Genomic DNA, 144,179 nt, shown 5'->3' on the forward strand with positions numbered 1-144,179 from the left:
GGGGAATACAATAGTGTGGCAAGCATAGCTCGCAACTGATCCTGAAGCGTGGCGAGTGCAGCAAGACCGCAAGGGGGAATACTGCGCTCCATGTCGGGATTTTGACTGTCAGGATTCTGGCATCGGTATTTCAACTGCCAGGATCCTAACTGTCAGGAAATCATACTGAATTCCTACAGTAATGTGTATAAGGGATACTACAGTGCAGTGTAATGTGAATTGGTACTATTCCGTGGCCATGCCCCTTCCCCATGAAGCTACACCCCTAGATTTTTTATGCGTGACTTTGGCGCGCACAGTCCTTGTTTTAAATATGGGGGGATATAGTATAAGTATATTGACCATCCTCTCCTACCCCCCTCACCCTAATCCTCCCTTCCTGCAGGCTAACCCAAACCTCCCCCCTCCACAGCCTAACCCTAAGCCTCCCTTGTGGTGCCTACACCTAATCCACTCTTCCTGTAGCCTAGACCTAACTCACCCACCTCTGCAGCCTAACCCAAACCCTCACCAGGGGGTGTCTACCCCTCCCCCCCTCCCCACAGTCTAATCCTAACCCTCCCTGTCATGATTTCCAGTGCACCAATCCTCCAGATATGCCAATCTGAGAATTGTCATCCATGACACCTTTCTGGTTACCTCAGTGTGTGTGGTAAATCAACACGGTCACTGCCATCAGCAGAAGTATCTTTCGTTATGACAGCCAGACTAAGCACACTTTGAGGGTTAATGCCGAGGGTGAGCTTCTGCTCTCAACCGCACACACAATTGTTAATACTTAAAAATATATTAGTAACATGGGCCACTCGGGGCCTTGGGTTGAAAACACAGAAACCAGAACTAAAAATTCTAGAATTTAGGGGGTAATTCTGAGTTGATCGCAGCAGCAGGTTTGTTAGCAGTTGGGCAAAACCATGTGCAGTGCAGATGTGGCAGATATAACATTTGCAGAGAGAGTTAGATTTGGGTAGGTTATTTTGTTTCTGTGCAGGGTAAATACTGGCTACTTTATTTTTGCACTGCAATTTAGATTTTCAGTTTGAATACACCCCACCCAAATCTAACTCTCTCTGCACATGTTATATTTGTCCCCGCTGCAGTGCACATGGTTTTTCCCAACTGCTAACAAATTTGCTGCTGCGATCAACTCAGAATTAGGCCCTTAATTTCAAGAATTTCAAAGAATTTTAAAGCTTATGGTTACAAAAAAAGTTACAAGATTATAATAGTTCAAATAGTCACAAAAGTAATTACAGTGTCAAGAAATAAAAATAGGGAGAAAACACAACGCTCAAGACACCTGCAGTACAGAATGCTGTAAAAGTGAGGCCACTTTGGGTTTCTGGTGTCATTATAGAACCAAGTTGCTTCCTTGACTCACCTCAAAGATAAAAAACAATTTGCAAAGGTAGTTTCCCATATAGAAACCTACTGCAATTCACACACAGCCCCACCCCCTTGGGATTTATTTTGAACCCTTCCAAAACTAGATTTGATTAAATCTCAGCTTACACTTTGGGGTTTCTGATCCATTCTAGAAGGGGTGGATTCCATTATCTTTAATTAATTGTTTGAAATTGGGGAACTAGGGCTGTGTAAACAAACTCTTAGCAGTTCCATGGTGTCCTCCCTGGATTGTATGACCAACAGACCCTGCCCTGACACTTTGATCATAGCTTCATAGAGAATTCCAGGGCCATTAGCCTTTTGTCTCTGTACTCCTGGGGGTATATTTACTAAAGGTCAATTTTGATGTTTTTGTTCGATTTTTAGACTGATGTTTAATCAGTTTTCATCGATGTTGGGCTTCCAGGGTTAAAACACACATTTAATAGCAGATGATTTTTTTTATATTAATTTTTAAATGTTAGCAAATTGTGTTCTAACCCTGGAAGACCAACATCGATTAAAATTGATTTAATATCGAACAAAAACATCAAAATCAACCTTTAGTAAATATACCCCCCTGGTGTATATGAGGAAAGGGAGTGCTAAGAAAAACGCAGGCGTGTCCAGCAGAACGGAGGGCGGATGTCTGACGTCAAAGCCGTGACCATCATCGCTGGACCCGTCGCACAGGGTAAGTGTGTTCAGGGCTGGTCTTGTTTTGTGTGAAACTTTTTAAGCATAGCAGGGCTGCACAAGCGATCGCAGCCCTGCTATGCTAAAATACACTTCCCCATAGGCGAAGATTAGTTGATTGCACCAGCAACCAGCAGCAAAATGTTGCTTGGTGCGATCAACTCAGAATGAGGGCCAACATCTCCACTTCTGCAAACCCGCACTTTAGTCAATATACCCCTTAGTATAAACTGTTTGTGCATTTCATTTTTTGTTAATATGGTATCAACAGAAAATGTGAAATAATGTATTGCTTTTCCCTTTTCAGACACTTCAAAAGTTCAAATATGAATAGAGTTACAGCGCTGCACGGTACCTATGCGAGGGTCCTGTTTGTCGATTTCAGCTCGGCCTTCAATACAATCGTCCCCAGCATCCTCCACCCCAAATTACTTTGCCAAGGGGTCCCAGAAGCTACAGTACCTGTTCCTAGATAGTAGACTTCCTGACAGATAGGACACAGATGGTGAAAGCAGGGGAATTCACCTCTCAAGCGCGGTCCATTAGTACAGGGGCTCCTCAGGGCTGTGTCCTCTCACCCCTGCTCTTCTCCCTGTACACAAATTACTGCACCTCAGAGGTTCAATCGGTAAAGATTATCAAATTTGCAGATGACACTGCCGTAATCGGCCTCATCAAGGACGGCGACAAATCGGCCTATAGATGGGAAGTAGACCGGATGGCCCAGTGGTGCAGCCACCTTGAGCTAAACCCCCTCAAAACTGTCGAGATGATAGTGGACTTCAGTAAGAAGTCATCTAGTGCACCTCCACTAACGATTGCTGTCAGTGTGGTATTGCTAGTGGACTCCTTCAAGTTTCTAGGGACCACAATCTCCCGGGACCTTAAATGGGGGTCCAATGCTGATGCCACTGTCTGGAAACCGCAGCAGAGGTTGTTCTTCTTCAGGCAACTAAGGAAGTTCAACATCCCACAGAAGCTTCTGCTCCTCTTCTGCTCCGCGATTGTGGAGTCGGTACTGTGCTCCTCGATACTGGTATGGTACAGCTCCGCCAGAGCGAGGGACATATGCAGGCTCCAAAAGGTGGTCAGAACCAGAGAAGATCATCGGAGTAACCTTCCCTCAGTCCAGGACCTGTACCTGTCCAGAGCTAAAAAGCGGGCAACGAAGATAGTAAAGGACCAGCTACACCCCAGCCACAGCGTGTTTAACTTGCTTACTTCAGTCAGACGTTACAGGGCCGTCCCCGCCAGGTCCACCAGAAGCCTCAAAAGTTTCTTTCTCCAAGTGGTCCGCCTGCTGAACTCCTGAACATTGACTGACTAGACGTACATATAACTAACTTGTATCCCTACGGTATTCCAATCTGTATGACTTTACTTGCCCCCCCTCCCCAACCTGTTTATCTGTTACTTTCTTGGCTGTTGTATAGCAAACCGAAGAAAAATTCTGATACATTGACAACATAGACAAGGCTCTCAAGGACATCCTCCTCCCTGTACGTAATCCTGTGTTTTAGCCATTAACTGAAGTAATGAAAGCATTCTGCAGTGCTTTGTGTAATCTGAGAGACAAACAATGACTCTGGAACATGCTGTTTCTTAGTTTACTTTGATTTATTATTGAATATGAATATGAGACATTAACTTATCAAGGTTTATAATGGAATGAAAGTCATCACTCTCGACCCTAGGTGTACCTCCCAATAAATTTGTGTGCAATGTTAGATATCTCCTTTTACTTAAACAAAATTGGACACAAGGAATATTTGAGTGACGTTTTCTAATTGTTATATACAAACAATTCCATTTTGATTTTCAGTAGAGATGAGCGGGTTCGGTTCCTCGAGATCCGAACCCCCCCCCCCCCCCGAACTTCACCTATTTACACGGTTCCGAGGCAGCCTCGGATCTTCCCGCCTTGCTCGTTTAACCCGAGCGCGCCCGAACGTCATCATCCCGCTGTCGTATTCTCGCGAGATTCATATTCTATATAAGGAGCCGCGCGTCGCCGCCATTTTCACTCGTGCTTTGGAGATGATAGCGAGAGGACGTGGCTGCGTTCTCTTAGTTTCTGTGTTCACTGTTCAGTGTGTTGCAAATATCTGTGCTCAGTGTGCTGCAAATATCTGTGCTCAGTGTGCTGCAAATATCTACGTTCTCTACCTGAAAATGCTCCATATCTGTGCTGCATTGTTGGAGGACAGTGCAGAATTTTGCTGACCACCAGTATATATATAGCAGTACAGTACAGTAGTCCATTGCTCTACCTCTGTGTCGTCAAGTATACTATCCATATCTGTGCTGCATTGTAGTTGCGCGCAGTATATAGTAGGAGGACAGTGCAGAATTTTGCTGCCCACCAGTATATATATATAGCAGTACGGTACAGTAGTCCATTTCTCTACCTCTGTGTCGTCAAGTATACTATCCATATCTGTGCTGCATTGTAGTTGTGCGCAGTATATAGTAGGAGGACAGTGCAGAATTTTGCTGACCACCAGTGTATATGTATATAGCAGTACGTTACAGTAGTCCATTGCTCTACCTCTGTGTTGTCAAGTATACTATACATATCTGTGCTGCATTGTGGTTGTGCGCAGTATGTAGTAGGAGGACAGTGCAGAATTTTGCTGACCACCAGTGTATATATATATATATATATATAGCAGTACGTTACAGTAGTCCATTTCTCTACCTCTGTGTCGTCAAGTATACTATCCATATCTGTGCTGCATTGTAGTTGTGCGCAGTATATAGTAGGAGGACAGTGCAGAATTTTGCTGACCACCAGTATATATATATAGCAGTATGGTACAGTAGGCCATTGCTCTACCTCTGTGTCGTCAAGTATACTATCCATATCTGTGCTGCATTGTAGTTGTGCGCAGTAAATAGTAAGAGGACAGTGCAGAATTTTGCTGACCACCAGTATATATATATATATATAGCAGTATGGTACAGTAGTCCATTGCTCTACCTCTGTGTTGTCAAGTATACTATCCATATCTGTGCTGCATTGTAGTTGTGCGCAGTATATAGTAGGAGGACAGTGCAGAATTTTGCTGACCACCAGTATATATATATATATATAGCAATACGGTACAGTAGTCCATTGCTCTACCTCTGTGTCATCAAGTATACTATCCATATCTGTGCTGCATTGTAGTTGTGCGCAGTATATAGTAGGAGGACAGTGCAGAATTTTGCTGACCACCAGTATATATATATAGCAGTATGGTACAGTAGTCCATTGCTCTACCTCTGTGTCATCAAGTATACTACCCATATCTGTGCTGCATTGTAGTTGTGCGCATTATATAGTAGGAGGACAGTGCAGAATTTTACTGACCACCAGTATATATATATATATATATATATATATATATATATAGCAATACGGTACAGTAGGCCATTGCTCTACCTCTGTGTCGTCAAGTATACAATCCATACCTGTGCTGCATTGTAGTTGTGCACAGTATATAGTAGGAGGACAGTGCAGAATTTTGCTGACCACCAGTATATATATAGCAGTACGGTACAGTAGTCCATTGCTCTACCTCTGTGTCGTCAAGTATACTATCCATACCTGTGCTGCATTGTAGTTGTGCGCAGTATATAGTAGGAGGACAGTGCAGAATTTTGCTGACCACCAGTATATATATAGCAGTACGGTACAGTAGTCCATTGCTCTACCTCAGTGTCGTCAAGTATACTATCCATACCTGTGCTGCATTGTAGTTGTGTGCAGTAAATAGTAGGAGGACAGTGCAGAATTTTGCTGACCACCAGTTTATATATATATATATATATATATATATATATATAGCAGTACGGTGCAGTAGGCCATTGCTATTGATATATTAGTGGCATATAATTCCACACATTAAAATATGGAGAACAAAAATGTGGAGGGAGGCCGGCCACTTGGGTCGCTTAGCTTAGCCATCCAGCGACCTTGGTGCACCTCTTTTTTTCTTTGCATCATGTGCTGCTTGGGGACTATTTTTTTAAGTGCCATCTTGTCTGACACTGCAGTGCCACTCCTAGATGGGCCAGGTGTTTGTGTCGGCCACTTGGGTCGCTTAGCTTAGCCATCCAGCGACCTTGGTGCACCTCTTTTTTTCTTTGCATCATGTGCTGTTTGGGGACTGCATTGTAGGAGGACAGTGCAGAATTTTGCTGACCACCAGTATATATATAGCAGTACAGTACAGTAGTCCATTGCTCTACCTCTGTGTCGTCAAGTATACTATCCATATCTGTGCTGCATTGTAGTTGTGCGCAGTATATAGTAGGAGGACAGTGCAGAATTTTGCTGCCCACCAGTATATATATATAGCAGTACGGTACAGTAGTCCATTTCTCTACCTCTGTGTCGTCAAGTATACTATCCATATCTGTGCTGCATTGTAGTTGTGCGCAGTATATAGTAGGAGGACAGTGCAGAATTTTGCTGACCACCAGTGTATATGTATATAGCAGTACGTTACAGTAGTCCATTGCTCTACCTCTGTGTTGTCAAGTATACTATACATATCTGTGCTGCATTGTGGTTGTGCGCAGTATATAGTAGGAGGACAGTGCAGAATTTTGCTGACCACCAGTGTATATATATATATATATATATATATATATATAGCAGTACGTTACAGTAGTCCATTTCTCTACCTCTGTGTCGTCAAGTATACTATCCATATCTGTGCTGCATTGTAGTTGTGCGCAGTATATAGTAGGAGGACAGTGCAGAATTTTGCTGACCACCAGTATATATATATAGCAGTATGGTACAGTAGGCCATTGCTCTACCTCTGTGTCGTCAAGTATACTATCCATATCTGTGCTGCATTGTAGTTGTGCGCAGTAAATAGTAAGAGGACAGTGCAGAATTTTGCTGACCACCAGTATATATATATATATAGCAGTATGGTACAGTAGTCCATTGCTCTACCTCTGTGTTGTCAAGTATACTATCCATATCTGTGCTGCATTGTAGTTGTGCGCAGTATATAGTAGGAGGACAGTGCAGAATTTTGCTGACCACCAGTATATATATATAGCAGTATGGTACAGTAGTCCATTGCTCTACCTCTGTGTCATCAAGTATACTACCCATATCTGTGCTGCATTGTAGTTGTGCGCATTATATAGTAGGAGGACAGTGCAGAATTTTACTGACCACCAGTATATATATATATATATATATATATATATATATAGCAATACGGTACAGTAGGCCATTGCTCTACCTCTGTGTCGTCAAGTATACAATCCATACCTGTGCTGCATTGTAGTTGTGCACAGTATATAGTAGGAGGACAGTGCAGAATTTTGCTGACCACCAGTATATATATAGCAGTACGGTACAGTAGTCCATTGCTCTACCTCTGTGTCGTCAAGTATACTATCCATACCTGTGCTGCATTGTAGTTGTGCGCAGTATATAGTAGGAGGACAGTGCAGAATTTTGCTGACCACCAGTATATATATAGCAGTACGGTACAGTAGTCCATTGCTCTACCTCAGTGTCGTCAAGTATACTATCCATACCTGTGCTGCATTGTAGTTGTGTGCAGTAAATAGTAGGAGGACAGTGCAGAATTTTGCTGACCACCAGTTATATATATATATATATATATATATATATATATATAGCAGTACGGTGCAGTAGGCCATTGCTATTGATATATTAGTGGCATATAATTCCACACATTAAAATATGGAGAACAAAAATGTGGAGGGAGGCCGGCCACTTGGGTCGCTTAGCTTAGCCATCCAGCGACCTTGGTGCACCTCTTTTTTTCTTTGCATCATGTGCTGCTTGGGGACTATTTTTTTAAGTGCCATCTTGTCTGACACTGCAGTGCCACTCCTAGATGGGCCAGGTGTTTGTGTCGGCCACTTGGGTCGCTTAGCTTAGCCATCCAGCGACCTTGGTGCACCTCTTTTTTTCTTTGCATCATGTGCTGTTTGGGGACTATTTTTTAAGTGCCATCCTGTCCGACACTGCAGTGCCACTCCTAGATGGGCCAGGTGTTTGTGTCGGCCACTTGGGTCGCTTAGCTTAGCCATCCAGCGACCTTGGTGCACCTCTTTTTTCTTTGCATCATGTGCTGTTTGGGACAATTTTTTTAAGTGCCATCCTGTCTGACACTGCAGTGCCACTCCTAGATGGGCCAGTTGTTTGTGCCGGCCACTTGGGTCGCTTAGCTTAGCCATCCAGCGAACTTGGTGCACCTCTTTTTTTTCTTTGCATCATGTGCTGTTTGGGGACTATTTTTTTAAGTGCCATCCTGTCTGACACTGCATGTGCCACTCCTAGATGGGCCAGGTGTTTGTGTCTGCCACTTGGGTCGCTTAGCTTAGCCATCCAGCGACCTTGGTGCACCTCTTTTTTTCTTTGCATCATGTGCTGTTTGGGGACTATTTTTTAAGTGCCATCCTGTCTGACACTGCAGTGCCACTCCTAGATGGGCCAGGTGTTTGTGTTGGCCACTTGGGTCGCTTAGCTTAGCCATCCAGCGACCTTGGTGCACCTCTTTTTTTCTTTGCATCATGTGCTGTTTGGGGACAATTTTTTTAAGTGCCATCCTGTCTGACACTGCAGTGCCACTCCTAGATGGGCCAGGAATTTTTGCTGGCCACTTGGGTCGCTTAGCTTAGTCATCCAGCGACCTCGGTGAAAATTTTAGGACTAAAAATAATATTGTGAGGTGTGAGGTGTTCAGAATAGACTGACAATGAGTGGAAAATATGGTTATTGAGGTAAATAATACTATGGGATCAAAATGACCCCCAAATTCTATGATTTAAGCTGTTTTTGAGGGGGTTTTGAAAAAAAAACACCCGAATCCAAAACACACCCGAATCCAACAAAAAATTTTCAGGGAGGTTTTGCCAAAACGCGTCCGAATCCAAAACACGTCCGCGGAACCGATTCCAAAACCAAAACATAAAACCTGAAAAATTTCCGGTGCACATCTCTAATTTTCAGCATAATCTTGTCTGGATGCCACACTCCTAACCCCCTGCCTTATGCATTGGCCATATCTGCCTCGCTTACTTCCTGCTGTAAGGCCACCTTCTGCTTGCTCGCATTTCATGTCACCTGTCTCCCATCCTCCCCAACCCCTAGATTGTGAGCTCCTTGGAGCAGGGCCCTCTTTCCTCCTGTTCTTCCAGCCCCCTTCTCTCACACTTCAATTTCAACTCTCTCCTACATAACGAATGTCTATACTTGCATCTCCTCTCGCTCAATACTGTTTATCTCTTCAAGTGGCTGCTTGACCCTAGTAGTATGCCAACTACTCCTTTGCTTCCTTAGATCTTAACTGTATTGTATACTGAGAGTCAGGGCGTAACTAGGTGTGTGCGGAGTGTGCACCGCACATCGCGCTGCAGGGTAGGGGGTGCTGTTGGTGGCACTTGTCAATTATCTGTTTTAATTACTGTCACTTGCAGCTTCCCACCTTTTTGAAGCTCAGCAACTCCTGACCACCCGTCTCCTATCCCCACCCCTTTCATCACTAATACCTATACAACATTCATGAACTTAACTTGAGAGCTCTTCCATTGCCTGTGACATTGCAGTCAGACACTCTATTCATTGAGCTATCTGCCCTTGTACAGAAAGCTAGAAGTGGTGTACCTAACTTACAATGTGAAGTGATGATATCAAACATATAAAGGTATCTTTATAGCTGTATTGTGGCTTATCTGTGTACCAGTACTGTAGAATGTGTGTTGCCATTCATCGTCTGACTAAAGAAACCATTATATGAATGGAAACACACATTCTACATTGAAATTTAGGTACGTCACCTCCATATATTGTCTATTAATTAAAGATACCTTTATAGGGCTCGTGGTTATCTGTCCTCTGCATTCATACTACACAATGCAAAAATATTTTTTTCTTTCATGTACGTATGATGATGATGATGATGATGATGACCAACAACTAAGAGGATAAAAGCCTTTGAAAAATTATTTGTGATAGAATAGAAAGAAAGCCTCTGAATAAGTATTGTTTGAATACATCCGTATTTAAATGTTTTTGTACCTCCGATGATAACTTTTTAGGTAGTGCCATCTCCAACACTACACACCCACATACACATCCTTAAAACCTGGACTGCTGAGGTGCCTTGAGGACCACTTGGGAACCTCTGCAATGGGTAATTGTATGACATTTGTGGAGATATTTTGTATATACAATAGTCCTATTTTGCAGCTGCAACATTCTGTATTGCACAAATAAAAATGATTGTAACATATTTATTGGTAGATGTGTCCTGAAATCTACTGTTACAAGCAAACTAAGCAATGTGACTGAATGTATAAATCACTCCGGTGACAGATACTGCTGATGTGTTTATATTAAGCTGCATCATAAATCATTTTCTAGATTTCTGTTGGAGCGTTCAAGTGTCTGAGAGGAAAACCTCAGCAATGCTTACATACTAAGAATAAGATATATGGAAATTGGAATATAGAGTCTCTATTGTTATATCATTCTCCTTGTGTACAGCTGTAATTATGAAGTTATCTCTTACTAACACATATGATAGGTATTATAGGCTCTCTATGTCTTAATCCAATGTAATTTTACAGTATGCTGACTACATACTGAATTTAAATGCATTTTGCAGGCTTTCTTTTATTGTGTAACAACAAAAAAATCCTATTCTCCTACATCATTGTCATGCCTAGGAGATGAGAGAAATCTCTGCAGTGAAGCAAATGTACTAGACCTGTACTAGACCTTGAATTTTGCAGCATCTAACACGATGCTTATACCGTACATTACAAGTGACAAGGTCCTTTTAGCCATGAATACTGTCATCGTCATTCTCTACAGTATGTAGTCACCATGCAAGTGAGGATAACTGCAAAGTTTCTTATAATTAACAATTTACCAGTACATGGAAAAGAAACCGTATTACTGTTCATTGAATATTCACAGAATTATTGTAAGTATATGCAGTGCTGGACTGGGGAAAAAGGGATCACCGGGGGAATGCAATGGTAGGTGCCCATGCTTAGGGGTGTGGCCATCCTCTATAGGGGGTGTGGCCAGCTACCACAGAGGCTTGGCTACCCATTATAGAGTGCATGGATCCCTTAATAAATATATAATAAATACTGCTAGTTAATGCATGATATTGTACCAGATTAATAACAATGCACTTTAGAAAAGACACCATAGTACTGAACAGTATAATGTACATAAACAGCAAAAGATTAAAGAGAGTATAGTTCCTTTAAAAGGAGGCAATATGGGTGTCCTTATTTAAAGACGACAGGGACATAGCCGAAAAATTAAACAGGGAGAGAGGATCAGATGGCAGGATTGGTGCATAACCTCAGCAACGATAATGTCCCACTGCTTAATGCTTATTTTAGTAAGGAAATAGTCTGTGACCGATTAAAAAAAAATAAGATTAATAAGTCACCTGGTCCGGATGGAATTCAACGAAGGGTTCTCATGGAGCTACACTCCGAATTAGCAAGACCCATATATTTGATTTTCAATTACTCACTTACATCAGGCATTGCCCCCAAAGACTGGCGTATAGAAGAAGTAGTGCCTATATTTAAAAAGGGAAGTAAATCTGAACCAGGTAATTATAGACCAGTAAGTTTTACATCTATAGTGGTAGGTGTTTTAATGGATAGAATACAAGAGTTCTTTGAAACCAATAAGGTCATTAATAGGAACCAACACGGATTTGTGAAGGATAGATCATGTCAAACTAACTTAATAGGCTTCTATGAAACAATTAGTGCAAACCTAGATCAAGGTTAAGATGTGGATGTAATCTTTTTAGACTTTGCTAAAGCCTTCGATACAGTACCTCACATGAGACTTATCTACAAAATAAGAGAAATTGGGCTAGGGAACAAAATATGCACTTGGGTTAGCAATTGGTTGGACAAAAGGAAGCAGCATGTGGTGGTAAATGGAACGTTTTCGAATTGGACTGAGGAATTAAGTGGTGTGCCACAAGGGTCTGTACTTGGACCACTATTGTTCAACATCTTCATAAATGATATAACAGTAGGTCTAGAGAGTATAGTGTCAATTTTTGCAGACGACACCAAACTATGTAAGGTTATAAATTCGGAGGGGGATACTGAGTCTCTTCAGAATGACTTATTTAAACTGGAAGCATGGGCAGCAAAATGGAGAATGAGGTTCAATATAGACAAATGTGAGGTAATGGACTTTGATAGAAAGAACAGAAACACTACCCACATACTAAATGGGGAAAAACTAGGGGATTCTGTACTGGAAAAAGATTTAGGTGTTCACATAGATAACAAACTTAGTAGTACCCAAAGTAGGTATGCAGCAAAAAAGGCAAACAAGGTATTAGCATGCATAAAGCGGAGAATTGATGCAAGGGATAAGAGTATTATACTCCCATTATATAAATCACTAGTGAGGCCACATATCAAAACTGTGCACAATTTTGGTCACCATACTACAAAAAAGATATCCTGAAACTAGAAAAGGTTCAGAGACGGGCAACCAAATTGATTAAGGGGATAGAGACGCTAGAATACGAGGAAAGGCTTGATAGGCTAGGCATGTTCACATTGGAAAAGAGGAGATTAAGAGGAGACATGATTAACATTTACAAATATATAAGGGGTCAATACACAGAGCTAGCGGGGGATCTGTTTTTGGTAAGATCGTCACAAAGGACGCGTGGACACCCGCTTAGGTTAGAGGAGAGGAGATGTCGCACACAGAGACGGAAAGGTTTCTTCACAGTAAGGACAATACGTATTTGGAATTCCCTGTCTGAGAGTAAGTAAGTAGTAATGGCAGACTCGGTCACTACTTTTAAGAATGGGCTAGATAAATTCCTAATGTATATGGTTTATGGTGGGTAAATCATGTTCTATAGTAAAAAACAAAACAGGAGGAAGTGACATAACTGCTACACATTCACCATAGTTAAAAACACCAACAGGTTGAACTTGATGGACAAATTGTCTTTTTTTGACCTCAGCAACTATGTAAACTATGTAATCTATGTAACATATATACATATCAATGCAAGACTCCTGTCCCAAAAAGGGGTGTGGCCTCGACAAAAGGGGGCATGGCTTCATGGGAATGCCACGATTGTGAGACATGGCCCCCCATTTTCATCACTGTTGGGGGTATGCATGCCCAGCGCTCTGTGATCTGCTGGCATGCCCACCTGCCCTTCTGTCTTCCACAGACGCTGTGCGCAATCGCACAGCGTCTATTCATACTGCTCTACTAGGTAGTTTTAATTATGCCCCTGACTGTGCTGAGTTACACTGAACTTCTCTGCTGAGCTGCATTAATACAGTAGTCTGTGTGTGGCCGGATTTCGCCAGCAGCCGGCGAGCAATTGGTGGCTGGCATGTCAGCACCAGGACTTTCTAGTAGTGGCCAAACAGCGGTATACTGTAGCTGCAGCATCAGCTCTCAATTTACCGGTCAGTGAACATCTAGATGCTGGTGACAATTAGGAGCTGTAAAATGAAACTGAATATACAGTAGAGATGAGCGGGTTCGGTTTCTCTGAATCCGAACCCGCCAGAACTTCATGTTTTTTTTCACGGGTCCGAGCGACTCGGATCTTCCCGCCTTGCTCGGTTAACCCGAGCGCGCCCGAACGTCATCATGACGCTGTCGGATTCTCGCGAGGCTCGGATTCTATCGCGAGACTCGGATTCTATATAAGGAGCCGCGCGTCGCCGCCATTTTCACACGTGCATTGAGATTGATAGGGAGAGGACGTGGCTGGTGTCCTCTCCATTTAGATTATAAGAGACTGAGAGAGATTTACTGGAGCTGACTAGGAGGAGTACTGTTACTGTAGAAGTGTAGAGACTGAGTGGAGAGAGTTTACTAGTGAGGACAGTGCAGTTTACTTTATAATCCGTTCTCTGCCTGAAAAAAGCGATACACAGCACACAGTGACTCAGTCACATACCATATCTGTGTGCACTGCTCAGGCTCAGGCCAGTGTGCTGCATCATCTATTATCTATATATAATATTATATATATCTGTCTGACTGCTCAGCTCACACAGCTTATAATTGTGGGGGAGACTGGGGAGCACTACTGCAGTGCCAGTTATAGGTTATAGCAGGAGCCAGGAGTACATAATATATTATATAGTGAGTGACCACCAGACACACAGTGCAGTTTATTTAATATATCCGTTCTCTGCCTGAAAAAAGCGATACACACAGTGACTCAGTCAGTCACATACCATATCTGTGTGCACTGCTCAGGCTCAGGCCAGTGTGCTGCATCATCTATTATCTATATATAATATTATATATATCTGTCTGACTGCTCAGCTCACACAGCTTATAATTGTGGGGGAGACTGGGAGCACTACTGCAGTGCCAGTTATAGGTTATAGCAGGAGCCAGGAGTACATAATATATTATATAGTGAGTGACCACCAGACACACAGTGCAGTTTATTTAATATATCCGTTCTCTGCCTGAAAAAAGCGATACACACAGTGACTCAGTCAGTCACATAGCATATCTGTGTGCACTGCTCAGGCTCAGGCCAGTGTGCTGCATCATCTATTATCTATATATAATATTATATATATCTGTCTGACTGCTCAGCTCACACAGCTTATAATTGTGGGGGAGACTGGGGAGCACTACTGCAGTGCCAGTTATAGGTTATAGCAGGAGCCAGGAGTACATATTATATTAAAATTAAACAGTGCACACTTTTGCTGCAGGAGTGCCACTGCCAGTGTGACTGACCAGTGACCTGACCACACTGACCACCAGTATAGTTAGTAGTATACTTATATTGTGATTGCCTGAAAAAGTTAAACACTCGTCGTGTGACTTCACTTGTGTGTTTTTTTTTTTTATTCTATAAAAATAAAACTCATTCTGCTGACAGACAGTGTCCAGCAGGTCCGTCATTATATAATATATAATATATACCTGTCCGGCTGCAGTAGTGATATATATATATTTTTTATATCATTTATCATCCAGTCGCAGCAGACACAGTACGGTAGTTCACGGCTGTGGCTACCTCTGTGTCTCTGCACTCGGCAGGCAGTCCGTCCATAATTGTAATACCACCTAACCGTGGATTTTTTTCATTCTTCTTTATACATACATAGTTACATAGACATCTTCTCTTTATCAACCAGTCTATATTAGCTGCAGACACAGTACAGTACGGTAGTTCACGGCTGTGGCTACCTCTGTGTCTGCACTCGGCAGGCAGTCCGTCCATAATTGTATACCACCTAACCGTGGTTTTTTTTAATTCTTCTTTATACATACATAGTTACATAGACATCTTCTCTTTATCAACCAGTCTATATTAGCTGCAGACACAGTACAGTACGGTAGTTCACGGCTGTGGCTACCTCTGTGTCTGCACTCGGCAGGCAGTCCGTCCATAATTGTATACCACCTAACCGTGGATTTTTTTCAGTCTTCTTTATACATACATAGTTACATAGACATCTTCTCTTTATCAACCAGTCTATATTAGCTGCAGACACAGTACAGTACGGTAGTTCACGGCTGTGGCTACCTCTGTGTCTGCAGTCGGCAGGCAGTCCATAATTGTATACTAGTATCCATCTCCATTGTTTACCTGAGGTGCCTTTTAGTTGTGCCTATTAAAATATGGAGAACAAAAATGTTGAGGTTCCAAAATTAGGGAAAGATCAAGATCCACTTCCACCTCGTGCTGAAGCTGCTGCCACTAGTCATGGCCGAGACGATGAAATGCCAGCAACGTCGTCTGCCAAGGCCGATGCCCAATGTCATAGTACAGAGCATGTCAAATCCAAAACACCAAATATCAGAAAAAAAAGGACTCCAAAACCTAAAATAAAATTGTCGGAGGAGAAGCGTAAACTTGCCAATATGCCATTTACCACACGGAGTGGCAAGGAACGGCTGAGGCCCTGGCCTATGTTCATGGCTAGTGGTTCAGCTTCACATGAGGATGGAAGCACTCAGCCTCTCGCTAGAAAAATGAAAAGACTCAAGCTGGCAAAAGCAGCACAGCAAAGAACTGTGCATTCTTCGAAATCCCAAATCCACAAGGAGAGTCCAATTGTGTCGGTTGCGATGCCTGACCTTCCCAACACTGGACGTGAAGAGCATGCGCCTTCCACCATTTGCACGCCCCCTGCAAGTGCTGGAAGGAGCACCCGCAGTCCAGTTCCTGATAGTCAGATTGAAGATGTCAGTGTTGAAGTACACCAGGATGAGGAGGATATGGGTGTTGCTGGCGCTGGGGAGGAAATTGACCAGGAGGATTCTGATGGTGAGGTGGTTTGTTTAAGTCAGGCACCCGGGGAGACACCTGTTGTCCGTGGGAGGAATATGGCCGTTGACATGCCAGGTGAAAATACCAAAAAAATCAGCTCTTCGGTGTGGAGGTATTTCACCAGAAATGCGGACAACAGGTGTCAAGCCGTGTGTTCCCTTTGTCAAGCTGTAATAAGTAGGGGTAAGGACGTTAACCACCTCGGAACATCCTCCCTTATACGTCACCTGCAGCGCATTCATAATAAGTCAGTGACAAGTTCAAAAACTTTGGGTGACAGCGGAAGCAGTCCACTGACCAGTAAATCCCTTCCTCTTGTAACCAAGCTCACGCAAACCACCCCACCAACTCCCTCAGTGTCAATTTCCTCCTTCCCCAGGAATGCCAATAGTCCTGCAGGCCATGTCACTGGCAATTCTGACGAGTCCTCTCCTGCCTGGGATTCCTCCGATGCATCCTTGCGTGTAACGCCTACTGCTGCTGGCGCTGCTGTTGTTGCCGCTGGGAGTCGATGGTCATCCCAGAGGGGAAGTCGTAAGCCCACTTGTACTACTTCCAGTAAGCAATTGACTGTTCAACAGTCCTTTGCGAGGAAGATGAAATATCACAGCAGTCATCCTACTGCAAAGCGGATAACTGAGGCCTTGGCATCCTGGGTGGTGAGAAACGTGGTTCCGGTATCCATCATTACTGCAGAGCCAACTAGAGACTTGTTGGAGGTACTGTGTCCCCGGTACCAAATACCATCTAGGTTCCATTTCTCTAGGCAGGCGATACCGAAAATGTACACAGACCTCAGAAAAAGAGTCACCAGTGTCCTAAAAAATGCAGCTGTACCCAATGTCCACTTAACCACGGACATGTGGACAAGTGGAGCAGGGCAGGGTCAGGACTATATGACTGTGACAGCCCACTGGGTAGATGTATGGACTCCCGCCGCAAGAACAGCAGCGGCGGCACCAGTAGCAGCATCTCGCAAACGCCAACTCTTTCCTAGGCAGGCTACGCTTTGTATCACCGGTTTCCAGAATACGCACACAGCTGAAAACCTCTTACGGCAACTGAGGAAGATCATCGCGGAATGGCTTACCCCAATTGGACTCTCCTGTGGATTTGTGGCATCGGACAACGCCAGCAATATTGTGTGTGCATTAAATATGGGCAAATTCCAGCACGTCCCATGTTTTGCACATACCTTGAATTTGGTGGTGCAGAATTTTTTAAAAAACGACAGGGGCGTGCAAGAGATGCTGTCGGTGGCCAGAAAAATTGCGGGACACTTTCGGCGTACAGGCACCACGTACAGAAGACTGGAGCACCACCAAAAACTACTGAACCTGCCCTGCCATCATCTGAAGCAAGAAGTGGTAACGAGGTGGAATTCAACCCTCTATATGCTTCAGAGGTTGGAGGAGCAGCAAAAGGCCATTCAAGCCTATACAATTGAGCACGATATAGGAGGTGGAATGCACCTGTCTCAAGTGCAGTGGAGAATGATTTCAACGTTGTGCAAGGTTCTGATGCCCTTTGAACTTGCCACACGTGAAGTCAGTTCAGACACTGCCAGCCTGAGTCAGGTCATTCCCCTCATCAGGCTTTTGCAGAAGAAGCTGGAGGCATTGAAGAAGGAGCTAAAAGGGAGCGATTCCGCTAGGCATGTGGGACTTGTGGATGCAGCCCTTAATTCGCTTAACAAGGATTCACGGGTGGTCAATCTGTTGAAATCAGAGCACTACATTTTGGCCACCGTGCTCGATCCTAGATTTAAAGCCTACCTTGGATCTCTCTTTCCGGCAGACACAAGTCTGCTGGGGTGCAAAGACCTGCTGGTGACAAAATTGTCAAGTCAAGCGGAACGCGACCTGTCAACATCTCCTCCTTCACATTCTCCCGCAACTGGGGGTGCGAGGAAAAGGCTCAGAATTCCGAGCCCACCCGCTGGCGGTGATGCAGGGCAGTCTGGAGCGACTGCTGATGCTGACATCTGGTCCGGACTGAAGGACCTGACAACGATTACGGACATGTCGTCTACTGTCACTGCATATGATTCTCTCAACATTGAAAGAATGGTGGAGGATTATATGAGTGACCGCATCCAAGTAGGCACGTCACACAGTCCGTACTTATACTGGCAGGAAAAAGAGGCAATTTGGAGGCCCTTGCACAAACTGGCTTTATTCTACCTAAGTTGCCCTCCCACAAGTGTGTACTCCGAAAGAGTGTTTAGTGCCGCCGCTCACCTTGTCAGCAATCGGCGTACGAGGTTACATCCAGAAAATGTGGAGAAGATGATGTTCATTAAAATGAATTATAATCAATTCCTCCGCGGAGACATTGACCAGCAGCAATTGCCTCCACAAAGTACACAGGGAGCTGAGATGGTGGATTCCAGTGGGGACGAATTGATAATCTGTGAGGAGGGGGATGTACACGGTGATATATCGGAGGGTGAAGATGAGGTGGACATCTTGCCTCTGTAGAGCCAGTTTGTGCAAGGAGAGATTAATTGCTTCTTTTTTGGGGGGGGTCCAAACCAACCCGTCATATCAGTCACAGTCGTGTGGCAGACCCTGTCACTGAAATGATGGGTTGGTTAAAGTGTGCATGTCCTGTTTTGTTTATACAACATAAGGGTGGGTGGGAGGGCCCAAGGACAATTCCATCTTGCACCTCTTTTTTCTTTTCTTTTTCTTTGCATCATGTGCTGATTGGGGAGGGTTTTTTGGAAGGGACATCCTGCGTGACACTGCAGTGCCACTCCTAGATGGGCCCGGTGTTTGTGTCGGCCACTAGGGTCGCTTATCTTACTCACACAGCGACCTCGGTGCAAATTTTAGGACTAAAAATAATATTGTGAGGTGTGAGGTATTCAGAATAGACTGAAAATGAGTGTAAATTATGGTTTTTGAGGTTAATAATACTTTGGGATCAAAATGACCCCCAAATTCTATGATTTAAGCTGTTTTTTAGTGTTTTTTGAAAAAAACACCCGAATCCAAAACACACCCGAATCCGACAAAAAAAATTCGGTGAGGTTTTGCCAAAACGCGTTCGAACCCAAAACACGGCCGCGGAACCGAACCCAAAACCAAAACACAAAACCCGAAAAATTTCAGGCGCTCATCTCTAATATACAGTACATTGTGGAAGGTCCATTTAAGGAGCATTACTGTACAACTAAGCCAGGGACAACTGGTCATGTATTTCCATTTTAATTTGGATCTCCACACAGTCAGACAGAGTAACTAATGTTTCATAAGCCAGCCTTATATTTGGATGCAGACTTACGGTGAACAGTGATATCATTACTGTTGAATGCATTTTTCTTAGATATAGAAGAAACAAGTATTGAGATATTTGTATAAGCATTTTTATCATTTATGTAGCCAGATATAAATTAAATATTTATTTGTTGTTATAAAATTGTTTTGTCTGCCTGTTCTGCCATGATAAGTCCTTAATAAGCCCAATACCGTCCAAATTTTGATTGTTGTGCTCTGTATAGGAGGGAATTCAATTGCTGACAAGTATCTTGCCTGGCCAAATCTGCACGACACGCGCCACCTCTTTACGGTGCCGGAATCTTGCTCAAAGGTGTTCACTCATAGGGGTAGCTGCAGCTCCCTGAATCAGAATCGTCTGGCACTGTGCTAACAGCGCTGCTGCCGGCTACGGAACGGGAGAGGGGGGGGGGCCATATCCGGAGACTGCACACGGGTCCCCCTCTCTCCAGATATGCCCCTGAGTGTATATATATATATATATATGTACATACATACACATACATTTCTATATAGATCTTATATATCTATCTATCTATCTATCTATCTATCTATCTATCTATCTATCTATCTATCTAATTGCCCTGAAAGGGGTGCTCCATTTTCCCAACATACTGTGGCCATACCCACTCCAGGTGGGGAAGGGGGGCAGGAAGCTATTGTACCAGGGCCCAGGATTTCTCTTGGCAGCCCCGGATGTAATAATGTGTGCGGTCAGCTGAGATGTAGTAAAGTTCCAGCCTAACCCTAACCCTCTATCTGGTGCCTAAACCCAATCACTCCTCCGTCCCTAAACCTAACCTGCTGGCTACACTTACGGTCGGCTGTCGGGATTTCGTCGTCTGTCTCCTGGACCTTTCAGAGTTCTGGGGTCGGGATTCTAAAGGGTGCCGGGATCCCGACAGCCTGCATCTTGACCGCATCCCTTTCTGGTGCCCAAAGTAATGAAAAACACAGGCAGAGGCTGCATCAGTAGCTGTTTGCCTTTAACTTCCCTACTCATTCCCATGTCCCATGGAAAGAATTTAAATCACTGATTGCAGCCATATCCCCTGGGAATCAAGTTGCACTTGCAGAGTCCAGTTTGACCCCTATCACATAACACCACTGGCAGGGATCAGTGCTTCCAAATCATCATCATGATGTTATCACCACGTTATCCAGATCTGAGTTTAAGCAAGAAGCTGACAAAAGTAAGCACTCCAGAACAATAAAAAAATACAAACTGTAAATATTAAACACATACAGTATGTACTGTAGCTATTGCATGATAAATCTCTCAGCTATTTATTTATCTGTCTGTGCCAAATTATAAGGATTTATTCATGCGCTTGTCATTTCTCAATAAAGAGAATAGCAAACTTTATTCCCCGGTCCCGCCAGCTTCCATCCATCCATATGTGTTTGTCCCTAGAGTCATCTTCCTGGACTATGCTGACACTATTGATGTAATATGATTTATTCATATACTTGTCTGTGTTCCGCACTATTCCTTTTTTCCTCCTAGGCCAATCAAAAGTTCAGTGTTTCCTAAACATTTGTGTATGAGCATAACAGGTTGGATGTATCACACTGATTCATTTTATTGCAGAATATCTTATAAAGGATGAAATGATTTCTTACAGTAGCTGCTGTATATTGTCAATGAGAATATCCAAAAAAAATACACCAATACAATAGTATACTCTCTTACATATAACAAATAAACCCCTGTTTGCTGTCATGTCACAGCTCAGGGGGGAACAAGAGCAGGGTAGTCCGTGTGCACCCTCCGTGTGGGCCAGTCCGTGTGCACCCTCCGTGTGGGCCAGTCCGTGTGCACCCTCTGTGTGAGCCAGTCCGTGTGCACCCTCTGTGTGAGCCAGTCCGTGTGCACCCTCTGTGTGAGCCAGTCCGTGTGCACCCTCCGTGTGGGCCAGTCCGTGTGCACCCTCCGTGTGGGCCAGTCCGTGTGCACCCTCCGTGTGGGCCAGTCCGTGTGCACCCTCTGTGTGAGCCACTCTCTCTTGCTGGTGCTTGTCCTTAGTGAACTCTGGCATCTGTGCTATTACCGGTGATATCTGCAGCGTTGACTGAGAGGTAACAGTATTGTGATTAGGTGTAGCGTTTGTGGTGTTGGCCCCTCAGGGCACACTCTGCACCCATTACAGATATGCCATGGTCAGAGTATGAAGAAAATTAGGAACTACTGCAAAATAGTGACCATTCACAGTGAATGAGGAGGAGATTTTATCAAAGCTTGGATCTAAAATGGGATAAACTAAGTACTAACCGATCAGCTTCTAATTGTCATGTTACAGGCTGTACAAGGTGTATGGTATGAGGGAATGGCATAATCACAGGCACTATACACTACAAGAAAACGTATACCACATAAATAGTAATTGTGCAAAATAACAAATAATAGCTTATTATACGTTTCTTAGGTGATTTTCCCTGATTTTCTCGTTTTTCTTTGTGGGTTTTACTTCACTTATTCATAATGTCCGGGAACCATGTAAAAGTGAATAAAAATACAATGTCTAGTATTGTCTTTGTGGGTATTAATCAAGAAAAGAGAGGAATGAGGATCCGCAATTTGAAGAACACTTGAAATATCAGAAAAATGAGTAGGAGCGTACCTAACTCACAATAAAGGAATACATTTATGCATAAAAAGATTTCTTTTAGTTCCTCGTGTATGGTGGTAGGCCTTTCACCGGGGAATATCAAGATTGATAGCGTACCATGACTCACATAAAATGTTGCAGAAATGTATGCATCAAGGTATCCTTATATAGTAAAATCAGTCAGAACATTGTGTACCACATTCACAGTAATAACGTATTCATGAATCTCATCTGGGTTTCTTTTGTCATCACAGTAAACAGTATTATCTCCAAATTTCCATGTTATATACATGGAACCCCAATCATGAAAAAAATGGGGAATGATATCAGTCCAAAAATGTTACATAAAAAAAGCTTTTATTTCACAGACATATAAAACCCATAACTGGGAAAAATATATACAAAAGTTTATAAAAGCAAAAAGATAAAAAAGTAAAAGCAAGACATCTGAGGAGCAAAATGCATCCAGAGAACAATAAATGGAACCCGGACCATTTAAAGGATGTGAACGTTCAATTACCTCAGTAGTCCAAGCTGCATCAGAAGTCCACAGAGTCCCAGTTGATGTCCACATCTGGGCATCAAATGCATGACCTCAATGCTTTCTGGCAGTAATGCTAACCATTACACCATTAGTACTACTCTTACAACATCTGTACTGCCCCAAGTTGGACAGTCTGTGGGCAGTTTATTTGTGTCTACCACAAAAAGATGCATATGCCGGGACTAGCTTTTTATGTGGAGTCTCTTATTCTAGACTACTAAGAACTTGTCCCAAAAATTCAAATCCCAACTCTGACCACTCCATATATCACCATAAAGCTACTGTTAGATGATTAAACACCTATTAATAAATACAGCACACATTTTCATTTGATATGGCGACCCAATAGTCAGAGCTAAAGGATCCGCTGCTGCTGCCGCCACAGAAGAGGCGTGCTGTGATTTCCATGCCTGCTCTGTGGCTCACCACTCTCAAGCTCTGCTAGCCGCGGCCTGCTGTAAAGCTTTGCCCCTGTTTTGTGTGGACTAAGGCATGCGTGGTCCACATTTCAGCCAGGACTGGGGGATTCCAGGGGATTGATTGGGGTTTGCGGGGCAGCAGGAGACTGGCTAGTAGAACAGGAGCCTCCCGCCAAATGTGGGAGTGTCGGCAAGTATGGGCACATTTGTATTACTGACTGCAGCAGGATAGCTGCAATAATGTGTCTGACTAAAGGATTGGTCTAAATATTGTAATAGCAATTTTTTCCACAGATTTTTTAAAAAATATTTGTTTTGTGAAATACAGATATATGAAGCATGTCTGACTCTGTACGGCGACATACCACTTTTTTGATACATAACTTGTTAATTGACCCAAAGTCTGGACTGACATCTAGGGCGGCCACCAAAACATTCACCACCTCCTCCAAGCACGCACTGACCCCATCCCAGTACATACTGAACCCCTACCAGCATCCACTGAACTCCTCCCATCTCACACTGACCCCATTCCAGACTGCACTGGCCTCCCTTCCAGCTCACGCTGACCCCCTCTTAGCTCACACTGACTCCCTCCCAGCATGCACTGACCTGCCTTCCAGCACACACTGTTCCCCTCGCAGCACACACTGGCCCCCTTCCCAGTATGCACTGACCCCCTCCCATCTCGCACTGACCCTATTCCAGACTGCACTGGCCCCCTCTCAGCTCACACTGACCACCTCCCAGCACACAATGACAGCCTCCTAGCACACAATGAGCCCTTCCCCAAATGTACTGACCGCTCCCTGCTTGCACTGACCTCCTCTAGCTTATACTGACCCCTCCCAGCATGTACTTGCTCCCCTCCTAGCTCAATCTGACCCCCTCTCTGCATGCACCGCTCCTCTCTCAGCACGCACTGACCCCCTACCAGAACACACTGACCCCCTCCTAGCACACAAAGGGGGTAATTCAGAGTTGATTGCAGCAGCAAATTTGTTAGCAGTTGGGCAAAGCTATGTGCACTTCAGAAGGGCAGATATAACATGTGCAGAGAGAGTTAGAGATTTGGATGGGGTGTGTTCAAACTGAAATCTAAATTGCAGTGTAAAAATAAAGCAGCCAGTATTTACCCTGCACAGAAACAAAATAACCCACCCAAATCTAACTCTGTCTGCAAATGTTATATCTGCCACACCTGCAGTGCACATGGTTTTGCCCAACTGATAACAAATTTCCTGCTGCGATCAACTCTGAATTACCCCCCATGTGCACTGAAGGGAGGGAAGATGTAACATGTGCAGAGAGAGTTAGATTTGGGTGGGGTGTGTTCAAACTGAAATCTAAATTGCAATGTAAAAATAAAGCAGCCAGTATTTACCCTGCACAGAAACAAAATAACCCACCCAAATCTAACTCTCTCTGCATGTTATATCTGCCACACCTGCAGTGCACATGGTTTTGCCCAACTGCTAACAAATTTGCTGCTGCGATCAACTCTTAATTACCCCCAATGACCCCTTTCCCCAAATGTACTGACCCGCTGTGGGTTGTAGTTGGCATCCCAATGCTCTGGATGCCGGCGGTCAGAAAATCGCTGATGGAATCTTGACACTGATGAGAAGCCCGACAATCAGCATCCCAAACTTAAGTATGTCGGGGAGGGTTAGGCTACAGGTGTGAGGTTACGGTTGGGCACTAGAGGTAGGGTTATGCTGCGGGAGCGGAGGCTTATGCTGTGGGAGGGGAGAGTTAGGGTTAGGCTGTGGGTAGGGAGGGTTAGTGAGAGGGTAAGGTGTAGGGTAAGTTTACCTAAAAAGTATTGAGGTTCTAACTTTCAGGGTGCCAACGTCGGTATTCTGACCACCAGTATACTGTTGGGATACTGCTGGGAACAGTAGCATGCTAATTACAGACCCTTGTGGTATTCCACTGACTACTGGTGCCCAGCTGGAGAACATCCCATTAACCACTACTCATTGTCCCCTGTTATCCAGCCAATTTCCTATCCATGTACCAATAGTATTTCCTAGTCCAAGATCCCTTAATTTGATGATCAGTCTCCTGTGAGGCACTGTATCGAAGGCTTTTGCAAAATCTAAGAAGACCATGGGGGTCATTCCGAGTTGATCGCTCGTTGCCGATTTTCAGAGCGATTAAGGCAAAAATGCGCATGTGCTAAGTATCTTAGCACAAAACTTCGTAGATTTACTCACGTCCGAACAAAGAATTTTCATCGTTGAAGTGATCGGAGTGTGATTGACAGGAAGTGAGTGTTTCTGGGCGGAAACTGGCCGTTTTCTGGGAGTGTGCGGAAAAACGCAGGCGTGCCAGGATAAAACGCGGGAGTGTCTGGAGAAACGGGGGAGTGGCTGGCCGAACGCAGGGCGTGTTTGTGATGTCAAACCAGGAACGAAACGAACTGAGCTGATCGCAATCTGTGAGTAGGACTGGAGCTACTCAGAAACTGCTAAGAATTTTCTATTCGCAATTCTGCTAATCTTTCGTTCGCTATTCTGCTTAACTAAGATACACTCCCAGAGGGCGGCAGCCTAGTGTGTGCAATGCTGCTAAAATCTGCTAGCGAGCGAACAACTCGGAATGACCCCCCATATCCGCTGCTTTAGCCTGATTGAGACTATTGCTCACTTCTTCGTAGAAGCTAATTAAGTTAGTTTGACACAATCTGTTCCTCACAAACCCATGCTGACTATTGCTAATAAACTTAGAATTCCACAGATAATCCTCTATGCTATCCCTCAAAATTCCTTCCAATATTTTACCCACTATAGAGGTTATACTAACTGGTCGATAGTTCCCTGGATGACTTTTAGATCCCTTTTTAAATAATGGCACTACCTCAGCTACAGTGGCGTAACTAGAAGTTTTTCTCCCCCAAGCCAAAAAATTCTTCGGCGCCCCCCCATCCCCCATAATTGGCACTATTAAAGGGACAAAGATGCAAAAAGGGAGCGTGGCTTCGTTGGAATGGGTGTGGCTTTGCATAAAGGTTCGTGACATTGCAGGAAAAGACTTCCTTATACCCCAGTTTTGCAACCTGCACGCCCAGTCGTTAGCCACCACAGGAAAGACAAATAATCCTGATTCATGCCCCTTACATTATTTGTCATTTTTCCTCCTTATAGTAATGCCCAGTATACATTATGCCACATACTGCAATGGCCCTTAGACATTATTCCACACACAATAATGCACATGACACAATATGCACACACCATAATGACCCCGACACATTATGCCACACACCGTAATGCTTGTGAAACATTATGCCACACACCGTAATGCCTGTGACACATGACGACAGGAATCGCAATGCCCGTTATACATTATGCTACACACTGCAATGCCCCTGATACATTATAGCACATACAATGCCTGTGACACATTATGACACACACTGCAATGACCCTGAGACATTATACCACATACCACAATGCCCGTGATATAGTATACAACACACAGTAATGCCTGACACATACCGCAATGCCCGTTATACATTATGCCACACTGCAATAACCATGAGACATTATACCACATACCACAATGCCCGTGATATAGTATACAACACACCGTAATGCCTGACACATTATGACACACACCGCAATGTCCGTGATACATTATGCGACACACTGCAATGACCCTGAGACATTATACCACATATCACAATGCCCGTGATATAGTATACCATACACCGTAATGCCTGTGACACATACCGCAATGCCCGTTATACCCTATGCCACACTGCAATGCCCCTGAGATATTATACCACATACCACAATGCCCGTGATATAGTATGCCACACACCGTAATACCTGTGACACATTCTGACACACACCGCAATGTCCGTGATACATTATGCCACACACCGTAATGCCCATTACACATTAAGTCCTACAGTAAGGCTTCTAATTACTTTTAAATTACCTGCTCATTGCCAGGGGTTTCATGCTCTTGGTTCCATGCACGGTGCCAGGGGTTTTCATGCTCAGGGTGTCATGCTCGTTGCCACCTGTTTCATGCACTGGGTGTCATGCTCGTTGCCAGGGGTTTCATGCACTAGGTGTCATGCTCGTTGATAGGGGGTAGTGCTTGTTGCTAGGGCTGTGCTCCCAGTGCCACATATGTCCCCAGTGCCAGATATTCCCCCACGGTGCCAGGTACTCACATGCCCCCAGTGCCAAATATAGCCCCCCCATGTGCCACATATGCCCCCAGTGCCAGATATTCCCCCACAGTACCAAGTGCTCACGTGCCCCCAGTGCCAAATTTAGCCCCCCCCCATGTGCCAGGTACACATACAGTGCCATATATGCCCCCTCAGTGCCCTCCCCAGTGCCATATGCCCCCTCAGTGCCCCCCAGTGCCATATATGCCCCCTCAGTGCCCCCCAGTGCCATATATGCCCCCAGTGCCAGATATTCCCCCACAGTGCCAGGTGCTCACGTGCCCCCAGTGCCAAATATAGCCCCCCATGTGCCAGGTACACATACAGTGCCATATATGCCCCCTCAGTGCCCCCCCCCAGTGCCATATATGCCCCCTCAGCGCCCCCCCACGCTCCCCCGCTGCTGTGAAGGAGGGACACGGAGGGCACAGCGCGCGCCTCTCCTGTGTCCCTCCTGGGTCTCCGGCCGCGGGTCTGTTAAAGGAAGTGCCGGTTCGTGAGCCAATCAGAGCTCACGAACGGCACTTCCTTTATTAGACACGCCGGAGACGCAGGAGGGACACGGGAGAGGCGCGCGCTGTGCCCTCCGTGTCCCTCCTTACAGCAGGGAGGGTTAGTGACAACAGATTGACATGCGGACGCTCGTCCGCATGTCAATCTGCTCTAAATCAGTGGCGGCGCCACTGCTCAGCTCTACTGCTCAGCTATACGCCAATCCCTTGGTACCATACCTGATCTAATTGAACTATAGAAAATCAAGTATAAGGGTTTTGCTAGCTGAGCCCTAAGCTCCATAATAATCCTCTGGTGAAAGCCATCTGGGCCCGGTGATTTATTAATCTTTATGTTGCTTAGTCACTCCAGGACTAATTCCTCACTTAAACAAGTAACTAGCCACGAATCATTATCGTCACTGTCATTATGCACTACTGTGACCGTCTGAGCCTCCCTGGTGAATACAGTATATCCGCTTTTATTTTGTGATCATTTATCAAGGCTCCCAGTTCATCTTTTAATTGACCTACATTCTCCTTTTTTAACCTTTTACTGTTTATGTATTTCTAAAACTTTTTAGGATTGACTTTACTCACTATAGCTATTTGCTTTTCGTTTACAATTTTAACTGCTCTAATTACCTTTTTGCATCTTTTATTGCATTCCTTGTAATACTGGAATACCTCCTCCCCTCCAATTGACTTAAATGCTTTGACAGCACGCCTCTTATTAGCCATTTCTTTTTTGACCTCCTCATTAAGCCACATTGGTTTGTGTTTAGTACGCCTGCGTTTATTGCCCATGGGAATTAATTTGTGAATATTGCTATCAAGCAACCCTTTTAAAGCATCCCACATTTCCGAAGTGTCCTTACCCTGAAACAAAACTTCCCAGTCAATGTTGTTTAGTGCCTGCCTCAGCATATTGAAGTTTGCTTTTCTAAAGTTTAATGTTTTGGTTGATCCCTTATAACTTTGTTTTTTTAAACTAATGTCGAATGATATCATATAGTGGTCCCTGTTTTCCAAGGTCTCCCAAACTGTAATGTCTGATATAATGTCCACATTGTTGGTAATAACTAGGTCCAGAATATTGTTACTATTACTATTATTATTGGACACATCTGTATATATCAACATCGGTCTATGTCATGACTTATATTGACATAGGTCTATGTCATGACATACGTCTTTGTCATGACATACATCAGCATATGTTTATGTAATGATATAAATCGACATATATCAACATAGGTCTATGTCATGACATATATTAACATACAGATGGGTCCAGATTTATCTTGACCTTTAATAGGATTAACCGAGACTGGCTGGTCGGACTTAATCCCCTGCTGTAATTACTTAATCCCCTGCTGTATTGTTCTCTGTATTGTATTGCAGCTGAGAACAATAGATTAATGGTTTATGCTAATAAGTCATGTTGTGCCTAGGCGCAGAAAACTAGTCAAGATAACCATGGACCCATCTGTAGGTCCATGTCAAGACATATATTCACATAGGTCTATATCATGACATATATCAGCATAGGACCATGTCATAACATATCTCAGGATAGGTATATGTCATGACATATATCGGGATAGTTCCATGTCATGACATATATCAGCATAGGTCCATGTCATGACATATATTGGGATAGGTCCATGTCAACATAGGTCCATGTCATGACATATATCGGCATAGGTCCATGTAATGCCATATATCAACATAGCTCTATGTCATGACATATTGGCATAGGTCCATGTCATGACATATATCAGGATTGGTCCATGTCATGACATATATCAGGATAGGTCCATGTCATGACATATAGTAATAAAGGTCCATGTCATGACATATAGTGAAATAGGTCCATGTCATGACATAAGTCTATGTCATGACATATATCGTCACAGGTTTATGTAATTATATAAATTGACATAGGTCTGTCATGACATATATAGGCATAAGTCTATGTCATATATCAGGATAGGGCCATGTCATGACATATATCAGGACAGCTCCATGTCATTACATATATCGGGATAGGTCCATGTCATGACATATATCGGGATAGGTCCATGTCATGACATATATCGGGGTAGGTCCATGTCATGACCTATATCGGGGTAGGTCCATGTCATGACATATATCGGGGTAGGTCCATGTCATGACATATATCAGGATAGGTCCATGTCATGACATATATCAGGATAGGTCCATGTCATGACAAATAGTGACATAGGTCCATGTAATGACATATCAGCATAGGTTTATGTCATGACATATATATATATATATTAGCAGTATTCTATGTCATGACATATATATATTATCAGAGGTCTTTGTCATGACATATCAGCAGGACATATCAGCAGAGGTCTATGTCATGACATACATATTAGCATAGGTCTTTGTCATACCAACAACAGGACATATCGGCATATCTCTGTCATGACATTTATAGGTCTATGTCATAACATAGCAGGACATATCGGCAGAGGTCTATGTCATTACATACATAGCATAGGTCTTTGTCATACCATCAACTGGACATATCGGCATAGGTCTGTCATGACATTTATAGATATAAGTCTATGTCATGACATATATCAGGATAGGTCTATGTCATGACATAAGTCTATCTTATGACATATATTGACATAGGTCTATGACATGACATACATTGACATGGGTCTATGTCATGAAATATATCAACATAAGTTTGTCATGACATAAGTCTTTGTCATGACATATATTGGCATATGTCCATGTCATGACATAGCAGCATAGGTCTATGTAATAACATATATATAATGATATGTAATGACATAGACCTATAAATTGGCATAGGTCTGTCATGATATATCAACAGAACATATTGGCATAGGTCTGTCATGACATGTCTGTTATGACATATATATATATATATAAGATAACACTTGAGGATTTTAAAGAATTGGTAGGACGTAAACAGGGAAATACAAAAGCATCATCGAATTTATCCAGAGAGGAAAGAAGGGCACTTAAGAACCTTACACAGGATAGCACTCTTGTTATAAAGGAAGCTGATAAAGGTGGGGGCCTTGTGGTCATGAACAAAACTGACTATTACCGCTTTCACATCGCTAATGCCGGATCCCACCCGGTAAAAGAAACGTGTCCTTACCGGGTGGGATCCGGCATTTGCTCCCGTCTGCAGGCTTTCCGACCCAGCAATATACCGGGTCGGTTGCCATAGCAGCGGGAGGGCGCAGCAGCAGCAGGGGCGGGGGTGGAGGCGGCGCTGGGAGATGAGCTCATCTCCTGCGCCGCCTCTCCCTATGCTGTGAATGGGAACCGTGTCGCATCGACACGGCTCCCATTCACACCGCACCTGACCCGGTAATCAACCCGGGTATAATCCTTCTTTTATACCGGGTTGAATTACCGGGTCAGGCGACCCGCTAATTCACAGAAAGTGCTTTCACATCGCACACTGACCCGTGTCGACACGGCAATTTGCCGTGTCGATACCGGGTTATTTGTGCGATGTGAAAGGGGTATTAATCAGTGAGGCCAATCGACAACTGAGCGATAAAAATTTCTATCGCATTCTGGAGAAAAACCCCACCGAGGCATTCCTTAAAGAACTTAAAATCCTGTTGGATTCAGCCCTTCTGTCGAGGGTCATATCCAGGGAGGAATATGGCTTCCTACTACCTCGTTTTCCTGTTTCTCCCACTTTTTATTTTTTACCCAAGATTCACAAGTCCCTTACCTCACCACCTGGGAGACCTATTATTTCGGGTATAGATTCTATCACCTCTAATCTCTCTTTTTATGTGGATTCTTTTCTTCAGTCACGAGTTTCAGCACTGAGGTCCTATCTTAGGGACACCACTGATTTTCTCAACAAAATTAATAATATACAATGGAAAGAAACGTATTATTTTCTAACACTTGATGTGCAAGCACTGTATACACATATTCCCCACTCAGCAGGACTTGATGTCATCTGCAGGAAATTGTCCTCGGATGGGGACCTCAGTGCTGAACACCAAATCTTTCTACTTCAGTCTATTTCTTTTATACTATCTCACAATTATTTTCTATTCTTGTCCACTTATTATCTACAGGTGAGGGGTACGGCCATGGGGACCAGGTTCGCCCCCAGTTACGCCAACCTCTACATGGGTGACCTTGAGGATTCACTTGTGTGGGGGAGCGGCTGGGAGGAGAACCTGGTCTTCTATGGCCGTTACATTGATGATCTTTTTATTATTTGGGAGGGGGATCTATCTAGCATTTCTTCGTTTGTTTCACATCTCAATAATAACACCTATAATTTATCTTTCACTTCTGCACACAGTAGGGAGAGCATAAACTTCCTGGATGTGACCCTTGAGATTGTAGACAATCAAATTGTCACCTCAAACTATGCTAAATCAGTTAGCACATTTTCATATCTACACTATGAGAGTGCTCATTTTGCTCCATGGAAATGTAACATTCCTAAGGGGCAGATGATGCGACTTAGACGTAACTGTTCCAATATTGATCTTTTTTCGAGACAGGCTAAAGAACTCATGGACTCCTTAAGACAGAGGAAATACCCGGAAAAGCTCCTTCAACAGGCTTTTAGTGAAGTATATTCCATGGATAGGAACAAACTCCTCACCTCCAAAACTAAAGATAAAACTATTGGGGATGAAAATAAAAATGAAATTAAGATGAAGGACGAAAGACAACTAGCTTTTGTCTGTAAATATAACAATTCAGCTCAAGAGATTCGGTCTATTATCTCTAAAAACTATAGAGTCTTAAGACAGGACCGTACTCTTAACCAAATTCTTCCCTCTAAACCCTCAGTGGTCTTTAAGAAGAATCGGTCCTTAAAAACCATACTAGCCCCTACCTACCTGGATACCATAGGGCAAAAAAAGGAGATATCTACAGGCTGTAAGTGGCTGTCAACGAAACCTAATGGGTGTTTCAATTGTGGGAAAACCAGATGCACTACATGCACATATATGCCGAAAAAAACTAGCTCTCTATCCATACCTGGGAATAATGAACAATACCAATTGAAAACATTTATGAATTGTGATACCAATTATGTAATCTATCTCCTAACCTGCGGGTGCGGTCTTAATTATATGGGGAAAACCACAAGACCCATACATGTAAGATTTATGGAGCACCGCAGGAATATTATTAGGAGATATGAAAAACATAGTGTATCAAGACACTTTTCGCAGGTACATATGGGAGATCCGAAAAGTTTGTCTCTAATCTGCCTGGAACATGTCGTCCCCACAGCTAGGGGGGAGGGACAGGTTTAATAAGCTTTGTTGTAGAGAAGTTTACTGGATATTAAAATTCGGTTCCTTGCACCCAGATGGGCTAAACGAGACAATTGAATTAAACACAATACGTTAATATGGATTGGGGGCTATGTGCGATATCAAGCTCTCATCCTCACTTTTATTCTTCCACTCCCCCCCCTTCCCCCCCTTTTTTCCCCCCTTTGGTTTTCCTCTTCTCCGGTTGTCCCTCTTTAAAGAATTTAGGAACTTAATAATCAGCTCCTATCTCCCTAATCTTGACGCATAAATCTATGTAGGATAGAAATAAAATAGTAGATCTCTGGAGAATAATATAATATTTCTAATACAATACAATATATAATAATAATAATAATAATTTACTTATCCTTATCCGAATTATCTATAACCTCTAGACAATTATGCTACACATGTGTGGCCTTTTAGAGCATATGTAATGAATAGCTGGATATGCTATGAAACATAAAATGTGCTTCAAACCTAATATATGTACCATCCTTTTATCAGCATGGTTGATAATAATATATGCTGTATTTGGTCTGACTGACTAGAAGTCATAGATGTTTTATTCATTGATTGTGGTTCACCCAGTACCTCTGTATTAATATGGCTAGATTCTCTGTCCATATATGTGTGTCGTTTTAATATTGATCATATCTAAACTAATGACTCTAGGGCTTATTTTCCCATTCTATACATGAAAATATATGTTTCCATTTCCATTGCGCTGAATAACTATCTATCATCTTCAAATAGTTACGAGCTCTGCGTCCCATAGATCTTGGAACGCAGCTCTCACTTCCTGACTCCTATGCTTGCGCTCCACGGAGCGGCCTGATCACTTCCGGGTTTGTGAACCGCAGGATGCGCCGACGTGATCACGTGATCGGCGCTGGTCCTGTGGTCCCGGGCGGGATCATACGAAATCAGCAGCACTGGTTCTACTGGCTAGTACAGGCCATGTGACCGGTTGCGATCACATGATACAAACTCTATATCTCATTCTTATGTTTTTATGATATTTACAACACTCGTTTCTATGAATAAAGATATGTATAATATATTCTATACTACTGATTGCCTTCTGTTGTAGCGAAATATTAAATTTGTGAAATAGATTTTATTAAGTGTTAGCAGGTCTAGCAGATGTTTCCAAATAATCCCTAATTACTAAGGGTATATATAGTCCATAAGTTGGACATTGGACTTATGCTCCTGAGGAAGCTGGCACCCATTAGACCAGCGAAACGCGCTGGCCTCTTCTCTGTAGGACCACAAGCACCAGCACCCATATCCACCTCCTGGCCTCATTTGGACTTACTGGCATCCACTGGATCAAATTCCGGCACAAGTTCTTCACAGACCAGGACTTATCCCCATCTGCCATCTGGACCCTATTTGCATGAGACTCCTAGGGGACTTATATCCGGAAGCAAGTCTGGTAAAATGCTCTTATACCAACTAAACTTGTGGGCAAATGTGGAATAGTGTCCTAGCCAGGAACTGTGGACATTTTTTACAAAAGGGTTAACCTTTGTGGTATCCTACAGAATTCATTTAATATATTCTATCAGTGTTGTTTTACCCTTGAGGGATAGATTATTCTCTTGTAGATGAATGTGTATTAAAAGATATATTTTATATTTTTATATTGTGTTTTGAATCACAGCCGGCGCCAGTACTTTTCTTTTTCTTGCATATATTGATATGGGTCTATGTCATGACATATCAACATAGGTCTATGTCATGACATAAGTATACATCATGACATATCAGCAGAAGTCTATGTCATAACATAAATCTGTCATGACATATATCGACATGGGTCTATGTCATGATTTATATATATATATATATATATATATCGACATAGGTCTATGTCATGATATATATTGACATAGGTCTATGTGATGACATATATCAACATATGTTTATGTACTGATATACATTAACATATAACAACAAAGGTCTGTCATGACATATATCAACATAGGTCTATATCATGACATATATCAGCATAGGACCATGTCATAACGTATATCAACATAGGTCCATGTCATGACATATATCAGGATAGGTCCATGTCAACATAGGTCCATGTCATGACATATCGGCATAGGTCCATGTCATGACATATATCAACATAGGTCTATATCATGCAATATATCGGCATAGGTCCATGTCATGACATAAGTATATGTCACGACATATATCTACAGAGGTTTATGTAATGATATAAGTTGACATAGGTCTGTCATGACATAAGTCTATCATGACATATATCAACATAGGTCTATGTCATGACATATATCAACATAGATCTTTGTCATGACATATATAGGCATAGGTCCATGTCATGACATATATCAGGATAAAGCCATGTCATGACATATATTGGGATAGGTCCATGTCATTACATATATCGGGATATGTCCATGTCATGACATAGCAACATAGGTCCATGTCATTATATACAGTGACATAAGTCCACATCATGACATATAGTGTCAAATATCTGTCATGACATATATTAACATAGGTCTATGTCATGACATATATTGGCATAGGTCCATGTCATGACATATCAGGATCGGTTCATGTCATGACATATATTTGCATAGGTCCATGTCATGACATATAGCAACATAGGTCTATGTCAGACCGCAGTATATTATTTCCTACTCGTACACATTCTGTGATGTCACTGAAGTCGACCGTAGTGTGTACTTATTATTATATACATTTCTGACTCATTTGTTCGACGCTGTCGGTGAAGTCAACCGCAGTGTGTATATTATTATTACATACATTTCTGAATCATTTGTGCAACACTATTGGTGAAGTCAACCGCAGTGTTTAATTATTATTATACACATTTCTGACTTATTTGTGCGACGCTGTCGGTGAAGTCGACCGCAGTGTGTAATTATTATTATATATATTTCTGACTCATTTGTGCGACATTGTCGGTAAAGGTCAACCCCACTTTGTGTTGATAGAAAATAGAGGCTACTACTAGTGCTGAAGCTAATGCCACTAGTGATGACATTGACAATGTAAGTCCATCAACATCATCTGCTAAGGCAGATGCCTAGGGGCGTAAAGGGCTTAGAAAAGGGTATGCAAAATCATTTAATTTTAGAGTGGTAAAGAAAAAAAAAAGCAAAAGGAAAGTTAGCTGCAGAGGCAGTAAGATAAACTGCGCAATCAGAATTAAAACAATCAGACATTCTTTAGGAACGTTTCGGGGTGTCCACGTCAGCAGACATATCTCACACTGTCATCATAGAGAAGCCTCTTTCACCTCCTTCCACCATTTCTGAACCATCTGAACATGTGGGTAGCAGTACAAGTAAAGATTTATTTATTAATTAACAGTTTCTTATATAGCACAGCATATTCCATTGCGCTTTACAATTAGAATAACAGTTATAGGGAAATAGGCATTGATACACAAGGATAGATGCTACCTATTCATAATTGTCCACCAGGTTCTTAATGGTTTGTATGATATGATCACCCAGCAATGTTGTAAGACAAAATATGTAAGGTTATATGGACTGTACAGAGAGGATGTAATTAGATAGGGAAGCATTGAAGGTTATGTGGTTGGGTCTGGAATTGTGATAGGCTTGTCTGAAGAGGTGAGTTTTCAGGGAACGTTTAAAGGTTTGGAGACTAGAAGTGAATCTTATTGTGCATGGGAAGGCATTCCACAGAGTAGGGGAAGCCCGGATAAAGTCCTGAGTGGGAACAAGTAATACGTGCGTATGAGAGAAGCAGAGGAGAGGTCTGGTAGGGAGATATTTTGAGATGAGTGAAGAGATGTATGATGGTGCAGTTTGGTTAATAGCCTTGTATGTAAGTAAAAGTATTTTATATTTAACACAGTAAAATACCGGTAACCAATAGAGGGACTGACGGAGCGGATAAGCAGGCGATGAACGTCTATCGAGGAAGATTAGCCTCGCAGCTGCATTTAAAATGGATTGTAGTGGTGAGAGCCTATATTTGGGAAGACCAGTAAGAAGACTATTGCAATAATCAATGCGGGAGATGATGAGTGCATGGATTAGAGTTTTTGCAGTGTCTTGTGTATGATAAGGACATATTTTGGATATGTTTTTTAGGTGCATATAACCAGTGGCGTAAGTTCGTCACAGTCGCCCGGAGGCAAGATAAATATTGGTGCCCCCCCATTTCCTATATTAAGATAAATATAAGTATGTATGCGCGCGTGTGTGTGTGTGTGTGTATATATATATATATATATATGTGTGTGTGTGTGTGTGTGTGTCTGTATATGTATATGGAGTGTTCTGAAAAAAAATTATGTACTGTATTTATACATTTAATTGTCTTTTATTTTAAATGACACATTTCTTAGCAGTCATACCCAGGATTAGAACCCATGACCTGTTGCACTGACAGCAGACACTTTACTGATGGAGCTATTTACTCCTGTAGAGGAAGCATGAGAATTCTAACTATATGAAGTTACGTGTAATTGTCAGAGAAGTATCTTCATATAGTTAAAATTCTCATATTTCCTATACAGGAGCAAACAGCTTCATCAGTAAGGTGTCTGCTTCCAGTGTAATAGGTTCTGGTTTCTAATCCTGGGTATGACACTTGTAAAATGAGTATATTCAGTATAATAAAGAGGGTGTGATTTGTAAAGTGCAGGGACCAGTAAGGAAGTCGGCCACTGAAAAGACAGCAACAGCTATCAATTAACTTAATTCAATGGTGTCACAGAATGGGAGGAGAGGTGCCCCCCTTCAGAGCAGGAGCCCGGCGGCAGATGACTCCATTGCCTCCCAGAGTTCTGCCTCTGCATATAACATGATTTAGAGACAGATTGAATGTGTGGAACAAAGGACAGTTCAGAGTCAAGGATGACACCTAGGCAGCGAGGTGGGGTAAGGTGTATAGTCGCATTGTCAATAGTTATGGAGATATCAGGTTGGTAAGTACTCTTGGCTGGTGGAAAAATAATTAATTCTGTTTTGGAAATGTTGAGTTTGAGGTGGCAAGATGACATCCAAGATGAAATGGCAGACAGGCATTCAGTGACACGAACCAATACAGATGGTAATAAATCTAGAGAGGATAGGTAGATTTGAGTATCATCAGCATACAAATGATACTGATGATACTAGCGATGAATCTGATGAGGAGGACATAATAAAAATTGTGGATTTGTTTGTGGAAGTGGGACAGGATGAGGGGGATATGTGTGTACTATCTGACAGTGAGGATGTTGATGATGATGTTGTTTGTGTAAGTCAGCCACAGGTGGCTGCAGTTTTTGACCGTGACAAAAAGAAAGCCATTGTGATGCCTGGGCATAAGACCAAAAAAGCCACCTCTAGGGTGTGGGATTATTTTCACTCCAATCCTGACAATGTTTATGAAAGCATCTGCTCCATTTGTGAGGCCAAATTTAGTAGAGGTAGGAACGTTAGCCATCTAGGCACCTTCTCCATGTTACGTCATTTGCGGCTAAGAAATTTATTGTACAAGATTATGGGGTATATGCAATTACGGTCGAATTCCCGAAATTGTCGAAAAACTGGACTTTTTCGCCCAAAAAAAAAAATCGACAATGCAATTCAGTACTTTCCGTCAAAAAAACGGACTTTCAAAATTCGACTTTTTGAAATTCGACATTTGTCAAATTCGACTTTTCTACAATGGTACAAATGCGGCAATTCGACAAAAGTATATTCAATTGAAGTTTGGAAATTCGACAACAGTGCTTTTAGACAGTAAATTCGTCATTTTCAATCCGCCACACTTTGGTGGGTGAATCTAATAAAAAAAAATTTTAAACATGTTTTTTTTGGTGTTTTTTTTTTATTGGTAATAGCATATCTATTTATATTAGAAGGGATTAGGTACTTGGTTTGTGTTTTTGGGAGGCACAAGTATTATTTATATATTTTTAAAAATATATATATTTTATTTTTTATTTTATTTTTTAGATGGAATGGTAAAATCCCGGGGAAAAATGGCGTGGGGTCCCCCCTCCAAAGCATAACCAGCCTCGGGCTCTTTGAGCTGGTCCTGGTTCTAAAAATCCGGGGTAAAAATGGACAGGGGATCCCCCGTATTTTTAAAACCAGCACCGGGCTCTGCGCCTGGTGCTGGTGCAAAAAATACGGGGGACAAAAAGAGTAGGGGTCCCCCGTATGTTTTACACCAGCATCGGGCTCCACTAGCTGGACAGATAATGCCACAGCCGGGGGTCACTTTTATACAGTGCCCTGCGGCCGTGGCATTAAATATCCAACTAGTCACCCCTGGCCGGGGTACCCTGGGGGAGTGGTACATGAGACCCCTTTCCCCGAATGCCGGGCAGAAGGGACCTCGGTGACAGCAGTCACGTGGTGTCCCGGCATTCGGGGAAAGGGGTCTCATGTGTAAACATGGGACCCCTTTCAGTCCGCAGGATCGGCTGTTCGTTTTCTTTTTTTGCCAAGTACGAGGATTTATATCTGGACACTGGATTGAGGTGAGTATAATTTGATTCACAGGTACCCCGGATCGTCGGATCAGGAGACATGGCAGTCGGCGGGTCAACATAGGTAAGTATGTGTGTGTCGGCAGGTGTGCAATAAAGTTTTACTCTCAAGGTGTGTGTCTCCTGTTTTTATTTGGGTATTTTTTTGCCAGTAGTACTACAGGTACCAGCGGGCCCGTTTTTCTCCCGCATGCTGGTACTTGTGGTTCTCCAAGTACCAGCTTGCGGGGGAGGCTTGCTGGGACTTGTAGTACTACAGGAAAAAATAATATTCTTTACATTTTCTCAAGGCTATCAGCCTCCCATCCGCAGCCCTTGGATGGGGGGGACAGCCTCGGGCTTCACCCCTAGCTCTTGGGTGGCTGGGGGGGGACCCCTTGATTGAAGGGGTCCCCACTCCCCCAGGGTACCCCGGCCAGGGGTGACTAGTTGGATAATTAATGCCACGGCCACAGGGCACTGTATAAAAGTGACCCCCGGCTGTGGCATTATCTGTCCAGCTAGTGGAGCCCGATGCTGGTGTAAAAAATACGGCGGACCCCTACTATTTTTGTCCCCCGTATTTTTTGCACCAGCACAAGGCGCAGAGCCCGGTGCTGGTTTTAAAAATACGGGGGATCTCCTGTCCATTTTTCCCCCGGATTTTTAGAACCAGGACCAGCTCGAAGAGCCCGAGGCTGGTTATGCTTTGGAGGGGGGACCCCACGCCATTTTTCCCCGTGTTTTTTCGCGTTTTTACCCGTTTTTAAAAAAAACGGAACAAATCCGTCAAATCGGCCGTTTTTCGGCAGCGGGACTGTCGAATCCGTTTTTTATTGCATATGGTCAATTTCAGCACCCACTTGCCGAAATTAGACTGTCGAATTGTGTCGAATTGAAAAACGGCCGATAATTTGCCGCGATTCGCCGCTAATTGCATATACCCCTATAAAGTAATTAACACCTCATCACCAACATCCTCAGAGTAATGCTTATTGGAGGAAGTCCTTCTAAAAATTTGTTTTTGGGGGGCCCAAACAAACCAATCATTTCAGCCACAAGTGACGGTCCCTGACACTGAAATGATTGGTTTGTTAAACTGTGCATGTCCTGGTTAATATATACAACATAAGGGTGGGTGGGACGGCCCAAGGACAATTCCATCTTGCATCTTATTTCTTTGCGTTATGTGCTCTTTGGAGCATTTTTTGGGGCATAGTTTATAAAACTGCCATCCTGTTTGCCACTGCAGTGCCACTCCTAGATGCGCTAGGTGTTTGTGCCACCCACTTCTGTCGCTTAGCTTAGTGATCCAGCTACCTCGGTGCAACCTTTTGGCCTAAACTGGATGAAAACAATATTGTGAGCTGTGATGTGTTCAAATTAGACTGGAAATGAATGTTATTGACGTTAATAAACTCGTACTGTAGGAACAAAAACACTGCCAAATTCTGTGATTTTAGCTGTTTTTATGTTTTGTTGTGTTTTGTTTTAAATTAGAACCAAAACCAAAACACACAAGAGCGGTTTTGGCAAAACCAATCCAAAACCAAGACAAAAAAACAAAAAAATAAAACCAAAACCTGAAAAATGGCCAGGCACACATCTCTACTCAAAAGATCTCTATTGACTTGCAGAGCCTGAATTTTCCACCAGAGGGCAGATGGCATGTATCAGGTTCTATACAACAGGTTATAAGAAAAGTATTGATCATGTCGATGATGTAAAGATCTCAGGGGTAGATTTTCTAAACCTTCCAATCAGATTCTATCTATCATTTTCTAGAATGCAATAGTGAACTGATAGCTAGATCCTGATAGGCTGCTATGGACATCACCCCCACTTTTCATTTTTAGAAGCTTTAATAATTCTACCCCTTAAAACAGTGGTGGGGAACCTCAGGCCCGTGGGCCGTATAAGGCCCTCAAAGCCACTTGATCCGGCCCGGCCAGGCTCACCTAAACGAGAGGAGATGCCAAGCGCCCGCTGAGATTTTACCACCTGCAGGCGCCCGGCTCCTCCTCAGCAGCAGCCGGAGGCAGGAGCTCACTCCTGAGCTCCAGCTTCTGGCCCAGGCAGGTTACATGTGTGGCTGTGCGGCGCTATGGGAGAGACATCATGACATCTCTCCCATAGTTTCGAGGAGAGGGAGGGCAGCGGTCCGGAAGCAGGAGCAGGCTGGTGAGCATTGTGTTTTTTTTTCTTTCAATGTGTGTGTGTAAGCGGCACTACTAGGGGGCATATTTAATGGGGCATAACTACAGGGGACATATCTAATGGGGCATAACTACAGGGGACATATTTAATGGGGCATAACAACTGACGGGACATATCTAATGGGCCAAAACAACTGACAGTGGGCATATCTAATGGGGCATAACAACTGACTGGGGGCAAATCTAATCGGGCATAACAAGTGACTGGGGGGCGGGTTAATTTTTAAGTTGATAATTTTTGTATGGCCCCCGAAGGATTTTATAAATATCCAAATGGCCCTTGGTAGAAAAAAAGTTCCCCACCCCTGCTTTAGAAGATACCCATGTTGCAAATACAATAGAGACTCGGATGATGTATGGCTTAACTGCCCACAACTGTTACTTGCAGTAGGGATCTACATTACATACAGTATAACATAAAATACATGCCAGCTTACTCTTTGCGAAAATCAACCATGTCAGAGCCCTGCTTAAATGAAAATCTAACAAATGAACATTATAACAGTGAGATAATCCTGGGCAATGGCTTGCAGTGCACTGTACATTGTCTGTTCTGTAATACAATCATTTAATACTTTAACAATGTAAACCGCTGATTTTATTGAACATACCAGTGAATGAAGCAGAGGCAAATCATTTCTCGTCTGTACCACAAAAGCAATAAATTAGTTCTTGTGATGATTGTCAAAGGCCATCCGGCCTTCACCTGGAAAATCATTACTTTCCAATCGATCTGTATTTCTTAATAAATATATAAATGCACTAAATTACCCTATTAAATATGGCTTAAATGAGCTGGTATCATTGTCCTTCGATGCAACAATAGGTTATTTGTTCTGCAGCAGCCTGGCGGCTATCACTCTCCACCGTGAACACTGATAATAGCAAAAGGTATGTTGATGATGACGGATGATATTTTATTTGTAGCTTTCTGCAAAACATTCATCTTTAATAGCAGATTCATCCTGCAACAAACAGATAATTATGATTAAAGAAGCAAAGCTGAGAGTGTTGTGTCTCTATTAGGCAGTGTAAACAGCTGGAGGCTCATTATGCTGCTCAGATCATAATAGAATATAATGGGAAAGCAGAAATGTTTTGGGAAGACTATGGTTAGTTTCATCAACAGTGATGCAGTTATATGAACTGGAGGACATTTATGAAAACTGTCCTACAGGTAGATGTATGGAGGGGTTGGGCACTAAATCCCAGCAGTCAGTATAACAGACAGCAGCATCCCAACAGTCAAAATCCAGACAGATCCCGGTAAGCATTTAAACCTTACCGCTAACCCACCCCTCCTGCAGCTTACCCCTAACCGCGCAGCCAGCGCCGGATTAAGCCTTGGGGGTGCCCGGGGCAGTTAAGACAGGGGGGCACCGGTGCTCGGTAGTGAGCATATATTAGATTGTGCATAACTCCCAACAGGTCCCATTCCAGGAGGGACAAAATGCTCTCTACCTGGACTTCCCACTTAATATATGATTTGTGTCACCTGTGTTGAACTATTTCATTAATGAGAAAGGTATTTCAACACCAGTGATTGCAATCATAAATTAAGAAAAAAGTCCAGGTAGATAGCATGTTGTCCCTCCTGGAATGGGTCATGTTGGGATGTATGGATTGTGTATATTAAATTTAAACCAACGGTTTATAACTGTCTTAAAGGACCAGCACGCGCAAAAGGTGCGCTCCGCAAAAGGGGTGTGGCCGCACACTTGTACCCCTAAGGTTACAAGGAGTAGGTTACTGGGGAGGCAGGGATAACAGATATATAGTGGGTGACAGAGGAGGCAGGAGTGACAGGTAGATAGTGGGTGACTAATGAGACGCGGTGACAGGGAAATAGTGGGTGACATGGGGATGCATGGGTGACAGCAGTGGTGCAAGTGGGCGGGTACGGGTGGGTACGGCGTACCCGTAAGAATTTAGCTGTGGGTACGCCGTACCCACACCGACGGGCCGCCGCTCCTCTTCCCTCCCTCCCTCTGCTGCTCCACGCCGCACCCGCCGTCCCCGCCGCATCGCCGCACCGCCGCTGATGTGAGGGAAGCAGAGCGCAGCCTGCGCCTCTCCTTCCCCTCAGTCTCCGGCGGGTGTCATAGTTTAATTCAGCGCCGATCCGTGAGCCAATCAGAGCTCGCACCGCGAGCTCTGATTGGCTCACGGATCGGCGCTGAATTAAACTGTGAGACACCCGCCGGAGACTGAGGGGAAGGAGAGGCGCAGGCTGCGCTCTGCTTCCCTCACATGACAGACAGGACAGCAGCGGGCAGCGGTGAGCAGGGAAGGGGGGGGCATGTTATACCTGGCACTGGGGGATATCTGGCACTGGGGTGGGGGGGCATTTCTATCTGGCACTGGGGGATATCTGGTACAGGGGGGGCATGTATATCTGGCGCTGGGGGCATATCTGGCACAGGGGGGCATATATACCTGGCACTGGGGGATATCTGGCACAGGGGGGCATGTATACCTGGCACTCGGGGATATCTGGCACTGGGGGGGGCATGTATACCTGGCACTGGGGAATATCTGGCACTGGGGGCATATCTGGCACTGTAGGGGCATTTCTGTATCTGGCACGGGGGGCAATGTATATCTGACACAGTGGGGGCATTTGTGTATTTGGCACTGTGGGGCAATGTGTATCTGACACTGTGAGGCAATGTATATCTGGCACTCTGGCGGCATTTCTGTATCTGGCACTGTGGGGCAATGTGTATCTGGCACTGTGGGGCAATGTGTATCTGGCACTGTGGGGCAATGTATATCTGGCACTGTGGGGCAACGTGTATCTGGCACTATTGGGGTCATACGTGTATCTGCCCCTCCCCCCATATGTGTACCACGCCCCCATTTTCATTGGCCACGCCCCATGTGGCATTTGGTCACACCCATTTTTTTGCGCGCGCACCTTCGGCGCGCGCACACAGTACCCGTAAGACATTTTTTCTACTTGCACCACTGGGTGACAGGGAGATAGTGGTGACAGGAAGGGTCAGGGTGTCAGGGTTTAGGACACCAGGAGAGGGCTGGCAGTGCAGTAAAGATGGAAGCAATGTACTAGGCAGCAGGTCACAGCAGCACAGCACCAATCCCCAATCTCCCAGGCAGAGCGATACAGAACTATTGTTGGGAAAAGGGATGGGGAAACTACTGCACTAGATATATGAGTTGTAATGTACTTCTTGACCCCATATTATTTGCTATTTCATAAATTTGAATTGGTTATGGGGGTGCTGCCACAGTTTATATTGTTGCCAATAGTAGGACACTGATTCACAAAGAAGGGAAAGGGATTGGTCTTGAGTGGCGCACAAAAATAATAAATTAATACATAAAATCTAACTTTTATTGTAGTATTTTTAAAAGGCCTGTAACTGTGAAATATTAAAAACCAACATACAGTGACAAAACAAAGTGTAACATTTATTGTTAAAAATACACACTAAACTCAAAGTGTCGTGCACTGCCAATAGATACAATTGTTAGGTACTATGACCTTATCTATTATTGTGTGTAATGCCCAGATTTATATAGATATCAATAAAGACTGATTACACTCCCCATATTTGCGGTGGTAAGCTTTTTGTGTTTGTTTCCTTGATTTTATGATAAATTATCAAAAGTTTACCATAGTAAGGGAAATTCTCAATAAATGTATTTTAAATGCACTCTAATATCATACGATTGTATAAACTGCTAGCTAGTGTTCCCCTTTCATATATATCATCATACTAAGCCAGCGTATGCAAATGGTGATTAACTCCAAGTGTGTGATCCTGGCCTTGCATGATGCTCAAAAGTATTTTAATAAATCAAATGCTCACAAATGGATGGTATTTGGAGCCTCCAATTAAATCACATATGACTGTATCACTGACCAGCACTCATGGACACCGCTGTCAGTGTTTTTTTTGTTTTTTTTTAATTCAACAATTTTTATTAGATTTTTTTATAGAAATACAAGAACAGGGAAGACCTTCGTGATACAGACATACCAAAAACCAGAGAGAAACCGGTATAGTTACAATAATCCATCGTAAGGTGCTTTTAAGCCACATCAGTGAAACCACAGATACATAGTCGGTACTTGTAGGCTTGAGTAAGAGGTAAAGGATAAACAATCTTAACCTACATGAGGTCTAGGAAATGATGAAGACATTACCGACGTGCGTCTTAGCATAAGAAATCACCATATACCTAAGGCTAAGCATACAATTCTACCTGAGGATTCACAGGACATCAGTATACCTGAGAGGTCAATAAAGAAGACAGACAGGAGTGGGGGGGGGGGAAGAAACAAACGGGGAAAACAATACAAGTATAATCATATCATGAATGAGTAGCGGCCAAAGAAGTCCTAAGTAAAAATATTAAAGAGGTAATTCAGGTATGGTTAGCTATTCTAACCAAAGAGAAGGTTCAGTACCCATATGGCATCAGACTAGACATACAGCATGGGGTATTAAATTAATATAATTGCATTTCCTAAGAAAACAGCAGGGGGTCCCAAAGGAACAGTACATGGGCCTAGGTTGTCAAGAGGCCCTATCGATTTGTCTATATAGATACCACGTTGTGGTCTCAAAAAGTTTATAGATGAACGACTGTACATCCGGGTCTAGAGTATCAATATACCTCTCCCACTTCTTGGCAAACCGCCTGACCCCCAATTCAATATCAGGAAGAGTAGCACGCCTCTCAAAATAAATAATCCGGAGGGTCATGTGTTTCACAGCCATCAAAGAAGTGGTAGGCGGTTTGATCCAATTATTAAGAATTTGTTTCTTGGCAATTGTCAGGATAACAGAGAGTACCGGAACAATATCTCTATCTTCAGGCCCAAGAGACCACTCCCTAAAATCAAGTAGCAAACAAGCCCTCGGGCGTTTTATTAACCGTAAGTTAAATACTGTGTTGAGATAAGCGACCACCTTGTACCAAAACTTAGATATTTTCCGGCAAGACCACATATTGTGGTACAAGGTGGCACTCTGCGCAGTACATTTGATGCAACAGCCAGTGTCGTCTGGGACCATGTGTGCCCTCTGATTAGGCGCTATATATGCCCTTTGGAGCGTCTTCAAGTGAACCTCTTCCAAAGAGGTAGAGTATAAGAACCTAAAAGTGGGTAAAATGTTATCTAACAATTCAGCGCACGATCCCATATTGGGGATGTCTCTGGACCATGAAGACAACGCAGAGTCCCAGAGCCGGTCTCTATATGAGACCCTAAAGGTGTTTCTGAAGTAACTAAGATGGTAAGGACAATCTTTAGTAAGCACCATTAAGGTGCGCAGCGGGTCTGTGGTAGCCTCAGAAATCATTGGGTGAGACTGGGATTGAGCAAAGTGTCTAGCCTGCAGGTACATAAAAAATTCCCGTTGGGAAATACCAATTTTATCTGGATATCAGAGAAAGAAAGCACTGCGTTGCCTCCTGGGTCATATATGTCTCTAATAGCTGCGATCCCCTTTTCTCTCCAACTCAAAAAAATGTGCGTTATCAAGGCCAGGAAGGAAACTTGGGTTACCCCAAAACGTAGTGTGAAGAGAGGTGTCAGGTTTTCTCTGGGCTTTAGTGTGAGTGGCCTGCCATGCTCGATATGTATGCCAAAATAAAATATTATTTTTATCTCAGATGGGAGACGGGAGTTTGGGGTGTGTAAGAGTGCAGCAGGTGAGAAAGGATGGAATACGGCCAGTTCAAGTGGCAAGTTCGTAAATACTGATCTGCCCCAAAGCCAGTCTGTGATATACCGGTACATCGCTGCTCTACTAAATAGAACAGGATCCGGGATTCCCATACCTCCCTCTTCACGTAATAGCTGTAACCTAGCGTAGGGGACTCTTGGTCGTTTACCTGCCCATAGAAATCTAGTGAAACACTGTTTAAGAAAAAGGACATCTTTCTCAACAAGGGCAATAGGGAGCATAAGAAGAAAATAAGCAATCTTGGGAAAAACAACAGATTTAATAACTGCTGCTCGACCCATAAGAGACAAGGGCAGAGACGCCCAGTCTGTAAGGATTTTAGACACCTTGGACAAAATAGGACCAAAATTAACCGCATATAGATCCGGGAGGGAAGTAGGGATCTGAATCCCTAAATATCTAAGACTATCTCGAGCCACTGGGAATCGGGACAGGACCGGGTGTAATGGAAAGAGGGAAGAGTCTCCTGAAAGGAGGAGAAGCTCGGATTTAGATATATTAATTTTGTATCCCGCAAAGGAACCAAATTGTTCAATCAGGGAGACAATCGCAGGGATGGACGTATCAGGATGAGAAATAAATAGAAGCATGTCGTCAGCATACAGTGATAATTTTACCATTGTGTCCATTATTTTTATGCCTGTAAATCTGGGAGAATTTCTCAGGGAAACAGCCAGGGGTTCTAAAGCTAAGGCAAATAATAAAGGTGACAAGGGGCAGCCCTGATGTGTGCACACTCTGGATAAGAAAAGGGGATGAGAGGATACCATTCCCCAAAACTTGAGTGGAGGGAGATTCATATAATCGGGAAATAAGAGAGACAAAGTCCTCAGGTGCACCAAAGCGGTGGAGCGTTTCATACAGATGGTCCGAGGTGACCAGGTCGAACGCCTTTTCGGCATCAAGTGACAATAATACATTAGTGTCAGTGGGTTTGGAAAGCTGAAAGGCCTGCATAACAGTCAAGACCTTACGGATATTGCTCACTGATTGCCGACCCCAGACAAATTCAGTCTGGTCTGTATGAACTATATCAGGGACTATGAATTTGAGTCTATTCGAGAGGATTTTAGTGAACAATTTATAATCCGTGTTTAGAAGGGAGATAGGACGATAAGAACTGGGAGACTCAGGATCCCGGCCAGGCTTCGGGATAACCTTTATGACTGCGAAATTAAAATATTGGGGCAAGGAAGCACCCTGCATAAAAGAATTAAATAAGACAGAAAGAGGTTCGCACAGTCTAGTAGATAGAATTTTATAGTAGTCATTGGCAAAACCGTCAGGGCCCGGAGTCTTCCCAGTCTTCAGTCCAGCTATTGCTAAAGAAACTTCCTCAGTGGTGATAGGTGCAAGAAGAGAGATACAGTGCGACTCTGACATTTGAGGCAGATCAGTAGAAGACCAAAAGCTAGACTTGTGGGTCTGGTTAATAACAGGACGTGCATAAAGAATGGTATTAAAAGACTGTAGCACCTCAGCAATCTCGGCCGAGGTCCGTACTCTGTCCCCACCTTGGGTGAGCAGAGAGTGAATGACCACTTTAGGGTGTCTGCCTTTTAACAAACGGGATAACAGTTTGCCAGACTTATTGCCATATCTGTAAATGCCACAGTCTCTTGAAAATGAATATTTAGCTTCCATTTGAGAAAGGAGGGTATCAAACAGTGTTTTTTGTGTAAGGTACCGTTCCCTAGTAGAAGGGGAGGGGGAGGATTTAAATTCCTGAAAAGAGTGAGTAAGAGCCGCCTGGGCTTCCAAATATTGTGAGTTTAAATCTTAATCCCTTTTTTTACTATAGGACATAATGTGCCCCCGAATAACTGATTTTGACGCCTGCCAGAAAAGAGCAGGATCCTCGCTCAGAGTTTCTCCATTATGCGTATGATAATCCAGCCATGCTGCATCTAATGAGGAGCGGAATTTCAGAGAGCCACTTAAATGAGAGGGGAAGTGCCAGGAGCGAAAAGGGGATTTTTCTGAGAGGAGCATCAATTTCATCCATCATAAAGCATGGTCCGAAATACAGATATCCTCAATTTTAGAGTCAGCCACTTTTGAGAAAAAGGAGTCAGATAACAGCAGATAATCAATCCTCGAGAAAGTGTGGTGCGCAGCTGAGAGGCATGTAAATTCCCTTTCTAATGGGTAGCATGCGCACCACACATCCACTAAGGACAACTGCGAGCAAATATAGGGGATACCAATACGTGGTAACGAGGGGGGAGCGCGAGGGGGAGGGGATTTATCCAAGGTTTGAGAAGAATATAAATTAAAATCTCCACCCAAGATTATAGGAATTTCAGAGTAGTTTAGTAGCTTAGTGACCATGTTCGTATAAAATTGCTTAGAGTACTGATTGGGAGCATAAATATTACAAAGTAGGAACCTGGATGCATACAATGTGACATCTGCCAGTACATACCGACCCTGAGTGTCATCTAAAATCGCATGGACGGAGATAGGGACCGTGTGCCATGCTAAAATAATCACTCCCCTAGCCTTAGAAGAGAAGGAGGAAGAGGCTACCACAGACCAACCCATAGTATTCAGTTTTACCACCTCATTTGGCATAAGGTGAGATTCCTGAATGAAAACAACATCCATCCCCACCTTCCGAAGATAGAGCAAAATCTTTCTGCGTTTAGCTGGGGAGTTGATCACTCCCACATTCCACGTGCCGACACTCAAACTAGCCATGCATCAAATGAGCTGGGAAAACCTGAAACCTGCGCAGTAATCATGATATCTACAGCCGCCGAAAAACGGATACAAATCATACCGGGGTGGACACATAAGGAGGAGAAGGGGAGGGGGAGAAGAAAAGAGGGACAGATACATAGAAAACACACAAAATATAACATTAACATTGTGAAAGAAAGTCCTGCTAAGGAAAATCATAACTTCAGAAAACGAGAACAACCGGTTCAAGCAAGCACAGAGGCCGTCATAGACCGCCAATGAGCCAGCCAGAATTATGAAAACCTGAGGAAAAAATGAGTGAGGGGGCGCCCTTACCCACCCTCGGCAACATAATATATGAAAATATACATAGGAAAAATAACAAGAAAATATCAGAGCACACAGAGCATGTTACAGAAAAAGAAAAACGCAGCCTGTCACATAAGAAGAAGGGGGAGATATCTCCGCTAAGCATATATAACCATTCTAGAAAGATTACATAGCCACAAAAAGACAACAGATGAATAAGAAAAATCTAACACATAAAACAAGGCAAAAAGGTTCAGCCCGCTGTATAAGACCAAAGTCTCTTTTGGGGGAAAAAACACCTGCAGCAGATTCTACAGCAATAATTAAATTGGCAGACATAACCGGAAACAGAAGTCCAGGAGCAATACTCAGCCATCTCGATCCAGGGTGTCATCCGCCTGAGAGGAGTAGTCATCTGCCTTGGATGCCTCAGAAACATAAGCCTCTGCATCTGCAAGATTCGGAAAGTCCCGGAAAGAATTTCCATCAAACAGGGAAGAGCAGAGCAAATTTCTTATTCGCCTTTACCAAACGGGAGCAAAGGGGGGTAAATTCCCGACGTGCCCGGGATACCTCCGCGGAGTAGTCCTGGAAAATGGCCAAACGAGCTCCCTCCCATTGTAAATTCCTATGCCTCCTGGATGCTGTCCATATTGCCTCCTTATGGAGAAAGTTCAGACATTTAAATATAACCACACGTGGTCTGCTATTAGGTGAAGAACGTGGGGGACCCAGTCTGTGGGCTCTCTCGATAACTAAGCCAGAGCATTCATCTTGGATATGCAACAAATCAAGGAGGGACGTTTGTAAAAAAAGAGTCAAATCAGGACCTTTCAGTGACTCAGGGAGCCCCAGCACCCGAAGATTTGATCTCCTCGATCTATTTTCAAGATCGTCAACCTTGTTCAGCAGCTGGAAGTGAGATTTCTGGAGCTCATCATATCTGTGCTTAAGATCCCCAACATCCTGAAAAGTCTCCCCCAGCCTTTGTTCATTTGTAAGAACAGTCTTAGATAACTGCTTGATTTGGGATTTTAGATCTTTTACTGCCTGCAGCATTTTAGCAGCATGTGCATCCATGATAGGCTCCATGGCATCCCTAACAGCTCTCACTACATCAGCATAAGTCACTGGAGAGGCAGGGGAACAGTCAGGCTCACCTGAGGGAGAAATGTGTTTTGCAGAAGCCTGTTTAATGCTGCCAGCAGCCTGCAGACTCGTTTATGAGCTAGGTGCGGCGGCCATCTTGGATTCCCCCGGCCGTTTTTCAGACCTCGATCTCTGGGCTTTAGGGGGCATGGGGGAGGACAGAAACCTTTCCATCTAATCCCCAGCACTTTCCCACAGGTAGTGTGCGCCAGGTGCGGAGAAAAGCCGCGAGCGGGAGGCGCTGTGTGCTCCGGTTACCGAGGGTGCAGGAGAGCTGCAGCAATCAGCTTCTCCTCACATGGGCGCCGGAACCGGAAGTCCCCGCTGTCAGTGTTATATATTATTCCTCTGAGTAATTGTTATATCATATGTCGTTATTGGCACGCTCCACCTTATGATACAGAGAGCCCAGCTTGTGCCGTGACCTCCTGGCGCTCGTATTGAGCCTTAAAGCAGTTGATATACACTTAACAGTAATCCATCAAACTTGCACAATATGTTGTGATTTGTTATTGTATATCACTTTCATTTGCTGTGACCACTAAGCATCAATTGTGTGAAATTATTGAAGGGGATGCACTGCACAGTCTCTGCAGTATTTAATTGCTAATGAATCAGATTGAGAATGTTCCCTCAGCACAAAATATAATCTGTGTGCTAAATTCACTCTGAATGTTTAGTTATAAAAGTAGCAAGTGTATTGCCACTGTATTCATCAATCCACTGCTGCTCTCATCAAATAGTTACACAGTTGCTCTCTGTGTGATTCTAAGCACTATGTAAAATAAAGTGCTGTATGTTGTCATAACCATTTCCTCTTTTTTAATAATAATGGAGACCAGCAATTATATGCACCTAAGTATTCAAATGGGATTATATTTAATTTAATCCATCCTGAGTAGCTGTAAATAGCTAAAGTTCAATGTTATATAAAAGAGCAAACTGTTAATATAAGCTAGTTGTTGATACAGTGTTATAGGCCCTACACACATGCCGATATTCTGAAAGATATGAACGATCTCGTTCATAAATGAACGAGAACTCGTTCATATCTTTCAGTGTGGAGACTCCAGCGATGAACGATGCGCGGCCCCGCGCTCGTTCATCGCTGATCTCCCGTCGGCTGTGCATGCAGGCCAATATGGACGATCTCGTCCATATTTGCCTGCACTTCAATGCAGCCGGGTGACGGGGGGAGTGAAGAAACTTCACTCCCCCCGTCACTGCCCCCCCGCCGCCGGGTTGCTCGTCGGCCGTATCGGCCGTCGGGCACCTCGGCGGCGCATCGCCGAGTGTGTAGGGCCCCTTACTTTTAGTATCAATCACGTAGCTGCATGTAGTTAAGTGCTGAATGCAATCAGTGGAAAACTCGTATTCAGTTAGAAGAGACCGCAGCAGTATGGGATATCTCAGTCTTAGGCTATGGCAGAGGTTCCCAAACTGTGTGCCGTGGCTCCCTGGGGTGCCTTGGGACACTTGCAGGGGTGCCCTGGGTTGGTGGTCCAGACCAATTCAAATTATTCATGGTCAATATAATAGGTAAAACAAGTGCTGGTGGCTGCCAGTCATAAAATATGTGGCCAAACAGAAGCAAATCTTATCCCTCACCATACAACTGACCCTAAGGATGACATATAAACGCGATCTACTTAATGTAATATTTCTTTCTAAATTTCTCAAAAATAAATTTTTGGCCTAGGGGTGCCGTGAAGAAAAGTCTGATATTCTAGGGCGCCGTGATTCCAAAAAGTTTGGAAACCACTGGGCTATGGTATATTATTGTGCTGCACTTAAAGCCTCTATATGCACATTATACCCTAAGTCCTATCTATATCCCTCTACATATGGGGGTGCATTTCAATCTAAATCTAACTAGGCATAAACACACATTATTTACATGCACAAATGAATTAGCACTTTGGTATAGAGCGACACAGAAGCAGGAGGCATAAGTACACAGTAGCAGCATCCTTCACAGAAACATAGAGCACGGATATATGGAGACCGCAGCAAGGATACACAGCAGCAGTGACGTGCGGTGGGGTGAGGCAAGTGAGGCAGAGCCTTTCCGTTCATAATAACGTTTGTGCCAGACTTTTGACTGTATGAAGTAAATGAAAAATACAAAAAATATGTTTCAAATATCTTTGCATTATTCTAATAATTTTTATAGCCAAAACTCTGGAGTAAAAAGTCTATGGCAGGCGAAGCAGTACCTCATCTGCGTATCTTTTCTGCACATCTCTGATCAAAACTCACTAAATTTCCAGGAGTTTATACTGCTGCTCCTGTGTATAATGCCCAGATGTACGCTTTGGCTCATGTATTGCATGTAAATCTGGCTCTGGTGCTAGTCAGTGCCTCCTGAGCTATTTAGCTCACCGCACGTCCCTGCACAGCAGTATATATCTATACCTGAGAGCCAGAGGTGTGATGTCACTCAAGGAGCCAGACCATGTTAGGCAGGGAAGCCACTCTGGAGGAGTAATTCTGGCACTGCCGGGAGCCGCAACTCAGCCGGGGTGTGCAGGCGGTAGACAGGGAGAAGCTCACCCAAGAATAGCTTCGGGGAAGGTGAGGAGCTGCTGAAAGGGTCCCACACTTGAGGCGCCGGAATCAGTAGTGAGGGAGACCAAACGCAGTGGACTGCTAAAGCAGACCACCATCAGCTGAAATAGGGAATAAGTCACGCCTCCCCATCTGGCGCCACATTTGAATTTCCATCGGCGATGTCTGACTCCTGCTACATGGTGCCCTTCTCAGCGTGGCACCTTACTCAGGCGCATTCCACGCGTAATGGTCAGGCCAGCCCTGTTTGAGACTTCCACTGGATGGATTTGGCTGAAAACCTTCACGGAGTGGTAAAATTGGATCCCAGAAGACATACTAGGGGGTTAAGATCCCAGTCGGACAACCCGTTGGTGTACGGTGAGAAAAACTTTGACCTAGGGAGCCTATTCTGGGCTTTCCTGTCACTCTATCTATGGTTTGTGAATTAGGTTTATTAGGTTTAGAGACTAGGGCAGACACAGGTTTTTCAGGGATGAATCGGGCAGGTTTAATGACGTTCCTTCCCATGCATACAACAGCAACTTAGAACAATAGTTGCAATATATAGATAAGTTGGAGGTAGCAGGGATCAGAGGTGACTGAATGAGGATGTTAGTCTGATTGGATGAGTTAGTACTGGGGTCGGACCAGGTAGTAACTGTGGCTCAGGCAATGGACAGAGCAGCTTTCGTCAAAGTGATGCAAAAGTAATATCCAGAGAAACTCTTCAAGACTGGCTCAAAGGGAACTCAGGAAAGCACAGAGAACAGGTACACAGGTTAGCTGTGGAAGATGTTGCACTGGCAGCTTAGGACTCTTAGGTTACCCTTCATATAACTAAAGCAACAGTGGGTTAAGCGCTTGCCATTTAGCTTAATGTTCTGTCACCTGGATTGGCTAATCTGGGATCTTGCCCTTATCCAAGATGGAGGCGCCTAGCAGCCAGCACCAGAGCATGACCTGGCACCATTACCCCTGCAGGAGCTCCCGATCTCCGACCGACCACTGCTCAGACCAGTGGTCACAGCAGCATACACCGCCTGCCGCCAGCAAACCACAGCAGCACCGGAGGATCCTCATCATAATACCTGGACGGTAAGTGTCGGTCTTGCTGCACTCTGTCGGTTTGGTCATCCACTGCATGGATCTGGATGAAAACTTCACAGAGTGATAACATTGGTGTACGCCAGATAGAACTTAACACAGGGAGCCTGTTCTGGGCCTCCCACTGGATGGATTTGGATAAAAGCTTTAATGAACTGACAGAAATAGCCATAATTCAGTGAACTGAAATAACCATAGATCAATGAACTAAAATAACTGACAGGAATGGAGGTGGGCAGGCAAAACAGGCTGCTGCTGAGGAGCCGGGCGCCCGCTGGTGGTAAAATCTCAGCGGGCGCTCTGCATCTCCTCTTGTTTAGGTGAGCCTGGCTGGGCCAGATCAAGTGGCTTTGAGGGCCTTATTGTATTGTATTGTTTACCCAAAAGCCTTGGAATAGCAACATTGATAACAGAAGGAAAACTTTAAACTGATCCCGCAATGTAAAAGTGGGGAAAAAAAAGACACTTGGCAGCACCTCATGGGTGTACTGGAAGAGCTACTAACCTGCTAAATATTTTTAAAATGTTGGCAGTTACATCCAACACATTGACAACTTAATAACTTGAAGATTTATACCCGGGCAACGCTGGGTACTTCAGCTAGTTACAAATAAATGTAAGTTACAAGTAAAAGGGACTAATATCAATAAAGTACAAATGATTATAGTTGTGATAAAAATACCTGAACCAGGATAGTAGGAGACCCTGCCCTGGAGAGACCAGTAATATCGGAGAGTGGAGACATACAGAAACAAGAGTGCATCTGGAAATAAATGTACTATGAAATCTAAGAACACGTTACTATATAAAGTGGTTAGTAATAGGACTGTGATAAAATGCAGTGAGGGAGGTCTGTGTGTGCTACTAGTAGCTGAGATCCGGGGATGAAGGACGATTATAGAGAAGATTCTCACTGACATAGAGATGGTCGCAGATCGCTGCATACGCAGTAGCCAGATCTGCGTCCATCTCCTCACATGCTAGGGGAGTCCCAGGACAGGTGTGTGATGGGCTGCCTCCCAATGTGTCCGCATTACATTGCGTTCGCATCAAACTAAGGTAGACTCCTGGCAGCACATCCTGGCTGAGCTGTCAAGCGGTCGTCCACCATTTTTGTTAATCAGAGCGGCTGCGTGTGATGTCACGTTGCCACCCCAAAAAAAACGGTCATGGCATGCAGCCATTCGGACCACCCTGCCTCGCAACACCGCCCCGCGAATGCCTGCCACTGTCAATCATCTTGTGGCTGCATCCTTCTTGTGCAGCCAGTGCACACATACAGACTAGATGGACGTGGCCGCCAGAGGCGGAACTACCGCCAGTGCAACCAGTGCGTTGCACTGGGGCCTGCCTCTGTCCAGGGGCCCAAAGCATGTAATGAGTCAAACTGACTCATTACATGCTGCTGTGTGCTGCGGGCAACCGCTGCCCGCAGCACACAGGCGCCCGGAGAGAGAGGAGAGGAGCGCAGCGATACGGGGGAAGGAGGAGGAGGGAGGTGAAGGAGGGAGCCGCAGTAGCGCTTTGTTACTGGTTGAGGCGCTGCTGTCCCTCTGCTTCACTATAGGCTGCCCTCCGCCGCTGTGAAGCGCATCCCAGCATTCACAGCGGCGGAGAACAGCCTATAGTGAAGCAGAGGGACAGCAGCAGCAGCGCCTCCACAAATAACACTGCGCTGCTGCGGCTCCCTCCTCCACCTCCCTCCTCCTCCTTCTCTCCTGCCCGGGAATCGTGATCTGCCAGAGGCTGCACCGAGGAGCCTGAGCCAGCGGAGAGGGTAAGTATAATTCTTTCTTTCTTTCTTTCTTTCTTTCTTTCTTTCTTTCTTTCTTTCTTTCTTTCTTTCTTTCTTTCTGTGCAAAAAAGGGGACTGTCTGCCGTAATGTGTAAAAAAGGGGGAATCTGCCTGCCGTGATGTGTAAAAAGGGGACGCTGTCTGCTGCAATGTGTAAAAAGTGGGAATCTGCCTGACGTAATGTGTAAAAAGGGGGAATCTGCCTGCCGTGATGTGTAAAAAGGGGACGCTGTCAGCCGCAATGTGTAAAAAGTGGGAATCTGCCTGACGTAATGTGTAAAAAGGGGGAATCTGCCTGACGTGATGTGTATAAAGGGCACTCTGTCTGCCGTAATGTGTAAAAAGGGGGACACTGTCTGCCATAATGTGTAAAAAGGGGGATGCTGTCTGCCGTAATGTGTAACAAGGGCACGCTGTCTGCCGTAATGTGTAAAAAGGGGACGCTGTCTGCCGTTATGTGTAAAAAGGGCACACTGTCTGCCGTTATGTGTAAAAAGGGCACGCTGTCTGCCGTTATGTGTAAAAAGTGTACGCTGTCTACCGTATTGTGTAACAAGGGAGCGATGTCTGCCGCTATGTGTAACAAGGGCACGCTGTCTGCCGTTATGTGTAAAAAGTGCACGCTGTCTGCCGTTATGTGTAAAAAGTGCATGCTGTCTGCCTCTATGTGTAAAAAGGGCATGCTGTCTGCCGTTATGTGTAAAAAGGGGGCGCTGTCTGCCATAATGTGTAAAAAGGGGACGCTGTCTGCCATAATGTGTAAAAAGGGGAATCTGTTCGCTGTAAGGTGTAAAAGGTGCTCTACCTGGTGTAATAGTGCTACTGTACAGCGTAATTAGAATAATGGAGACTACTGTGCACCATTTTCTGAATTGGTATTATTTTGTAGCCACATCCCTTCCCCACGAAGCCACGGCCCTATGTATTTTTGCGCGCGCCTGTTTTGCATGCAGGGGTGGGGCTCCGATGCCGTTTCTTGCACACAGTGCTAAAATGTCTAGTTACGGCACTGTTGCTAGGTATCCATTTCTCTGGCCCTGAGAAGGTCCCCCTCACCAGATCCTCTCCACGGGTGAGGGGGTGGACTTGGATGGGATGAGGAGGGGGGGGGGCAATGCATTTTGTCGCACCTGGGCCCACCGCTCACTAGTTCCGCCACTGGTGGCCGCTGCATATGGACGCGCGGCTGCATCCATCTCTGAATCAGCCCCTTGTGCACTACTGGAGAGTGGCATGAAAAATAAAGGACCGGGCTCAATGCTGAACTTCACTTTGAGAAAATGTGAGGGGCAATACTGAAAATTGTGGCCTGAACTGCATGTGGTATATGAGGTTTGCAAGCAGCAACACAATGGACGCAGTTTCTCTTTCCTGCTATTTGGACAGTGCGGCAGATTGGAGAGCACATACAAATCAGGCCTTTGAAATCTCCCTCTAAATATGTTCAAATAACAATTATATATGGAGTCTACCTCAGGTAAATAACGTATTGATTTGTAAATGTAATATTTCTTTTTGTTTCCTGAGCCCCAATGATGATAAACTGCAGTGCCATTTTACATTTTCAGATTGATAAACAGGGTCCATAGGGAGCTTCTCCTAGACAGGTCTGGCTGATGTTCTAGCTTTTTAACTTAAATTGTTAACATTCTGAAGACTGCTGAGCCATCCTAATGAAATCAATTCACTTATAAACACAGATTTTTGAGCCTTCTAGAGAAGGGGCTAAGGGAATTTACATCAAAATCATTTACAATCAGTGAGTAAATCTCAGAGATCAGAGGGTCCCTTAGCAGACTCTCAATCTATCATTCCATTATCAATATCACCTGACCACGCTTATTTCATTTACAGTTTCAAAATCGTAAGGAGGGATTATAAGAGGATTCAATGTTGCATATGCTTAAAAACTATTACTATATATTAAATGACTTGGGCTAAAATACATTTGAAGTATAACGCAACCCAAGCTAAACACTCAGTTTTGTGTGGAATTTAATAAATAAATAAATAAATAAATAAAAAGTGCTAGATCAGCCAGGGTCCCTTATGGGTTTGGGGGACATTTACTAAGCAGTGATAAGAGCAGAGAAGTGACCCAGTGGAGAAGTTGCCCATGGCAACCAATCAGCACTGCAGTAACATCTATAATTTGCATACTATAAAATGATACAGAGCTACTAATTGGTTGATGGGGCAACTTCTCCACTAGCTCATTTCTCTGCTTTTATCACTGCTTAGTAAATGTCCCTCTTAGTGCCCCATGCTCTTCCCAACTTTCATATTTTCACTTAGGGGAAGATGTATCAAATCAGGTAAAGTGGACAGAGAGATAAAGTACCAACCAATCATATTCTGTCATTTTTCAAACACAGCCTGTAAAATGGCAGTTAGAAACTGATTGGTTGGTACTTTATTTCTTTACACTTTACACTTTCTCCCCAAGGTTTAATGCTTATCCCTGTTAGTCTGTTTACAACAAGTTGTATAGGTATTGTTGCCCCATGCCGGTGAACTTCCTATTTAGGGAAGGGTTACTAACACCGACTAGTCTTTTGGTTTAAAAAGGTCTCAATGAGAACAGGAGAGTTGTGACTGGCATGAGACTGAATCGACCTTATGCAGATATCTTGAATATGTTTCTGTGATTTTTTTGTAGTTACTCTTGACGTTTGTCACAGAGACAAAACAACTGGTCTTTTCTACTTCACAGTAGTACCTATCCCTTTGTCCTCTTATCTACTGTAAAATGCTATGACACAAAAGGGGGTATATGCATCAACACTTAGGCCGGTATTCAAATACTCGTGATCATTGATCGTGGGTAATTGAGTTGCTGGGGGGCTATTCAATTAGCCCCGATAAGCTGGCACGAGATACGGCTTATCTGGGAATTTGTTTCACCTGACTCAGACAGACGAAGCAAAATCCCTGAACACAGCCCAGTTTTTGTTTTAAAAAAAGTATTATTTTTTTGGGGTGACCTCACTGGATTGCCTGAAAAACAAACATTGAAGAAATATTGGGGAAAATCTTCGTGGGTAATTGAATACCGGACTTGGAGAGAGATAAAGGGGTCTATTAACTAAAGGTGGGTACACACTAGAAAGATATATCTGCAGATCAATTGATCTGCAGATATATCTATGGACGGATCCGGCAGTGTGTTGAGCATACACACTGCCCGATCCGTCGGGGACTGACGTCATGAACTGGGCGGGCGTGTACACACGTCCGCCCAGTTCAGCTGTCAATCACCGCCGGCCGCCGCAGCATGTGTACGAGCGGTCGGCCGACCGCCGTACACACATAGCGACGCGCCAATATATCTGTAGATATATTGGCCGTCGGCTGTGCTGCGGGGCCGACGCGATACGTCTGTGAACGACGGAGTTCACAGACGTATCGGCCGTACACACTGGCCGACGGACCCACGATATATCGGCCGTTCAAGAGAATGACCGATATATTGGCCAGTGTGTACGGGTCTTAAGCCTAGGATGGAGAAAAGTGGACAGAGATAAAGTACCCGCCAATCAGCTCTTAACTGCCATTTTACAGGCTGGGTTTGAAAAATGACAGTTAGGAGCTGGTTGGCTAGTACTTTATCTCCGTTCACTTAACGCTGTCCAATTCTTAGTAAATAGACCCCAAAGTGCTAGCCAATCAGCTCCTAACTGCCATGTTACAGACTGTATTTGAAAAGTTACAGTTAGGAACTAATTGCTTGGTAGTTTATCTCTCTCCACTTTATTACTTTCCAAGCGTTGATGTATATATATATGCCCCAAGGGATGATACCATTAGCAATTGAGCACACTGGAGCCGGACTTTTATTTTCCTTCTATTCATCCAGAAATTAAATAATCATGATGATGTCCTTTTTATTGGCACCTCTATAACTCACCCAATGCTTCAGTACCATATAAAATCGCTAATTCTAGAGCGCACACTAGACTTTTTTCTCCTGATAAAAAGTTTATGACATTGTGCCATATTATAAACAACTAGAAAACAAAGATATTTAAATCTGATATTTCAAGGTACATAATGGAAAGTAAATGTGATAGATTTTTTTCTGTAAGAGCTGTTCAGGCAGCGCTGATAAAGTTGCGCCACTGTGGTGCGGGCGGCCACTCTGCCATTTCTGCTTGTAATGCACTGTATCTAGGGGGTCATTCCGACCTGTTCGCTCTCTGTGTTTTAACGCAGCAGAGCGACCAGGTCCCTGCTGCGCATGCACCAGCGCCGTAATGCACCTGCGCATGCCAGACAGCCGAAGGCCGTAGCAGGACAGCGATCGCCTCTGCCGGATTGACAGGCAGAGGCGATCGATGGGCGGGAGGGGGCGAAATGGCGGCATTTGGCCGCCGTTTCATAGGCGCGGTCCGGCCAACGCAGGTGTGGCCGGACCGAATGGGGGGCGGGCCACAGCGGCTGCGTGACGTCATACGCAGCCGCTGCCGGTCCGGGGAGCGAGGAGTAGCTCCCGGCCAGATCGCTAAAGCTGCGCTGGCCGGGAGCTACTCCTGAAGTGCAAAGGCATCGCCGCTGTGCGATGCCTTTGCACTTCTGCGGGGGGGCCGGCACTGACATGCGGGGCAGGCTAGACCTGTGCTGGGTGTCCCCCCGCATGTCAGGGAAAATGATCGTAGCTGTGCTAAATTTAGCACAGCTGCGATCAACTCGGAATGACCCCCCTAGTCAAAAAATAGAAATTTCAAGATGCTAAATTTGGGCATATTCATTGAGGGCAATATCACTACTTTAATACTAACCTCCAGAACCTCTTGTATAATCACTCCTTTGCTATAGAAGCATAGATCACTTGAATCTGATAGGAGTGGTGATTGTTCAATTTACCTGTGGATGATGAGAAGAAGGCAGTGTCACCTCACAGCTAATAAGATGTCCGGTATAATGCCATACTTAGGCCACCATTTATCAAGCCTTGCAGAATGATAAATAACACGTGATAAAGTACCAACCAATCAGCTCCTAACTTCCATGCCACAGGCTGTGTTTGAAAAATGACAGGTATGAGCTGATTGGCTGGTACTTTATCACCGTGCTATTTATCACTCTCCAATGCTTGATAAATCTGGGCCTTGATTTAAAAAAATAAGAATTTACTTACCGATAATTCTATTTCTCGTAGTCCGTAGTGGATGCTGGGGACTCCGTAAGGACCATGGGGGAATAGCGGCTCCGCAGGAGACTGGGCACAAAAGTAAAGCTTTAGGACTACCTGGTGTGCACTGGCTCCTCCCCCCATGACCCTCCTCCAAGCCTCAGTTAGGATACTGTGCCCGGACGAGCGTACACAATAAGGAAGGATTTTGAATCCCGGGTAAGACTCATACCAGCCACACCAATCACACCGTATAACTTGTGATCTAAACCCAGTTAACAGCATGATAACAGAGGAGCCTCTAGAAAAGATGGCTCACTACAGCAAAAACCCGATTTTTGGTAACAATAACTATGTACCAGTATTGCAGACAATCCGCACTTGGGATGGGCGCCCAGCATCCACTACGGACTACGAGAAATAGAATTATCGGTAAGTAAATTCTTATTTTCTCTGACGTCCTAGTGGATGCTGGGGACTCCGTAAGGACCATGGGGATTATACCAAAGCTCCCAAAACGGGCGGGAGAGTGCGGATGACTCTGCAGCACCAATGAGAGAACTCCAGGTCCTCCTCAGCCAGGGTATCAAATTTGTAGAATTTTACAAACGTATTTGCTCCTGACCAAGTAGCTGCTCGGCAAAGTTGTAAAGCCGAGACCCCTCGGGCAGCCGCCCAAGATGAGCCCACCTCCCTTGTGGAGTGGGCATTTACAGATTTTTGGCTGTGGCAGGCCTGCCACAGAATGTGCAAGCTGAATTGTACTACAAATCCAACGAGCAATAGTCTGCTTAGAAGCAGGAGCACCCAGCTTGTTGGGTGCATACAGGATAAACAGCGAGTCAGATTTTCTGACTCCAGCCGTCCTGGAAACATATATTTTCAGGGCCCTGACAACGTCTAGCAACTTGGAGTCCTCCAAGTCCCTAGTAGCCGCAGGCACCACCATAGGTTGGTTCAGGTGAAACGCTGAAACCACCTTAGGGAGAAACTGAGGACGAGTCCTCAATTCCGCCCTGTCCGAATGGAAAATCAGATAAGGGCTTTTACAGGATAAAGCCGCCAATTCTGACACGCGCCTGGCCCAGGCCAGGGCCAACAGCATGACCACCTTCCATGTGAGATATTTTAACTCCACAGATTTAAGTGGTTCAAACCAATGTGACTTTTGGAACCCAAAAACTACATTGAGATCCCAAGGTGCCACTGGAGGCACAAAAGGAGGCTGTATATACAGTACCCCTTTTACAAACGTCTGAACTTCAGGGACTGAAGCTAGTTCTTTTTGGAAGAAAATTTGACAGGGCCGAAATTTGAACCTTAATGGACCCCCATTTCAGGCCCATAGACACTCCTGTTTGCAGGAAATGTAGGAATCGACCCAGTTGAAATTCCTCCGTCGGGCCTTACTGGCCTCGCACCACGCAACATATTTTCGCCAAATGCGGTGATAATGTTTTGCGGTTACATCCTTCCTGGCTTTGATCAGGATAGGGATGACTTCATCCGGAATGCCTTTTTCCTTCAGGATCCGGCGTTCAACCGCCATGCCGTCAAACGCAGCCACGGTAAGTCTTGGAACAGACAGGGTCCTTGCTGGAGCAGGTCCCTTCTTAGAGGTAGAGGCCACGGATCCTCCGTGAGCATCTCTTGAAGCTCCGGTTACCAAGTCCTTCTTGGCCAATCCGGAGCCACGAATATAGTGCTTACTCCTCTCCATCTTATAATTCTCAGTACCTTGTGTATGAGAGGCAGAGGATGGAACACATACACTGACCGGTACACCCACGGTGTTACCAGAGCGTCTACTGTCTGCTGAGGAAGTCTGCTTCCCAGTTGTCCATTCCCGGAATGAACACTGCTGACAGTGCTATCACATGATTTTCCGCCCAGCGAAGAATCCTTGCAGCTTCTGCCATTGACCTCCTGCTTCTTGTGCCACCCTGTCTGTTTATGTGGGTGACTGCCGTGATGTTGTCCGACTGGATCAACACCGGCTGACCTTGAAGCAGAGGTCTTGCTAAGCTTAGAGCATTGTAAATGGCCCTTAGCTTCAGGATATTTATGTGAAGTGATGTCTCCAGGCTTGACCATAAGCCCTAGAAATTCCTTCCCTGTGTGACTGCTCCCCAGCCTCGCAGGCTGGCATCCGTGGTCACCAGGACCCAGTCCTGAATGCCGAATCTGCGGCCCTCTAGAAGATGAGCACTCTGCAACCACCACAGGAGGGACACCCTTGTCCTTGGTGACAGGGTTATCCGCTGATGCATCTGAAGATGCGACCCGGACCATTTGTCCAGCAGGTCCCACTGGAAAGTTCTTGCGTGGAATCTGCTGAATGGGATTGCTTCGTAGGAAGCCACCATTTTTCCCAGAACCCTTGTGTATTGATGCACTGAGACTTGGCTCGGTTTTAGGAGGTTCCTGACTAGCTCGGATAACTCCCTGGCTTTCTCCTCCGGGAGAAACACCTTTTTCTGGACTGTGTCCAGGATCATCCCTAGGAACAGAAGACGAGTCGTCGGAACCAGCTGCGATTTTGGAATATTGAGAATCCAACCGTGCTGCCGCAACACTACCTGAGATAGTGCTACACCGACCTCCAACTGTTCTTTGGATCTTACCCTTATCAGGAGATCGTCCAAGTAAGGGATAACTAAAACTCCCTTCCTTCGAAGGAGTATCATCATTTCGGCCGTTACCTTGGTAAAGACCCGGGGTGCCGTGGACCATCCAAACGGCAGCGTCTGAAACTGATAGTGACAGTTCTGTACCACAAACCTGAGGTACCCTTGGTGAGAAGGGTAAATTGGGACATGAAGGTAAGCATCCTTAATGTCCCGAGACATCATGTAGTCCCCTTCTTCCAGGTTCGCAATCACTGCTCTGAGTGACTCCATCTTGAATTTGAACCTCCGTATGTAAGTGTTCAAAGATTTTAGATTTAGAATCGGTCTCACCGAGCCGTCCGGCTTCGGTACCACAACAGTGTGGAATAATACCCCGTTCCCTGTTGCAGGAGGGGTACCTTGATTATCACCTGCTGGGAATACAGCTTGTGAATGGCTTCCAAAACTGCCTCCCTGTCAGAGGGAGACGTCGGTAAAGCCGACTTTAGGAAAACGGCGAGGGGTAGACGTCTCGAATTCCAATTTGTACCCCTGAGATATCACCTGAAGGATCCAGGGGTCTACTTGCGAGTGAGCCCACTGCGCGCTGAAATTCATTGAGACGGGCCCCCACCGTGCCTGAGTCTGCTTGTAAAGCCCTAGCGTCATGCTGAGGGCTTGGCAGAGGCGGGAGAGGGCTTCTGTTCCTGGGAACTGGCTGATTTCTGCAGCCTTTTTCCTCTCCCTCTGTCACGGGGCAGAAATGAGGAACCTTTTGCCCGCTTGCCCTTCTGGGAACGAAAGGACTGTGCCTGATAATACGGCGTCTTCTTATGTTGAGAGGCGACCTGGGGTACAAACGTGGATTTCCCAGCTGTTGCCATGGCCACCAGGTCTGAAAGACCGACCCCAAATAACTCCTCCCCTTTATAAGGCAATACTTCCAAATGCCGTTTGGAATCCGCATCACCTGACCACTGTCGTGTCCATAACCCTCTTCTGGCAGAAATGGACAACGCACTTACACTTGATGCCAGTCGGCAAATATTCCGCTGTGCATCACGCATATATAGAAATGCATCTTTTAAATGCTCTATAGGCAATAATATACTGTCCCTATCTAGGGTATCAATATTTTCAGTCAGGGAATCCGACCACGCCAACCCAGCACTGCACATCCAGGCTGAGGCGATTGCTGGTCGCAGTATAACACCAGTATGTGTGTAAATACATTTTAGGATACCCTCCTGCTTTCTATCAGCAGGATCCTTAAGGGCGGCCATCTCAGGAGAGGGTAGAGCCCTTGTTCTTACAAGCGTGTGAGCGCTTTACCCACCCTAGGGGGTGTTTCCCAACGCACCCTAACCTCTGGCGGGAAAGGATATAATGCCAATAACATTTTAGAAATTATCAGTTGTTATCGGGGGAAACCCACGCATCATCACACACCTCATTTAATTTCTCAGATTCAGGAAAACTACAGGTAGTTTTTCCTCACCGAACATAATACCCCTTTTTGGTGGTACTCGTATTATCAGAAATGTGTAAAACATTTTTCATTGCCTCAATCATGTAACGTGTGGCCCTACTGGAAGTCACATTTGTCTCTTTACCGTCGACACTGGAGTCAGTATCCGTGTCGGCGTCTGTATCTGCCATCTGAGGTAACGGGCGCTTTAGAGCCCCTGACGGCCTATGAGACGTCTGGACAGGCACAAGCTGAGTAGCCGGCTGTCTCATGTCAACCACTGTCTTCAGAGCTGACACTATCACGTAATTCCTTCCAACAGTTCATCCACTCAGGTGTCGACCCCCTAGGGGGGGACATCACTATTACAGGCAATTTGCTCCGTCTCCACATCATTTTCCTCCTCATACATGTCGACACAAACGTACCGACACACAGCACACACACAGGGAATGCTCTGATAGAGGACAGGACCCCACTAGCCCTTTGGGGAGACAGAGGGAGAGTTTGCCAGCACACACCAGAGCGCTATATATATACAGGGATAACCTTATATAAGTGTTTTTCCCCTTATAGCTGCTGTATTTTTAATACTGCGCCTAATTAGTGCCCCCCTCTCTTTTTTAACCCTTTCTGTAGTGTAGTGACTGCAGGGGAGAGCCAGGGAGCTTCCCTCCAACGGAGCTGTGAGGGAAAATGGCGCCAGTGTGCTGAGGAGATAGGCTCCGCCCCCTTCTCGGCGGCCTTATCTCCCGTTTTTCTGTGTATTCTGGCAGGGGTTAAAATTCATCCATATAGCCCTGGGGGCTATATGTGATGTATTTTCGCCAGCCAAGGTGTTTTTATTGCTGCTCAGGGCGCCCCCCCCTAGCGCCCTGCACCCTCAGTGACCGAAGTGTGAAGTGTGCTGAGGAGCAATGGCGCACAGCTGCAGTGCTGTGCGCTACCTTGGTGAAGACAGGATGTCTTCTGCCGCCGATTTTCCGGACCTCTTCTTGCTTCTGGCTCTGTAAGGGGGCCGGCGGCGCGGCTCTGGGACCGGACTCCATGGCTGGGCCTGTGTTCGATCCCTCTGGAGCTAATGGTGTCCAGTAGCCTAAGAAGCCCAATCCACTCTGCACGCAGGTGAGTTCGCTTCTTCTCCCCTTAGTCCCTCGATGCAGTGAGCCTGTTGCCAGCAGGTCTCACTGAACATAAAAAACCTAAAACTAAACTTTTCACTAAGCAGCTCAGGAGAGCCACCTAGTGTGCACCCTTCTCGTTCGGGCACAAAAATCTAACTGAGGCTTGGAGGAGGGTCATGGGGGGAGGAGCCAGTGCACACCAGGTAGTCCTAAAGCTTTACTTTTGTGCCCAGTCTCCTGCGGAGCCGCTATTCCCCCATGGTCCTTACGGAGTCCCCAGCATCCACTAGGACGTCAAAGAAACTCATAATACTTTAGAACTAAACATTTGAGATACTAAACACCCCTAAAAAGGCCCACAGTTATAAAATGCAATCCTATACCATGTTGAAATAATTATTTCCCAACCGTATAAGCACAAGTAAATTACAATGGGGCAGATGTATTAAGCCTGGAGAAGTGATAAAGCAATGATAAAGCAGTGATAAGTGCAAGGTGATAACATACCTCCCAACATGACCCCCTCCAGGAGGGACAAAATGCTCTGCTCCTGTACTTTCCTCTTACTGTATGATTGCCAGCACCTGTGGTGAAACACCTTTCTTATCCATTACCTGCAGTGGTGCAAGTAGAAATATTTTTTTAGTGGTACTGAGTGTCAAAAAATGGGTGTGGTCATGTGTTGTGATGGGGCATGGCCACACACTGCTAGTGGGAGTGGCTACATGATACTAGCGGCGTGGCCACACGAAAGCCCCCTTTTTTCTTTAATCTGGAGGCAAGGCTAAACATATATAGTAATGCCTCCAGTATAATAGAAATATATAGTGATACCTCCAGTATAATAGAAATATATACTAATGCCCCAATTTAATAACAATATATAGTAATGCCTGCATTATAACAGGAAAATACAGCCCCTGTCGCACTCCCAGTAACCCTGACAAACTGGGAGGAGCCGTCATGCTGCCAAGCACCATGGTCTTATTGCTTTGTGGCACATTTAAATTGTGGTAATGGCAAAGTGTGTGGCAGGTGGTACTGCGTACCCGCTGCCAAATTCTTATGGGTACTCCGTACCCGAGCGTAGCCAGCGCTGATTACCTGTTCAAAACAGGTGATGGTAATCATACACTAAGAGGGAAGTCCAGTAGCAGAGCATTCTGTACCTCCTGGAGAGGGTCATGTTGGGAGGTATGTGATAATGCACCAGCCAATCAGCTTCAATATGTAAATTGACAGTTAGGAGCTGATTGGCTGGTGCGTTATCACCTTCCTCTTATCACTGTTTTCTCACTTCTCCGGGCTTAATACATCTGCCCCATTGTATGGTGATTCAGAATACATTTGTAAAGAAAATCAATGTATTTCTCTTCATCTGCTTTCCTAGTGGCAAAACTGTAACTTTTAGCTTCCGCTCTCCTCCAGTGATTTGTTTCATTCCGCTCTAAAAGTGTTTAATGATTACACTTCAAATCAGAAATGTTCAGTAGATAGAAGTAAGCCGCAGCTCTTCCCCGTCTGTGCAAAGAAACTGCACACACCTTCAGATTCATCACCGCTCAGGTCCAGACTGGAGTAGGCGATACTACCTGCTATCTGAATGAGAAGCATTGACTTGAATTCAGGAGATACCAATGCATCCATCTCTCTTTGTTATTTATAAATGTAATTGATGAGAATACTGTGCAGAAGGCAAGATGCCATGGCCTATGCACTGCCTTATAAAAGTGCATGCATCAGCATGATGACCTTGAAGTGTATATTGCTGAAGTCTGATTGGTAATCAATGTTTCACCTTTTCTTAATGACCAGATGCTACAAAGAAGATATTAGCACTATTGATTACATATGATTTATGTTGGACTACATAGAAGGCTACTGTTCTACATCAAAGGTAACCATATACCGCTTCTCAATAACTTAGACGTTAACTCTATATAAACATTTAAACACCTTTGAATACAATGTACTGTAAGATGCTACAATAACTTGGACTGACCATTAAAATTACCAGGCACTCTCAAAAGATCCCCCTTTATTTAGTCAGTAATAATAGTGTAGCAAAAAGGAAAAGGTTAAGAGTTCAAGTGACTAAATTCAATCAACTTGCAGAAAGAAATTGCTGTACTAATTGCCCTGACATGTTCTGACATGGATTAACAATGATAAAGGCTTAAATATAGACTTTCAAATTGTTTTAATTAAAATGTCACAAGCACAGTGACATGGTGGTTAGCATTGCCATCTGACAGCCCTGATGTTATGGGTTCATTTCAGACCAGGGCCTTATATGTGTATATTCTGTGTTCTCTCCATAGGTTTCCATCAGTTGCTGCAGGGTCAGACAAGCCTAAAAATAATGAGTTTTAATATAAATACAGTATATAATATAGTAAGATATTCATCTGTTTTCTTGATTTGGCAATTTTAATTGACAAAGAAAGACACAAATCCTAAACTTATTTTAAGTCTACTAACTTAAATTTATATACGGAACAGCTAAGTTTCATTGAATAAAAAATATAATAGTGAAAAGTGTTGGTTTCTTTAGTCTCTAATTACTAACACAGAATTTTAATAGTCAACTTTCCCTTTAAACAACGTATTGTATGGACTACAAATCATTAAAAATAGTTTCCAGAAATCTTTTCTGTTCTGTAATGTGATTCCCATACAAGGTGATAAAATCAGTGATAGGATTTATTTTATATAACACCCAGACACTATTGCCCTTATTTATCAATGAGTGATACATTTCACTGTCAGTGATAAATTGCCCAAGCCAATCAGCTCCTAATTGTCATTTTTCACATGTCTGTGACATGGAAGTTAGGAGCTGATTGGCTGGTGCAATTTATCACTCACGGTGACATTTATCACTCATTGATAAATAAGGGCATACAGTATAACTATAGAACTGAGATATCATATTTCCAGGTGAGATATTCTAATTTTAGCAGGTGCAGATTGCACATGGCAGGGAAGTTATTGTATTTTGAAATTTAGGTCATATTTATCACAATCTGCATTTTTAATGCAGATGTTATAAATATTTTTCATGAAAATTTGCATAACCAATGTTCTCTTACCAACTCTCTTGTTGGAGAGTTAGTAGCTCATAGGCTCGTAGCTTAGTAAATCTGACAGCTTTGCAGTCCGCATAGATATCTGTGGGCATAGGCGTGCGCATGGGGGGTGCCTGGTGTGTACAGGCACCCCCTAATGTTTGGCATTCCCCACACGCCACACCTGCAGCACAGTGATCGTTGCTTATTCCTGTGCCTCCCCCCACTGTGCCCGCCGGACAGTGAGCAACTGAGTCTGAGCGTACTTTCCCAGGCCCGCGTCCAAACATCCTCTTGGCTCCACCCCCCACCCGGAAGCGCTCTGCTCACCGCTCTCTCCCTCAGTCTCTCCTCGTGTGCCGGTGTGCTGTCACACCAACTCCACAGGCCTGCGTGAGGACAAATTCAGCAGACAGGGCCAGGTCAGCTGAGAGTGAGACAGTAAGTCATCGCTCAACTCATACAGTCAGTGACAAAGTAAACTGGGGAAGAGAGGGAGCCAGCCAGGGGGAATAATATGTATGTATAAATATATATATATATATATATATATATATATATATATATAGCAGTAGTTCCAGTTTCCTTGGGGGCATTCTCCTTTACACATCATCCAACGAATTTTCTTAATTCACAATTGGCTTTATTGGGTCTCACAATTGGCTTTACTGGGTCGACGTTTCGGCTCAATAGATGGAGCCTTTATCAAGACAAGCCATACATAATCTTATTGTCAAATGGTCATAACCTATACAAATAACAAATACATAAAATTAATAAATACAATCAATCTCACGGGCCCAATCAGAAAATCACCACTCAAGTGCAATTCGCATAACCAAAAGAAAAAGTGCCGGAAAGTAGTGATACAACCAGACATGGGAAACCCAACGTGGATATCTCTCTTACAAGTATACCCAGTGAGATGAAAAATAGAGAGAAAAAAGTTAAGTGTCATGTCACCCAACTATGGTGAAGTGCCAGAGATAATATTAATGGCGTACTTACTAAAATAAATATAGCTCGGCAGTACAACACTGTAGATGGACTATCGGTCATTCCAGCATATTGGCCTATTAATGAAACAACAAATATATATATATATATATATATACACATACATATATAGCTGGTTCCCAGCGTGGTAAAAGTTAAATGTAATACCAAATGACATCTATACCAAACACTGATTTCCACTTACTTCACAGAGAAAAACTCCTGGATAACTATCCAAATAGTGGCACCTCAATCAATAGAACCTCTGCGAATGCAAATACAAGGGGTATATCATGAGAGAAATACCCCTAAATTTTCAAAGATGGACCTCAGCCATCATGCAAGGAAATCAGAATTAAAGGACCATAATGACTCTTACCTCTGGAGATCACGGATCAACGTCCATTCAATGTGACTGCCTAATGTCTAATGAGCACAGAGTGCCTTATAAGCACATACAACCGGAAGTACCATCAACCCCGTTATACTGGTAAATCACCCTATTCCTTAATTACATACAACGACTCCCTACAACTCCCTAAATCCTCAATCACCTCCGTTGTACCCACCAACACACCACCAAACTAAAAACAATCGACCAAACATTCCATGGGTGAAGGAATCCAGACATCGCCGCTAGTCCGGGCAGCGTGCGTTCCACCACCCGGAAGTCACTCGCCGGGTGCGTTCCAACGCCCGGAAGTCGTACGCCGAAGGCGTTCCAACGACCGGAAGCTTCACCATCAGGGAGGATCGCTGCCTAGCAACATGATGCCGTGAATCGCAGTAGCATAATTTAAAGTGTGAAATGTAGTGACTCGCAGATTCCACAATATCAAATATTCCCTACACAGACAACAGAGTCCCCGCACTAATCATACCAGGTCAAAACAACCAATAATCCTGGACTATGGGGAATTCACTACAAACCAACTGCGCCACCCAATCGTGTCCTTGATCGTCACATAATCATTACATGACGATGGCAATAAATAAATGAACTACATAATGGTCACATGACCAATGCTGGATTGAGCTCACAGTAAGTGGATAATAAAAGCGCACACCTTGTTCTTATACATGATAACGGGTCTCGCTAGGTCCTATAGGGATTGGAATTTATATATCAAGGTCTCCCATCTAAACAGCAAAATGTTTATTTACATGAACAAACATATAGAGGTGTATCTAATCAGGCCCGTGAGTATAGATTTACAGACAAACAATTGAAACATAATACAACACTAAAGTTAAATACATTAACATACAATTAAAAACTATTGAAATGTTCTGTATAAGGAAACACCAATCACAATGATGCCATGTGTCCATGCCTGAAAGTCAGGAAGAAAACAAACAGCAACAAAAAATGAAAGAATATACTTGTAGATATGTAGAACACATTACAAGAAAATGTACATGGTGTTATATTCATTACGTCCCCTCAGGGCAACAGTATAGACATATAGAACACATTAAATGTTCATGGTGTTATATTCATTAAGCCCCATCGGCGCAACAGTATTAAGCCTGTTGATCCAAAAGCTCTCCTTCTTTTTCAAAGCTAATGTCCTATCTCCCCCGTTGGACAGGGGGGGGGATCCAATCAATAAGCATGCATTTAAGGTTTGCTACCTGATGTTTATTTTCCAAAAAATGTCTTGCTACAGGCTTATCAGAAACTCCAGTTTGGATTGCGGCTCGTATAGTAGTCCTATGATTCGCCATCCGGTCTCTAAAACATCTAGATGTAAGTCCCACATAACAAATTAGACAATAGATCACATGATCTAATTTGCAAAGTAGATGGTACTTAATTTTAATATTTTTCCCCGTGTGCGGATGTGTAAAGCTGTTTCCAATCCTCATGGCCCTACAAGTAGTACAATTCCCGCATGAGAAACAACCAGGCCTTAAACTCATCATTTGGGAAGTATTCATTCGCTCATCAGGGACAAGTGTGGGGCGCATGAGTAATTGCTTTAAATTAGCCCCACGCCCATAGGCCATCATAGGTGGCCCAATGTGGGTAAAAGGCAATGCGGGGTCTGTCGCTAAGATGGGCCAGTGCTTGCGTAGAATCTTATTGGTTTCTGATGCATGACTATCATATTTGGTAGTATAAATCATTCTATTGATATTCTTACGGTTTTTAGAAACCTTACGCGAATATATGTTACGTGCTTTACGCAAACATTTCCCCAAAGTGCGTGTAGTATAACCACGCTGTCTGAATCTATGCATCATTTCCTCCAGTTGAACTTCTCTGACCATGTCATCAGTGTTATTTCTCATGACACTGATAACAGAACGAGGTGTGCGCTTTTATTATCCACTTACTGTGAGCTCAATCCAGCATTGGTCATGTGACCATTATGTAGTTCATTTATTTATTGCCATCGTCATGTAATGATTATGTGACGATCAAGGACACGATTGGGTGGCGCAGTTGGTTTGTAGTGAATTCCCCATAGTCCAGGATTATTGGTTGTTTTGACCTGGTATGATTAGTGCGGGGACTCTGTTGTCTGTGTAGGGAATATTTGATATTGTGGAATCTGCGAGTCACTACATTTCACACTTTAAATTATGCTACTGCGATTCACGGCATCATGTTGCTAGGCAGCGATCCTCCCTGATGGTGAAGCTTCCGGTCGTTGGAACGCCTTCGGCGTACGACTTCCGGGCGTTGGAACGCACCCAGCGAGTGACTTCCGGGTGGTGGAACGCACGCTGCCCGGACTAGCGGCGATGTCTGGATTCCTTCACCCATGGAATGTTTGGTCGATTGTTTTTAGTTTGGTGGTGTGTTGGCGGGTACAACGGAGGTGATTGAGGATTTAGGGAGTTGTAGGGAGTCGTTGTATGTAATTAAGGAATAGGGTGATTTACCAGTATAATGGGGTTGATGGTACTTCCGGTTGTATGTGCTTATAAGGCACTCTGTGCTCATTAGACATTAGGCAGTCACATTGAATGGACGTTGATCCGTGATCTCCAGAGGTAAGAGTCATTATGGTCCTTTAATTCTGATTTCCTTGCATGATGGCTGAGGTCCATCTTTGAAAATTTAGGGGTATTTCTCTCATGATATACCCCATGTATTTGCATTCGCAGAGGTTCTATTGATTGAGGTGCCACTATTTGGATAGTTATCCAGGAGTTTTTCTCTGTGAAGTAAGTGGAAATCAGTGTTTGGTATAGATGTCATTTGGTATTACATTTAACTTTTACCACGCTGGGAACCAGCTATATATGTATGTGTATATATATATATATATATATTTGTTGTTTCATTAATAGGCCAATATGCTGGAGTGACCGATAGTCCATCTACAGTGTTGTACTGCCGAGGTATATTTATTTTAGTAAGTACGCCATTAAAATTATCTCTGGCACTTCACCATAGTTGGGTGACATGACACTTAACTTTTTTCTCTCTATTTTTCATCTCACTGGGTATACTTGTAAGAGAGATATCCACGTTGGGTTTCCCATGTCTGGTTGTATCACTACTTTCCGGCACTTTTTCTTTTGATTATGCGAATTGCACTTGAGTGGTGATTTTCTGATTGGGCCCATGAGATTGATTGTATTTATTCATTTTATGTATTTGTTATTTGTATAGGTTATGACCATTTGACAATAAGATTATGTATGGCTTGTCTTGATAAAGGCTCCATCTATTGAGCCGAAACGTCGACCCAGTAAAGCCAATTGTGAGACCCAATAAAGCCAATTGTGAATTAAGAAAATTTGTTGGATGATGTGTAAAGGAGAGTGCCCCCCAGGAAACTGGAACTACTGCTATATGTGTTGATCTACAGAGTTTTTGTGGATTCTACTGGGTGCACCCCAAAGTTGATTATATATGGACGTGAGTGCAGGACTTCCATGGATATATATATATATATATATATATATAGTAGTAGTAGTTCCAGTTTCCTGGGGGGCACTCTCCTTTGAACATCATCACATGAAACTTCTTAATCCATAATAGGCTATATTTGGTCACACAATTGGCTTTATTAAGTCGACGTTTCGGCTCTATAGGTGGAGCCTTTCTCAAGACAAGCCTTGCATATAATTTTATATTGAAATAGTCACAACTAGAGTAAATGTAACTCAACAAGATAGCAACAATACAACACTGAAGGTGGATTCGCAGTCACTCCAATATATTTTAACTTCACACAATAGAAATATCCTGGATAACTATCCAAATAGTGGCACCTTGTTCAGTGGAGCCTCCCTGGGTATCACGAATCAACATCCAGTCAGTGCGGATGTGACTATTTCAATATAAAATTATATGCAAGGCTTGTCTTGAGAAAGGCTCCACCTATAGAGCCGAAACGTCGACTTAATAAAGCCAATTGTGTGACCAAATAAAGCCTATTATGGATTAAGAAGTTTCATGTGATGATGTTCAAAGGAGAGTGCCCCCCAGGAAACTGGAACTACTACTACTATATATGTTGATCTACAGAGATTGTGTGGATTCTACTGGGTGCACCCCACAGCTGATCCTTTACGGACGTGAGTGCAGGACTCCCATGGATATATATATATATATATATACACACACCAAAAAAAGAGAGGGGCACTCCAGAAAGAAGTAGACAAGAAGCCCTGTACTAACATGTACTACGTTATTTAATACAAGTTTCATGATTTAAAAACTGCATGGGAGTGCTGCTGTCTTTTCTGATATATATATATATGTGTGTGTGTGTGTGTGTGTGTGTGTGTGTGTGTGTGTGTGTGTAATATGTTTAATATATGTTACATTTTTATATTTTATTATACAAATGTAGATTATACCCCTCAAATATATATCAATAATGCAATTACTTTATCAAGACCTTGATAAAGGGGTTTGCGTCCCCAAAACATTCAATTTGCTGCCAGCTTCATTGACTTCTTAGTCCCCTAGTGCCAGACATACTTCTGTCCACCATGTGTTTGAGAGTTGGGACACCAGGGCATGCTGTCTGCCATTCATGATGTGTGCCAGTCATCTTTATATCTATATCTATATATGTGTATATATATATATATATATATATCTGTTTACTATAACTGCATGTATTTATATCTGTGTGCCCCTTATTCCCCTATTTTTTATCAAGAGCCCATTTATGGATGCTCTCGACAAGTGGTTCCCAAACTTTTTTTAATCACGGCGGCCTAGAGTATCAAAATTTTCTTCACAGCCCCCCTAGGCCAAACGTTTCTTATTGAGAAGTTTTGAAAAAAATATTAAGTACTGTAAATTGTATATATATATATATATATATATTTCATGTTTCTCCACATATTTTATTATGGGAATCTACAAGCACTGATTTTGCCTATTACATTGTCCTTAAATTATTGGAATTGGTCAGTGAGGTCACAGGCTTACAGCTTTTAAGTTTAATAATCATCTGCCAGCCCTCACTGTACACTCTAATCAAATTCCCTGTATAATTTAGTTTGTATTGAGTGCCAATATATGATGCTAGACACGCCCAATAGGTGGTGTTAGTCACGCCCAATAGGCAGTGCTAGACACGCCCCTCCAACCGTGCACCCCCTAATAAAATGTGCTGCGCCCACCTATGCCTATGGGGGCTGCAGATGCTTTCGGAAATGGAGAGACCTAAGGAGACATCTCTAATATCTGCTACCGTCCATCCATAGCACATTCTTGGGATACTTAATATTTACGGATACATCCCTATAATGGTAGTTTTTGGGGAATATCTTGCAAATATTATTTGACAAATAGGCCCCTTAGTATTTTATTTCTCATAGGCAAATGGCTCTAAATCCTGTGGACAGTTGCAAGTAGACTGCTGTGATGCTTCACCATGCAGAGCCTGTCTCTTTTTCCTTTGCAAAATGCTAATTTGTTAATTTGCTCCTGAATGCAGGGTAGAGATGAAATAATGTTTATTTATCTTGGGACATGAAACAGATTCAAGCATGTTACTCAAAGTGGAATTTACTGTACAACAAAATTAATTGATTTGATTTATCCAGCTGTAATTTTTTACACACCTCTAGATAATTAATGAGAGAGAGATTTTTATTGTGCCAATACTATCGCCACCAATGCTCTGCATAGAGAGATCCGCAGTGGACTTTCCTAAATGCATATGTCCACAAGAAGCGGTTAAGATACTGCCGCACAGGATCCCGGCAATCACAATGCCAATTTTGGAATCCTGCACAACGGTACAATGCCGGAGCCGGCGTGACAGGCTATTCTCCCTTTGTGGGTGTCCATGACACCCACAGAGCAGGCATGTCCAAACTGCGGCCCTCCAGCTGTTGTGAAACTACATATCCCAGCATGCCCGGACACAGTTTTGCTGTCAGAGAATGCTAAAGCTGTGTCAGGGGGAATGCTGGGATGTGTAGTTTCTCAACAGCTGGAGGGCCACAGTTTGGACATGCCTGCCATAGAGGGATAATATGACCTATAGCGAGCGCAGCGAACCTGCAAGGGGCCTTCTAGTGCTCGCCCCACTGCCGGCACACTGGTGGCTGGGATGCCGCTGTTGTTATACTGACAGCCGGCATCCCGGCCATCGGCATTTCATACTCAACCCATGTCATCAAGTAATAATCCTTATAAAGAAAAAAATTGCTTAATTTAAGCCATAAAGTGACCTCTGTAAGCGGCCCTGATAGGCATGCTTCATTAATTCAACGTGAACTGATGAGAACAGTTTATTTTGCTGCTTTCAAATGGAAAGTATTACTAATTTCTGTAGCAAATAATAAGGAATATAACATGTACATCTTATCCACATGCAGTCAGTGTGATATTAAATGTAACCTGTGAGGTAGATGATGTGCGCAAAAATAAGATTTTACTTACCGGTAAATCTATTTCTCGTAGTCCGTAGTGGATGCTGGGGACTCCGTAAGGACCATGGGGAATAGACGGGCTCCGCAGGAGACAGGGCACTCTAAGAAAGAATTAGGACTACTGGTGTGCACTGGCTCCTCCCTCTATGTCCCTCCTCCAGACCTCAGTTAAGGAACCTGTGCCCGGAAGAGCTGACAGTACAAGGAAAGGATTTTGGAATCCAGGGTAAGACTCATACCAGCCACACCAATCACACCGTATAACTCGTGATAAACTTACCCAGTTAACAGTATTAACAACAACAGAGCATCAGACAAACCTGATGCAACCATAACATCACCCTTATTTAAGCAATAACTATATACAAGTATTGCAGAAGAAGTCCGCACTTGGGACGGGCGCCCAGCATCCACTACGGACTACGAAAAATAGATTTAACGGTAAGTAAAATCTTATTTTCTCTAACGTCCTAGTGGATGCTGGGGACTCCGTAAGGACCATGGGGATTATACCAAAGCTCCCAAACGGGCGGGAGAGTGCGGATGACTCTGCAGCACCGAATGAGCAAACACAAGGTCCTCCTCAGCCAGGGTATCAAACTTGTAGAATTTTGCAAACGTGTTTGAACCCGACCAAGTAGCTGCTCGGCAAAGCTGTAATGCCGAGACCCCTCGGGCAGCCGCCCAAGAAGAGCCCACCTTCCTTGTGGAGTGGGCCTTTACTGATTTTGGAAGCGGCAATCCAGCCGCAGAATGAGCCTGCTGGATCGTGTTACAGATCCAGCGAGCAATAGTTTGCTTTGAAGCAGGAGCACCCAGCTTGTTGGATGCATACAGGATAAACAGCGAGTCAGTTTTCCTGACTCGAGCCGTTCTGGCTACATAAATCTTCAAAGCCCTGACTACAACTTGTAACTTGGAATCCTCCAAGTCAAGAGTAGCCGCAGGCACCACAATAGGTTGGTTCAAATGAAAAGATGACACCACCTTCGGCAGAAATTGCGGACGAGTCCGTAATTCTGCCCTGTCCATATGGAAAACCAGAAAGGGGCTTTTACATGACAAAGCCGCCAATTCTGACACACGCCTAGCCGAAGCTAAGGCCAATAGCATGACCACTTTCCACGTGAGATATTTTAACTCCACGGTCTTAAGTGGCTCAAACCAGTGAGATTTCAGGAAACTCAACACCACGTTAAGATCCCAAGGTGCCACTGGTGGCACAAAAGGGGGTTGAATATGCAGCACTCCCTTTACAAACGTCTCAACCTCAGGAAGAGAAGCCAGTTCCTTTTGAAAGAAAATGGATAGGGCCGAAATCTGGACCTTTATGGACCCTAATTTTAAGCCCATAGTCACTCCCGACTGTAGGAAGTGAAGGAAACGGCCCAGCTGGAATACCTCTGTAGGGGCCTTCCTGGCCTCACACCAAGCAACATATTTTCGCCATATACGGTGATAATGTTTTGCTGTCACGTCCTTCCTAGCCTTTATCAGCGTAGGAATAACTTCATCCAGAATGCCTTTTTCCGCTAGGATCCGGCGTTCAACCGCCATGCCGTCAAACGCAGCCGCCGTAAGTCTTGGAACAGACAAGGTCCCTGCTGCAACAGATCCTGCCTTAGAGGCAGAGGCCATGGGTCCTCTGTGAGCATTTCTTGCAGTTCCGGGTACCAAGTCCCTCTAGGCTAATCCGGAACAATGAGTATTGTTCTCACTCCTCTTTTTCTTACGATTCTCAGCACCTTGGGTATGAGAGGAAGAGGAGGAAACACATAGACCGACTGGAACACCCACGGTGTTACTAGTGCGTCCACAGCTATCGCCTGAGGGTCTCTTGACCTGGCGCAATACCTCTGTAGCTTTTTGTTGAGGCGGGATGCCATCGTGTCCACCTGTGGCAGTTCCCACCGACCTACAATCTGCGCGAAGACTTCTTGATGAAGTCTCCACTCTCCCGGGTGGAGGTCGTGCCTGCTGAGGAAGTCTGCTTCCTAGTTGTCCACTCCCGGAATGAACACTGCTGACAGTGCTCATACGTGATTCTCCGCCCATCGAAGAATTCTGGTGGCTTCCGCCATCGCCACCCTGCTCCTTGTACCGCCTTGGTGGTTTACATGAGCCACTGTGGTGATGTTGTCTGATTGAATCAGCACCGATTGGTTGCGAAGTAGGGTCTCCGCTTGACTTAGGGCATTGTACATGGCCCTTAGTTCCAGGATATTGATGTGAAGGCAAGTCTCCTGACTTGACCACAGCCCTTGGAAACTTCTTCCCTGAGTGACTGCCCCCCAACCTCGGAGGCTTGCATCCGTGGTCACCAGGACCCAGTCCTGAATGTTGAACCTGCGGCCCTCGAGAAGTTGAGAACTCTGCAGCCACCACAGAAGAGACACCCTGGCCCAGGGGGATAGGGTGATCAGCCGATGCATCTGTAGATGCGATCCGGACCACTTGTCCAACAGATCCCATGGAAAAGGTCCTCGCATGGAACCTGCCGAAGGGAATGGCCTCGTATGACGCCACCATCTTTCCAAGGACTCTCGTGCAGTGATGCACCGACACCTGTTTTGGTTTTAAGAGGTCTCTGACCAGTGTCATGAGTTCCTGAGCCTTCTCCGTCGGGAGTAAAACCTTCTTCTGGTCTGTGTCCAGAATCATGCCCAAGAAGGGCAGACGCGTTGTAGGAATCAGCTGCGACTTTGGAATATTCAGAAACCAGCCGTGCTGTTGTAACACTTCCCGAGAGCGTGCTACACTAATCAGCAACTGCTCTCTGGACCTCGCCTTTATGAGGAGATCGTCCAAGTATGGGATAATTGTGACTCCTTGCTTTCGCAGGAGCACCATCATTACCGCCATTACCTTGGTAAATATTCTCGGTGCCGTGGACAGACCAAACGGCACCGTCTGGAATTGGTAATGACAATCCTGTACCACAAATCTGAGGTACTCCTGATGAGGGGGATAAACGGGGACATGAAGGTAAGCATCCTTTATGTCCAGAGACACCATAAAATCCCCCTCCCTTGCGATGACCGCTCTGAGCGATTTCATCTTGAACCTGAACTTTTCAAGTATATGTTCAGGGATTTTAAATTCAATATGGGTCTGACCGAACCATCTGGTTTCGGGACTACAACATGGTCGAATAATAGCCCCCTCCTTGAAGATACAATCTGTGAATTGCAGTTAACCCTGTTTCCCTCTCGGGGGGGGGGGGGGGGGGGGGGGGGGAGCCGGCAGGGCCTTCAGTGAGGAGGCATCTTCTCAAAGTCCAGCTTGTATCCCTGAGACACAATGACACAATATCTATTGCCCAGGGATCTAACAGGGAGTGAACCCACTTGTGGCTGAACTTACGAAGGCATGCCCCCACCGGGCCTAGCTTCGCCTGGATTTTCGTAGAGGACGGGGAGGACTTCTGTTCCTGGGAACTAGCTGTGTTGTGCAGCTGGTTTCCTCTGCCCCCGCCTCTGGCAAGAAAGGACGCACCTCGGACTTTCTTGCTTCTTTGCTCGAAAGGCTGCAGTTGATAATGATGTGCTTTCCTAGGCTGTGCAGGAATATAAGGCAAAATATCAGAATTACCAGCTATAGCTGTGGAGACAAGGTCCGAGAACCCTTCTCCACACAATCCTCAGCCTTCCATATGCCACTTAAGTTGGCATAATCTGTTCATTGCATATTCTACAGGATACGTCAAGCAGAAATCGACATAGCTTTGCCTCTAGGACCCAGTATACTCATGTCTCTTTGGGCATGTTTTATGATATATATCTCTTAAGACAGCATCTTTAATATATATATAAAATATATCTCTACATATACATATATATATATATATATATATATATATATACATACTAGGGTCTCAATTTCTGCTGATAAGGTACCTGTCCACGCTGCCACAGTGCTATAAACCCATGCCGACACAATCGCTGGTCTGAGTAGTGTACCAAAATGTGCACGCTATCTGCAGGATCCCTGAGGATAGCTGTTAAATCAGGGCTACCTTTTGGGCAAACGTGACACCCTAGGGGAAGATTCCCATCACATCCTGGCCCTAGTGGGGAAAGGATACTGCCTGAGAATTCTTTGTGGGAAGCTGCAGTCTCTTGTCTGGAGATTCCAGCTCTTTTTCCTCATGAGAGGAGGGAAATTTACCTCAGCTTTCTTCCCCTTAAAATGTGTACCCTTGTGTCAGGGACAGATGAGTCATCAGTGATATGCAAATCATCTTTATTACAATAATCATATATTGAATACTTTTCTGCCATTTTGGCTGTAACTTTGCATTATCGTAGTCGACACTGGAGTCAAACTCTGTGTCGATATCAGTGTCTATTATTTTGGATAGTGAGCATTGAGAGACTCTGAAGGTCTCTGCGACATAGGGACAGACATGGGTAGATTTCCTGTCTGTTCTCTAATCTTTTGTGCAATAAATTCACCTTAGCACTTACACATATCCAAACAGGTGTCGGCGTTGTCGACGGAGACACCCTCTCACACACATATTAGCTCCATCTCCTCCTTAGGGGAGCCTTTTACCTCAGACATGTCGACACACACGTACCGACACACCACACACACAGGGGATGCTCTATTTGAAGACAGTTCCCCCACAAGGCCCTTTGGAGAGACGGGGAGATGTACTAAGCCTGAAAAGTGATAAATATCACTGTGATAAAGCACCAGCCAATCAGCTCCTAACTGCCATATTACAGGCTGTGTATGAAAAATGACAGTTAGGAGCCGATTGGCTGGTACTTTATCACTGTGATATTTTTCACTTTTCAGGCTTAGTACATCTGGCCCAGAGAGAGAGTATGCCAGCACACACCCCAGCGCTATATGACCCAGGAATCACACAGTAATGTAGTGTTAACCCAGTAGCTGCTGTATACATTGTTTTTACGCCAAATTTATGTGCCCCCCTCTCTTTTTCACCCTCTTCTATCATCTGGGGAGCTTCCTCTCAGCGGAGCTGTGGAGAGAAATTGGCACTGGTGAGTGCTGAGGAAGAAGCCCCGCCCCCTCAGCGGCGGGCTTCTGTCCCGCGATTTTGTGTAAAATAATGGCAGGGGCTCATGCATATATACAGTGCCCAACTGTATATATGCCCACTTTGCCAAGAGGTCTCTTATTGCTGCCCAGGGCCCCCCCCCCCCCCTGCGCCCTGCACCCTACAGTGACCGGAGTGTGTGGGTGTAATGTGGGAGCAATGGCGCACAGCTGCAGTGCTGTGCGCTACCTCATATGAAGACAGGAGTCTTCTGCCGCCGATTTTGAAGTCTTCTTGCTTCTCTCGCCGGCTTCTGTCTTCTGGCTCTGCGAGGGGGACGGCGGCGCGGCTCCGGGATCGGACGACCAAGGGTGAGTTCCTGTGTTGGATCCCTCTGGAGCTAATGGTGTCCAGTAGCCTAAGAAGCACGACCTATCCGCAGTTAGTAGGTTTGCTTCTCTCCCCTCAGTCCCATGTAGCAGAGAGTCTGTTGCCAGCAGATCTCTCTGAAAATAAAAAACCTAACAAAATACTTTCTTATTAGCAAGCTCAGGAGAGCTCACTAAAGTGCACCCAGCTCTGTCCGGGCACAGATTCTAACTGAAGTCTGGAGGAGGGACATAGAGGGAGGAGCCAGTGCACACCAGTAGTCCAAATTCTTTCTTAGGGTGCATACACACGGTGAGATTCGGACTTATCCGATTCTCACCGTGCGACAGGGGGCCGGGTCGGCACTTAGCCAGTATCGCAAGCACATAATGAGTGTGCTTGCGATGCTGGCTATGTGCGATGTCAATCCTGACTATCTCTTCTATAGAGATAGTCAGGATTGACTTGCCTGCACAGCCTATTTTTTCGGCCGATGCCGACCGCGCGGGGCCGCGCATCGGCATCGGATCGGGATCGCAAGGTGACAGTCACCTTGCGATCTGCACTATATTTTCTTCCGATTCTGACTATATAGTCAGAATCGGAAGAAAATATCGTACCGTGTGTACACACCTTTAGAGTGCCCTGTCTCCTGCGGAGCCCGTCTATTCCCCATGGTCCTTACAGAGTCCCCAGCATCCACTAGGACGTTAGAGAAATAATAACCGGCTTCCTGTCATATCAGTGAGGAGAAAGCAGAAAATGTAATTCAGGCCAAATCAATCCAGTACGATAAGTGAATTTTTTTCTCATGCTAACATAGCGCACAGAGGGGATTTTAAAGTCCTTAGCAGTTTTTGCTAAATCAAATCGCAAGGGCAAGGCAGCCCAGCATGTATGGCGCCGCCCTGCATAGCAATCGCAAATACAATGCGATTGCATCGCAGGAGCCCAAATAGAGGACGACCCTCTGTATACGCAGCAGGCAGTGTATGCAGGGGCACCGCTGCTATGTCTTCCCCCGAATGCCCGCCACCTGACAATCCTTTCCAAATGCGATTGCAATGTGAATGCCCGCACACTGCGAATAATGTGCACGCGCAGATGGCCAACATTGGCCGATGTGAGTTTTTGCAGTCCTAATGTCAACCTCTGAATAAGGCCCAAAGCACCATAAATAATGCCCAAAGGATCACACAATGAAATGGAGGTGCCTGCTTGGTGAACTTTGCATGAAAGTGCGCGGTTTGGTGAGCAAGAAAGTAAGAAGAAAACTTAAATGCAAATCCAGGTAAAGGGTGCAACTCACCCTGACAACCACTATTAGGATGCGTAGGGTGAAAATGCAATTAAAACAAAACAAAACAAAAACAAATTCCCTTTGTATAAAGAAAAATATTTTTTCCTCATTCCGTCACCAGAGCTGACCACATAGGTATCATGCAGTCAGGCAGCAGAGCCACCAGATTAAGACTTGTGGTGGCCCTGGGGCAACTTAATTGTGATGGCCCCATTAACATATGCCACTACTTGCCCAATAGTGCCCACCTGTACAGGGCCATCTTTTCATATAGACTCAATAGGCAGTTGCCCAAGGGCCCTGTGAGTATAAGAGCCCTTTTTCCATGGGTACCAAATTTTGAAAATCAGCCACGGGGAACTGAAGATATCCAACTTCAAAAGCAGTGGTCCCCATCCGAACCTGTTAATTGCTATTCTCAGCTAGATATCTCGGGTTCTGTCTGACTTAGAGTTTTATGAGGGTATACTGCAAAAGCTGTGTCTCTTCCCTTTCAGAGGACACTGGCAGCTTATCTTTACTATATCCAGAACTAGAGATATCAGCCTTTTAGCAGTTGGTCCCTGCTCCAGCTCCACATGCCTAATATGCAGTTTTATATTTTCATTAGTGGATTGCTCTGGCTCCTGAACTCTGATCCCCACGTCCCCAGTTCCTCCTGAAAGGTGGGACTCTCTAGTTATATTCAACTGATAGCTAAGAGATCTATTTCCAGGAACTAGTGATATCTGCAGTAAAGCAAGCTGCCCTTCCAACAGAAAATTATGAATATTAAGCCCACTCCACTCTCCACCCCTCCCCTGCGTACTAAACAACCCCCCTACCACCCTGAAAGTAATGTACCGGGGCTCCTTCATTCAGCCCAATGCCCCCTTCTACAGTTAAGTGTTCTCCCTTCCGCCCCATCTCCCATCATCTGTGCAGTAATTTAGTAATTAGCAGAGATTACTGCTCCAGGTCCTACATGCTGATCGGAAGATAGAACAGCCCTCACCGCCGCAGGACATCACAGCGACCAGGGTCTGGAAGACTTCCGGGTGTAGAGCCCATTTGTTTGCATGAAGGATGTGTCGACTGAGAAAATCCGCTTCCCAGTTTAGGACCCCTGGAACGAATACTGCGGACAATGGAAGATGAAGTTCTGCCCACTCTAAGGTGTGACTTACTTCTTCCATTGTTTTCCATCTGCGAGTTCCTCCCTGATGGTTGAGGTATGCTTCTGCCGTCACTGTTATGATACCAGTACGTCTGACCAGAGGTGATCTTATGACGGAGGTCAGAGTACTGGAATGGAATGCTGGTTACGGGAGCAGGAAAGCCTAGTAACCCCATGCGCCCTAACTCCGTTGTCTCGCCCGTGTTATCAGAAATCCCCTGCGAGACTATGGTTGCTTGAGCCCATGGCAGCCGCGTTTGAAGGGCGGATTATGTCTGCCCAACTCCGATGCCCCCTCAGGTCTTAATGGGAGACAAAGTGAAATCCGAGACAGGGTGATAACAAGGGGCCCTCTGACTAAGCAACCAGGCCAGGGGCTACAAGCTAACTAACTTAAACCAGAAGTATGTGCGGACAAACCGCCAGGGAAAAGGACAACCAAAAATCCACGAATCCGTTACTCCTATCCAGCACCGCTGGATACCAGAGTGGATTTGTGGGAGCGGAATCCTCCGCAAAAGCTCCGAAACACAATGTAACCAAATAATAAATAGTAAGCGGTCAAGCTGCAACACACGGCTACGCCGCGACTCACGAACACCACAAGATGTTAAAGGTGCTCGGTCAGGACTCCAGGAAAAGATGACAACTTCCGAGTATTGGACCACTGAGGACAGGAACGACCGGATAGACAGGACTGGAAAACTCTCTGCAACAGACACAGCAAACAGGAAGCTATTACCGGCGTCTGTGAGAAGTCCAGAGAGTGCTTTTAACTGGGAGCTCTCCAATCAGGAGCCAGACAGGGTAATTAACAATCATGCCGTGCAGCTGCATGCTGCACGGCCAGGATACCAATGAGGTGATTAATCTAGACCCAGCAACGGGGAACGCGGTCCGACAGTGGCGTCCCCGTTGCTAGGGTCTGAGCGGCTCCGTGCGCCCGGCGTCTAGCGTTGCTAGGGAGCCGTCGGCTGTCTGCATGCGGCGTCCCTAGTTGCTAGGCGCCGGGCCGCACTGACGGGTGGACCCTCGGCGCCTAACAGTACCCCCCCCTTGAGGAGGGGTCAAGGAACCCCTAAGGCCAGGTTTCTGAGGAAATTCTCGAAAAAATGCCTTTTTGAGCCTCGGGGCATGGAGATCCTCATCCAGGACCCAAGACCTTTCTTCTGGACCATAACCTCTCCAATGTACCAAAAAATAAAGCCGACCCCGGGACAACTTGGAATCGAGAACCTTCTCCACCAAGAACTCCTGCTGACCCTGTACATCTATTGGTGATTTCCCCTGAGAGATCTTCCGAGGAAATCTACTGGAAGAAACGTATGGTTTCAACAGGGAGCAATGGAAAGTATTTCCGATCCGGAGAGTTCTTGGTAAACGTAACCGGAAAGCAACTGGATTGATTTTTTTTATAATATGAAATGGTCCAATAAATTTAGGGCCCAATCTGGCTGAGGTTTGTCGAAGTCTAATGTTGCGAGTCGACAACCACACCCTATCTCCAACTTTAAAAGTGCACGGCCGCCGGAGCCTGTCAGAAATTTTTTTCTCCCGAAATGCCGCTTTTCTGAGAGCAAGGTGCACTTTTCTCCAAATGAGTCTGAGATGAGCGGTCAAGGTCAGTGAGGAGACAGAGGAATGTTGAAAAAAGGAATTAGCTCTGGGGTGAAAACCAAAAACTGTAAAAAATGGAGACACATTGGTGGAGGAATGACAGGCATTGTTGTAAGCAAACTCCGCCAACGGAAGAAACTCGGACCAGTCATTTTGGAGTTTGGCCGAGTACAAACGCAAATATTGTTTTAATGATTGATTAACTCGCTCAGTCTGCCCGTTGGATTGGGGATGGTAGCCAGACGTTAAAGACAATTTCATCTTTAAAGAGGCACAAAAAGACTTCCAAAATTGTGCAATGAATTGTGGACCCCGATCAGAAACAATATCAGTGGGTAACCCATGGAGTCTGAAAACATGGCGGAGGAACAAAACTGCCAATCCCTGGGCAGATGGCAATCGGGGAAGAGCAATGAAATGGGCCATCTTGCTAAAACGGTCAACTACCACCCATATGACTCGGCATCCGGCTGACAGAGGGAGGTCCACCACAAAATCCATGGAAATATGAGACCATGGCCTGAGAGGAACATTCAAGGGCATAAGTTGACCGATAGGCAAGGAACGGGGAACTTTATGCTGTGCACAGACCTGACACGAAAAAACAAACTCCTTAATGTCTTTGGAAAGACCAGGCCACCATACTGAGCGGGAGACTAATTCCAAAGTCTTAGCGATCCCCGGATGCCCGGCAACTTTGCTATCATGAAACTCCGTCAAAACGGTTGCTCTCAAAAACTCAGGGACATAAAGACGACCAGCAGGAGTATTTCCAGGAGCTTGATGTTGAAGCTGCTTTAACTGGTAAAAATAAATCTTGTGTGAGGCCTGCCCGAATGACTGAAGACGGAAGTATGGGAGTAACAGGACTGTTATCATGAACTGGAAGAAAACTGCGTGACAGGGCATCCGCCTTGGCATTCTTGGAACCTGGCCTGAAGGTGATAATAAACTTGAAACGAGTAAAAAATAAAGCCCAACGAGCTTGCCGGGCATTCAGCCGTTTAGCTGATTCAATGTACTGAAGATTTTTGTGATCAGTCAAAACTGAAATGGTATGTGTTGCTCCCTCAAGCCAATGCCTCCACTCCTCGAAAGCCCATTTAATAGCCAGTAATTCCCGGTTACCAACATCGTAGTTGGATTCAGCAGATGAGAATTTCCTGGACATAAAGGCACAAGGATGTAATTCCAGAGAATCCGGATCCTTCTGAGATAGGATAGCCCCTACTCCAACCTCCGAGGCATCAACCTCAACAATGAAAGGCAATTCTGGGTTGGGATGTCTGAGGACCGGGGCTGAGACAAAGGCTTGTTTCAAGGCCTGAAAAGATAACTCAGCTTCACGTGACCAGTTGGTTGGATCCGCTCCCTTCTTAGTCAGTGCCACAATGGGAGCAACTAGGTCGGAGAAAGAGTGAATAAATCTTCTATAATAATTCGCAAACCCTAAAAAGCGCTGAATTGCTTTTAAGTTGGTGGGTTGCGCCCAACTAAGGATGGCTTGGAGCTTCTTCGGTTCCATACAGAATCCCCGAGGGGAAATAATGTACCCCAAAAAGGATACCTCCGTGACATGAAATTCACACTTCTCCAGCTTGGCATATAGGTGATTTTCACGTAATTTTTTTAGAACCTGACGCACCTGGGTAACGTGTTGTTCAATAGAGTCAGAATATATCAAGATATCGTCTAAATAAACTACTACGAATCTTCCAAGAAAATCACGGAGCACATCGTTAATGAGATCCTGGAAAACTGCCGGAGCGTTAGACAGGCCGAATGGCATAACCAGATACTCATAGTGACCCGACTGAGTACTGAATGCCGTTTTCCACTCATCCCCTGACTTGATTCGGATGAGGTTATATGCTCCTCTCAGGTCAATCTTAGAAAAAATCACAGCCGAACGTAGCTGATCAAAGAGGACAGAAATCAGTGGCAAAGGGTAAGTATTTTTTACTGAGATTTTATTCAAGGCTCTAAAGTCAATGCAAGGTCTGAGTGATCCATCCTTCTTCTCCACAAAGAAGAAGCCTGCACTTAGAGGGGATTTAGACGGCCTGATAAATCCTTTCCCTAGGCTTTCTTTAACATATTCATTCATGGCCACAGTTTCTGGTCCGGACAATGCATATAACCTTCCCTTAGGCAAAGTGGCACCAGGAATTAGCTCAATAGCACAATCATAAGGCCGATGGGGAGGCAGAATGTCCGCATTGCCCTTGGAAAATACATCAACAAAATCCTGGTATTCCACAGGAATGGGTGCGGGAATGACAGCAGCTATTCTGATGGGAAGCGTAATACATTCCTTATTACAGATGGTACCCCACTGTGAGATCTCCCCCGACTGCCAATCAATGATGGGATTATGAAAGGCCAGCCAAGGGTGACCCAGAACCACTGGAACTGCTGGGCAATGGGTAAGGAAAAATTCAATTTTTTCGGAATGAAGAGCTCCTACCGAAAATAGTACAGGAGGTGTACAGAGAGAAATAACCCCATTGGACAAGGGACTCCCATCTAAACCATGCATGGTGATACACCTACCCAAGGCTAACTGAGGAATACCTAAGGCCTTGGCCCACGTTAAGTCCATAAAGTTCCCTGCAGCTCCACTGTCAACAAAAGCCGACACCGAGGAACAGAGGCTGCCAAAGGAAACTTTAGCTGGGACTAACAGTGAATTATTTGAGGAGATAAGCTGCAGACCAAAGTGAACCCCCTCACAATTCACTTGGTCGAGGCGTTTCCCGACTTGTTCGGACAATTACGGGCAAAATGTCCCTTACTCCCACAGTACAAACAAAGACCAGAATTTTGCCTTCTGGTTCTTTCTTCAGGAGACAGCTTGGAGAGACCTATCTGCATGGGCTCCTCTATGTCCACAGGAATGGAAAAAACACCAGGAGTAGACCCGACAGATGCTCCTTTTTCAGCCCTCCGCTCTCTGAGACGACGATCAATCTTAATAGAAAGCTCCATGAGTTTATCAAGAGTCTCAGGAGCGGGATACTGAAGGAGACTGTCTTTTATAGACTCAGATAAGCCGAGGCGAAACTGACTGCGCAGGGCTGGGTCATTCCATCCACAGTCGTTCGACCAACGGCGAAACTCCGTACAATAAATCTCTGCGGGATTCTTACCCTGTCTGAGAGCACGCAAATGACTCTCGGCGGATGCCTCTCTATCAGGGTCATCATACAATAGCCCTAAAGACCCCAGAAAGGCGTCTACAGACAACAATGCCGGATCGTCAGTTCTTAAACCAAAAGCCCAGGTCTGGGGATCCCCCTGAAGTAAAGAAATAATAATTCCGACCCGCTGAGATTCCGTACCTGAGGAGACTGGTCTTAAACGAAAATAAAGTTTACAAGACTCTTTAAAATTAAAAAACTGCTTTCTATCCCCAGAAAAACGGTCAGGCAAATGCATTTTTGGTTCAGGAACGACCCTCGGGGAAGTCCGTAACAGATCTTCCTGTGACCTCACCCGAAGGGACAGATCCTGAACCATCTGAGTAAGTTCTTGAATCTGACTAACTAGAAGCTGGCCAGGATTTGGCCCTACACCAGTGGGATTCATGAGGCCGACAAATCTTCCAAACTGAAATAAGGGAAAAAATCAAACCCTGTTTAATATTAAATTTTAGTCTGGCCGGTAATAATGTTATGATACCAGTACGTCTGACCAGAGGTGATCTTATGACGGAGGTCAGAGTACTGGAATGGAATGCTGGTTACGGGAGCAGGAAAGCCTAGTAACCCCTGGCGCCCTAACTCCGTTGTCTCGCCCGTGTTATCAGAAATCCCCTGCGAGACTATGGTTGCTTGAGCCCATGGCAGCCGCGTTTGAAGGGCGGATTATGTCTGCCCAACTCCGATGCCCCCTCAGGTCTTAATGGGAGACAAAGGGAAATCCGAGACAGGGTGATAACAAGGGGCCCTCTGACTAAGCAACCAGGCCAGGGGCTACAAGCTAACTAACTTAAACCAGAAGTATGTGCGGACAAACCGCCAGGGAAAAGGACAACCAAAAATCCACGAATCCGTTACTCCTATCCAGCACCGCTGGATACCAGAGTGGATTTGTGGGAGCGGAATCCTCCGCAAAAGCTCCGAAACACAATGTAACCAAATAATAAATAGTAAGCGGTCAAGCCGCAACACACGGCTACGCCGCGACTCACGAACACCACAAGATGTTAAAGGTGCTCGGTCAGGACTCCAGGAAAAGATGACAACTTCCGAGTATTGGACCACTGAGGACAGGAACGACCGGATAGACAGGACTGGAAAACTCTCTGCAACAGACACAGCAAACAGGAAGCTATTACCGGCGTCTGTGAGAAGTCCAGAGAGTGCTTTTAACTGGGAGCTCTCCAATCAGGAGCCAGACAGGGTAATTAACAATCATGCCGTGCAGCTGCATGCTGCACGGCCAGGATACCAATGAGGTGATTAATCTAGACCCAGCAACGGGGAACGCGGTCCGACAGTGGCGTCCCCGTTGCTAGGGTCTGAGCGGCTCCGTGCGCCCGGCGTCTAGCGTTGCTAGGGAGCCGGCGGCTGTCCGCATGCGGCGTCCCTAGTTGCTAGGCGCCGGGCCGCACTGACGGGCGGACCCTCGGCGCCTAACAGTCACATTGTCCAAGCGGACTTGGACTGGCTTTCCCTGAAGAATGTCCTTTGCTTGATTCAGCACCATGTATATGGGTCAGAGTTCCAATATATTTATTGGCAGGCAACTTTTTTCCTTGGTCCACTGCCCCTGGAAGCAATTTCTTCCTGACACTGCTCCCCAGCCCTGAAGGCTGGCATCTGTTGTCAGAATTTCCCAATGTGATATCCAAAAGGGTCTCCCTTTGTCCAGATGATCTGTCTGTAGCCACCAGGCTAATGACCTCCTTACTTTCTGAGTAAGAATCATAGTCTGTGTCTTTATCGTCTGATTAAAACCATTCCATTAGGTGAGGAACAGATGTTGCAAATGCCTTGAATGGAACTGAGCATACTCTACCATGTTGAATGTTGACATCATCAACCCCATCACATGCATTGCTGCGTGAATGGATACCTTCCGACTGGGCAGAATTTCCTGAATCCTTAACTGAATCTTGGATATTTTGTTCAGAGGTAAAATTACTCTCTGAAGGCTTGAATCCAACACAGCCCCCAAGTGAGTCATCCGCTGTGACGGAACCAGAGACAATTTTACCCAATTTATGAGCCATCCATTATCCCCTTCTGGTTGAGAAAAGCTGCTATTATTACCATAATCTTGCTGAATACTCTGGGAGCTGTGGCCAATCCGAAAGGTAGAGCCTGAAACTTAAAATGCTGTTGGAGGATAGCGAACCTGAGATAGCGCTGATGGGACAGTGCTATAGGAACCTGTAGTTAAGCATCCTGGATATCCAGGGATACCATATAATTCCCTGGATCCATGGCCAAAATAATGGAATGTAAAGACTCCAAATGAAACAGGTTGGAATAGAAACCCTGTCCTCGTTGTACAGGAGGACCAGGAATGATTACTGCTGACTGAAGCAATTTCTGAATTGCCTCTTGCAAAGCCCTGGCCTTCGTCTCTACCAAAGATGGGCTGGTACAAAAAAACCTTTGAGGAGGGTTTTTCCTGAAAGCAAAAGTATAACCGTGAGATACCGCTTCTTGCACCCAGGTATCCTTGGTAGACTGCTGCCAAATCTGTGCAAAATGAAGAAGTCGGCCTCCCACCCTGGGATACCCCAGGTGGAGGCCCGCACCATCAGGCTGATGGCTTATCTTCTGTTTTAGAAGCTGGTCCTCTGGTAGCCCAATGCTTTCTAGTCTTACCAGATTTGTTGTATTGGGACTGCTTACCATCACCTTTTCCTTTTGCCTTTCCTTGAATCCGAAAAGGCCGAAAAGCTGAAATTTTAGGCTTAAATTTGTAAGTGGAAGGAAACTTTACTTTCTTGGAGTCTGCTTCTGACCCCAAGATACTGGTTAGCTCTTTATCAAAGAGAATATCTCCAGTAAAAGGTAAAGACTCCAAAACCTCCTTGGATTCTGAATCAGCTTTCCAAGTGCGTAGCCAAACTGCTCTGCGAGCGGCTACTGCTGAAGCTGATGCCTGAGAGGCAATAGTACCGATATCCAAGGCTGTGTCTTCCAATAATATTGCAGCCTGTTTGATATGTGCTATATGGGATTTTTGCTCTCTAGATGATATTGAAGTTTCCTCTTCCAATGCATTTGCCCAGGCAGCCACTGCTTTAGCTATCCAAGCTGAAGTTATGGCTGGTCTAATGATTGCCCCTGACAGAGAAAAAATGTTTTAAACCATCTACTCTCCTTTTCGTGACATCATTTAATGATGTTGAAGGCAGAGGTAATGTAGATTTTTGCACTAATCAAATGACATGTGTATCCACTTTAGGGGCTACCTCCCTCTTTAAACAGTCTGCAGCTGGAAGAGGATAACTAGAATTCCATTTCCTAGGAATTCTAAATTTCTTACTGGGTGTAGCCCAAGCCTCTTCCATAATTTCTGTCAGCTGTTCTGATCTTGGAAACTCAGTCTTAACTGTCTTTGGACGTTTAAATAGGTGCCTTGGATAGAATGGCCTTCATTGCATTGATCAATTCAGATATGTCCACTGTGCTGAGACCTTCTTCCTCATCTTCATACGCAGAGTGTAATGAGTCTTCCTTCTCTGACGAATCCTCATCTGAAACATGTGTAGACTGTGAAGATATAGTATCGTGTCTATGTGATTTACTTACCACTCGCTTTTCAGCCTGCTTCTGTAGAGAGGCTACTGCTCCCCCTGCTGGAAATGATAAACCGCAGGACAGCTGCACATAAGGGTTAATAGAGTAACCTATACCTGATACAAAGGTTGAAATTATCCACTCAGCTATACTGGATAATGTCTGTGCAAACATAACCCATTGGGGATCAACTGGCACCTGCGTCTGCCTTGAATTTTTCAAGAGACTGTGGTGAAAGGTAAAACAATTTGCACACAACCCATCCTGAACCAGATCCTGAGAGGTTAACCCGGCTTTGCACGACAAACATGATATGAGTGTAGGTGCTTCTATGAGTATATTATCCTCACCCTTGCCGCTCTTAGACATGATAAATAATCAGACACTTTCACAGTGTACTACACAATTTATGAATGAAATCACTTTAATATGATAAAGTGATATACAATCCGACCCTCCCCTGCTTAGCACCAGCATTGAGGATCGGAATAGACAGAGAAAACTGACAGAATTTATAGCAGAGTCAGCAATCGCACTAGCAGTCAGTCACAGGTTATACATTAGTATAATAAGCAATACGAGTACATATTCAACTACAGATACATTTGAAGCATGTAGGAGAAACATATTACTGCATTACTATTTAAAACAGTTTTAACCATATTCAGTCGCATAGCGAAAGAAACCACAGTAATATTATCAGACTCATATGCATTATGCACTTATCCAACCATTCGTACTCAAAAGGTAGATAGAGGCTTAGTGCTGTATAACCCGTACTCAGTAGAGTGGGATACAGGGACACTTACCCCGCTTCCAGGACCGATCAGTATGTTTGCGAATGCTGAGTGGATCGAGACGCTATTAGTGTACACCGCTTCTCCGTGAACCTACAGTGAACACAGACGCCCAAGTGAACACTGATGCACCATTTACACAGCCGCCTATGCCGTGACTGGGTCCCCTCAGTACACCGCGACTCAGACGGAAGCCGGAAATCAGTTCATGGTGGGAGACTCAGAGGAAACTGGTCATGAACCTGGGGACTCCCCACTGCTGACATTAACCTTAGGGATGGCGGCCTCATACTACCCCTGGAGCCTATGATCCGTAAGGCCTAGCGCTGGTGCACTCTCGATGGCAGCCGCGTCAGCGACTGTTTGGTAGTCTCTTCCTAAAACAGTGCGGCTGTGTCCGTGTTCCCCTTCTAAGCGGAACCCATGCCTTACCTTCTCCCTGTGCTCTGGCCACAGCCTGGTAACGTCTGCTGGACCTTCTAGTATATTCGACACTGATGCCCCGCGAAACAGCGCTGTACTCGTGGGTAAGTGTTGTCGCGACCTGGAGGAGAGTTGTTGGAGCAACTCTTTTTAAGGTACGTATAAGACGCTGTTTAGAATGATTGCTCAGAAAAAATAGTAAGACTATAAACATAAAATAACAAAAGCTTATGGCTGCTAAAAACCAGCAGCCCTTACAAAAAACTGATTTGCCTGAGCCAGGAGGCGGGGATATATGGACGGGCCTGTTGCATGCTGGGAGGCCAGAAAGCTTTGACCGTTTGTTGCAGATCCGCTGTTGCTCAATCATATCCCAATGTATCCTGTGGATACCCTGTGGACCCTGCAGGAGAAACAAAATAATTGCACTATCACTGATTCTATGTAATTAGTGATTCACCCATTGTGGAAATGTCCCTTTTGAATGCATGGATATTACCCATAGTGATGTAAGGTATTTTCTGATATCATTGAGATAACCCATTTTTATGTTTTCTTAGTACCGACAGATCAAGATTGGCACAACTACAGTTCAGTGGCAGAAACTACAAAATTATGAGCTCAGGTATCAAAAATTCCTAATATGTGCTCTGTATATACACCATCAGCAAGTAGAACTACAATTTCCATATGTTTCTACACTACTTTGAGGAATATTTCTTGCCACTTGTTTGGTGATTAATACATTGATCATGATTAATACATTGATCTATCATACTGAATTAATCCTACATTTATTTCTGGATTTACTGAATTAATCCTATTTTTTTTAACCTAGTTATTGATCATATTTACATTCACTGAGTTTGTTGTATTGTGTATGTTCATTTATTATTTGATAGATGATTATCTACAGTATGTGTATCTGTTTGTAATAAAATGTCTTTTTTACCCAAATGATGTTATTTTATATAACTAAAGCCTATACCTAAACACTGTGTCCATTTGTTTCTATAAATTTGATTAATGACATGATGATGGTGCTCTAGTCTCCCGTGCACATTATAATGTTGTCAAAGAAGTGAATGCATAGAAAGTATAAAGTGAAAAATATGATGTGGTTTTATTATAGCTTTACCTTAAAGACAGCTTACAGGTGGTCATTCCGAGTTGATCGCTAGCTGCATTTGTTCGCAGCGCAGCGATCAGGCAAAAAAACAGAAGTTCTGCGCATGCGGCGCAATACGCACGCGCGACATACAGGCACAACGAACGATGCAGTTTTGCACAGGGTCTAGCGATGCATTTCAGTCGCACTGGTGGTCGCAGAGTGATTGACATGAAGTGGGCGTTTCTGGGTGTCAACTGACCGTTTTCAGGGAGTGTTTGGAAAAACGCAGGCGTGCCAGGGAAAACGCAGGCATGGCTGGGCGAACGCTGGCTGGGTGTGCAACGTCAAATCCGGAACTGAATAGTCTGAAGTGATCGCAAACACTGAGTAGGTTTTGAGCTACTCTGAAACTACACAAATTTTTTTTGCAGGCGCTCTGCGATACAACCGTTCGCACTTCTGCTAAGCTAATATACACTCCCAGTGGGCGGCGCCATAGCATTTGCACGGCTGCTAAAAACTGCTAGCGAGCGATCAACTCGGAATGACCCCCATAGTCACAGCAGTTACAGTCCCTTCGGTGTTATAGCAATTCCTTGAGGAAGAGTCCAGCAGAGGAATTAGCATTAAGGAGCGCGGTGTTGATAACTGGGTACTAGATGTGCTAAGCAGAGTACACAGCTACTGTAGCAAAGGATCTTGCAGTGATGTTTGTTATGTTGATCCTGTTTATTCACACCCACCTTTTATGTCCTTTTGCCATAATCATGTATCCAGGCAGAATGGAATCATGACTGTATATACATTTTCTTATCTATATACTGCATGGTGTGTGAAACTTCCAGTGAGTGTAATATAGGGCCTAATTCAGACCCTGTCGCTGATGTGCAAAAATTGCTATGAAGCGCTTTTTGCGCATGCGCCGGTACGCGCATGTGCAACGTCCTAAACTGCATTCTCTTCAGAACGCAGTTTAAGACCTGGAGGGGGGCAGGAACGGGGCATCGACGCCACTTTTTGTGGACGTTGACGCTTTGTTTAAGGGGCGCGGTCTGGACAACGAAGGTGTGTCCGGACCGTTGCTGGGGCGCATCGCGGTGGCTGCGACCCTTAACATGACGGATAGCTGTCTGCCTTTGTAGCTAGGCTGGGTAGGGAGAGGGCTATGCGAAACATGCAAGCCATCGCCTCCATGCAATGCTTTCGCATGTCTGCGGGAGGGGCATGGGGTTTGGTCCTGGATCCGGCATGCGGGCGGACTTACTCTGTGCTGGGCGTTCTCCCGCATGTCAAAGAATTTGATCGTAGATGTGCGTTTTTTCGCACATCTACGATCAGGTCTGAATTACCCCCATAGTGCAATTTTAGCTGATAGAAAACTGATTACTTTATAATATTGATTACTATATAATACTTAAACTACTTCAGTTGTGAAGTTTAGTGTCCATTTATCAACCCTATGCTGTAATGCAGGGGTGGCCAGACTTTTTGAGTCGGTGACCTACTTTGAAAGCTGAAAAGCTTTTGTGACCTACCTAGGTGGGATAATAGCATGCGCCTGTTGGTCGCGCCCAAAAAGGGACGTGGCATATCAAAAAGGGGACACAGCATAACAAAAACGGGCATGGTATAACAAAAAAGGGGCGTAGCCTTGCTGCACGGGGTGTAATGCCTGTCTCGCACGAAATCACGCATTGGCCCCCACAGGTAAAAACCTCAAACACATATGCCCCCACAGTGCCAGATATGCCCCCACAGTGCCAGATACACATATGCTCCCACAGTGCCAGATATGCCCCCACAGTGCCATGTGCCCACAGTGCCAGATATGCCCCCACAGTGTTAGACACATGCCCCCACAGTGCCACATATGGTCCCACAGTGCCAGATGTGCCCCCATAGTGCTGGATATGCCCCACAGTGCCATGTGCCCACGATGCCAGATATGCCCCCACAGAGCTAGATATGCTCCCACAGTGCCAAATATGCCCTCAGTGCCAAATATGCCCACACAGTGCCATGTGCCCACAGTGCCACATATGCCCCCATAGTGCTGCTCACCATTTTGCTGCTGTGGTGAGGAGAGCGGAGCGCGCGCCTTTCCTGCCTGCCGCCCTGCCCCAGGCCCTCAGTCTGGTCTCCGGCGGTGACGGCAGCGTGTATATCTCAAATCAGGCGCCACGAGCTCTGATTGGCTAAGCAACCGGAGCCTGATTTGAGATATACACTCCGCCGTCACCACCGGAGACGAGACTGGGGAGCAGGGCGGCACCTCTGTGGATACGCGGAAGATCGCGATCGACTGGTTGCATGTCCGCGGTCGACCAGTCGTTCGCGATCGACTGTTTGGCCACCACTGGCTGTAATGTTTATTAGGGAATTGTTTTGCAAAGATACAAAAAAAAAAAAGTAAACCTCTCTTTGGAAGACACACTTTTTTGTTTGATTCATTTAATATTTAACTTTTATTGATTTAATTTTCTAATATTGCAGGACAAATAGTAGTATGCAATATACCGGAAGAGATTAAAAAAAAAGGTCCTTTCGTGAGAATAATTATCCTCCTATATAAAGTCATAATGTAATATTCTATATCAGAGGTTGACTGTTTATTTCATATAAACTGCGACCGCTTTCTTTGCTAGCGGCATTACTGCCCGTCGCCAGGCAACAACGCGCCTGCGCAATGTGGGCGCAGCACATGCGCATTTCTGACCCGATCGCATGGCTGCGACCGAAGCGCAATGTGCGATCGGCTCGGAATGACCCCCATTGGACGGTAAGTGAGAGAGCAGCTCGCTGGTTTAGGCCGGTATTAAGTTGTGTCGCCGGGGATTATTCAATTATCTTCGATTAGCTGGTGTGAGCCAGAGCTCATCAGGGATTTTGTTTTACCAAAGCAAAATTCCCGAAAACAGCCCCATTTTCATCCATAAACAGGGCTGTTTCTACCAAAACACACAGGTTTCACTGAACTTGTCTGTTTTCGGGAGAATTTTTTTTTTTGGGGGGGTGATCTAATTGGAAATATTGCCGAAACATCTGAGATTTTCGCTCCTGATGTTTCTTTGCAGGTAATTGAATAACGGCCTTAGGGGTCTAATCAAGAAGCAGTGAAAAGAGTGGAGAAATGAGCCAGTGGAGAAGTTGCCCATGGCAACCATCAGCTGCTACGTATAATTTTATAGTATGCACTTGATAAATGTTACTTCAATGCTGATTGGTTGCAATGGGCAACTTCTCTACTGGCTCACTTCTCCGCCCTTTTCTCTGCTTCATAAATAGACCCCTTTAGTGTGAAGAAAGGGAGATGTGTTTCTATTGTCAGGGATAGTGGTGATCAGCTGTCCTGTTATCAAGAGACACTGCAGTGTCTTGTCACCATTCCCCGGTGATGAGAAAACTCAGAAATAGTGTACCTGCATGATGCGGTGTTGCAGAGTTCTCCTTCAGTGCCTGAAGCTGGGGCCACGTGCGCCCCATGTAACCTGGAAACTGATTTACCCTCGTATCACCTAAACAAGTGGGCTTGATTACACTAATCTCCACTGCTTGTAGTTTATATAATAATAACAACTACTACATGTAACATGTAACATGTACATGTTTCTGTCCTTTAAAATAATTTTTATTAACGATTGCAATATTTTATCCAGTAATAACTGGTGCAAATTTATTTCAGAACATTGTCTTGTGGTTCCAATGTTATCATTGTCACTGATTTGGGAATGGTTGTTTTGTTTCTGACGGGTGGATTAGGAGCTGAAAGTGGCCCTGGAAAAATTTGTAGAAGTAACCTCACATGGACAGCACCAGAGGTATACCATGTAACCATGGCAGCAGCACCTCCCCTTACATGTCAGCAAACACAACAGGCCCCACATGCACACCGGCCCACAGGGGGTCTTCCCTGTAGGCCCTATGGGCAATGACATCACTGACACTGGTGGGAGGGGTCAAATCAGCTGTCAGTAACTGTAATGTAGCTGTTACAGTGTTTTTTTTGTTACTCTTTTCATTGGCACCAATCTACAGAGACAGTGGTGAGATGGGGAACATCCAGGAGGCATTTTTCAGAAATGCTCTGTGAAACTGTATGGCCACCCACTGTAACAGCCTATAATGCAACTGACTCAAAAGTGTTAGCTCCCATCACCCATTAAATCTCACGGCTTGGCCACCCCCTCTCTGTTGCTCTGTTCCGATGGGTCAGAGCAGAAAATATAGAGGGGGGTGGGCCAGGTCACTCACTCATCTTCCACACTAACTTATCTTATCATATATATGCACTGTATATATTGCACTGTATATAGCGTTTAGAAAAGAATGCCCTCAAAAGAGACTTTAAAATAAAACCTATTTTATGGGGAAAAAAACATATAGGCCCAGGACAGGCTCAGGAGCTCCATCCCTGATTAATTCATAGTTAATGAGAGATTCAGGTACAGCGTTACTGCATTTAAATAACATTAAAGGATGGTCCAGTTCTAGTTATATTCTGTAATGTGAGGGCAGATACATAGTCTTTTGATAGGTGTCTTTCCCATCGCAGATGCACTACGAGAAAATACATTTATTCAACCAATGTATTATAAACATTGAAATGTATGATAGTGACACATATACAGTAATTAAAAATAAAAAAAGGTTTTGCTTATTGAGTTCAAAGACATTTCTGAGTTCTTCTTTACAAGACTGTGGTAAAAAGGGCAGGGGCGTATCTATCCTTTGGCCAGGATGGCAGAGGAGGGGCGCCGCCTGGCGGTGTCACCCGCTGCCAGAGGGTAGAATGAGATAATACACGCAGCACCTGTGTGCCCTCTTGGTCCTGAGACTAGCCCTGCAGGCGACAACAACTGTTACTGAAGCCGGTGAGTGTCCGACGGCACAGCCTGCACTATAGTGAAGAAACGCTAAATAAACTACAGCTCCCAGCAGCCCTTACTGTCGGGAGGTCCCGGCAGTAAGGGCTGCTGGGAGCTGTAGTTTACACTCACCGACTTCAGTGACAGTAGTTGTTGCCTGCAGGGCTAGTTAGTTATCCCTGTCTGTGAGTACCAGGGCAGTAAGTAGGAGTGGGAAGACCGTGCACAGCGCACCATCCACATCCACCCGCCTATGTATGCGCCTCTGCCGGGCTCCCCATCCCTGTTGTAATGCCAGATGCACCACCTCTAATGGACAATTGCTGGGTGCCACTGTGCCGCTCTGTGTCCTCCTCTCCTGCTGTCCACTGGATTATGCTGCCTGTGTGCTCGACTTGTCTTGTCACACACACAGACAGAGGAGCCGGGTAGAAGTTGAGAAGAGCCGCTGTGGGAGTGGTCCCCAGGATGCTGCCATAGCTGTATACATTTGTGATGGTGTAACAGTGTGTACCTGAGTATAGTGCATGTCTCCTGTCAGTGTCGGTAAGAGCAGAGGCACTGTGTGGTACATGTAGGGGGGAGCTGCCGGCTGGATGTGTGGTATCACCAGTGTCACAGGGAGTTGGGGGCTGCCAGGTAGGTGATGGGCTGTGTCCTACTGACACAGTGCTGCTGTCAGTGTAACAGGGGGCTTTTTTGAGCAGCTTAATATTGAGAATATTAATACATGTGTGGACTTACTTTTCCCTTTGTAGCCAGCATTGTAAAGCTGTTATTATCTGAAGCTGAATGTTTCTTTTTTTATAGCAAGTATTTTTTTTTTAATCAAGCTCAATTTTTAGATATATGTTTTCCTTTTCTTATGAGTTATTCATATCCATTTTTCTCGTGTAGATTTCTTATGTCTGCATATTGTTTTTTGGAAACACTTATCATTATTATTATGGTTCTTATCTGCTGTCAAATTCGGTGTTTCTATGTTTCTAAAACATGTGTGGCATAATGTGTATAAGGGGCTTTAGTGTTTGGCGTAACGTGTATAGGGGGTCATTCCGAGTTGTTCGCTCGTTGCAGATTTTCGCAACGGAGCGATTAAGGCAAAAATGCGCATGCGCATGGTTCGCAGTGCGCATGCGGTTAGTATTTTAACTCAAAATTTAGTAGATTTACTCACGCTCGAATGAAGATTTTTCATCGTTGAAGTGATCGTAGTGTGATTGACAGGAAGTGGGTGTTTCTGGGCGGAAACTGTCCGTTTTCTGGGAGTGTGCGGAAAAACGCAGGCGTGCCAGGGAAAAACGCGGGAGTGGAGTGTCTGGAGAAACGGGGGAGTGGCTGGCCAAATGCTGGGCGTGTTTGTGACGTCAAACCAGGAACGAAACTGACTGAACTGATCGCTATTTGTGAGTAAGTCTCGAGAAACTGCTAAGAAATTTCTATTCGCAATTCTGCTAATCTTTCGTTCGCTATTCTGCTAAGCTAAGATACACTCCCAGAGGGCGGCGGCTTTGCGTGTGCAATGCTGCTAAAAGCAGCTAGCGAGCGAACAACTCGGAATCACCCCCATAATGCGTACTACTGTGCGGGGTAATGTGACTAACGGACGCTACTGTGTGGTGTAATGTAAACTGATACTATTCTGTGGCCATGCCCTTAGCCATGACTCCACATGCCTATATGCTTAGCACTGTCCCTATTTTTAATGTGAGGGGCACCAATTCTTTCTGGCACAGGGCACCAAAATATCTAGTTACGGCTCTGGTGGGTACATGTACGTGTCTTGGCCTTTCTTTTACCGTCTTTGTGTTTGTCTCTAAATTTGTATGTGCCCATATGTCTTCCATCTGTCTCTTTAACTCCCTTTTCTGTGTCTGTGTACCCCTCATCTTCTTCTACCATTACCTCTACCACCAACACAAATCTAATATTAACAATTTTTTTGCAGCGCCATGATACAGATAACTGCTGCCAATACTCCCACAAGTACTTAAACACCCCACTTATGCTCTAACATTCCCCAACATGCTGCTGACCGCGGGTAACCTCACCGCTGACCGCAAAGTTCCCACCATTGAAGATAATGGAGCGGCTGTGCGATGCGCTGTCTGACAGCTCAGACGCGCATAGCCAATCAGGAGAGTGCAACGACGTGGCGCTCCCTGATTGGCTGAAGGGACCCTCTGTGACAGGAGTCACGGGGGGGTCTCAGCATTCGGGGAAAGGGGTCCCATGTGTAAACATGGGACCCCTTTCAGTCCATAGTCCGGGTATGCGGTTTGTTTTTTTGCCAAGTACGTGGATTACAAAAAAGAACAGGACAGCTACACTGGATTTAGGTGAGTATAATTTTATTTTCAGGTACCCCATGGATTCATCTTGGAGACGTGGACAGAGTCGGCGTGTGAACATAGGTAAGTATGTGTGTGTCGGCATGTATGTAATAAAGTTTTACTATCACGGTGTGCGTGTACTGTTTTTATTTGGGTATTTTTATGCAGTAGAACTACAGGTACCAGCGGGCCCGTTTCCCCCCCGCATGCTGGTACTTGTGGTTCTCCAAGTACCAGCTTGCGGGAGAGGCTTACTGGGACTTGTAGTTCTGCTGCAAAAAACAATATTCTTTTATTTGTCACAAGGCTATCAGCCCCCCATCCGCAGCCCATGGATGGGGGGACAGCCTCGGGCTTCACCCCTGGCCCTTGGGTGGCTGGAGGGGGGGACCCCTTGATTTAAGGGGTCCCCACTCCTCCAGGGTGCCCCGGCCAGGGGTGCCTAGTTGGGGATTTAATGCCACGGCCGCAGGGACCGATATAAAAGTGTCCCACGGCTGTGGCATTATCTCTCCAGCTAGTGGAGCCCGGTGCTGGTGTTAAAAATACGGGGGACCCCTACGTCTTTTGACCCCCATATTTTTTGCACCAGGACCGGACGCAGAGCCCGGTGCTGGTTCTAAAAATACGGGGGATCCCCTGTCAATTATTTTTTCCCCGTATTTTTACAACCAGGACTGGCTCAAAGAGCCCGAGGCTGGTTATGCTTAGGAGGGGGGACCCCACGCATTTTTTTCAGGATTTTAACCCATTCCCACCCCTTCCCACTGAAAACCATGCTCTCTCTATTAGTCAGTTAAAAAAAAATATTTTAAAAAATATATAAATAATACTTGTGTCTCCTAATAGACAAACCAAGTAGATAATCCCTTCTAATATAAATAGATATGCTATTAGCAATAAAAAAAACCACAAAAAACATGTTTTTAAATTTTTTTATTAGATTCCGCCAGCAAAGTGAGGCTGAATGAAATTGACGAAATTACTGTCGAAAAGCACTGTTGTCGAATCGACATTCTTCAATTGAATATACTTTTGTTGAAAAGCCACATTTTTACCACTGCAGACATGTCGAATTTTAAAAATGTCGAACTGCAAAAAGTCGAATCTGAAACGTCCGTTTTTTTGTCGAAAAGTACTGTATTGCATTGTTGAATCCAATTCGACATGTTTTTTTTTGTCGAAAATGCCCCGTTTTTTTACTTTTGCGGCAATTCGACCGCAATTGCATATACCCCTATGCCTGCTCTGTAGAGGCCGGGATCACCCTGCAGCCGGCATAATAAAGTCATGATGTCCGCTCGCTGAAAAATGAGTTCAATGTAGACTGATGAGCCTGGTGCTGCCGCCACTGATACAAGAGGAGAATCCAGGGCTGCTGCAGAGGAACAGGGAATGGGGAGGGGATGGCAGTGGGTGGATGACTGCTGCAGTTCCAATGGGGGAGGGGGCTGAGGCCAGGCTGCTGCAGAGTCACAGGGGGAATGGATGGCTGAGGCTGCTGCAGGGGCACTCAGGGAAAGGAGGGTTGAGGGGTACTACTGTGTCGTGTATTAATGTGTGGCGTAACGTGAATAATGGACATTACTGTGTGGTGTAATGTGAGTAAGGGGCACTACTATGTGGTGTAATTTGAATTGGGGGTACTATTGTGTGGCCATGCCCTTTTCTCGGTCTTCCCCATTTCAAATATATGGCACCAGTCCCTTACTTTGCCAGGGGCGCTTGGACCCCTAGATACACCTCTGATAAAGGGGACCGTACCATCTTCAAAGCGTAGATCAGTAAAATTATTTTCACTTTTTTTTATTTAATTATGGGAGATCTTCCCTACTTGTACATACTATATATTGATCCATTGTGATCTATGTTGGCATAGTGCGATGGATCGATACCATAGGTGTGCAGCGGGAAGTCTTATAGATAAAGTATCACCTCAGGAGTTACCTTGTATTCAGACAGAACGAGACTTGAGATGTATATCTTCTTTATATAGTACTGAATAGCAGGATCAATATAACAACAGGTTTCAGTATCAGCTTCTCAAGTTAAACATGTCAGTAACATCAGCTCATCTCCTTTCCTCAGAGACTTTTCTAGAACACACATGTGAGGAGATAAAACAAACAAGTACAAACATATGCAGCAGACAAACACTACACCTCTGTAAGTATACAGCGCCATCTGCTGCCCCTGTACGGTAACTACATGCATATAAACAAACCCATAGTCTGTTGTACATATTTCAACACCCCTTCTCAACAGACTGGGTTTCTTCAGTTAGACCCATCTTTGACGTAAGTCTCCAATGACTCTCTCTGGTAAGAGGCTTAGTCATGATATCAGCTGTCATATCTTCTGTTGGGCAATAGTTCAACTCTATAAGACCTTGTTCCTGTAGATCCCTCAGGAAGTGATGCTTGACATCAATGTGCTTGGTTCTTGGGTTCACTCTTTCTGTTTGCGCTAATGCAAGGCATCCTTGATTATCCTCATATATCTTGCTAGGTTCTTCTTGAGGCATTCCTAGGTCTGATAGTAGTTGCATTAACCATACCACTTCTTGACTGGCGTGAGCTGCTGCGATATATTCAGCTTCTGTAGAAGATAGTGCTACGGTAGACTGCTTCTTGCTTGTCCAGCTGATTAATCCTTCTCCAATAGAGAATAGATATCCACTTGTGGATTTTCTGTCACTTGTGTCTCCAGCCCAATCTGCGTCAACATATCCTGTTAACTTGTGACTTGTGTTTGCTGAGAGCTTAAGCTTCTTGTTAATCGTTCCCTTTAAGTAACGAATTACCCTCTTAACTGCGTTCCAATCCATCTTGGTTGGTTTTGAGACTTTTCTGCTTAACATCCCGACTGCTGTGGAGATATCTGGTCTGGTGACGGTTGCAATGTATAGCAATTTTCCTATGGCTTTTCTGTATAGATGGTTATCCTGTAACAGGTTGCTCTGATCATTTGGTTCCTTTTCATAACTTGTCTCCATAGGAGTGCTTGCTGTCTTTGCATCTTGTATACCAAATTCCTCAATGGTTTCCTGAATTTTGTATACAAAAATGTTCCATCATCTTCTCTTGAGATTTGCATTCCCAAGTAATGCGTTATGTGGCCGAGGTCTTTTGTTTCAAACTGACGGTTTAGTTCTTGTAACAATTCAACTTCGTCCCCTTCTTGTTCAAAACAAACTAGCAAATCGTCCACGTAAATCAATACATAGAACCATCTTTCCTCTATCAACTTTGTATAGAGACATGGGTCTGCTTTGCTTCTGATGAATCCCTTTTCTGTCAGAACTCCATTTATCTTTGTATTCCATGCTCTTGCTGCTTGTTTAAGACCATATATACTCTTGTTAAGTTTACATACATGATCTGGGTTCTGAGAATTCACGAAGCCTGGTGGTTGTTCCATGTATATATCTTCCTTTAGTTCACCATGTAGGAAAGCCGTCTTTACATCGAAATGTTTCACTTGCATACCCTTTATGGCTGCTGTTAGGAGTAAGGTTCTAATGGTAGTGTGCTTCACAACTGGAGCAAACGTTTCATCATAATCTTCTCCAAATTTCTGTGAATATCCTTTAGCAACGAGTCTTGCCTTGTATCTTTCTATTTTTCCTTCAGAATCATACTTGACCTTAAAAGTCCATTTACATCCTATGGCCTTTTTGTCTATTGGTAGTCTGGTCAATGTCCATGTCTGATTATCTTCCATTGATTCCATTTCTTCTTTTGCGGCTCCTAGCCATTTCTGTGCTTCTCTTTCAGAAAAGTTAGCAATTTCTTCCCATGATGCAGGTTCTTGTATGTTAATAGCTTTTGCTTTGTAAGATAAACGTGTAGGTGCTTTTCCCTTATTTTCTCTTGAAGAGCGTCTCACCCCCTCGGATGCACTCTCATGAGTGTCGCTGGTATTTGTCTTGTGTTGTACTTCAACTTCTTGAGTGATCTCTACTTCATCTGTTTCTTTGGATTCAGTGCTTTCTTCTTCAGTAGAGTCTACTGAAGTTATGACATTATCTCGTGTTTCTTCTATGAATGTCACACTCTTGCTTATAACTACTTTTCCAGTTCTTGGATTTAAGATTCTGTAGCCTTTTGAATGTTCACTATAGCCGACTAGAACTCCCTCTTCTGCTCGGATCTGCAACTTGCTTCGTTTTTCAGCAGGAATGTAGGCGAAGGCTCTGCATCCAAAAACTCTAATGTGCTTTAAGCTGGGTTTCTTACCGTGCCACAGCTCATATGGTGTCTTCCTTACTGCTTTGGAAAGTAGTCTGTTTTGAAGATAGGTGGCTGTTGCTGCTGCTTCACCCCAATATTTATCAGGTAGTCCTGAATCTGTAAGCATGCACCTTATCATTTCTGTTAGTGATCTGTTTTTCCTCTCAGATACACTGTTTTGCTCTGGTGTATATGGTACTGTCTTCTGATGCTCAATACCGAGTCCTCTCAAGTACCGTTCTATTTTCTGTCCTGTGAACTCGCCTCCATTGTCGCTGCGAAGAGTTAGCATATTCCTCTTGAACCTGTTTCTGGTCATGGTCACGTAGTCTTGCAGCTTTTCTAAGACTTCATCTTTACTTTTTATTAAATAAGTGACTGTGAACCTGGAGTAGTCGTCAATGAATGTCAGCATATACCTTTTGTCTCCTACGGTTCGCGTTTTCATAGGTCCGCATACATCACTATGTACCAGGTCTAGTGGTCTGGAAGCTCAGTTTTCACTTTTCTTAGGAATTGTCGTCCTTGTTGCTTTTGCTTTTATGCAGCATTGGCACTTCATCATTTCTGAACAGTCTGACACTTTGAGATCCCTGGCTAGGTCTCTCTTCTGCATTTCCTTTATGCAATCTGGGTGTCTGTGTCCTAATCTTCTATGCCACTTGTGAATACAGTCAACGTGTTTCTGTGTACTCAGCTTTGCCTGCTGTGCTGCGATATCCAGACAGTATAAATGTTCTTTTATTCTGGCTGTAGCTAGTGTTTCTCTTCCATTTTGGATAAAACACTTATTATTCTGAAACTTTACAGTAAGTCCTTTTTCTACTAGATTCTTTACTGATAGCAGTGCTCCCTCAAGCTTGGGAACATATAGCACATCTGTTACGGGTATTTCTGCATAGCTGCCATTACCCTTGGAGCATAGGAATTGACCATTCCCTTTCCCTTCTGCAATTATATTTGTTCCATCTGCTAGGTAGATTGTTTCTTTATGGTCCAAATCAAGTTCAGTAAAGAAGTCCTTGTTATTTGTCATATGACTAGTCGCTCCTGAGTCTACATACCACTTTTCTGACAATTGGGTTACTGTCGCTTTAAATGTTCCATTCCAAGTGTGTGCTCCTGTATCTGTAAGTGTGGCTTTGGCTCTTTGTTTGTGTAATCTTTCTGGTGGTTTGTGCTGCTCTGTCTTCCATATGGTGCAATCTTTTTTTCAGGTGACCCACTTTCTTGCATCTGAAACAAGCTCTTGTTTCCCTGGTGTGTGGCTTAGTGTCCGCCATTTTAAGTGCTTTCTCTGTGTCACTTTCAGTATTGCACTCTGTAAGCTCCTTTCTGCGTTGATACTCCTCTATGAGCCTGTTCTTCACAAAGTCTGGTGTGATTTCTGCTTCAGGTCTCATTTCTAGTGCGTTTATTAGTGCACTGTATGTATCTGGTAAACTGCAAAGGAGGATGGCTACTATGTGGTTGCTTTTGATTTCTTCTCCCATTGACCTGAGCTGTATGGTTATCTCTAGTAGTGCACTGATGTGTTCTTGCATTGTCTTGCCTTTATTAAATCTCATTTGATATAATTTTCTTAATAGGAATAGTTTGCTGTTCAAACTTGATCCTTCATGCACTCTCTGTAATGCAGTCCACATGCCTTTAGCTGTACTCTCTTGTCTTATGTGTATAAGCTGTTCATCTTCCACTAGTAAACTTATAGTGGCTCTTGCCTGTCTGTCCTTCTTAATCCACTGCTGATCCTCTCCTTCAGGTCTGTCTGCATTTATAACATCCCATAAATCATCTCTGGTTAATAGCATTTCTACTTTAAACTTCCATGTTTGATAGTTCTCATTAGAAAGCTTGCTAGCAGCTAGTCTGAGATCTGTGTAATTTGCCATAACCCTTCCTTGTATAGATCTCTCTATTCTTCTGTGGTATTAAACTTGTTTTACTCACAGTTTTCTTTCCAAGGTTCTCCTGGGTTGTTTCTTGTGTGCGTTACACAGTCTGCTGTCTGCGCCTGCTGGGACTTGCAGTGCGACTCGTGATCTGGATGCTGCTTAGGATGCACTCCTGAAAACTTTATCTTGTATAGACTCCAGTCTGGGCCCATAACCTGTTGGCATAGTGCGATGGATCGATACCATAGGTGTGCAGCGGGAAGTCTTATAGATAAAGTATCACCTCAGGAGTTACCTTGTATTCAGACAGAACGAGACTTGAGATGTATATCTTCTTTATATAGTACTGAATAGCAGGATCAATATAACAACAGGTTTCAGTATCAGCTTCTCAAGTTAAACATGTCAGTAACATCAGCTCATCTCCTTTCCTCAGAGACTTTTCTAGAACACACATGTGAGGAGATAAAACAAACAAGTACAAACATATGCAGCAGACAAACACTACACCTCTGTAAGTATACAGCGCCATCTGCTGCCCCTGTACGGTAACTACATGCATATAAACAAACCCATAGTCTGTTGTACATATTTCAACAATCTACAGTATTTTAATATCAGTCATGTATTGTATACCATTGTGTTGTCATCATTTCATGACTAACCCACTATGCTTTCTGTCTTTGTGATATCATCAGATGTTGCACTTGTCATTTCTATGGTTACATCAGGAATGACATTATATACACAGGTGATTCAATAGGCATCTCCAAGTGTAGTGTTATAATTAATAGCACTTATTGTGATGATTACATAAATATCATACTATGACAACAGCTTTTATTGTGATGCATACTTTCCTACTTTTTGGCGAGTCACACAGGACGGGGACTTGAAGGAGGTGGTACGGGGATGTGGTGACGCGATTGCGTCATCGTAGCCCCACCCACTGCTTTACAATGCCCACATTACCGGCATTGTGAAGCGAGGGCGGGGCTACATAGACACGATTTTATGCAAATCAAATCATCACCCCGCCCCCTTCTCCTGTGACTGGATGCTGGCGGGCAGTGGGTGGCGGTGAGCGGAGGGGTGCGGATGCGGGAGGCTTGCCTACTTCCCCGGGGGGGTGGGAGTGTCATCCGATGTTTGGGAGCCTCCTGGCCTTTCCTGGAGAGTAAGCAAGTATGTTGTGATGACACCAATGCATTGCAATGTAATCTGTTGTCACTGTCGTATCTGTAATGGGTGTAGTGTGTGCGGTGCACACGGGCCCCTGAGTCTAGAGGGGGCCCCCACCGCACAAGCTGCACCCATTTTTTTAATTCTTACCCCTCCGGAGTCCCGCACCAACATCAGCAGCATTGTGGAATCACTGTGTATAATGGCGCCATGGCCATTTTCCCGGTGATCTGCACATGCGCAGTAGAGTCTGAGCACTCTAGTGCTCAGACTCTCCAGCGCTGCCGGCAGAGAGGAAGAGGCCCAAGTGGAGGAGGCAGCACACGGGCCTCCTCCTATCTTAAAGCGCGCCTTACTGTTGTGATGTCATCATTTAAGTCTCAAACTTAAGGAGGACAACTGGAGGATTTGTCTATAGCAACCAAACAGATTCCAGCTATAATTTATCTAGTACATTCTGTAGAATGATAGCTAGACTCTGGTTTGCCTCGGTAAAGAGGAGAAGCAGGAAGCATTTTACCTACACAATATGTGTGTATATAATACATTCCCCCCTCAGACTCTAATGGTGGGTACACACTGATAGATATATCTGCAGATCAATTGATCTGCAGATATATCTATGGATGGATAGGCAAGTGTGCTGTGCATGCACACTGCCTGATCCATCGGGGACTGACGTCATGAACTGGGCGGGCGTGTACACATGCCCGACCAGTTCAGCTGTCAATCACCGCCGGCTGCCGCAGCAGCATGTGTACGGGCCAGTGTGTATGGGCCTTAATACGCATGCGCAGATCTCCGGGAATATGCCACGGTGGCCATTTTCCCCGCAGTTTCCCTACTGCGCATGCCGGGAATATGGTTGCTGTGCCATTTTCCAGGTGATGACTTGTGTTCTTGCTGCCGCTGATGGGGGATTTCGGAGAGGTGCATATGACCATCAATTTAAACAGAGATTTACTCTAGCATCAAAAGAAAGCCCTATCTGTAATGGAAATAAATAAATAAATAAATAAAAAATTGCATAAGTAAAGGAAAAAATGAAAAACATCATTCCCCAAGAAAGAGCCAAGATTCATGGAAAACAAGGGTTAAATTGACAGATTAAATAATTATTACTGTAGATAAACAAATGTAACATATATTAGAATGATTTCTTACCTTCTACCTTCCTACCTCTATGTCTGTGTTTTTACCCAGTTTTGTTCTATTACTGTTGTCCTAATTGTAAAGCGCAACGGAATATGCTGCGCTATATAAGAAACTGTTAATAAATAAATAAATAAATAAATTTCATGCATTTTCTAAGACATAAATGGTATAGCAAAGACTGTTCGCTGACCTAATTTAACATTCATGTTCTCCTTCAGTTATTATTCTTCATATTCTGTAGCCTTTAATATAATATTGATTAATTGTATTGTACAATATAAAAATAGCATATGCATTTTTAGAAATCGAGCTATGCACAACCAGTCATGCATATACAAACTAAAGGAATAGAATACGTAGCCATTCTCTGCTTTGATTTCCTCTTACATAATTACAGATTTGGAATGATGATGAATGGCTGCCACAAATATTTGTGATTCCGAGAGGAAAAGATGTGTATACCAAGTGGTTTCATTTATTAGGTGGATGGTATTCATAAAAGTTATTCAGGGAAAAAAAGAGCTTCCTCTGCAGAAAGATGCTCAACTTTCATCAAATTTCTAAAGTAATTTTGCTTCCAAACAGAAATATCGACTGCGCAGTGAGCAGACCAATGTTCTGCCACTGTGATTTATTATAGAGTCACATTCTCACCGTTCAACAGTCCAGTCTCTGCTGCATCCTCAAATTGCATTTCTAGCTAGGGCTTAGAAGATGCACTAAAGGTTACAAAGAGATAACATTCAACATGTTTTCAATACTAAAGCATGCAGCATTACCATTATAATACATTTTGAGGAACAGTGAAAGAGACTTCTTAGGACACAGGGTATTTAGATTCTAACTACAACTAGAGTTATTTCACAGAACTTTACCCTGGATATGCAAATCGCTTCATGCTTGCCCCCTTAGGCATCTATAGTGGCATGGTTCAGACAGACATACCCTGCCATCGACTGAAATTGCATCTTACTATCTCAAGCTTATTAGTCCTCAACTCGTCAGTAGTAAAAGATTGATGGCTTCTGTAATAAATCTTGAAAGTAAACAATATTGTTTTAATTCAGGTTAGAGTGAGATAAGTAGGCACTAGGGATGTGTGGTTCGGTTCTTCAGGAATCCATATCCACCCAAATTTTGTGGATCTAAACCAAACCAAAATCCAGTCAGCGTCCACCGAGGGGAGATCTGATCTGAATTTATACCTGTTGCAGATCTTCCTGCGGTTCCAAATTCAGATTTTAAATCTGAGTTTTGTATTTTGGTTTAAAAAATTACATTATTTAAGTGGTTTGTATCAAATTTTACAAATTTTTATCAATGATTATCAATTTTTTTTATTGATTTAAAACTGAACTAAATTACAAATCCAAACCAAAACACTTGAGGGTGGATTTTCAAAAACCAAAATATGATGATGAATTAGAACCACAACCAAAACATGGGGGTTCACGTACATCTCTAGTAGGAACTAGAGATGTGCGGCGGACACTTTTCATGTTTTGCATCTGGATCCCCGCTCATTTTTTTGGATCTGGATTGGTTTTGCCAAAACCACGCTTTTGGGTTTTGGATCTGGATGATTTTTGAAAAAAACATAAAAACAGCTAAAATCACATAATTTGGGGGTAATTTTGATCCTATGGTATTATTAACCTCAATAACATTCATTTCCACTCATTTCCAGTCTATTCTGAACACTTCACAATATTGTTTTTAGGCCAAAAGGTTGCTCCAAGGTCGCTGGATGACTAAGTTAAGTGACACAAGTAGACTTCACAAACACCTGGCCCATCTAGGAGTGGCACTGCAGTGTCAGACAGGATGTCAGTTTTAAAAACTAGGCCCCAAAGAGCACATAATGCAAAGAAAAAAAAGAGGTGCAACGAGGTTGCTGGATGACTAAGCTAAGCGACACAAGTGGGCGGCACAAACACCTGGCCCATCTAGGAGTGGCACTGCAGTGTCAGACAGGATGGCAGTTTTAAAAACTAGGCCCCAAAGAGCACATAATGCAAAGAAAAAAAAGAGGTGCAACGAGGTTGCTGGATGACTAAACTAAGCGACACAAGTGGGCGGCACAAACACCTGGCCCATCTAGGAGTGGCACTGCAGTGGCAGACAGGATGGCAGTTTTAAAAACTAGGCCCCAAAAAGCACATAATGCAAAGAAAAAAAAGAGGTGCAAGATGGAATTGTCTTGGAACCTCCAACCCACCCGGGCCCTTCCACCCATATGTTGTTTAAACAGGACATGCACAGTTTAATAAACCCATCATTTCAGCAACAGGTGGACCCCCAGGAAAAATCTCGCCAAGTTTTCAGAATCATAGCTAACTACAAACATACTACCTTCTTCTTTGATGACTTTTCACATTATGAGAAGAGGCAGGAGGAAGAGGACAGTGTCAAGATGTTGATTAAAAATTAGAGAGGCACACGCCTATATTGGTGTGGATCAGAAAGGACTTCAACTAAGCAAATATATAATTATTAATTACCACATTACTGGACAAACTGAAAAACTAGGGGCCAAAGCCTCCAAAATTGTACCCCCTTCTCCATGTTCAGGGATTAAGACAATCTTCAGATTTAATGCTGGGATGCAAATAAACTGGTGTATACCACAGGATCAAGATTGGATATTTTCCCCTCCACCGAGTCTGGAGACTTATTTTGTGAAAATCTTGTGGGTTTCTTTTTTCCCATTTTTTATTGCATTTTTATTTACATATTTTGTGGCAGATGCCTTATTTTTGTTTTTCACAGCTTCCAGTTAAACGCATGTGAGCATACCTGTGTGTCTTGTTTATTTTATTCATATTTTATTTTTAAATAAAGAAGCCCCTTAGATGTTTTAGCAGCCCCTCCTGAGCAACCACAGCAGCCCCGGATGGGACAAGTTAAGTTCAGGTGGGTTTGGTAAAGTACTAAGCACAACTATGCAGTGAGTTTTTTGTTATTGAGCCCCTGCCCTAGTAGAGCTTACCACTCTACAGCGAAACTCATTTCATACTATAAGTAGGACTGTGGGATTAAGCAATGCTAACCTCTGTTCCCACAGCAGGCCTCAGCCTGGCAAACCAGACATCTTCCTGGCTGTAAGCCACCATGAGACTCCATACTGGACTTTATTCAGTAACTGTTTGTGCCTCACAGGAGCTCCTTGCCTATCTAGTGCTGCAGTGCAATGGAAAGCTGATGCAATGCAAGATCACTGAAACTCTGTTCTTCTAGCACCACAAGGTCTTGCTATAACCCTATGCAGCCCTTAGGAAAAGAAGATCCCTGCACAACAAATGCGCATCTTCTAAATAAATAATCCCAAAATGTGGAACATCAATTCTAAATCAAAATTAAAGTTAACTAATTGGAGCCATTCATTTGAGTGAATCCCTAACATGAAATAATTGAGAAGAACCTCTCTTTAATGCTCCGGCAGAAAATCTCACTTTTACCTCTCCGGCAGTTGGGCTGGATTATGATTCAGTCTCTTCTGAGTCACACTGACTTTGGCCACAAATGTGGTCTCTCCCCACTTTATTTAAAAACACTTCAGTAATTTCCATTTCCACCTTTGCGGCTATGTTTTCACAAATCTGTTTGTGATGTTGAAGTTTGTTTCATATCTGCTCTCAGCTTTCATTTAAACCTAGGATCAAGTACAGCAGCACCCCTGGAATTATGGAGTTATATGGCAGCACCCCTGGATTTATACTGCATAGGCAGCACCCCTGGAGAATTAGGAGTAGAGATGTACAGTATCTGCACACACACAATTAACTAAATAAGAATTTGGAGCAATCTATCACAATTTCACTACATCTTCACATGTCACGACACACTCACTCATTAATTTCTGCCAAGTTCAATTGTCAATATTGATTACTTTAATAATTTGATTAGTATATGAACACTGATTGAGGTAATGAACACATAATTCTTTTTCTTTTTTTTTCTTTTTTCTATATTGATAAAATAAAATGCGACTAAATTATTTAATAAAGGTCAAAGAAGATAAACTAGACCTCATTTATAAATATAAATTGTGAAAATTTATGACCATACTGTTTACACCCGGATAATTGAGATAGGAATGAAATATTTGCTAAAAGACATAATATATACTCATTTTAAATCCCCTCATCTAATAAATTGCACATGATTAACTATTAATTGTGCGAGTGTCGTCCGCAGGAAATAATCATGCTAATGTGGAGTTGATGACAACCATACCATAATACAGGTTGAGTATCCCTTATCCAAAATGCTTGGGACCAGAGGTATTTTGGATATCGGATTTTTCCGTATTTTGGAATAATTAGGTACCATAATGAGATATCATGGTGATGGGACCTAAATCTAAGCACAGAATGCATTTATGTTACATATACACCTTATACACACAGCCTGAAAGTAATTTTAGCCAATATTTTTTATAACTTTGTGCATTAAACAAAGTGTGTCTACATTCACACAATTTATTTATGTTTCATATACACCTTATATACACAGCCTGAAGGTCATTTAATACAATATTATTAATAACTTTGTGTATTAAACAAAGTTTGTGTACATTGAGCCATCAAAAAACAAAGGTTTCACTATCTCACTCAAAAAAGTCCGTATTTCGGAATATTCCGTATTTCGGAATATTTGGATATGGGATACTCAACCTGTAGTGTTAAATACTGAGGATTAGTTCTGCATCTAATATTTGTACTAATATGCATCTCTGTAATTGCAATATAATACTGATATATTTACCTATTGTAATCGATTCAGTGATCCATATGGTCAGATATTGATATCTTTATTTTTACTCTATATGAGACGTCATAATCATGAAGTTTGAGAAACAGATGTTATTTACCTATTAATATTGATACATTCACTTGTTGGAGATCCTTACTCTGTACATGGTACAGGGTTTATATCAGTATCAGACATGTGTACTCTCAATGACATGAATGGCAAAAGATACATGTCAGGGAGTGAAAATTATGTCACACTCACTCCAATTTACTTGTGTGCTTTAATAAAATTACTGACACCGCTGGGAGGACTCTGGAGACAGTGTAATATAGAGAATACATGAATATGATTCTATTCATACAGCTGACGGGGCGCTGACGAGCGGCAGCGCCTGGGATCTCATACAGATAGTAATCGTTGTCATGACAATAAGGAAGCCTTACCATTGGCTCAAGAAGTCATGTGACCACTGGAATGGCACTGAGATTGGCTAATAGCCACACGTGACCAGTTGGTCCCTGCGGATTGGAAGCGGGAAAGCTTAAATCATATGCCAGGAGGGGCATTCGGGTTCAAGCCCTGACAAAGCTGTCAGAGTAACGGCGGAACACGCGTGTGGGCAGCGTGTGTTCAGCGTGCCTCTATGTCCATGTCAAAGCATTAAACTAATGTTCAGCCAGTTAATATTCCATTATGTATAGTTGAATTTAGGTATTGTTGCGGAGTGCAGGCAGAGAACTGGATCAACATATGGTGATTTATATTACCACCTTACAAACAATAATATACAGTAGTAATATGAGGATTATTTAGTACTGCATGGGTTACAAACACCTTACAAACAATAATATACAGTAGTAATATGAGGATTATTTAGTACTGCATGGGTTACAAACACCTTACAAACAATAATATACAGTAGTAATATGAGGATTATTTAGTATTGCATGGGTTGCCAAGTGCTTTGATAACAAGTGGTAAATAGGTGGCAACAAAAATAAAAAATCCTACATAGCCGCACTCTATACTAATGTGATGAGCATGTGATTATTGTGAAACACCTGTGGTACAATTGATTTTATAAGGGTGTAACAAATGTTTCAATCATGGGGGTAATTCCAAGTTGATCGCAGCAGGAAATTTTTTAGCAGTTGGGCAAAACCATGTGCACTGCAGGGGAGGCAGATATAACATGTGCAGAAAGAGTAAGATTTGGGTGGGTTATTTTATTTCTGTGCAGGGTAAATACTGGCTGCTTTATTTTTACACTGCAAATTAGATTGCAGATTGAACACACCACACCCAAATCTAACTCTTTCTGCACATGTTAAATCTGCCTCCCCTGCAGTGCACATGGTTTTGCCCAACTGCTAACAAAATTCCTGCTGCGATCAACTTGGAATTACCCCCTTAACCTCCAGTACTATCCAAATGAATGCACAGACGCCATAACTGCTAACAGATGGCAACAATGTTAGCCTAATATTGAAACACTGTGTACAAACTGGAAAAATCTATGCAGGCTGTGTGATGTCTGTGATGGAATTTAGCAGACAAATGCAATAAATGTCTCAATACTAATATTTATAACTACTTAAAATGAGCACATAGTTGTGATGTGCAATTAGTGAGCTATAACAACAAAAACATTATTTAAATTAATGTTACCTATGAATATATAGAATAATTAAAATCCGTTCCTGTAATAATATATTCTGGATATTTAAAGGCGGTGCATAATTTATTGGTCTAGTGATACACCTCATAACGAGGTATCACCATATATAAGATGAAATATATTCATCATCTTTACATGTACGGATTTGAATGTGATCAGTTGAGAGGTACCACTAGTCCTAAATAATGAGGGTGCTTTTCCTCTAAGGACAATAATTGTGTGTACACCAGATTACCATAACTATCACATATCTAACTTGTATTCACACTTAATATTAAGGGAGGTATATATCCTCTAAGGTGTATCACATACTGGAATTAGATCTAGTGCATGGTTCCGGTATGTCGACCATGTCAATGTCGACCAATAGTGGTCGACCTAATGACTGTCGACCATAACATGGTCGACCATGTGAACGGATACCCTAGTGCATCGCCTTCATTGAAGAGATATATATATTTTTTTGGGACGGTGTATTATATATTCATAGTAGACTATACATATAATAAATAACGCTCACTATATTTACTAGAATTACATCCCACCGATGCAATTAGTAGTATTACTGCCTGCTGGATAAAATAATAGCGGCAAAGGCGTCTTGCATTTAAATTAGAAGCAGCAAAAATAGATCTATTTGTTTTGATCTAAACCTAGTATAGAATTTTGAACCATTATTGTAATATTATTAGGACCTGCACTCTCCAACATACCCCCTACACTACAGAAATTCAAGATTTTCATATGCTAATGTAATGTCAATGTCCCACTAATATGTCTCACCAGAATGTATAGGAATATTGCTTCCATAAAATTATTGGGGGTAATTCCAAGTTGATCGCAGCAGGATATTTTTTAGCAGTTGGGCAAAACCATGTGCACTGCGGGGGGACAGATATAACATTTGTAGAGAGAGTTAGGTTTGGATGGGTTATTTTGTTTCTGTGCAGGGTAAATACTGGCTGCTTTATTTTTACACTGCAATTTAGATTGCAGATTGAACTCACCACACACAAATCTATCTCTCTCTGCACATGTTATATCTGCCCCCCCCCCCCCCCTGCAGTGCACATGGTTTTGCCCAACTGCTAAAAAAATTCCTGCTGCGATCAACTTGGAATTACCCCCATTATACATTATTGTACAGTGAGATCAACACTAGTAGACATAGTGTGGCTAGTAGACATAGTGTGGACAAATTAAAGAATAATTGATTACTGGCTTAACGTACGATAAATATTGTATTTTTTGGACATTAGAATAAAACACGCTGACACACATTTTTAATCTTTATTCACATTCATTAACTTTCATTGCACTTTTATATGTTTTGTCTATGTCAATGATTTTAACCTCTATGTTTCGCCTCAACTTGTAGTCTAAATAAAGACATCCTACACTATTTTTATGATAATAACAATAAAAGTTAAGTTTTTTGAAGAAGTGATAACCAGATCACTTCTTTCTGTGTGCACCGATAGTACAGCCCTTTTTTTCTCCCCCTGGAGAATTACACAGTACAGCAGACAGGCAACAGCACCCCTAAACTTAAATGGCAGTGGGGCAGCACCCCTGGACTGATAGGGCAGATGGGCATCACCCCATATAGGGCAGCACCCCTGGAATGATAGGGCAGAGGGGCATCACCCCATATAGGGAAGCACCCCTGGAATAATGTGGCAAAGAAAAGATGTACAAGATGGAATTGTCCTTGGGCCCTCCCACCCACCCTTATATTGTATAAACAGGACATGCACACTTTAACAAACCAACCATTTCAACGACAGGGTCTGCCACACGACTGTGGCTGAAATGACTGGTTTGTTTGGGCCCCTACCACAACCTGGCTCTACAGTGGCAAGATGTCATCCTCATCCTCAGATTCCCCCCCCCCCCCCCCCCTTTCAGTGTTTACATCCTCATTCTCACAGAGAAATAACATTCAATCAAAACCACATCATTTAGGTGTCAGTGGACTGCTTACGCTATTAACCAAAGTTTCTGAACTTGACAATGACTTATGATGTATGCGCTGCAGGTGACATATAAGGGGGGATGTTCCTAAGTGCTTAACGTCCTTACCCCTACTTTTTATGGATTGACAAAGGCAACAGATGGCTTGACACCTGTTGACTGGATTTGTGGAGAAATAATTCCACACCGAAGAGGTGGCTTTTTTGGTATTTTGCCAAGGCATCACAATGGGCTTTCTCATCCCATGGCCAACAACTGTCTCCACTGGTGCCTTATTGAAACAAACGACATCACCATCAGAATCCTCATCGTCAACTTCCTCCGCAGTGTCAGCTACACCCATATCCTCCTCATCGTGGTGTACTTTTACAGTGACATCCTCAATCTCAATATCAGCAACTGGACTGGTGGTGCTCCTCCCAGCACTTGCAGAGGGTGTGCAAATGGTGGAAGGAGCCTCCTCTTCCCATACAGTGTTGTGAAGGTCAGGCCTAGACATCACAACTGCAGAAAGTGCCAGCACCCCTGTATTTTTACATCATACAGGACCAGTGTACTTTTAACAACAGCACCCCTGTATTTTTACAGCATACAAGACAGTGCCAGTGTAATATTATTTTAACAGCAGCACCCCTATATTTTGACAGCATACAGGACCAGTGTGCTTTTATTTTTTTATTGCACCCCTGATTTTTTTTATAGCATTTAAGACAGGGCCAGTGTACATTGATTTTCACTGCACCCTAGAATTTTTGCAGCATACAGGGCCAGTGTAATATTATTTCTCATACATCCTAGAGTATGCTGGGGTCCACTTCATGATCATGGGGTATAGACGGTTCCGCAGGAGCCATGGGCACTCTTAAGACTTTTCAATGGGCGTGAACTGGCTCCTCCCTCTATGCCCCTCCTCCAGACCTCAGTTTTAGAAATGTGCACAGGCAGACTGGATGCACTCTGAGGAGCTCTACTGAGTTTCTCTGAAAAGACTTATGTTAGGTTTTTTATTTTCAGGGAGAACTGCTGGCAACAGTCTCCCTGCTTTGTGGGACTGAGGGGGCAGAAGTAGGAATGTCGAAGTCAAAAATATTACATAGAGAGAACATACAGACTCCACACATTATGAGTCGCTATGCTTGCAAATACGCGCAGCGAGCACAGCAATATATGGTAACATATGCATTTACACAGACATGCCACAGAGATAGATTCGACACATATTTCATACAACACATAATTATAACATATCAAGCGCCAGACATCATAATGATTTAAAATTATATAATGGAGTAACGTCATGTATGTGTATTATTTGAACGAAGCAAGATGGACATGTCGTATTTGGTATTAAAGCAACCAGATTAATGTGTATATCAATTTGATGCTTGTTATTAAGTTGTAGGACATTGCTATGAGTAGTTATGATTAAATGTATGAAAGCTAAAGTCACTCGTATTAGAACAATGGACAGGAAACTCAGGCCAGCCCTTTTGATGTCTTCAAGGCTGAACCTGGTTTGCATACTAATAGACCAGTGACTCATCATGAATGAGAAAGTTCCCTCCCTTAGACTAGATGCGTGCACTCCCCCAAACTAGATAGCACATTGCTGATCAGACACACAGGAGTTGCTGTTTTGTCCCAGACGATGGTGGAGATGTTGCCAGATCAGTTCCTGTATTTATTTGCTGAGAGGGAGAGATATATAGAGCGGAGGATGCATTGAGGGAATGGTATTGTATGCTGGCCTGTAACTGTATGTATTAGCTGCTTACTGTATAAATTGTAACCATGTAACTATATATATATATATATATATACTGTACATTGTGATATATTGAATACATAACCTTTTAATAACAAATATATACATCAATGAGCTTTGGAACTCAGACAATGTGTGGGTGTATTTTTTTCTCTTAAGGGATGTAGTGTTTTGAGACATACAACGCACCTTTATCGTATATGGTAATAAGATGCGCCTGGCGTCTGTAGTATATATTAGAGCGGGCATTTTAAATATTTGTTAGGAAAGCAATTTGGTAATTACAGGAGCCAACTTCCTGAAGAGTTTCATGGCTCTGCTTCTGGCTGACAGAACACCATTAGCTCCTGAACGGAACTGAATGCTAGCCGTGTCTAGATGCTTACTCCTACAGCACGCTGTCACCCCCTCACAGAGCCAGAAGTCAGAAGACAGGTGAGTGTATGAAGACAGATCTTCAATCAAGCAAAGTGACAGCAGAGGTACCACGTGGCTGGCGGGAGCGCAGTGTGCCATTGCTGCCCACACATACACAGGCACTGCAGGGTGCTGGGGGGGGCACCCTGGGCAGCAAATAACCTCGTAAACTGGATAAAAGAGGGCATAAGATGCCAAGGCACAGCCCTACCCCCGCCAGTATAAATATTATGTGAAAAATCTCTGAGGGGAAACGCGCCATTGCAGGGGCGGAGCTTCCTCCTCAGGCAGCCAGCACACTGTTCAGCGCCATTTTCTCTCATTCACAGACTGCAGAGAAGAAGCTGGTCCTCCTCCACTTCTGAACAAGTATCAGGGTGAAAAAAAGGGGGGGTCTGGGTGCTAATACATATTGTGCACAATATAATAGCGCTTAAAGTACGCGACACGGGGATTTTGTCTCTGTGTACAAAGTACGCGGCACAGGGATTTTTTTGGGGGGGCGCTGGGTTGTGAACTGGCTGCTCCTAAACTGTGTTCCTCTGACAGATTTTACTGTGGGTCTGTCCCCTATAAGTCCCAGTGTGTCTGTGAGTGTGTGTTGTACACGTGTGTAAGACATGTCTGAGGCAGAGAGTTCCTCCCCGGAGGAAGGCATTTTAGGGACACAAAGTTGTAATGTGGTGGCGCTGCCGGCACACCAAGAGCCTGCATGGGTGAAAGAAATACGTGATAGTATGCATCATATCAATAGGAGATTAGATAAGTCTGAATCTCTTGCTGAGTGCTGAGAAAATCTGAGGAGGATGTGATTTTTCAGGGCTCTGTTCTTCCATCTGCAGGCGACCCTTCTGGGTCACATAAGAGACCATTTGCGAATATTGTGAATACTGATACCGACATGGACACTGATTCTTGTGTCGACGATAGTGACTCCAGAGAAATAAATCATAAATTGGAAAAAAATATACAATATATGATTGTAGCTATAAGGGAAGTTCTGGAAGTCATGGAAGCCACTCCTGTACCTCATGAGAAGGCTTATTTCTATAAAGAAAAGAAAACCAAGGTCACTTTGCCTCCTTCCCACGAGCCTAATACTCTCTTTGAAGGGATGTGGGTGAATCCCGAAAATAAATTTCGTATTCCCAAGAGAAAGCTTATCCTTTCCCGGTGGAGGACAGAAAAAAATGGGAGTCACGCCCTGTGTTAGACAGTGCTCTGTCCAGGTTGACAAAGAAGGTAATTCTCCCTGCACCTTGCACGGCTTCACTAAAGGAGCCAGCAGACCGCAAAATGGAGACTACATTAAAATCCATATATGTTGCCAATGGTACGCTGCTCAGGCCCACAATTGCTTGCGTGTGGGTGAGTCGCGCTATTGAAAAATGGTCAGAAAGCGTGTCTTTAGAAATTGACATGATTGATAAAGATGAGATACTCCTTAAGTTAGGGAATATCAAAGACGCTGCCGCATACATGCTAGAAGCGATGAAAGATATTGGACTCTTGAGTTCACAAGCCGCTACAATGGCAGTATCGGCTCGGCGGGCATTGTGGATTCGCCAGTGGAACGCGGATGCAGATTCCAAAAGAAATTTGGAGGCTCGCCAATATAAAGGTGAGGACTTATTTGGCGATGGACTGGATGCGTGAGTCTCGGTGGCTACCGCAGGTAAGTCGACATTTTTGCCCTCTGCGCCTGCAACGGCAAAAAAGACATATCACCCGCACATGCAGTCCTTTCGGCCCAATAACTACAAAAAAGCGAGAGGTTCCCCCTTCTTTGCAGGTAGGGGTAGGGTAAAGGGACAGAAGTCCACAGAGGCTCCAGGTTCCCAGGAGCAGAAGTCTACCCCTACTTCTGATAAATCTTCAGCATGATGCTGGAGATCCTTTGCGGGAGGCCGCTCGGGTGGGGTCACGTCTCAAACTGTTCAGCCAAGGTTGGATTCTGTCTGGCCTGGACCCATGGCTTTTGCAGATAGTATCCCAGGGGTACAAGCTGGAGTTTCAAAATGTCCCCCCATGCCGATTTTTTAAATCGACCTTGCCAGCTTCTCTTCCAGAAAGGGAAGCAGTAACAGCGGCAATCCAAAAATTATGTCAGGATCAGGTTATAGTCCTGGTACCTTTGTCACAACAAGTTCCAAAGCGGTCAGAGCGATCCTAAACCTAAAAAATCTGAATCTCTACTTGAAACGATTCAAGTTCAAAATGGAATTACTGAGGGCAGTGATTTCCAGTCTGGAGGAGGGGGACTACATGGTGTCTGTATACATAAAGGATGCTTACCTGCATGTTCCCATTTATCCTCCTCACCAGGCTTATCTGAGATTCGCGGTTCAGGATTGCCATTACCAATTCCAGACGTACCTTTTCGGTCTCTCCACGGCGCCGAGGGTATTCACCAAGGTGATGGCGGAGATGATGGTTCTCCTGAGTCAATATAATTCCTTATATAGACGATCTCCTGATAAAGGTGAGATCCAGGGAGCAGTTGTTACAAAACACCACACTCTCCCTGTCAATACTCCATCAACACCAGTGGGACCTGTTGGACAAGTGGTCGGGATCCACCTACACATGCACCAGAAGATAATCCTGTTGTCAAAAGCCAGGATTTCACTCCTGTGGTGGCTACACAGTTCTCACCTACTAGAGGGACGCAGGTTCAGGATTCAGGACTGGGTCCTGGTAACCACGGATGCAAGTCTCCAAGGCTGGGGAGCTGTCACAGGGGGAACAAACTTCCAAGGAAAATGGTCAAGTCAGGTAACCTGCCTTCACATAAATGTGCTGGAATTGAGAGCCATTTACACCGGCCTTCAACAAGCGGTACACCTTCTTCAAGATCATCCCGTGCAGATCCAGTCGGACAATGTAACAGCAGTCGTGTACAGCAGACACGATCTCCATCCAGGAGAGTGGGGCCTCCACCGAGAAGTCTTCGCAGAGGTGACAAGTCTTTGGGGAGTTTCCTCAAGTAGACATGATGGCATCTCGTCTCACCAAGAAGCTTCAGAAATATTGTTCCAGGTCGAGAGACCCTCAAGCAATAGCAGTGGATGCGCTAGTGACCCAGTGGGTATTCCGGTCAGTGTATGTCTTCCCTCCACTTCCGCTGATCCCAAAAGTTCTCAGGATCATAAGAAGAGCAAGGGTTCGAGCAATATTCATTGCCCCAGACTGGCCAAGGAGGACTTGGTACCCAGATCTTCAGGAGTTGCTCATAGAAGATCCTCGGCCTCTTCCTCTTCTCGAGATCCTGCTGCAGCAGGGGCCGTGTGTGTATCAATACTTACCGCACCTACGTTTGACGGCATGGCTGTTGAGCGCCGGATCCTAGCCCAAAAGGGTATTCCCAAGAAATCATCCCCACCCTTATTCAGGCCAGGAAAGGAGTAATGTCGAAACATTTCCACAGTATTTGGAGAAAATATGGAGGAGTTTCAGTTGGGACAGTTTTCTCCATTTTCTGCAGGCTGGTGTGGAGGCGGGCCTCCGATTGGGGTCAATCAAGGTCCAGATTTCGGCCTTGTCAGTGTTCTTCCAAAAACAATCGGCCTCTCTTCCAGAGGTTCAGACCATCGTGAAAAGGGTTTCTGCACATCCAGCCTCCATTTGTGCCTCCAGTGGCACCATGGGACCTTAACGTGGGTGGCAGTTCCTTCATTCGGATTGGTTTGAGCCTCTACAAGAGATAGAGTTGAAGTTTCTCACTTGGAAAGTGGTGATGCTTTTGGCATTGACATCCGCATGGCGGGTGTCTAATTTAGGGGCCTTGTCCCACAAGAGCCCTTACCTGATCTTCCAGGAAGATAGGGCAGAGTTGAGAACTCGTTAACATTTTCTTCCAAAGGTGGTTTCATCTTTCCACATAAACCAACCTATTGTGGTGCCAGTAGTTACTGACACGTTCACTGAGTCAAAGTCTCTAGATGTGGTTAGGACTTTGAAGATTTATGTCGCTAGAACAGCTCGAATATGGGAAACAGAGTCTTTGTTTGTCCTGTATGCTCCCAACAAGATTGGGTGTCCTGCTTCCAAGCAGACTATTGTGCGTTGGATCAGAGGTACTATTCAGCACGCTCATACTACGGCTGCATTGCCGTTACCGACGTCGGTGAAGGCCCATTCCACTAGGAAGGTGGGCTCATCCTGGGCGGCTGCCTGGGGGGTCTCGGCATTGCAACTTTGCAGAGCAGCTACTTGATAGGGGTCAAACACATTTGCAAAATTCTACAAGTTTGACACCTTGGCAAGTTCGGTCAATCTGTGCTGCAGGGTCATCCGCACTCTCCCGCCCGTATTGGAGCTTTGGTATAAACCCCATGGTCATGAAGTGGACCCCAGCATCCTCTAGGACGTATGAGAAAACAGGATTTTGATCCCTACCGGTAAATCCTTTTCTCCTAGTCCGTAGAGGATGCTGGGCGCCCATCCCAGTGCGTACTTAACCTGCAGTTTAGTTATTAGAGTTACACAAGTTGTGTTATATTAGTTTCAGCTTGTTGCTGTCATTGATTCATGCCTGTTGGCGTGTGTTCTGTTGAATGCCATGTTGTGCGGCATGGTTGAGGTGTGAGCTGGTATGTATCTCACCACCAATATTAAAGTAAATCCTTTCCTCGAAATGTCCGTCTCCCTGGCCACAGTTCCTATAACTGAGGTCTGGAGGAGGGGCATAGAGGGAGGAGCCAGTTCATGCCCATTGAAAAGTCTTAAGAGTGCCCATGGCTCCTGCGGAACCGTCTATACCCAATGGTCATGAAGTGGACCCCAGCATCATCTACGGACTAGGAGAAAAGGATTTACCGGTAGGTATCAAAATTCTGTTTTTAACAGAAACACCTCTATATTTTTACAGCATACAAGACCAGTTTGCTTTTATTTTAACAACTGCACCCTTGAATCTTTACAGCATTTAAGACAGGACCAGTGTACATTGATTTTCACTGCACCCTAGAAATATTACAGCATACAAGACAGGACCAGTGTACATTTAGTTTACTGCACCCTAGATTTTTTACAGCATACAGGGCCAGTGTAATATTATTTTAACAGCAGCACCCCGATATTTTACAGCATACAAGACCAGTGTGCTGTTATTTTAACAACTGCACCCCATATAAGACAGGGCCGGTGTACATTGATTTTTACTGCACCCTAGAATTATTACAGCATACAAGAAAGGGCCAGTGTACATTGATTTTATTGACCCCTAGAATTTTTACAGCATACAGGTCCAGTGTATATTATTTTAACAGCAGCACCCCTATATTTTTACAGCATACAGGAGGACAGTGCCCCTGCCCCCTGTACAACACAGTGACAGCCAGGACAGCAACACCCATGTACAGCTGCAGCACCCCTAACAGCACATGAAAGTTGAACACCAGTGACAGCCAGGACAGCTAGGACAGCTAGAACAGCACCCCTAACAGCACAGGGACACCACAGTGACAGGAACAGCACCCCTACAGAGCACACTCTGACCCCCACACGACGCCACCACCCAGAGAGACAGAGGTCTGTCTCCCTAATTCTCCAAGTCCGAAGTGAAAATGGCAGCGACGTGCGGCTGTTTATATGGGATCCAAAACCCGTGAGAATCCGATAGCGGGATGATGATGTTTCGCCTCATTCTGGTTTCCAAGTCTGGCAGGAAGTCCCAAGCCGGACTCAGATCTGGGCTCGGGATGGGATGTTCAGGGGGGATCGGTTCTTTGAGAACCGAATCTGCTCATCTCTAGTAGGAACCTGCATTATTATTGCGGAGTGTCCATAAAGGTCTTCTTGTTGAAGCCAGGAGAGCACTACTGCCCAACCTCCATGTTGGGTACTTTACAGAGGCTTCAAACCGTAACTAAGATGGCTACAATTTGGTTTTCTTTGGATGCTCAATGACATGTATGTATGTTAGAGCACCACAGTGAGGCCCTGTGATGTACTGCATGACACACTTCTACCAACATACACTAACCAGCTCTGCTCAAGCTCCACTCCATGCTGAGAATGTATTGCAAGCATAACTGTGGGTACAACTGTACATCAAAGTTACTGCTAAATAAACCACTCCACTGGTTAAGAACTGGGCTGTTTGGTGTCTTTGGTGGATCCGCTGGTGTGTGCTATTACTCTGCCATACCATTGTCAACACTACATAAATATTCCAACACTTCTAACCCACTTCATCATATCCATAAGCTACTCTATTGGTTATTGTGCTGGGTGTGGATCATTAGGTCGACCAGTATTGAGTCAACAGTCTTGTAAAATGTAGACACATGAAAAGGTCAACAGGTACACAAGTTTGACACAGTCAATAGGTCGACATGGAAATGGTTGACACAATCAAGGTTGACACACGTTTTTTATTTTTGGGTGTCATCTTCAATGTGAACACACATGGACTGTTGACCAATGAACCAGTAGGGTATTGGGCTTATAGGTTATGTCGGATGATTGACAATGAGATAACCATTAATATTGGAACATTTAATCATTGCTCTTTTGCCAGGACAGCTTCTCTGATAAGTAACCATCTTAGCAAAGCCTAAAACCTTTATTTTGTGCCGCTAATAGCAGTGGAGTTTTGTCCAGGGATTGTTACTGCACGTGCATGACTTTAGGTTATGCCTGTGCTCTCCGAGAGCTGGAGGAGGTGTAGGAAGTTACAGGGTTCCCACCAGGGCCGGAGCTTCCACTAGGCAGCTTTAGGCAGCTGCCTAGGGGCGCCGGGACCTGAGGGGGCGGCCTGCTACAGCTGCCTGAAAAAGGTAGCGTGGTCCTATCTTTCACAGCCGCTGCAATCCTCCCAGGACTCGTATCTTACAGTAGCCGTGACTGCTAAGCTCCTGTATTGCAGTCTCCAGCTCCACCTCCACAAGGCACAGGCAGTAACTGTGACAGCTCCTGGAGTCCTGGCTGGGGGTGACATGCAGCACTGCTCTACATTCCAGGCTCTTTCACAGACTACTCAGTCCCAACTCTGCATCGCAGCCTGCAGGTAGTGGCTGCACAGTGTACTCTCTGCATTTGAGTCCACTGAGCGGGGGGGGGGGGAGGAGATGAGCAGCAGGCATGCACACAGTTTGGGGGGGGGATGAGCAGCAGCATGCATACAGATGGTGGGGGGGATAGGACAGCAGACTTTTAACAGTGGGGGGGGGGGGGGTGAGAGTAGCAGGCACCCACACAGACTGGGGAGATGGGGAGAAGAGAGCAGCCATGCAACAAACTGGGGGTGGGGGAGAGCCGCAGCATGCCTTTCATCTGAAGGGTGGGTAGGGGGAAGGGGCAGTAGGCAGAAGTTTTGCCTAGGGTGCCGAGAAACCTTGCACCGGCCCTGGTTCCCACTATCAATAGGAAAGAGTAAGCTAAAGGCTTCTGGAGTTGGATTTAACTACCGCAGTCAAGATCCTAAATTCCTTAGTATACTGAGCTTGATAAAATAGCACAACTACAATCTCCCCATACAACTGCAATGTGCTCTAATAGCTGGGCTATCTCCTACATTAGAATATTAAGAAACAGTCTTTTTACTTCATTTAGTGGTAATCATGCAGCAACTGCTGTTTATACTGTATATGATTACCTCTGCTCAGTGGTGCCGAGAGAAGGGGGAGAGGGTACAGATTACCTGGGCCCAGGCATGGCAGGGGGCCCTGTCCAGAGCACACCAGGCGGCCAAGCAGCAGGTCAGGCCCCCTGCGTATACGCATGTGTCACCTGGCTGTGACTTCCAGCTGCGCACCACTGCCAAGGTCTCCCTATGTGTGTAAAATTCCATAACTGTGCAAAACGTTAAATTAGCAGCCTATACTGGTGTCACTCCTAACCCTCCCATATTGGACAATCCACAAGCTTTCATCAAATAAACGGGATGTAGTTATATGACCGGCGGTCAGGAGACCGCCTTTCACAATACCTCTCCCTACAGCCCGCATCTTCACAATCCCGATGGTCGCAGGGACTATTCTAACTCGTGGGTGTCCACGACACCCATAGAGTAAGAATAGAACCCGTGGCGACTGCTTGTTGCGCTCGCCCCCCCACCAGTATTCTGCTGCCAGGATCCCGGTGGAGGTATGCTGGCCGGCGGTCTCCTGACCGCCGGTCAGGCATAATACACCCAAATAAACATTCTACTTGCTCTCCTAGAGGAAAGAACATTTGAGTTGTGTATAGCTTGTATCAGTCATGAAAGTATGGGGTGTACTATGGTATGCCAGCGTTCGGGCTCCCGGCGACCAGCATACCGGCGCCGGGAGCCCGGCCGCCGGCATACTGACAGTGTGGCGAGCGCAAATGAGCCCCTTGTGGGCTCGCTGCACTCGCCTGCTGCGGGCACGGTGGCGCGCTAAGCATGCCACGCTATTTTATTCTCCCTCCAGGGGGGTCGTGGACCCCCATGAGGGAGAATAAGTGTCGGTATGCCGGCTGTCGGGATTCCGGCGCCGGTATACTGTGCGCCGGGATCCCGACAGCCGGCATACTGAAGACCACCCAAAAGTATGGACACATGAGGACAGTGTGCGTTGCAGGTGGCAATGTTATGTGTGTGAAATATTTAATTACATCTATCTATCTATTTATAGCGATATATAGAGATATATAGTGAGTGATATATATATATATATATATATATATATGTATATACACACATATATATATATATATATGTATATACACATATCTATTTATAGTGATATATAGAGAGATATATAGTGAGTGATATATATATATATATATATATATATATCACTCACTATATATCTGTGGCCCCAGTCCTATACACTTTGCCCAAAAGACATAAACACCCAATGGTCCCGCCTGGTCGTCCAATCATCTCGGCCAGAGATTCCATCTATTACAAAATCTCGCAGTACTTGGATACATTTCTTCAACCAGTTGTTCAGGCCAAGAGTACGTACTTAAAGGACACTACCACACTGATTACCTTATTGCAGAACCTACCAGTACTCCCCAAAGATGCTTTTCTGTGTACTCTGGATATTGTCAGTTTGTACACCAATATCCCCCACTCAGGTGGCCTGGAAGCGGTGTTCCGGCTTCTGTCAGCCAGTGCTATTTATACAGGTCCAGATCTGACGTTCTTCTTGAAACTACTAGAATTGACCCTGAAAAGGAATTACTTTCTTTTCGACTCACGTTGGTTCGTCCAACAACAAGGCTGCGCCATGGGATCTTGCATGGCGCCAGCATTCGCAAATACATATATGTTCGGGGTGGAACAACAGGCATTCTTCAGCGACAGTAATATAGCCAAAAAGATTCTGTTCTTTATGCGCTATATTGACGACCTGTTATTGATCTGGACAGGAACCGAAATAGAATTTTCCAGTCTGATGGCGGGAGTCAACTCTATGGAAGGCACTATCCGGTTTACCTACCAGATGAGTACACAAGCCGTGAACTATCTGGATGTCCGGATTTCTCTCTCTAATGGCAGAATATGCACGGGACTCTATAGAAAGGACACAGATAGGAACACGATCTTACATGGAAGTAGCCAGCACCCACCTTCCACGAAAAAGGGACTACCCTTTTCCCAGTTTTTGAGAATTCATCGTATCTCTGACGATTTGATCGAGACTAATAAAGAAATCGACATTATGATCAAACAGTTTGTCACCAGAGGATATGACTACAATAACTTGATCGAAGCGAAGAGGAAGGTATTGGCTATTCCTCATACAGAAACCTTGGTTCCTTCAGCAGCCAAGAATAAACAGTCCAAGGACATTATGCCTTTTGTGCAACGCTTCAACTCTGCCAGTCCTGCAATTGCCAAGTCGATTAAGAGTCTATGGCCGGTGGTTACTTCAGATCCTGACCTTCCGATGTTGGGTAACACCAAAGTAATGGCTAGTTACACCAGGAACCGCAATTTAAAGGACTGGCTAGTCAAGAATGACATTTCAGGAAGAAAGGACAATGGTCCCAGCACGTTTCTATCTAGGAAGGCGGGGTGCTATCGGTGTACCGGGTGCACCACGTGTAGTTATTTGGAATATGGTAACTCATTCTCCCATCTGCATTCAGGGGAACGGATTGCCATCAGACAGGTGTTAACGTGTAGCAGCACATATGTGATTTACATCATTCGCTGTCCTTGTGGTCTTCTCTATGTTGGGAAGACCACCAGGCAGTTTAAAGAGCGCATGGCGCTACACAGGTCTGTCATACGAAGTGCACTGGAGGGTGGTAAAGGTGGCCTTTACCAACCAGTTGCCAGACACTTCAAACTCCTGAATCACGGCTTGGCGACGCTAAGGTATAAAATCATTGACTCTGAGCCCAAACGGCTCAGAGGTGGTGATAGAGGTAAAGCCCTACTTCAGAGAGAAACACGGTGGATACACCGCCTGAATACGATAGCACCCAAAGGCCTTAATGAATATCTCCCCTTGAATTGTTTTCTTTAAGAGTTTTGTATTTTCATTAAGCAGGACATACAGGGTGTTTAATCACTCCTGGCGATTGTGCTGCCAAGAGTGGTCTTTCATTTGGGTCAGTGCTAGCAATTTCCAAGCCATGGGACAATGTGTGTTTCAGACTAATTTCATTTTTCAGTCATTTAATTAACGCGCTTGTTGTTTTCCATGAGTACTGTATGACAACATTGGTCCCGTGGCTGGAAATCTCCTACCTGGGCTTTATTCTAGCTCAGAAGGACATATGTTTAAGCACGTCATTTTCATGTTACATTGTAGCTTCATATCATCAGAGCGTTTTCTCATGCTAATTACTATGTAGGATGGATTGTAATGTACTATGTATATTTGTTGTCTTTTTGCTTCCTTCTAACAAATCTTGTTCTCAGCTCCGTACTAATTACAGTTTCTCCTACGGGAGATTGTGCTGTTCTCTAATGCTCAGTAAGTCACGATGCTTCCTTTGGTTGCTAGGTTACTGCAGGAGCCGCCGGGCGCACAGGAAGTGCGCGACGCAAGGGGGTGTCGTCAGAGGACCCGGCGTCCGCGGTGAGGGTCTGCTCGAGGTAGGGTGAGTAGGTATATATTGTGTTTATTTTGTCTGTGTCTGTTATCCTGATGACGATATTAAATTATCGAAACGTCGATATCTAAAGCAGAGACCGCTGTGTCCTGTGTGTAGTTATTCACAAAGCCTGAGAGTGCCACTGCTTCTTTGACCTGTACTTAGTCGTGAGACTCATTTTGGAGGCACCTGGGTAGCTTGCGGAATCTTGGAGAGAGTGCCAGCCTCTACATCCCTATATATATATATATATATATATATATATAGCACTCCAAAAAGAACGGCACTCAGGGACTGACATATATGCAAACGTGTATTGTAGTTACATCGAACGTAAACGTTTTCGGGGACACAGCCCCTTCGTCAGGATCAGAAGACAGCCCCTGACGAAGGGGCTGTGTCCCCGAAAACGTTTACGTTCGATGTATCTACAATACACGTTTGCATATATGTCAGTCCCTGAGTGCCGTTCTTTTTGGAGTGCTATGGATTTTTTCTGAGCTGGACACCGGGGCATTTGTTCTTTATGTGAGTGCCGACTGATTTGGAATTGTATATATATATATATATACATATACACACACATATATATTAGAGATGAGCGGGTTTGGATTTACTCGGTTCTTAACACCAGAATTATCGCAAGTTATTTTTTCTGGATTTTTCTTATTGGCTAACCAAAACACGTGATGTCCGTGAGCCAATAAGGAGATTCAGGTAAATCCGAGTAAAACCGAACCCGCTGATCTCTAATATATATATATATATATATATCTATAGATATTTAGATGTATATAAATATATACAGTATGTATACACACATTGGTAAAGAGAGATAGCTATCTGTGTATATACAGTATGTGTTTACAGGTATAGCTATATAGATGGGATGGTATCCTGGCACTAGGCATGGCGGTGGTCAGAATAACGCCCCCCAAGCCTAACTCTCCCTAGCCGCAGCCTGACGCTAACCCCCCCTCCCTCCCTGCAGTCTAACCCTAACCCTCCCTGGTGGTATTTATAATAAGAATTTACTTACCGATAATTCTATTTCTCGTAGTCCGTAGTGGATGCTGGGGACTCCGTAAGGACCATGGGGAATAGCGGCTCCGCAGGAGACAGGGCACAAAAGTAAAAGTTTTAGGATCAGGTGGTGTGCACTGGCTCCTCCCCCTATGACCCTCCTCCAAGCCTCAGTTAGGATACTGTGCCCGGACGAACGTACACAATAAGGAAGGATTTTGAATCCCGGGTAAGACTCATACCAGCCACACCAATCACACTGTACAACCTGTGATCTGAACCCAGTTAACAGCATGATAACAGCGGAGCCTCTGAAAAGATGGCTCACAACAATAATAACCCGATTTTTGTAACAATAACTATGTACAAGTATTGCAGACAATCCGCACTTGGGATGGGCGCCCAGCATCCACTACGGACTACGAGAAATAGAATTATCGGTAAGTAAATTCTTATTTTCTCTGACGTCCTAAGTGGATGCTGGGGACTCCGTAAGGACCATGGGGATTATACCAAAGCTCCCAAACGGGCGGGAGAGTGCGGATGACTCTGCAGCACCGAATGAGAGAACTCCAGGTCCTCCTCAGCCAGGGTATCAAATTTGTAGAATTTTTCAAACGTGTTTGCCCCTGACCAAGTAGCAGCTCGGCAAAGTTGTAAAGCCGAGACCCCTCGGGCAGCCGCCCAAGATGAGCCCACCTTCCTTGTGGAATGGGCATTTACATATTTTGGCTGTGGCAGGCCTGCCACAGAATGTGCAAGCTGAATTGTACTACACATCCAACTAGCAATCGTCTGCTTAGAAGCAAGAGCACCCAGTTTGTTGGGTGCATACAGGATAACAGCAAGTCAGTTTTCCTGACTCCAGCCGTCCTGGAAATCTATATTTTCAGGGCCCTGACAACATCTAGCAACTTGGAGTCCTCCAAGTCCCTAGTAGCCGCAGGTACCACAATAAGCTGGTTCAGGTGAAACGCTGACACCACCTTAGGGAGAAACTGGGGACGAGTCCGCAGCTCTGCCCTGTCCGAATGGACAATCAGATATGGGCTTTTGTGAGACAAAGCCGCCAATTCTGACACTCGCCTGGCTGAGGCCAGGGCCAACAGCATGGTCACTTTCCATGTGAGATATTTCAAATCCACAGATTTGAGCGGTTTAAACCAATGTGATTTGAGGAATCCCAGAACTACGTTGAGATCCCACAGTGCCACTGGAGGCACAAAAGGGGGTTGTATATGCAGTACTCCCTTGACAAACTTCTGGACTTCAGGAACTGAAGCCAAATCTTTCTGGAAGAAAATCGACAGGGCCGAAATTTGAACCTTAATGGACCCCAATTTGAGGCCCATAGACACTCCTGTTTGTAGGAAATGCAGGAATCGACCGAGTTGAAATTCCTCCGTGGGGGCCTTCCTGGCCTCACACCATGCAACATATTTTCGCCAAATGCGGTGATAATGTTGTGCGGTCACCTCCTTCCTGGCTCTGACCAGGGTAGGGATGACCTCTTCCGGAATGCCTTTTTCCCTTAGGATCCGGCGTTCAACCGCCATGCCGTCAAACGCAGCCGCGGTAAGTCTTGGAACAGACATGATCCTTGCTGAAGCAAGTCCCTTCTTAGTATCTCTTGAAGTTCCGGGTACCAAGTCCTTCTTGGCCAATCCGGAGCCACGAGTATAGTTCTTACTCCTCTCCGTCTTATAATTCTCAGTACCTTGGGTATGAGAGGCAGAGGAGGGAACACATACACCGACTGGTACACCCACGGTGTTACCAGAGCGTCCCAGCTATTGCCTGAGGGTCTCTTGACCTGGCGCAATACCTGTCCAGTTTTTTGTTCATACGGGACGCCATCATGTCCACCTTTGGTCTTTCCCAACGGTTCACAATCATGTGGAAGACTTCCAGATGAAGTCCCCACTCTCCCGGGTGGAGGTCGTTCCTGCTGAGGAAGTCTGCTTCCCAGTTGTCCACTCCCGGAATGAACACCGCTGACAGTGTTATCACACGATTTTTCGCCCAGCGAAGAATCCTTGCTGCCATTGCCCTCCTGCTTCTTGTGCCGCCCTGTCTGTTTACGTGGGCGACTGCCGTGATGTTGTCCGACTGGATCAGCACCGGTTGACTTTGAAGCAGAGGTCTTCCTAGGCTCAGAGCATTGTAAATTGCCCTTAGCTCCAGTATATTTATGTGGAGAGAAGTCTCCAGACTTGACCACACTCCTTGGAAATTTCTTCCCTGTGTGACTGCTCCCCAGCCTCTCAGGCTGGCATCCGTGGTCACCAGAACCCAGTCCTGAATGCCGAATGTGCTGCCCTCTAGTAGATGAGCACTCTGCAGCCACCACAGAAGAGACACCCTTGTCCTTGGAGACAGGATTATCCGCTGATGCATCTGAAGATGCGATCCGGACCATTCGTCCAGCAGATCCCACTGAAAAATTCTTGCGTGAAATCTGCCGAATGGAATCGCTTCGTAAGAAGCCACCATTTTTCCCAGGACTCTTGTGCATTGATGCACTGACACTTGGCCTGGTTTTAGGAGGTTTCTGACTAGCTCGGATAACTCCCTGGCTTTCTCCTCCGGGAGAAACACCTTTTTCTGGACTGTGTCCAGAATCATCCCTAGGAACAGCAGATGTGTCGTCGGAATCAGCTGCGATTTTGGAATATTTAGAATCCACCCGTGCTGTCGTAGAACTACTTGAGATAGTGCTACTCCGACCTCCAACTGTTCTCTGGACCTTGCCCTTATCAGGAGATCGTCCAAGTAAGGGATAATTAAGACGCCTTTTCTTTGAAGAAGAATCATCATTTCGGCCATTACCTTGGTAAAGACCCGGGGTGCCGTGGACAATCCAAACGGCAGCGTCTGAAACTGATAGTGACAGTTCTGTACCACGAACCTGAGGTACCCTTGGTGAGAAGGGCAAATTGGGACATGGAGGTAAGCATCCTTGATGTCCAGGGACACCATATAGTCCCCTTCTTCCTGGTTCGCTATCACTGCTCTGAGTGACTCCATCTTGATTTGAACCTTTGTATGTAAGTGTTCAAAGATTTCAGATTTAGAATAGGTCTCACCGAGCCGTCTGGCTTCAGTACCACAAATAGTGTGGAATAATACCCCTTTCCTTGTTGTAGGAGGGGTACTTTGATTATCACCTGCTGGGAATACAGCTTGTGAATTGTTTCCAATACTGCCTCCCTGTCGGAGGGAGACGTTGGTAAAGCAGACTTCAGGAACCTGCGAGGGGGAGACGTCTCAATTTTCCAATCTGTACCCCTGGGATACTACTTGTAGGATCCAGGGGTCCACTTGCGAGTGAGCCCACTGCGCGCTGAAACTCTTGAGACGACCCCCCACCGCACCTGAGTCCGCTTGTACGGCCCCAGCGTCATGCTGAGGACTTGGCAGAAGCGGTGGAGGGCTTCTGTTCCTAGGAAGGGGCTGCCTGCTGCAGTCTTCTTCCCTTTCCTCTACCCCTGGGCAGATATGACTGGCCTTTTGCCCGCTTGCCCTTATGGGGACGAAAGGACTGAGGCTGAAAAGACGGTGTCTTTTTCTGCTGAGATGTGACTTGGGGTAAAAAAGGTGGATTTTCCAGCTGTTGCCGTGGCCACCAGGTCCGATGGACCGACCCCAAATAACTCCTCCCCTTTATACGGCAATACTTCCATGTGCCGTTTGGAATCTGCATCACCTGACCACTGTCGTGTCCATAAACATTTTCTGGCAGATATGGACATCGCACTTAAGGTGTGTACACACGGTAAGATATTTTCTTCCGATTCTGACTATATAGTCAGAATCGGAAGAAAATATAGTGCAGATCGCAAGGTGAAAGTCACCTTGCGATCCCGATCCGATGCCGATGCGCGGCCCCGCGCGGTCGGCATCGGAAGAAAAAATAGGCTGTGCAGGCAAGTCAATCCTGACTATCTCTATAGAAGAGATAGTCAGGATTGAAATCGCACATAGCCAGCATCGCAAGCACAGTTATTATGTGCTTGCGATACTGGCTAAGTGCCGACCCGGCCCCCTGTCGCACGGTGAGAATCGGATAAGTCCGAATCTCACCGTGTGTATGCACCCTACTCTTGATGCCAGAGTGCAAATATCCCTCTGTGCATCTCGCATATATAGAAATGCATCCTTTAAATGCTCTATAGTCAATAAAATACTGTCCCTGTCAAGGGTATCAATATTTTCAGTCAGGGAATCCGACCAAGCCACCCCAGCGCTGCACATCCAGGCTGAGGCGATCGCTGGTCGCAGTATAACACCAGTATGTGTGTATATACTTTTTAGGATATTTTCCAGCCTCCTATCAGCTGGCTCCTTGAGGGCGGCCGTATCTGGAGACGGTAACGCCACTTGTTTTGATAAGCGTGTGAGCGCCTTATCCACCCTAAGGGGTGTTTCCCAACGCGCCCTAACTTCTGGCGGGAAAGGGTATAACGCCAATAATTTTCTATCGGGGGAAACCCACGCATCATCACACACTTTATTTCATTTATCTGATTCAGGAAAAACTACAGGTAGTTTTTTCACACCCCACATAATACCCTTTTTTGTGGTACTTGTAGTATCAGACATATGTAACACCTCCTTCATTGCCCTTAACATGTAACGTGTGGCCCTAATGGAAAATACGTTTGTTTCTTCACCGTCGACACTGGAGTCAGTGTCCGTGTCTGTGTCTGTGTCGACCGACTGAGGTAAATGGGCGTTTTAAAGCCCCTGACGGTGTTTGAGACGCCTGGACAGGTACTAATTGGTTTGCCGGCCGTCTCATGTCGTCAACCGACCTTGCAGCGTGTTGACATTATCACGTAATTCCCTAAATAAGCCATCCATTCCGGTGTCGACTCCCTAGAGAGTGACATCACCATTACAGGCAATTGCTCCGCCTCCTCACCAACATCGTCCTCATACATGTCGACACACTCGTACCGACACACAGCACACACACAGGGAATGCTCTGATAGAGGACAGGACCCCACTAGTCCTTTGGGGAGACAGAGGGAGAGTTTGCCAGCACACACCAAAACGCTATAATTATACAGGGACAACCTTATATAAGTGTTTTCCCTTATAGCATCTTAATATATAATAATATCGCCAAATAAGTGCCCCCCCTCTCTGTTTTAACCCTGTTTCTGTAGTGCAGTGCAGGGGAGAGCCTGGGAGCCTTCCTAGCAGCGGAGCTGTGTAGGAAAATGGCGCTGTGTGCTGAGGAGAATAGGCCCCGCCCCCTTTTCGACGGGCTTCTTCTCCCGTTTTTCTGACAACCTGGCAGGGGTTAAATACATCCATATAGCCCCAGAGGCTATATGTGATGTATTTTTAGCCAGCATAGGTACTTTCATTGCTGCCCAGGGCGCCCCCCCCCAGCGCCCTGCACCCTCAGTGACCGTTGGTGTGAAGTGTGCTGAGAGCAATGGCGCACAGCTGCCGTGCTGTGCGCTACCTTAAGAAGACTGGGAAGTCTTCAGCCGCCGATTTCTGGACCTCTTCTCTCTTCAGCATCTGCAAGGGGGTCGGCGGCGCGGCTCCGGTGACCCATCCAGGCTGTACCTGTGATCGTCCCTCTGGAGCTAGTGTCCAGTAGCCTAAGAAGCCAATCCATCCTGCACGCAGGTGAGTTCACTTCTTCTCCCCTAAGTCCCTCGTTGCAGTGAGCCTGTTGCCAGCAGGACTCACTGAAAATAAAAAACCTAACAAAACTTTTACTCTAAGCAGCTCTTTAGGAGAGCCACCTAGATTGCACCCTTCTCGGCCGGGCACAAAAACCTAACTGAGGCTTGGAGGAGGGTCATAGGGGGAGGAGCCAGTGCACACCACCTGATCCTAAAGCTTTTACTTTTGTGCCCTGTCTCCTGCGGAGCCGCTATTCCCCATGGTCCTTACGGAGTCCCCAGCATCCACTTAGGACGTCAGAGAAATGTTATTTACATAAGAAATGTATAAAATAAAGTTGTTGCACTTTCATTTTTGTCTGTTTCATTATAACATCTAAATACATCCAGCTAGCAATGCAGCTTTTATGGGGCTGTCCTGCCACCCTAATAGTGAAAACTTTTGTCCCAGCTGCTGGCAGGCATTCCATGCGCCTGTGAGTCTGTGCTTCTCATGTGCTAGACACCCCCCCAAAGATGTGTGGCCATGCCCCCAGCATGTTGTGGTCAGACCCCCTCTGGGAAGGGGGCCCCAGGAAGTTGTTGTACCGGGGCCCAGGATTTCTCTTGGCAGCCCTGCCTATGCTGAAGAGCTTGATAAATAAGCCCCTTTGTCAGGATGGTGAATGGGGAATACTGTTCTCCTGTCACACCACAGCTATTGTGCTGTAAAAGCACTGCATTTATTAAACATGCTTCTTAAATAATATTATATAGTTTCTATTCAGAGCTCAGCATTTAGTATATTTTACTATAATATTATTTCCTGTCATTTAATATTTCTCTTTTTCCCTTTCTCTTCTAAAGAATCCTGTGACATCTTTCCGCAGGTAGAGACCCTGTTCTGATTGGGTTGGTATCGATATTCTGGCACACAGGAGCCTGATGGTCAGAATGCTGACAGCGGCAGCCCAACTTTCAAAATCCTAAAAAATTTTGGTAAGTATAACCCCAATCCTAACCCTAACCCACTCCTCCCGCAGCCTAATCCTAACCCTCCCCTCCGCAGCCTAAACCTAACCATCCGCAGCCTAACTCTAACACGAACTCCGCAACCTAACCCTCCCCTCCGCAGCCTAACCCTACTGCAGCCTATCCTTATCCCTATCCCTTCCCTCCCGCAGCCTAACCCTAACTGCTCCCACTCCCACAGTCTAACCCTAACTGCCCCCCTCCCTGTAGCCTATCCCTAACCCACTCTCCAGCAGCCTAACCCTAGTTGCCCTCACTGCCACAGCCTAACCCTATCACTACACTAAATACTTCCTATATGCTGCACTATGGGGTCTATTTACTAAGCCTTGAATGGAGATAAGCCAATGGAGATAAAGTACCAGCCAATCAGCTCGTAACTGCCATATCACAGGCTGGGTTTGAAAAATGACAGTTAGGAGCCGATTGGCTGGTACTTTATCTCCGTGGACTTTATCTATATCCAAGGCTTAGTAAATAGACCCCTAAATCACTACAGTACCTATACGCTGAACTACACTCCCCACAATAATGTTAACACTTCCTTGGGCTACCCTACATCCCGTTCTGATCGACCTTACCACATGTGTTACACTTGCCTTTAAATGCTTATTTGTGATTTGCTTAATACGTCATCTTTGTCCTTCATAAGATAAAGGACTGTATAGCTTTGAATACAGTTAACGCTTATCCCACAATCTTCCCTGCCTGCTATTGCTTCAACAAAGAAGCGTATTCTGCAACAAAAGCAGCCCTGACCAGAAATCCTTGTTATAAAATAGCAACACTATCAATATGAAACCTAGGAGATTATGCCTGTCAGATTATCTATATTATCAATTCAACTTCTAAATTGTCAATGACTGAAAATTCCCTGGTTAGAACCACATCCAAGTATGCTAGGGTATTTAGCTCTCACATTAGTGGTAGTATATTAGATCTTGTGGTACCTCCTCATTTATTCAGAATTAAGATTTTAGATTTGTTAAAAGGTACCTACAGTAACACCCAGATGTTATACCAAACTGTAGGATGTCACCAACAAGTTCTTGTACTTATTCCTTACTACCCACAGTTATATGATCTTATGTTGCAAAGGAAGAGTGGAGACAAACCAGTCTTGTACATGCAATGTAAAAAAAAAAGAGGTGCATCTATTAGACATCAACATTGTTCTTGGTTTTTGATAGTTCAACTACAATCTTGATTGTGAAGTAAGCCAGTGGAGAAGTTGTAAATGTATTAGGCCCTACACACTGGGCGATAATAGTCAAAGATATGAAGGATCTCGTTCATTAATGAACGAGATACCGTTCATATCTTTGAGTGTGGAGGCACAATCGATGAACGATGCGTGGCGCAGAGCTTGTTCATCGCTGGTGCACCGTCGCCTGTGCATGCAGGCCAATATGGACGATCTCGTCCATATTTGCCTGCGCTGCTATGGAGCCGGTCGACGGGGGGAGTGAATAAACTTCACTCCCCCCGTCATCGGGTCGCCCGTCGGCCGTATCCGCCGTCGGGCAGCTCGGCAGTGGATTGCTAAATGTGCAGGGCCCTTAAGGGAGATGCTGGTCCACTGGTCTGTTTCTCCACTCTTCACAGCTTCATGAATAGACCCCTAAGTTTGCATCCTGCAGCACATTTCTGCACATTAGAATCTCTGTACAGATAGGTAACATTCATCTTCACAAACCTCTAGTAAAAAAAACTAACTGCTATGCATCAAATGGCAAAAAGAGCACTGTCTGCTTCATGAAACCTAAGGATTCAGTGACAGGCTGTAAATGGAAATTAATAGTAGTCTAATGGTTGGCAACAGAAAATTAGTGAAAATTGGAACCAAACGAATTCAGCTACACTATACCCTTGTAGGAAAACATCTTATTGTGTATATCAGTATGTCCTCTTCTATTGGGGTGTAGTATGTTATGCCCGCTGTCGGGATCCCGGCGCCGGGATCCCAACCGCCGGCATGCCGGCAGCGGGGCGAGTGCAAAAGAGCCCCTTGCGGGCACTGTGGCGCGCTGCACACATCATGCTATTAATTCTCCCTCCAGGGGGGTCGTGGACCCCCCAAGAGGGAGAATAGTTGATTCCGACACAGTTATACTGAGCG

This window comes from Pseudophryne corroboree, chromosome 2 (assembly GCF_028390025.1).
Source record: "Pseudophryne corroboree isolate aPseCor3 chromosome 2, aPseCor3.hap2, whole genome shotgun sequence".
In the NCBI taxonomy this organism is placed as follows: Eukaryota; Metazoa; Chordata; class Amphibia; order Anura; family Myobatrachidae; genus Pseudophryne; species Pseudophryne corroboree.